Source organism: Lygodium microphyllum, chromosome 20, assembly GCF_053477565.2.
Source record: "Lygodium microphyllum isolate KBCC chromosome 20, Lygodium_microphyllum_v1.1.10, whole genome shotgun sequence".
NCBI classification, from domain to species: domain Eukaryota; kingdom Viridiplantae; phylum Streptophyta; class Polypodiopsida; order Schizaeales; family Lygodiaceae; genus Lygodium; species Lygodium microphyllum.
The window spans coordinates 123523079-123667257 of NC_141154.1; the positions used below are offsets into that span (position 1 = coordinate 123523079).

Consider the following 144179-nt stretch of genomic DNA (forward strand, 5'->3'; position numbering starts at 1 on the left):
CACAACACTACCTATGGGGAGGAAAGTCATTGAGGCAGAGGAAGAAACGTCGGTGCTCCACAGACAACTAAAAAGGGAAGTGCTAAGGTCAAGGAGTATCCCAACCCAAAGCGCCAACTCGAAGCCATCGAGAAGGTGAAAGAATGGGTAAATGAGGCCCATGAGCACCTAAAAGACACTGAGCCATACGAGAAGACAAGATCAATGATCTCTCAAGCATGAGTGTGCCAATCCCTCTACCACAACCAAAATCAAGGGAGGCGATGACACCACAACCAGAGCCACCTAGACAAAGGCTACATGCTTTGAGACAGCAAAACACTCAAGGCCATTGGCCAAGAACTGCAGATTTAGGAGAGAGACAAGTGACTAACAACCTCCTCAATACACTGATGATCACCTCTGTAACTCTAAGCTTGGATGACCTTCTTAGGCAGTATACAATGCTATGGCTAAAGCTAAAATAGTGGGCCGAAGAACCAAACGACCTAATTACCACAAACTTTCCTGAGCACAATGCGAAAACTCAAATACCGAGTCTAATGCTACACTCTGTGCCTAAATCCTTGCACATCAATGCTTTTTGGAAAGGCATGGAAATGCATGCAGTCCTGCCAGTTTGGATATGTCATAATTCAGGGGATTGTAGACATAGGGGCAAGAGTGAGTATGCTAAGCCATGCAATACTCCAGACCTGGGATAAACCCACCGATCAAGACTGCTAGGTTTAACATCATGTTGGCTAACAGAATGAAGGTAAAACCATTCGGATTGTTGAAAATTTGGCCAGTGAAGATTGCAGGAGTCCAATTCTCAATTGACTTCATAGTCATGAAGGGAGTGGACTACGGCATCCTGCTAGGCCGACCTTGGATGCACAACACAAGAGTCGTAGAAGACTGGGGTAATAGTCTTATCTTCTTAGGCAATCAAACGAAGGCTGTAAGAATAGAGATTGACACTTGGAAGACCACATCAGTCGACCTAGATGCCATCTCCACCATGTTGAAGGGTGACGAACAGCAGACTAGGGGATCCTATGGGGCCCTTACCAAGTATATCACGTGCCCAGAGGATGAGCGAGACTGGATGCACATTCTTGCTACCATCAACCTACCATTCTCAGACACTGAGAAGTATGAACAAGCCATCAAGGCAATTGGCAAGCTCAAGAACACACTTTTAATGCCAATCTGCATGATGACCAAAAGCCTACACAAAAGACCCAACCCTATTGCATTCCAAATCCCAAACAATAGACAAGAGCTCCTGGAGATCTTAGGGTACTTGACTGACAAGTTGGCTGGCAATCTAGCAACAAATCTTAAGCCACTTCAAGACCTCTAGGACAAGCCTGAATGGCAATGGTCCAAAGTGCACGATTTAAACTTAAGATACAATTGGACCTTAATCCTCGACCAGCAAGAAGGGATATGTTAGAACCTGGAGAAGGATGAGCAACCAGACAAAGACAGTTCTGACAATGAATATGAGCACTATTGTTCCTTCAATGATGAGAACAAAAGGGGAATCGATGTCCACGCACAAGTAGACACTATCACTGAGATAGATGGAGAGGATGAGAAAGTAATAGCACCAGCTTACCTAAGCATGATGGTCACTGCTAAGCACACATGCACCATCAACACATTGATTGATGAGGGCGCTGATTTTAATATCTTGACCCATGATCATTGGGCCCAAATTGGCAAGCCGCAGTCGCAGTCCGCCAATGCTAAGCTTAGCCCTTATGGCGGTCAACCCTACGCACTTTTGGGAAATTGTAGGGTTACAATTTCTATCGAGTCTGAAAGCATGCCGATAATCTTCTATGTGTTGCCCAACACTAAAGATGCACGCACAAAGTCGCTGTTAGGACGAACTTTTAAGAAGCAAGCTCATTGCAATATCGACTACGAATCACCCAACACTAAAGTTGCAGGCACAAAGTCGCTATTAGGATGAACTTTTAAGAAGTAAGCTCGTTGCAATGTCGACTATGAATTGCAGCGCATCCACCTAGTTGTGGGTAACGTCCGCATAATTATAGCTTTTAGCAAGGGTGATATGACTCCTTCTAAGTCCACAAAGCCAACAGTAGAGAGACGCACAGTCAAGACTAAGGAGGGGGTTCATAACTCATCACAACCTACCAAGCCTCAATGCCAGCAACCCAGTGAACCCAATGTTGAAGCCCATGAACCCCACTTCAAATGGGTACCTAAGCAGCAAGGACTGCCACCTAGGAACAGAAACCCACGACCTCGCAAGGCTAATGGCCCACACTCAAAACCTAGGAGGCCAAGAAAAAACTATAAAAAAGGATGCACAATCAAGTCACAATGGGTCCCCATGACCTTATTGCAAGCGCAAGGCTACTACAAGGGTAACCCCTGGATTTGGCTACCTAAAGCCAAATCAAACCTAAATCCTGCTCAAACACCACCCTTGAGCTTGGCCACGCGAAGTAGTGAGTTAGAGATACTCGGGCAACAAAATAATCGGACCGCCAAATCTAGGGAACCGCCAAAACCTAGCTCGATAATGCAAAACTAATCTATTGCCCACAATCGCAGTGTGCTACAATCCAAATGCCCAAATCTAGTGCTGATGATACTCCTCAAATCTTTGACACTCCTAGGATTGGAAGTTAGAGGGTTTGAGGGGCCTCAACCCTCTAACTTCCAATCCTAGGCAAAAGTAAGGCAATGGTCAGGGTGAGATAAATCAAACCAAACACTCAAAGAAAACAATAAAGACAAGGCACACATTAGTAGGGGAAACGACTTGTGAATGAAAGCCCTATAAAATTTGAAATCAACAAATTAATTGGAAGAAAAGTTGGTTCCTGCACTCGCACAATTCAATTCAGCAAATATGTAATCATTTCCTTCTATGTGCGATCGTTCTAAATAACACTAATGGCGAATATGGTTTCATGACAGGCACCCATCATGGCAGGCCAAGAAAAGGTTCGCAAATCGCCCTTTTTAGATGAGGAACATGCAAAGTATAGCCTTTTAGTGGAGACACGCACCTTCAACCAGACCAGTTCAAGTTCCCTAAAAGTCATGGACATTGAAGAACGGGCTGTGAGGCAGATCATCGAACAATGCAACTTGAAAAAATACATGGAAGCAATAGGCCAAGGGATAGATTACTTCCACTGTGCGGAATTTTTGAGAACCTTTCCACATGAACCATGGAACGGTAACTGTGCATGAGGGAGAGGAAATTTGTTGGTGGTGTAGATTGAGTTGACCTCGGAGCTAGTGGAAAAGGCCTTGGGCTTGGTGAACAAAGTAGAGAGGAAGCCAAAGAGAGATGTATATGTGTTGATGGGAATGGACACGGTAAGGGTCCACACCAATGACGGCATCAGCTTGGCGAATATTCCTGACCCCAAAATCCAACTCCAAGCCAAGATGGTGCACGTATTGTTCTCTAGTCAAAGATACAACACCATCATAAGCTGCATCACCGTCCCCCTACTAGAGAGCATCGCAGCAAGGGCGCTGGATGAGGTGAACCTCAACGGTTTTGTAAGGAAGACCATTGAGACCCCGAAAAAAGCTCTAGCAACGAGAGGACAACCAACTATGGGGGAATCCCCTACCACCAAAGTTAAAAGAAAACCATCATCAAAGACTACAACCATTGGATTCAGTGGGGTCCTCACCGTGATCATCAGGGAAGCTTTGGGGCAAGGGCAAGAGGAAACCGAAGAGGGAGTGGATGAAACACTAAATAGGTCACCACCTCACTAGGAACAAGAGGTGCAATCTAGCGAAAGGACACTGAGTGAAGAAGAAGAAAGCAAGAAACGAGAAGAGAAAACTAGCCGAAGAAAGGCCAAGAAGAGGAAGAAGAAAATTGCACAAGAACAGCAAGAAGAGGAGAGCATGAAAAAAGAGAAAGCGGACCTGCAAAAGGCTTGAAGGGAATCCAAAAAGGCCGAGGAGGAAAGAAAGAGAAATTAGGAAGAGGAGAAGGAGGCGTTCAGAAAAAAAGAGGAGGAGGACATAACCCTCACCATACGTAGGTCCATTGAGTAGTAGTTCAGGCCAGGACAAGCTTGAACTCGTAAGCCCCATCAGAGATGAAGGGCCAAACTCTCAAGTGCTCATGTGCCTGAATTTGTACCGCCTGTAGTACAAGAAAGCAAGGAAAAAACCCCAATCACCCCCACCCCCCCACTCAAGACGCCCATCACCACCACCGTCATCTCCACTCCGAGTCCTACGACCCAGGTGAATGCTAGCAACTTAATGGCTTGGGTCCAGTACTTTGTGAATAAAGAAGTGGGCCAAGGAGCAAGAGAAGGAACCCCCCTGGTAGGAACCAAAATACTGGCTGCAACGGACATCAAGTCAAGGCAATACCCAAAGAGGCAAAGGGTGGCAAGCTCCACAACCTCCACCCCCGCAACAGAGAGGCCACCACCCGTAGAGCATGACGAATATGTCAAGGAGCTTCTCTTCCAACTAGAGAAAGCCAAGGAGGAGAAAAGAATAGTGGTGGCTAAGCTGGAAGCTAAGAAAGAAGTTGTGGCGGCCTTCCAACTAGAAAAAACTCAACAAGTTGCCACATACCAAAAAGAGATTAGCGAAGCTAAGGGCCGCTCTCAGTCCTAGGGAGGATGAGGAGAAAACCTGGAGGCAGTAGCTCAAAGATGAAGCCCAAGAACTAGTGACACTACAACATGAATATAAGGCCTTAATATTGCAATACCAGGACTTGGAAGCTCAACTACAAAGAGTCCAATCAGGCATGGAAGAGCTGGCAGAGAAGAAAGTAGAAAGAAAACAAGAACAAAGGGAGAGCATCACTGAGAGGTCAAAGAACTCATAATCAAGGTATTCTTGGAAATCGATGAGCACAGGAAAGACTGGAGAGAGAAATTCAACACTTGGAAAAGGAAAAGGAGAAGCTCACCCACAAGGAGAAAGAGCAGAAATCCATCATAACATCCCTAACATGTAGGCAGGGGGAGAGCTCCGAGGAGATGATGAAGAAAATAGAGGAGTGAGCAATCCACAATGAAGAAAGAATCGAAGCCCTGGCACGCCGTCTTGCTCAAATAGAAAAGGAAAAAATACTTGTTGAAAGCAGAGCAGAGGCTACCCAAGTAAGTTTCCAAATGTAGCAGTGCGCCTTCTTGGATACTCTTGTGGATGTCACCCGTGGATGTCACCCAGGCAGAGGAGGGAGAATCCATAGAGGCCATCAAAAGGAAACTAGGAATGGCTCATAGAGCATTGAAACGAGGACTACAAATGCCACCACAACCTAATGGAGTAGGCAACGCCACTATCTCCGTTTGGCAGGCCTAACTTCACAGGAAGTGGACGTAGTTGGGTTCATTGAAAAAGAACCACAAGAGGAAGGAGCAAGGTCAGGCCATCAAGAAGCACAACGAGATGAGGAGTGGATCCCACCACCTTCTTCACCACGACCAGAGCCCCCTCAAGAACAGGATGCTATAGCAAATAGGAGAGCAGAAATGAAAAAGAAGAGAGCCAGCATGCTAGATCAAGCACGCAAAAGGGCGAAAGCACAACCACCCGCAGTTCCACAACCTCCCATCCCACTAAAAAAGGACTGCTCACCCATGAAATGGAATATGGAGCTATCTGTTTGGGAGCAGTGGGAAAATCGTCGCCAACCCTTTGATTTTACCTTCCGATACCTAGTGGCCTTGAGTAAAGTGCTATCCACAGAAGCGATAAAGAAAGTAATCACCATGGGAAAGAGGCTTGGTGACCAATGGCTTTCTAAAAGAGAGACAAATCCAATGGCTTGGGGGACAAAATCCTTGGATTACTAGGAGAACAAGGTTGAGGAGGTGCCCCACACAGTGAAAGGCTACGAATCCCAACCTAAGTGGAGGAGAAGAGTCTGGAACGGCAACGTGGATACTTTGGATGTCATTTTGTGGCTCCCTACCCTTGGAATGAAATGACCCAACCTATCTACCATATCCTCGAAGGGTGGGAATAGATTTTGACCATGACATCCACGGCCAATACAACTTCCCGAAGATCTACAACATTAATGCCACAAAAACAAAGGAAGCACTCGCTTTCTCAAAACAATATCTATGGGACTCCATGGCCCATTTCCTGATGGAATTCTCCTCTTGCCCAGACCCTGTCTTTGTAACAACATGTAATTATATTAGATTACTTAGGACTCTCCTCAGGCAACCCCCCGCACCAACAAAGTACCATCTCCCGCCTCTCTTTTTGACATTAACATGGGAATAGATGGATGTGCCATGACTCGACTAATGTTGCGTGATACTTTAATCCCATCATTTTGCATGGCCCTCCTTGAGGACATGAACAACAATCAATTCACTAATTGTAGCCATCCATTTTTATCCACCACCCCTCTCCATGTTAGACTAGGCCATAAAGGGTACATGCTTAATAGGCACTTCCTTAGTAAATCATTAAATCCCCCTACCTCCCCATCCCATGCTCAAGAACCTGCAAAATAAAGCCCCTATCTTGTACTACACCACCCAAGTCAAGAAACTATTTATTCCCAAAAAAAAAAAAGCAAGAAATGGGAAGACACACCACGCAAAAATCACTAATTGCACGTAGCTACTAGTCACTGCACCTAGGGTTCTCAAGTTAGGTGCATCCGGTGGCTTTGGTTGGCCGTATCCGTTCCTAACCCCCTAGCCTCATTTTGATTCCCCACTTCACGCTTAGGGCACATCAAGGGCAGGATACACCTATAGGGAGGTAACACGACCTGTCACCCTAAGCTACACGCACCGCACCTCCCTTATGCACAAACTAAGTCCTCAAATGAGGGATAATGCCCAGGCTTGCCCCCAATCCCACTAGCATGGCACCACGCACTCCACAGTAAGGTAGGCACACCCCCAAGTAGTCCACCTCCTTTTCTTTCTAGGTACAAATAGAGACCCCAACCATTAGTCCCACAGACCCATCATCCATGCAATGCACTCCCCATCTTATGCGACATGCCACCATGCAGGCACGAAAAATTAGAGGGCGGTGGAACAGCATAAGAGAAGGAAGCCGCAGAGAGCTAGGTGACGAATCCATATAACACAATATTCAATTTCAAAGACGGATCCACCCATCAGCCTCTCTCCACGCAGGGATTTTTTCAACTTTATTTTCAATTCCAAAGGCATAAATCCCTCCAGCACACTTTCCACCAGGCTTCATATCAGGGCCTTTCACATCCATAAATCCCTCCAAGACCAAGACTCATTCCAAACTCAAGGACCTTTTAGTTCCATAAATTCCTCCAAAAGGTCCATAAATCCCTCCAATACCAAGGATCACATCCAACGCAAGGGCCTTTTAGCTCCATAAATCCCTCGAACAGGTCCATAAATCCCTCCAGCACCAGCGATCATATCCAACGCAAGGGCCTTTCAGTTTCATACATCTCTCCAACATGTCCATAAATCCCTCCAGCACTAGGGATCATATCCAAGGAAAGGGCATTTCAATTCCATAAATCCCTCTAATATGTCCATAAATCCCTCCAACACCCGGGCTCATTTCCAACTCAAGGGCCTTCCAGTTCCATAAATCCCTCCAACACACCTCCCAACACAGCTTGTATACAAACTCAAAAAGCCACATGGCTATCCCAGCAACACCATCTAACTTACCACCTAGCAAATGCCATGGGATTGGCACTCAAGTAGGAGGGGGGTAATGTTAACCCTCAGACGAACAAGGTGGAAAAGTAGAAAATCCAGAAAATCTAAAACAAAAGACAAGGCCAAGGCAAAAGTGGAATGAAAGACAGACACGTCAAGAAAAAATAGAGAAACACAAGAAGTGTAAAAAAATCCTAAATCAAGGAGAGACATGCACAAGAAAAAGTGCAAGTCAATACTTTTGTAAAAGAGCGCAAGGTGCACCATGATTTATTTTAAGAGCGTCGGGCTCTCACCCGTGCAAATTGTAAAGGTAGATGGGCGATAGGAAGGAAGCTAGGAAGATAGGAGAACAATGGAAACACAGCCGGCCATGTAAAAAAGGGAATAAGGGGATGACCGCCCAAAAAGGGATTTAGGGTTTTGTATATAAAGTTCAAAAAGTGAATGAGAGCTCATTCTTTGGTGTGTGGCAAAGTGAACTCTTATTCTTCTCTTCTCTTGCTTGCTTGTGAGTGCTTGAGGGAGGGAGTGTGAGTGAGTGAGGGAGTGTGTGTGTGAGGGTGAGGGATCTTGGTGGTTAAGCCCTCTTCCATCTCCTCTCTTCTTCTTCTCTTCTCTTCTCTCGTCTCGCGCATGGCTATGGAGGATGGAGCTTGAAGGAAGAGACTTGAGGATTCTTGAGCTTGCATCATGAATTGTGGAGCTATCGGAGTGCTTAAGGGAGGAAGGAACTTAATCCGGCATTAAGGTAAGCTCACTACACTCATAGAGCGGGATAGCATGTTGGCTATGTGAGAAGTAGCCATTAGTGCTCGCTTGAAACGCTTGAACAATAAGCGGTCTGTGGGTCTTGGCGGTTGAGCTTGAGCTCTCACCTCTACAAGCTATCGAAGTGCTTGAGAGAGGAAGCAACTCAATTGGGCATCAAGGTAAGCTCATTACACTTGTAGAGAGGGATAGAGTATCAGCTATGTGTGAGAGATAGCCATTAGTGCTCACTTGAAACGCTTGAAGGAATAAGTGGTCCGTGGATCTTGGCGGTTGAGCAAGAGCTCCCTTTACATCTACCACATCAACTAACATAAGCCTTTCCTTAGCACTCAAGTTGATTATTTGGAGGAGCTATCATATATAGATGGAGAAGGCATTATATAGTGTATCCTTGAGAAGATCATAGGCCAATGAGAAAAGAAGCTTTGCTTTAGGCCTATCATTGACTACTTGATCAAATAGAATTCTTGGAAGCCTACATCTATATTGGACAAGTTTCCTTATCTCCCGGATGTACTTTTAGCTAAGAGTTAGCCACAATTGATCCTGTTATGCTACAAATAGCTTTTTTAAAAGTAGATTTTACTCTATTATCGTTACAATGAAGAGAAACCCATGTCATGTGGAGACTCTTACAAGTTTTGAATCTCCATCTCATGTTTAACGACACTTGGTGAACATCATTAATCTCATAAGAAAGTCGACTTGTAAACATATATTATGAGATGAGTGCTTGTAAGCACTGATGCTACATCTCATAGTCATGATCATGTTTCTAATTAGTATGTGGAAGATGTTGTATCCTAAATCTCAATCCTAAGGAGATTACTCTCTATCTTAAGCATATTCATTAAGTGCTTAATTGTCATTGTAAGGCTATGTGTAGGTTATAAACACATTGACCATTATCCTCCTCCCTTATCTCATCTTGTAACACATCACATTTGAGCTTGCTACACGTATTAATCATCTCTTTTGCTTCCGCACTTATTAGCCATTGTGTAAAGGACTATGTTGGGGATAAAGATGCCTCCGCCTAGCCACCCGTGTATTACTACACTGACACGCACGCCACTGCACACTGCAGGTGGCGAGCGCCCGTCACCGTCACTTTATTTTTTATTCTTTTAGTGACAGTTTGAATAAAGGAAGGCCCGGTCACACATTGTGACTGTTGGAGTTCCCATTTCTTGTCTCTCTCTTTCTTGCTCTTACTCTCCCGCCATAGCTCTCGCGTGCAAGCTTCGATCCTTCTCACCTTTCAACGGGTATCAGAGCTCGGCTTCCCGACTCTTGAGCTTGGTTCGTGGCATTTTGAACTTCCCATCAACTCCCCACTCACATTGGGTCTCCTTCCCGACAGCCATATCTGACTCCTTCGAGCTCCCGTCACTCCCCAGCTTCCCGAGCACCTTCTCGACCCCTTTGGGCATCCTCAAGGCATTCACACAAAGGTATTGCTTCACTCTTTACAGGGTTTACCTCAATTTTCAGCCCTCTTGAAACAGGGCAACCATTACACTCCCAGCTCTCATTTCATATGTGGGCTGCTCTCCCCTTGCTGGAGCTTGTTTGAGGTCTTCCTTGGCTTTAACCAGACCCCTCCGAAGCTTGGCCACCATTTTTTGCAGCCCCAAGACCAGCATTTATAGGTTGGTGCAATCACGCAGCCCTCCCATATGTGTCTTCAGCATTGACAGTCACAACAGCAACTCTCCCCCTCCATTGGCACTTGGAAAGGCTCCATTTCGGGCATATGAACATGCTTTAATGCTTGGTTTTGATGGTTGATGTGTTGGCATAGAATTTGGACTAATTTAACACTATTTTGGGACTATCATAACAGTCCACAGGCAATTTATGACAGTGTTACACTGACATTTGATGCAACAGCTTGTTTGGAATTGTCATTTGATGCCTGGCTGGTCCCGTTTGATGCCCGAATGTTAGGGGAATGTATGCCTATTGTTTGGAAAGCATTTGGAGTTGATTTTGGTGCTGAAATTCTCAGTTTTGAACAGTAAATCACTGCTGTAAATAGTCGGGCTGAAGTCATTTTACTCATATATGCTTATGCCTATGCTTTTCGGGCTATGTTTCGGGCATATATGGTGATGTATTGACACTTGGGGCTCGACATAGAGCTTGGTTTTGATTCGGGATCGTTGGTTGAGCCTGAGCTCGCTTTGCAAAGCATTTGGATGCTCCGTCTTGGATGTACTTATGGCATGTATGTTGCTTATGTCTGACCGGTCTTGACATGCTTAGCCTATGCCATTACTACATACTAGTTACATTGTTTGGAGCCTATTGCTACTGCAACTTGCTCTTGGCTTGACCTTGGATTCCCGGAGCTTACTTGAGCTATTCATTGGCTTGCCAGAGTTGTATCTTGGAATGTACTTGATATCTTACATGCTTATGGATGCTACATATGGATGATCTACCGCCTACATGTCCGGGATGTACCATTGATGCTTGATCTTGGACACTTGTCACTGGTGCTTGTACATGCTTTGTTCGAGCTTTTTTGCATGATATTTACGGCTTTTGTGCCAGTGGGAGTGTCTTTGGATTCTTGACAGCCATAGAGCAGGCGATCTATGCTCTTTGAGCTTTTGAGACTATTTGGGATCTTTTACCCTTCAGGATGATGCATGGTTCATATGTCTTGGTTCCTCTGATGCTTATGAGCTGACTCTTTGCTTTGGGTCCCTCTCTTTGTGAGATGACACCTACTTGTGTCAAGTCTTGGTAGTGGCAGGAACACTTTGCCCCGTTGACTGGGAGGTGTGCCTACTCACTGGCAAATGTTTGTATGACATGTTTGGGTGTTGGATTCATGGTTATCGTCTGTCATATGCCTATGTTATGCCCACATGATGACGGCGTTGGTCTTGGCAGTATCTGATTGACCTGGGATCCAATTTTGGCACTGTTAGCTCTCATTCACTGAAATCTGTAATTTATTACAAGCATATATGTATGGACTGACATGGATTTTTCATGCTGAAATATTCTGAAATGATGTACTTTCACTAGTACTTGGTGGGCAGTAGCTTTGGTTACACTTTTCTCGCCATTTTCTCTCAATTTTGGTGATTTTTTTTGCCATTTTCTGCAATAAACAGCAAGCAATTTTGAACTGTCTACAGTCTTCTAGCCTGCATTATGGCGAGTTCGTCCATTGAACATGCTATTTTCAACATCACTAAGCTTGATGGTACAAATTACTCTTATTGGAAGAGTCAGATTTAGCAGGTATTGGTGCAGAAATCGCAGATCAAACCTTTGAGGTTGAGCGGGCATCTGCCTGCAACTATGCCAGATGAGGAATGGCTTAAGCTTGATGAGTTATGCAAGTCCACTATTGTATTATCTCTCACTAAACAGGTTCATTAGAATGTCTTTGAGGAATAACAAAGTGCATGGCAGTTGTGGGATAAAATCAAGAATCTCTATGACAAGAAAAGTCTAGCGAGTCAGATGTATTGGCTAAAGCAGCTTATGGATCTGCACATGAAGGAGAATGTCTGCTCACTTGAGCCAGTTCCATGCTATACTCAAGAACTTGACTTCGTAGGACATCACTTTTGCAGAGGATGTCACTCCTCTTTTCTTGCTTTGTACTCTTAATGAGTCATGGGATGTATTCTGCACTGCATTATGTGCCTCTACTGCTACCTTGAAATTATCTGATGTTGAGAGTGCTCTTCTACAGGAAGAGGTTAACCGTAAGAATGTGGATGCCTCTCGTGTATCGCATGCTATGATAGTTAGAGGCAGGAATGATGGATATGGAAAGCATGGCAGTGGCAGTGGCAGTGGCCGTGGACGGGATTCTCAGAAATCTCGGTCCAAGTCTCGTGGGAAGTCACGTAGCAAATCCCGTGGCAGGAATGCAGATGTTACTTGTCACCATTGTGGATTAAAGGGCCATATTAGGCCACAATGCCATGAACTGCGCAATGAAAGGCACAAAGATAAGGGGAAAGACAAAGTCCAGGATAAGTCTTCTGATCGCAGCATAGTGCCTGCAAAGTCCAGTGTTAAAATTGAAGAGATCAATGTTATGCAGCCTGAGGATGTTGATGATGATTATATCCTTGCAGCTTCTTCTAGTGCTTCGCAGATAACAGAGATACACTCTATGTATGCACAGTGTTGGCTCTTGGACTCATGTGCATCCTTTCATGTGACACCTTGCCGAGAGTGGTTTCATTCATACCGTACTATTTCGAGTTCTATGTGCTTGGGTGATGACAGCTCTCTTGATATTGTGGGTATTGGTGATGTTAGGCTGCAGTTTCCTTCTGGTAGCAATTTTGTTATGCAGGATGTACGTCATATACCTGCTTTGACATGCAGTCTCATGTCAGCTGGACAGCTTGATGACGTAGGTTATCATGTATCTTTTGGAGACTCTGCATCGAAGATCACTCGTGGCAGACTTGTGATTGCGAGAGGTGCCAAGGCTAGCACCCTCTATCCCTTGATTGTATCCACTTCTTCCCTTGATCATGTTTTGTCTGTGGGTTCTATCCCACATGTATCTCTTTGGCAAGCCCGTTTGGGTCATATGTCTTTGAAGGGAATGAAAATGCTTTCTAGTTTGCAGTACTTACCGCCCCTTGATTATGCATGTTTTGATTCATGTGAGCATTGTCTTTATGGCAAGTAGACTATGTATACACATAAGAAGTCTGGTAGGCCACGCATGAGTGAGCCCTTGGCATTGGTACATTCGGATGTCTGTGGGCCCATCCCTTGTCAGTCTATAGGTGGTGCCAAGTATTTTGTTACTTTCATAGATGATTTTTCACGGAAAGTTTGGGCTTATCCCATTAAGCTGAAATCCGATGTCTTGGCTGTGTTTCAAAGATGGCTTGCATTGGTTGAGAACCAGTTTAGGTATAGGCTAAAATGCCTAAGGACAGATAATGGGGGTGAGTATGTCTCACGTGCTTTTGAGCAATTATGTGATAAGAGGGGTATTAAGCGTCAGTTGACCGCCCCCTACACCCCCCCCCCCCCCCAGAATGGTTTGGCTGAGCGGATGAATAGAACCATCCATGAGCGTATATGTAGTATGCTTAGCCACACAAGCCTACCATAGAGCTTTTGGGCTGAGGCAGTTAGTACAGCTGTGCATATCATAAACAGATCATCTTCTAGTGGTTTGGATTTCTAGGTTGCCGAGGAGGTATGGACTAGAAAACCTCCCTCTTATGCACATCTCCGTGTCTTTGGATGTGAGGCATTTTGCCATATGCCCAGGGACAAGAGAAGTAAGCTGGATCCTAAGAGTGTCAGATTCATTTTTCTTGGTTATGGGGATGCAGGCGAGATGGGTTACCGTCTTGGGATCTGCAGGCGCGGAAAGTCATCCGCAGTCATGATGTAGTCTTCCATGAAGACAAGATGCATAGGTAGCCTGAGAGAGTTGTTGAGATCCGCAGGGTCATATTTCAGGAGGAGCCAAGGGCTCCTACACAGCCAATTGGACAGCCTACAACTGTAGCAGATGCTCATGGTCAGGGTGTTGGACAGGCAGTAGAGCCTGCCATGAGACGGTCTACTAGAGACAGATGTCCACCTAATAGATTTCAGCCCTCGATGTATTATGTCTTGGTTACAGATGCAGGAGAGCCTTTCACTTATGATGAGACTATGCCCAAGGGTGACAGTCACTTCTGGGAAAGGGCTATGCAGTGTGAGATAGACTCCTTGCATAAGAATGACACTTGGGATTTGGTTTCCTTGCCTACGGGCAAGAAGGTTTTGCCATGCAAGTGGGTGTACAAGCTGAAAAGTGCCCCTGGTGGACACCCCAAGCCGGCATACAAGGCTAGATTGATAGCAAAGTGTTTTAAGCAGGAGCATGGTGTGGACTTTGATGAGGTTTTTTCTCTTGTGGTTAAGATGACCACCCTGCGCTTAGTCTTGGCTTTGGTTGCTCAGCTTGACTTGGATTTATACCAGATGGATGTCAAGACGGCTTTCTTACATGGGGACTTGCATGATGAGATTTATATGGAGCAGCTTAAGGGCTTTGCAGAACCTGGCAGGGAGCACCTAGTGTGCAAATTGAAGAAAAGTCTTTATGGCTTAAAACAGACACCTAGGGAGTGGTATCATAAGTTTGATGCCTTTATGCAGTCACAGGGCTACAGCAGGAGTGCTATGGATCCGTGTCTTTACACGAAGAAAGCCCGTGATGGTTCTTTATTGATTTTGGTCCTCTATGTGGATGATATGCTGATAGCAAGAAAAGCTCATGATGAGCTAGATGCTCTTAAGGCTCGGCTCAAGAAGAGCTTTGAGATGAAAGATCTGGGACAGACCGCTCACATACTTGGTATGCGCATTAGATGCGACAGGCATCAAGGACTCCTCTACTTGTCACAGAGGGAGTACATTCATAAAGTACTTAAGCGCTTCCGCATGCGGGATGTAAAGCCTATTGGCTATCCATTGCCTTCTTATGTGAAGGTATCACACGCTGATTGTCCGCAGACAGATGAGCTGAGGGCTGAGATGGCCAAGATTTCCTATGCATCCGCAGTGGGCAGTCTTATGTATGCCATATAGCCACTCGTCCAGATATTGCCTTTGCAGTTGGTGTTGTGGCATGCTATATGGCTACACCTGGCAAGAAGCATTGGGATGCCGTGAAGGGTATCATGAGATACCTGAAGGGCAATGCAGATATGTGCATATGCTATGCCAGCCAGGATACAAGAGTCGTGGGGTGCAGTGACTCTGATTATGCAGGACATGCAGATAGTAGGAAGTCCACTTCTGGCTATGTATTCACATATGCTGGAGATGTTGTATCTTGGATGTCCAGGGTGCAGAAATGCACAGCCCTTTCTACTACAGAGGCTGAGTATATTGCAGCCACTGAGACTTGCAAGGAGGCCATTTGGTTGGGTCGTTTGGTTGCTGACCTTGGTATTGATGCTATCCCTATACTGCATTCGGATTCTATGAGTACTATTCAGTTAGCCAAGAATCCAGTCTTCCATGCGAAGACGAAACAGATTGAGGTGAGGTATCACTTCATACGTGGGGTCGTTGAGGACAATTCTGTTGATCTTGTCAAGATCTCGACTGACCAGAATCCTGCAGATCTACTCACGAAAAGCCTCTCTACAAAGCGCTTTGCCTTCCTCAGGAGGTTGATGGGCGTGGGATGAGATGACGTCTTTCCTCATCCTATTGTACATGTGTACATGTTGTACTATCTTTTTCTTTTTCTTTTCACTCCTCACTAGAGCAGATTCGCCTTTAAGTGGGAGGTTGTTGGGGGTAAAGACGCCTCTGTCTAGCCGCCCACGTATTACTACACTGACAGTCTCCGCCACTGCACACTGCAAGTGGCGGGCGCCCGTCACCGTCACTTTATTCTTTATTCTTTTAGTGACAGTTTGAATAAAGGAAGGCCCGGACACACATTGTGACTGTTGGAGTTTCCATTTCTTGTCTCTCTCTTTCTTACTCTTGCTCTCCTGCCATAGCTCTCGCATGCAAGCTTCGATCATTCTCACCTTTCAGACTAGACATTGCCATTTCCTAGAGCAATGGGTAAGACCTTCCTATCACGGCCATGGTCTATGCCGACATTAGACCTCAAATCCATAAGTTTGATTAAAAAGACTTTCATCCATGGTAGATATTGGTGAAGTATAAAATGATGGAACGGGGCTACTGGCCCTTTATCAAAGGGACCAAGGTTATTAACCCATCAAACCCACTTGATATAGAAGATGATGAAAGAGCTCAAGCCATAATGATGCTTCATCTGGATGAATCCTTGATTCATCACTTTAACCAACTCTCCACTGCCAAAGAGAAATGGGATGAGCTTGAAAAGCTTTATAATAGTGCTAAAGGAAATAACTCTGAAATTTTCCTTAAGATTGAATTTTTTAGCTTGGAGTATAAGCAAGGAGAAGACCTAGGTAATTTCATCTCTCACATGAAGAGGCTCATGGCACAACTATCCTCAATGTGAGCTCTAATTTATGATGAAGATGACATTGCAATTCTCTTGAAATCTATAAAGAAGGTATTCCCAACCCTTGTAACTACTCTTACAAATATCCCTAATCCAACCTTGGAAAGCACCATCCAATCTTGTTTATATGAGGAGAAAAGAAATTAGAGAGAAGGCAATACTAGTTAGGCATCTACTTCAACAGCCCATGAACAACTCTTGGTTCATACTGTCACTACCAAATGCTCCTTTCGTAATAAGAAATGACATTTTATCAACAACTATTGAAAAAAATATCTTGACAAAATGAAGCGCAACAAATGTAAGAAGATAGGGCATATTACTAATAAATGTCCTACCATCCCTAAAGTACCAAAAGAATTGGAAGCAAACTTTGTCTCCAAAACACCCGATGATAGAAAATGAGTTTAAATGCAAATAGAATGTAATTCCATATAGTATTGGAATAGTTCTTACCCTAAATGTTACTACATCCAAGAAATGCCAATGAAGTTCTCGTAGCATGGTTGACTTGAAGGTCATAGCTCGTATTAAATTGTCATTCAATGTTTCATGTAATGGACAAAGGTTCATAGGCATTGTGGTTGTCCTTGAATAGGGGCAATCAAGACCAACACTAGACCTTGCCAAAGGAACATGTGGGGAGAGAGAGAGAGGGGAAGGGGGGGGGGGGGGGGGGGGGGAGGAGGGGGGAGGGGGGGTTGGGCCCTCTATGAGTGCCTTTTGTTAGGCAGCTCCTCAAGTCCCCCTCTAGGTTGCATTGTAGCACCATGCAAATGCCCCTCTCTAATATCGAGTACTACCATCTTTGTATTTAAGCCCAATAGGGATAAAGAGATGAGACACTTTGGGATGGATTTGTAGTAATGTTGTTGTGGAAAGGCTAACAACATTGTACTATTACTATGCAACAAAGTAGCATTCTATTTATCAAAGTATTTGTTGAGGCATTCATATTTGAAATTGCTATTGAGGATGTAATCCAAGTGGGTTTGTAAGTAGCATTCTATTCAATGAGAAAGAGATACTTGGAACTTCTTTACCAATGTAATAAGCTAGAACTTTCATGTCACAGGAATAGCTTTTGGTAGGCTTAAGGATTGCATGTGTTTAGACGTTTAGGTGCCTATCCTTAGGAGGAACAGAGTTTGTATATGTTTGGGATTGGACGTTATAGAATTTCTATCACGGATTTTGTTGATGTGCAAGCATACATGAGTTTTCAAGCTTCGCTATGATACTGCTTCTCATGGAAATGATAAGAGTTTTAGAGATGGGGTCCAATGTGTTATCATGGTTGAGTGAGAAAGAGTATGAGAAAGAGGAAATGGACAAAAGCTTGTTCAATATCTTCACAAATTAATCCTATTGAATTGCATCAATATGGTTGAATAAGGAAGAGTATGAGAAAGAGGAAATGCATGAAAGAGCACATGTGCAATTGCCCTCCACAACACTCATTCCGTGTTGGACCCAGCAATGTGGGATATCAGGATACTTCATAAGTGATCACAATCTACTTATAGGGATATCAATATTTAAGTTTGTTGTTTTTTTATTTTTGAGAAGCTTGCATGGTAGGCTAAGAGTTTGGGTGGGAAACCTGCATCGCTGCCATCTTCCTTGCATACATGCAGGGAAAGAGGCCCCCTGACATTACTGTTTAGGCTCCAGTCAATGGGAAGCAGCTCAAAGCTACTAGCGATGTTTTGATGAAACCGGCTTCCTAAGCTGAGCATGTGAAGAGGCCGGCATACAATGCTAGCGCTGTCTTCAAAGCTATGGCCGCAGACATCAAACAGTGTTAGCACAGCGAACATGCAAGCATTCGGTGAGGGTAAACGTGTGCACAAGGCTCAGAAATCTCGTCCAATGGAGGGTATGTGCAATTCTACATGTGGTGTCTTTATGTATTTCGTGGGGAAGATCCCTTCTGAGGACTTCCCAATGTGGTTTATGGGTGGTGCTTTCTTACTTTGTGGGATTTAGATGAGCCTTATGATACAGTCAAGTGGGATTTGATCCTTCTAACTTTGAGGAAGATGGGCTTTGGAGGGGATCTTATGCAGCATGGTAAAGGCATTGTTTGGGAATGCTTTTGCTCATCGATGCATTAATGATTATTTGAGAAGCTTCTTCTCTCTTCAAAGATCTACACTGTGTCAGGGTTGTCCCCTAACTCCTCTTCTTTTTGCAATGATTTCTGACCCTCTTCTTAGGAATTCGGGTATGCAGGTGGCAAGAAAAAATATTAAAAGTCTTCCTCTCCCGAAGGTTCCTTCTTCACTAGAGAGATGTCTGCAAATGATAATGCAAACATTATTGCAGAAGATAGGAATAGCTTGCAAACCCTCTTTTGAGGTATATGATTAGTTTTCTGAAGTTTTGGGTTCCAAGGTGAGCAAGGTAGAAATTGAAGTTCTTAGATTGCCTAACTCAACGACCTTGGGGTTTTGAATAGTCTTGGCCTTGTGGATATTGGGCCTGGCAAGATTGTGAGATTTCTAAAGTGCCCTATTGGTTTGGGGGTAAGATAGATTTCAGTGACTAGAACAAAGGATTTCTACAAAGATGGAATATTAGGCAAAGTTGCCTATCTTTTCCAAGCAAAGTGGTGATTCTCAAGCATGTACTCCAATCTTACTTAGTCTATGTCTCAATGGTCTACCTTTTCCACAATGGGCTTGGTAGCAAATTGAAAAGAAATTCAAAAGCTTTTTATGGCACAACGGTGTTAAAAACACTGCATTTCATTTCCTAGGCTCAATAAAGCATTGGGAGGACTAGGAATTACCTCACTTTATGATAGAGCAATGAAGTTTAACATTAAGTGGCTACAAAAGCTCCCCTCTTCATCTCACATGTGGGCAATTCTTCCTCATAATTGGATTGCTAAAGCCCCCATCAAGAAAAGAACCTAGGTAGGTCTAGATTGGTACCATGGACTGCTATTTCAAATGACAAGGTTAAAATAAAAGATTTTGGTACTGTCCAACTTATAATCATTAAATGAAGAGATCTCATTAAATGGAACCCGCCGACTAAAGGACACATTTCCCTGGATCTATCAATCTAGTTTACTTCTGATGCAACTTCAAATGACATCCCCTTTTCAAGCATGATCCAAGGAAGGCCTTTTCTTTATTTAACAAAGGCATCTACAAATAGATAGATTTTTGGGATCATCATCGATTGGATTGGCTACCTATTAATGAGGTCCAAGGCAAGTTCTCTTTCTCAGACAAGGAACCTAACCGGTTAATGGACTTGTTTTCAATGATTAAGAAAAATTGGCTCTCTTCTCCTACCATCATAGTTAAGTTTGCTTGGAATCAATTCTCTCTAAATGGGATTCAAGTTTCCAAAGTCAAATCCCTACTAATTGTTCAAATCACTAATTAGATCATGAAAGCACACTCTACATAGACCAAGTATCATCACACACTACCTTGTGAAGCTCAAGAAGCTAATGATTGCAACTTGGATAGTAACCCCTTTTCCATGTTTCAACATGATCCTCTAGAGAGCTATTATGGGAAAGGTCCCTACTAAAGAGGTAATTAGTAAATGGAAGTAAGTGAGCCCTCTATGCTCCCTTTGTAGGAGATTTGAAGAGAATGTTTTTCATCTTTTCTAGGCATGCCCCCTAGCAATGAGAATTTGGATGAAAGTTCAAAGTTGCCTTAACACACCTCAACTTCGTGATCACATTTCTTAGAAAGTTGCTTTGCTTGGTCAACAAGAAAGAATGACTCCAACTTTGATAGAAATATGGCAAGCCATTAGAGCTTTGGTGATCAAGATGATATGGGATGGGAGAAATAGTTAAATCCACATTGGGGAAACATGGCTTATATCTAATCCTATAGATGACTTTGTAAAGTTATATTTTGAAGTAGTAGGTTTCAAAATAGATGACTTTTTAAAGTTACATTTTGAAGTAGTAGGTTTCAAGGCAAAAGACCCAAGCTATAAGGTTTTTTGCTCTAAGTTTCAAGTCTCTATCAAAGCTTGAACTTCTTTTTTTGTAAGGTTGTAAATACCACCTAATACAACACATCCTTCCACACTTTAAAAATATAGGAGTTTGTTAGCTATAAAGGTCGTAACAAAAAAAATGATAATATAAAATTAGCTACACTAAATCGCTCTCACATTAATGTTTGGAGTTGAGATGCTACCCCTTGTGGGCATTTGGGAATGTCTTTTCTCAAGAAACTTGTTTTTTTTTAAAGCATTCATTAATATCTAATTAAATTGAGCATCCATGCTTGATTCCAAATCGTATTTGTAAGTGCATGGGTTTTTAAAATCTCCATGACTTTTTCACAAGTAATTTCTAATATATTATCAAGTATTCATATGCACCAAAATTCTAGGCCATTATAGGCTAATGAAATCTATAAGGGCTTCTCATTTGATGATATGTAGAACTTGAATGCATGTGGGTTCTAAAATCACGATGATTTTTTCATTAAGTACTTTTTTGATAGCCACCAAAATTTTAGGCCATTATAGTAACCTCCAATGATTTTCCTACAATAAACCAAATTACATTAAAATCCTAAACAACTTAAGATGCATTATCTTAGAAGAATTAAGAAAGAAAAGCATGGAGCAACTAAGTGCAATAAATTGTTAATTGGCATTTAGATGAAGAATTGAAAGGCACAATACCACATTGGAGATAAGGATGGGAGAGCCTCCCAAAAAAGAAGAGTACATTGATCAGATGTTCTCTATTTTTCTTTTGTTGTATCTATGTCAAAGAGACAATTGTTACAAAGAGCATTTGGTTCAATTTCAGCCTTCCATGCTAGGCCTTTGAGACGTTCACCTACAAAATTTTACACTTCTTGTATATCACCTTGAAATAAAAAATCATCATATCATCATATCATTCACCATTCTCTCTCTCTCTCTCTTTTTCGTAAAAGGTAATTGTATTAATTACGAAAAAAAGGTACAAGTTTGCATGATTACAAGATACACGATGGCTCTACCCCATCATGTGTACACACTGACTCTCTACAAGAACCAGACAACCAAAGAGTTACAAAGTCATGGCAAAGACACAGAGGAAATTGCCATATGCCAAGGACGTAAGTCCTCCCGAGGGAGCATGTCAGAGTGCCGAAGAAGATCTATCTGCCAATACAAGAGACTTTTAAGCCGCGCAATATGCCGCTGAACATTAAAGGCGGAATCAAAAAGAAAAGCATTCCGAATGGTCCAGTTATGCCAATAGCCCCAATATCGAAGAAAGTGAAACAAAATCTTCATATGAGGCTGTGTCGATGTGGGATATTTGGGCCGCGCAAAAACCCAATCAAATGGGCGTAGCGAGAAACCGACCACCGCTCGCCAGACGGCCGACAAGAATGACCAGATTTTTTGAGAGATGGGGCAAGAAATAAAACGATGACGGGCAGATTCCACAGTGGTGGTGCAAAAGAAACAGTTGCCGTTGGAGATTCGACGCTTGGAAAGGGCTGAAGCAAGCGGAAGACCACCAATCATCACCCTCCAAAGAAAGGCCTTATATTTGAAGGGTGTCTTGTTCAACCAGCCCTCCATCACCGTTACCCTCCACCATGACCTGGATTTATGCAATCCCCATAGAGTATTAGCTTTAGTAACCAGCCATTAATGATCTTTAATCAGAAGATGATACATCTGGTTAGCTGAAGCCTTTTCTAAATTCAGCCGGCCTGCAAAGTCCCAGTCCTGCCAGGGACGATCCATAGCAAGGGCAGGAAAGGGTTGTCTGCTCTGGAGCACCATCAAAAGCTGTTCCCATGAATACCTGTATCCACGAGGGATCCTGAAAAGCCTCCTGGCTGTACGAAACGATATCAACACATTGCGACTGGCAAGGGTGGCATCCGCTACCGAAGTTAAGCCCAAACGTGCCATGCGGTTGAATTTTGGTCGAAGCTCATGTTTACCTTCCCACGAAATTAACCGCGAGACTGCCAACAGTTCCGATTGAAAAGAATAAGTAGCTAAGCGATCCTCCGCTGGATGCCACTGCACCTTCCGGAGGACCTATCTCCAGGAACACACCAAATGGGCAAGCAGAGATGAAGAAGAACTGGAGAAGCGAGAATCGGCATTAAGAACATGCCACCAAGAACCCCGGATTTGAGTATTACCATGCAGAAGCCCGTAATCCTCAATAAAATAATGGGCTATAACGACCCATGGATGATGATCCAAGCACATGGCGCGAAAAAGAGACCAACGGAGTGCCAGCATATGAGTTTGGGCATCTAAAATAGCCCCTCCACCCACACGTTTGGGGGTGCACGCATGCAACCAAGAAATCCAGGAAATGCCTGCATGCAAAGAATCCTTCTTCCATAATATGAAACGAATAGACTGAGTAAGAGCATTCAGTGTAGTAGTAGTCCAGGGCAGCAACGGCAAGAAATATGTGAGCATTGGCAACATAATTGTCTGGGCTATTTTGAGGCGAACAGGGAAGGGCCAGGCCTGAGACTTCCAATACATAAACTTAGCCGCCAGTTTCTGTGAAATCCACTGTAGTAGCTGCTTTGGGGGAACATCAACACCCAAAGGGTACCCAAGATGCCTGACAATGGAGCCACGGGGAAAAACCATTCCCTGCCAGTCCAATGACTGCAAATCCGACTCCGTGCAGCTGAGAAGGGCTGATTTCAAAGCGTTGATGCGAAGACCGGAAGCCTGACCAAAGAGAGCCCAAACATCTAATGCTTTGCGAAGGTTATCCTTGTCCGCACGTAGAATCATAAAGCTGTCATCAGCCAAGGATTGACTAATGAAGTGTTGTCCAGAGGGAAGCAACAATCCAGCCAACTAAGAAGAAGCTGCCATGTGAGATAACATCGAAAGAACAGGATGAGTCGCAAGGGCAAAGAAGAGGGGACTCAAAGGGCACCCCTGTCTGACAGAGCGGGCAAGGACAATTGGCTTGGTAACGCCTCCATTCAGCATGACGCGCGAAGACGCTACATCACTGATAGTGTAGATCAGACGAGACATCCGAGCACCAAAGCCCATGGTAGACATAAGTTTTGCAATGAAAGACCAGTCCAGATAATCAAAAGCCTTTTCCAGGTCCAATTGAACCAGTACGACTTGCTGATTAGAATGCCTTGCATAATCAATCGCCAGTTGCGCATTTAATACATTGTGCAAAATGTTTCTGCCCTTAATGAAACCATATTGGAGAGGATGCACAATGGCAGGAAGATGCTTATGGAGCCGGTTCGCCATTACTTTGGAAAAGATTTTATACATAGAACCCATCAAAGAAATTGGACGCCACTGTTTCAACATGGAGGGCGAAGGAACTTTTGGAAGCAGTTTAATAAGACCTTCTTTCCATGAGGACAGCATGATCCCCATTTCCCACACCTGCTGAAACAAAGCCGTCAATGGTTTCGCGAGCTGGGTGGCAAAAAACTCAAAGAACTCATTGGTGAGACCATCCCAGCCAGGACTTTTATCCTTGGGCAAGTGTAACAGAACGTCCATAACCTTCTCCTCACAAATATCTGCCTCCAGAGTAGATTGCATTTCCTGCGGAACCTGATTGCGGACCAGATCATAAAAAACTGAACGAGCATGAGCAGTTTGGCCTGAAGGAGGAGAAGTGGAACCAAGAAGGTCGAGGAAATAATTCCTACACATATCCACAATAGTCTGCGGATCAAGGACCATTTGCCCGTCTGCATCCTAGAGTCTAGTCATATTCTCGCGAGCAGGAGAGGCATGGAAAGCTCGAAAGAACTTATGAGTCTGACAAGCACTATCTTGCAAAGTCTCCGTCAGATGTTGCAATTTGACCTGCTGATAAGATTTTAACTGAAACTCTTTACTAAGATCAGCCAGACGCATTGCCAGTGACTGCAGAAATACATCATCTGGAGTGTCCACCAGCAAAGAATGAACCAACGCCAGGAGATCCTCCGCTGCTTGTCGACGCCGCCCGAGAAAGAGAGGCATGATGAATCCCATACTGCCGAGCAACCCGTTGCACATTAGAGAGCAATCTTTCAAACGAAGCAGTGCCCTGAGATGAGAAATCCAATAGGAATCGATCAATCAATTGCTGCATATAGCCCTGAAAGATTGCATGCTTCAAATAAGACGAATTAAAACGCAAAGGGAGTCTATCCAAAAATTGCTTGAAAGGTGCAATGGGTTGTGCAAGGAGCTCAAGCTAAAGAGGGAAATGGTCCGACAAGGCATATTGTTGCAACACTTTCATTTCGAGCATCTCAGGAAGGAAATCATCATTCTGCATGATATAAATGCGGTCTAACCGCGACCATGTTGTAGCATACCGGGCAGAATGGAAAGTAGACCCCATAGAAGAAGGGTGCAGCCAGGACCAGAGATCTTGCTGAAGAACGGTAAGAGCCAAGTCCTGCCATATACGACGTTCTGGCGCATCCATTCCCGAATGCTCTGATGTGGACTGTGAAGAATCAACACACATTGAAATCCCCCATCAAAAAACCCCGTCTGCCAAGAGACAAGGAAGTCTGCAGAGTATGCCAAAGCTCCCGGCGAGCTAAAGGATCATTCAGAGCATAGAGGCCAAGTAACCATAAGATCTCTCCTTCAAATAAAACTTCAATGACCACAAAGCGGCCATGTACATCATTCTTAATAAGAACCGGCTGATATTTGTACAATCATAAGCACCCCAGAATACTGCCTGGCATGTGTCCCTGCATAGAACAAACGAAATCCATGGCAATCCACAACTTTTCCTGCTTCACCGTGACTCTTGTGCTCAACAGCACATAAGACATCCCACTAATTCTCATGCAATACAGTCCACAGGGCATGTTGCTTGTGGCAAGAGCAAATCCCTCGCACATTCCACGTGGCCATCTTCATGTGTATTCCAAAGAAAATCAGGTACGAGGCACAACTTGCCTCGATTTGACCTTTTCTGCGAGAATGTCCAGGACTCCGTCATCCAATAAGTCGGCTAACACAGCAAAAGAGTTTTGACGACCAGCTTTGGAGGTAGATGGCATATCCGCTGACTTGGAGTTGGGACGGGGATAACGACGATCCCATGGGGTAATGACGTTACCTTTAGTATCAAAAGCTAGCTTAGCAGGTGGACCCTTTGGACCATCCAAATACGCTCTCCTAGGTGGCTGTTGACGGGGAGCAGAAGAAACCATACCAGGAGCAGAGTGCTCTGAAGACAATATTTCTTTCCTGCGCATATACGTACGCATGGGATTTGGTGAGGTAGTAGGCATAGTATCCACCATGCCAGCAACAAGCTTGTTGCCTTTTTCGTGCGTACATCCACCCAGTCATTGCCACGGGAATCCCATCCCGAGACCTGTTGTTTCCCTTTGTCCAAGACTTGAGGTGGCTGGGTGGCATCCTACGACGGAGCATCACACACCATGTCTTCCATAGGCAACGCAACATGCTCAGCATCTGAAGTGTGGTGCTTCTCTGGGCATTCGGCCATGAAATGCCCCAATTTTCCACACAAAAAGCAATGTCTTGCAAAGTTGCCCCATTTCAAACGAAAATGTAAAGGATGCATGCCAGAGCAATTGATACGTAACCACGCAGGCCTTTTCCGAGCAGTGTCCCATAACATGCACAGACGGTTGCGATTCATGGCCCTAAGGCTTGGGGGGACTAGAACAGTGCCCACAGCGGCCATGGCGTCCTTTAACAGTGGCCAATAAACAGCCGGACAATTTTCCACTTCAACCCAGACAGGGCATTCATGTTGCAGCAGGCGCTGAAAATCTGCCATTGGGCGCCATGGCACAACATGGACCAGACGGTGATCAACGAACAATGGCAGTTTAGATAGGAGAGCAGCACGGTGCGTCTCAGATTTCAACAGCACTTCAAAAAACCCCCGGGGCCCAATAAAAATCTCTTCAACACATTCCCCTTGTAGCAGACTTTGCAGCCACTGGCGAATACATGAAAGAAGTGGGATCCAACCAGTGAAGAAGAGTATCACAGCACGTTCATAAAAAACTGAAAAGGAGCGCAAGACATGTTTCGGGTCCACAGTGGCTTCGAGAACATCTTCCGTTGCAGAGTCAGAAAAGACTTCCTGATTATGTTGAACGTAATCGCCAAGTAGAGTGTTGGCAAATTCCAGCAAATGCTCGCAGTCAACATCCTGAGAGTCCACAGAATCCGAAGCAACCTGAGCATAGGAACGATCCTGATGATCCATTGTGTCGGCCGAGGTATGCTTGGTACGTTTGCCCACAGGCTGGAGGTCAAAAGCAGGCGGCATCTCCTCTGTGCACGGAACCATATCCTCTGGTTCCTCCGTATCAAAATCCGGACCAAGAGCTGCCACCGTTCGGTCTATAAAATCCAGATCCAAGCCCGCCATCTTGTATCAGTACGTATGCCGGTCAGAGGCCGATTGAAGAGCACGGGAGGCAGATACACGCAGGCCTCTCTCTCTCTCTCTCTCTCTCTCTCTCTCTCTCTCTCTCTCTCTCTCTCTCTCTGTGTACAGGAGCAGATTAGTTCGCTGATCTGCGCAGGGTTTGCAATCACGTGCTGCCAGGTTAGGGTTCCCCTGACTCTGTCGCGGCCCAACAAGGTGCACCGGGCAGGCACCCGCAGGCAGACACCGTGCAGATGACGGACAGGGCAGCAAACGAGAGGTACCTGTTTCTGCAAAATGGAAGGCGTTCAGTCTTCGGGCATCGACGGGGCCACAGGGCGCTGCACGCTGACGCAGGGGAAACGATCACAGGCGGCTCAGGCGGGCAGTCATCAGGCGAGCAGGTGCAGGCTGGCACAGGCGAACAGGGGCGGGACAGGCGGGCAAGCCCGAGGCGTCAATGGCACGATCTGTCAGGACGCACAGGTCCAGGCGATGGCAGGGGCAGGGGTAGGATGTCTGGCGACGTGGCGACAGGGCAGCCTGGCGCGTGGATGACGGAACGCACAGCCAACAGGCGGCAAGGCGACGGGGCGCGCAGTCCTGCAGGCGACATGGCAGCGGGATGCACAAGCGGCGGGCGACATGGCGACGGGATGCACAGGCGGCAGGCGATGACGACGTGGGCGACTCTCTCTCTCTCTCTCTCTCAAAATTAATGATGAGACATTGCAAAATGTGCCACATGGTAAGCATGCTCTCACAAGCAACATAATACACTCAACCTAGATGTAATCCAATATTAGATCAACAAGAGTATCCCTTTTTTTTTAGCATGAGTTCATGAAATCAATGCCAATATCAAATTCAACTAAAGTGCTCTCTCATCCAACCTTGACTAGTATTATTAAAAATATGTTTGGGACTTATAAAGTAGATAATTAAGCTTTATCCTCTTTTTTTTTCCCTCCCCTCGAGTCTTGCATATGTTTTTCCTTGAGTTATGAATTGAACAAAATTTAATATGGTCATCTCGAGGTCAAATTAAGTATCATTTAAGTAATGTCACATTGGGCGGAATAGTCAACAATTAGAGGTGTCCACTTGCATGATAATACCTTCCTTTTTGTTGCATGCAAGTTTGTGAGTTGGGTTTGATTAAGAATGGACACCCTAAGGTCCATGTAATATTGTAAGCATTTACAAAATGCCTTCTTTGCTATCTTATAATAAGGAAGAGTCTTGTTGTCTTGAAGAATGGTGGTTCTTAATTGCTCCTACCATTCTATCCTTTACTCCACATTAGCACCCTAGTTGCAATGGCCAAAAATACATATACTAATAAAACTCCCTTCAATGGTTACAACTTGATCCAATCTCATGCAAAACGTGCTCGTCTCGTAGCCTTTAGAACTGGCCCTTGGTTTAGTGCATGTTTGATCTTAGACTTGCAATAAGACATGTGAAAAATAAAGCACTACTCTTAAGAATGTATAGCACATGTCTCGAAACTCAAAAAGGAATTAAAGCCATGCCAAAATATAAAAGCTTGGCAAATAACTAGTTGTATAAGCATCTACAATATATAATACATAGTCATAGTTTTATAATTTTATACTTTAGGCATATAAGGTCCTTAGTATGCATAAACCTAGCCTTATTCCCAACTCACTTTCCCTTATGTATTATGTTGTTAATCTCCGAATCATATCAATTTGTAAAGCTAGAATAAGCACTTTGTGCATGGTTCATCTTGTAAACTTTCTTATCCCACTTTTAGTACAGCACCCCCAAAAAAAAACCCAAAAAAAACAAAAGATAATACTTTTGGTTTTTAACTGCATTACAAGGTTAGTCTCAAAAAGTAAGAGTGTAATTGCAAATCCTATGAAATCCTGCATTGCTAAACCATAAAGCAGCAGGCAAAGAAGAAAACCGGGAGTTCCATTGACATGGAAACATTCATAGATTACAAAAAATCCTACAAACAACACATAAATAATGCTAGATCCTGAAAATAGCATACCAAATCTGAATGATGAGAGAATGTGTCCATTACCTCCAATTTGACTGGGCTATTTGTTAGGTTTTAGAATCACATCATGGTTGCTATCCCTGCCACCTCATCAGACAAGCTCATATTGTTTGAATCCATGGAAATCAGAGTGATATGAGAATTGAAAAAGCTCAACTAATATTTCCCTTTCACACAGAAGAGAAACCATGCAACAAATGCTGAAGCAGCTAGCTTAGAAAGTAGGGCGAGACTTTGTAAAAGAGAGCATTACAAGAGTTGGCTAGCTATCAACAAAAATGCAAGGACACTCTTTTCAAATTGTCACTAGGAGTGCATAAAGAGTTTGAGGATTTTTCACACACGTTGGCATATGTGGACTCAAACATCCCAACCGAGTTGCCTGCTGGTTATAGACATGGAAACATGCACCTTGGACCATGCCATTCAAAGCTGACCTTACTCAAGAAAGTCCTAGTGTGGCACTTCCCCTACCTCCTCCTTAACATCCCTCCTTTGAAGTGATCTAAATACATAGTCCTCTTCAAGATGCTTCATCGAGAAAAATGCATAATCCTCTACTTTTTTATTAAGCATGTGCACCAAATACAAGCCAAGTTCTTCCTTGTTGCCCCTACTCATGCACTGCTTACATGATTTTTGACTTCATGGTGCAAACCAGTGCATAGTCATGGTTATTGGAGGAATTTAGGGAATTTTTCATTCTCCTACCCCAATTGCAGCCGCACATTTTTCATACTTAGCTACCTATTACTAGGAACACATTGGGTGATCGTTGTAGACTGTCTGATTCCATAACATTCAGCCTTATCCTCTCAAGATGTCTTCAGAAAAGCTATCCTGCAGAATGGTCTATTTAACTCATTTTTGCAATGCATCATCACAGACTGTCAGCAGAATCAAAAGCAAGATGTTATCCACAGGAGGATTCAAGTCTCCTAAGTTTAATCTGATTGCACAATATGAGCAGATATCATGAACATTCTGTCATGGCTATATGGGGTAGCATCCAAGATAATCCAAGACAATTGAGCATAATGACTTGATAGTTAATCAACCATATTGCACAAGTTAAAGCATGATGAAATGGCTGGTAACATGATGTTTGTGAACAGAACTTTGATACCCTTGAGGTGCATTTGCTATATATGAGTAAATTGTCAGACTATCACAAGCTTAATAGTGGACTCCAGGGTTATGAAGCTTGATTACTTCTTACTTCTACCATATACATATGAAAACAAACTTGCTAACCAATCTTCTATAAAGAAAGATTCAATCAAAAGACATACCTTTGACAAGTTAGATCCAAGGTGGATAATAACACACTCCAAGCGGTGGGCCAATATGGCCCTGCTCACCTACAGTGGTAAAACTTCTTATAGTTAGGTCATCAAAAGGCTTTATCCCCTTATTGGACAGAAAAGGATAAAAGTAATCACAACCTACAACGTTGAGTGAACATGTACAGATATTAAGGGGACTTCAGGACAAAAATTTCAATGACTATTTTGAACAAGTATGTCAATTCAAAGATAGATGCATGAATTTTAACTTATTAGTTCATATGTCAGATGTGATTCATGGTGATCTCAGAAGGGTAGCACAAATTTTTGTATAACAATATCTTACTAACCCTTTGTGAGGGGTGCCAGGGGTGATAGTGGCGTTTTTCCCTGAAACCTGAACTCAACTAGTTGCGTTGTGGTTGTTGGCTCCATACAGTTAGGCAGTTTAAATTTGGCAAGATCCACCTTGTCCCAGATGTGATGAAGCAGAGAAGATTCTAACACATCGCCTCTAGGATTGTCCTTTAGACCCAAGAGACTAGAAGGAAAGTCCTTAGGATTACGTTTAGATACACTCAAGAGCAGATGTAAGCAGCTTGGATTGCAACTGCCTGGGTCACTGACAGATGTAAGCAGCCTGGGTCACTGACAGAGGGCCAACTTGTAATCTATGAAGGTGTTCCAGGGAGCATATTTCACTCATAATTTCCAACCATAGGCTGAGGGTGATCCAGACTCGTACTGCCAAAGGATTAGTGAAGTACAGAACAGTGCTGTAGATGGGAGCTCTTTCCAGCATTATGGCATGGTATATTTTGATGACTAGATGCAGACAATCATCAGATCACTGCTACCTCAAAGACCTTTTCCAGAATTGGACAAACATCGTCCAGGATTCTCAGAACTCCATCGCTCAGACTTGCTGCAGCAAAAGCTCATCTCCTTCAAGTCCTCTCCCAACCTTGAGATTCTCTTTTTGCTTGTATTCCTTCTTTTCTTCTTTTTGCATGCAGTTGATTTTTGTGTGGTCACCTCTCTCTCAATCAACTAGAGTTACCTGCCACCTGATGCATGGAGTTTAGACCACTTAATCTCCTAAACCTTTAGCATGCTAAGTTCTGAAGTCTCCTAGCACATACCCAAACTATCTCCTCTAGGCACCACCCACAGCTACATGGCTTAGACCTTTATCTCCACACAACATAACAAAGTGGAAATGAGGAAATCAAATGAATGAATGGAGTGAATGTCTTTCTTATCTAAGATGGCAATGCACAACCCTTTAGTTAAACATCATAAATAGCAGCCATTTTATTGAGGGATCTCACTGTTTTCAACCCTCATCACCGCCCTCTTTAATTTGGGCCTAAGGATTGAGGAATGAAAAGGCATGCCCTAGTGGCATGTGCAAGATGTGGCAAACTAGAGAATAACCAAAGACACTGCTTATGTGACTATCCTAGAGCCCAAAAGGTATGGAGGAGAACCCTCAGGATGGTCTTTCACGACATAGGAGAGACTATGGTTGCAACTTGGGGGGCCATAGCTTGAGTCAAAAACAAAGGCCAGGAGCCGCTCCTTTCTTAGCATTGGTCAGCATCTTAGCAGGAATCCCCAGTCCAAATTACTCACAAGCTTAGTGGACCCACGGACATGATCACAGATGGGAGCCGATTGCTAGTAACATTGCTTGGTACATCTGCACTCCTCAGTGCAACCACACTATAGATCTCCAAAATGCCTCCACTGCAAAGACTCTTTCAAGGATTTGGACAGAATCCACACTTTCCACAGGAGGTGGGAGAGGCTGTAGGGTGGCTCTAAGAGGATGAGGAGTGATGCCTTCTTGCAGACCTAGGACTCCTGCACCTTCTTTCACACAGCTCCTCAGATGGTCTGGCATTATTGCCCACCAGATTGGTTGTTCACACAACCATTGTACTTGCGTACTTAGCTATTCTTTGTAGGGTATTATACGTCAAAGGGATTTTCTCCAAGGTTTTATTTATTGAATTTTCTTTTCTTTGCAAAAAAATGAAAAACAAAAAGAAAAGGCATGCAGATGCTGAATGGATGGTATAATACCATGGTTGGAGCTTGTGTGCTCATGTGATCCTATTTTGATCAATACAAGCAACAAGTTGTACACAGTCTATTTCTGGGCCACTTTCTCTCTGTTTCAGTATAGTGTTCAGTGATATGTTCATATAGAAACACCCGATGGCTGCATACGGCTGAAAAATCAGTAATAAACATGCCCCTACTTATGACATCTGGACCTTCGCACTACCTTGGATCAGGTGGGAAAGAGAGATCTATGCTGTTTGCAATGAACAAAAATGTGAAGAGATTGAAAAGTCCACATCCAGGTTGGAAACAAGGACAAAGACTTCATAGCAGCAATATGGGGACCTATAGTTCAAGAAAGAGAAATGAGACATTCAAGGACCTCGACAAAAGCCACTATGCAGAAATGGCAACAAATATGGGCATTGGACACAGTATGGATGATTGTTACAGTGTCAGCCACTAAGGAAACCCTGTAGCCCAAGACCACAATGAATCACCTACCCTCACAGGTCATCTTTCAGAACATTCATTATCCATACAATATTAGCTAGTGAGCCAAGACTACATATGAGTCGTACAAGTACACTCTAGAGGCTAGATCCTTGTGTGTGGAAGGAATCAACAGTGAACACAGATATACCAATGCAAATAAAATACATATTCTGCATATGACCTGTTGAAAAGAGCAGATCCTAATGAACCAACTACCAGAGCAAGAGCCATTGACCTCAGATATGTTAGCAGTCATGTAATGATCATATCCTACAGACCCTAATGAACACACTAGTAGAGAAAGAGCCCAGGCCTCAGATGTGTTAAAAACTATGCAATCATCATCCCCTATGTCTTACTAAGATAAGTTTTGCAAATTCTGGGTCAATCTTTACGTACTAGTTGCACCTTTCAGCTCCTCACTACTTTGAAATCCTTTAATGGTATTTGTTATGATGTTTGTCTCCATCTCATTCATCAAATGTCCCTTTCCAAGCCTTACTTCTGTCAACAGAGTTACCGCTTACATAAAGCATAAACTATTAAGGGCTACAAACTTAGGATTACAATAGTGAATAGTTTTATGAATGACACTGCCAATAAACTTCTTGCCTTGACTTTCATTACTTGCATTTTCAATTCTTGTTGATGGTTCAATCTCCATGTCGTCATGTCTAAGCTGGAAAAGTAAATGGCTTATTATATTAATCATCACATGAAACAGCAATGTGCAAGTTAAGACTTCCCAATTTGAAATCATAAACACTTTATGGATCATAATCATTCATGTAGATCTTAAGTCAATCCTTCTTGCTGCTTTAGCAAGTTAAGAAGAACCTAAGAATGAAGACGTACCATGAAGCTTCAAGAGTGGTACCAGATCACTTGTTGAAACTCTCCCAAATCTTACACAGCCAAGTGAAGTGACTCACTAGGAACTTTATTGCCTTACACTGAGATGGAGCCCAACAAGGGCAAGGATGTCAGCATTCAGCTTCAATTGAAAGGTGGGTTGTGCACAAGCATGTGAATTTACCCAGGCTCCAGGCATGATGGACATTGCATTTAGCAGTGTATTGCATGGGCACAACCTTAGGTTAGAAGTGAAACTTTCAATTTGATGGCTAAAGAGTGGTTAGAACATTTAGTGTGAAAGTTTCACTCTCCAAAAGAAAGAAAATGAAGGCCAAAAGTGTGAGTAGGACAGTAAATTTTAAAGTTTGAGCAGGCCATTTGAAAGTTTGGGCGGCCAATCAAATTTTTATGTTGGCCAAGTGATTTAAAAGTTTGGACAGCCCAATAAATATCAGGAACAAATCAGTATGGGAATTTGGCATGCTATCAAGAAAAGTGAACATTTCCATTTTCAACAGTTTCTTCTGCTTGGGCTGCATTCAAACTGGGAGAGGCCATTTTGGCTGCATGCAAGCTAGTAGAGAGCATTCCGAAGCAGAGAAGGTTCAATCTTGCTAGCAGAGCGTCAGCATTGAGGCTGGATGGAACAGCAGTTTGACCATCAGGACAGCATCATAATCTGCAGAGGCAGGGTCTACTTGCTGGTTTTAATCAGCATTGGCTGCATGTTAACTTCCCTCTTTTCCTCTGACATCAATTTTCTGTTTGTATCAGAGCAGGACTGGGTGTCATCTTCTCTCTTCTTCTAGCAATGCTTTTGGCTAACGGAGTTGATTGGGATCGTATGCTGCTGTAAATGACACTGCATGTGAGTAGACATCAATTTTCAAAGAGAATCAAACACTGTTGCTGTGCATTTCCTTCAGAGTCTGAACTTTGACACACATGCATTGTTTTCAGGCCACATGGTCATTTGATATGGCTGTGCTGAATGGTGAAGCATGTTGATGCTTGGTAGAGACGCATCAGATCAGTTTTGTTGCATAAAAGACCGTTGTTTGGGAGTGGAAAAGTTTGCAAGGTCAAGGGGACAAAGCTAAACTGATTTACAAGAGTATTAGGGATCCAGAGACAGAACAGCACATACTTTACTGCTTTGTATTATGCTTTACAGGGTGATTTGTGAAATGCATTAATTGTGATTGCGAGAAATGGTAACTGAGCATATAGGCATCAACAAATACAAGACTAGAACACAATACAAGCTGAGAGGAAACCCTGCTATGGGTGTTGCAAATGTTGGCATGGCACCACTTTCACACCATTCAATAAGCTGAAAGAAAAGCTTGCTCCGGATCCAATTTTAAGTGAGCTGCTCACACTGAACCAAACTTAAGCTCAAGGCCTACTCTACAGCTTAAGTCAAATGTTTACTAGGTGAAATTTCCAATGTAGCTCAATTCTAAGATACAAACATTCAACTTAAAGAAAGTTTCACATTGCACCTTGTTCTTTTTGCCTTGCCCTCATACCACAGAGCTTGTACACTTATCACTATATGCTCAATGTCAAAGCCTTAGTTGTCAATGCAATGTCATCATGCCAAGAGCTAGGGGTACCAAATGAAAGTTTGTTTTAATTAAAAATATTGGTGAAGTTTAATTAAATCATTAAGTTTATTTCTTGTTTTGGTGACAGCCAAATCATCCCCTTCCTTAATGGGGAACTCCCATAGCCCATGATTGATATTGATGAGTTGGGTTCAACCTCTTGTTGTATAGCGGTCGATTAGATGACTCCAATAATTAGATGCAAGGAAAAAATGCTGAAATTTGAGTGAAACTCAGGTAGTAAACTGCTGTATTAACTTGATTGTGGTGGTATTATGAGTCATCTAGTAAGGGATATGATCACGGTAGGGAAGTTGAGGGTTTGATACTGCCTCTAGACTAACTATTAGATCCCATCGAATCTGAGATTCAAGAACTTGTTGGATGAGATTTGATCAAGTTATTAGGAAATTCAACGTGTTAACATGAGTCTTGTCACAACCGAGTTTGCCACCATTGGCTCACTGAAGTCAAATGATGATCAAGTTGCTTTGCTTCTAAACAAGCTATCTTCAAAGTACTTCCACTTTATGTAGTTGTGGATTTCTTGGCCCCTTACAATTTAGAGAGGGATTCTCACTATCATAAGAAGATTCTTCATCGATGGACTTCCTTAGCATTGACACTTATTCCACTACCTTTGCATCTATTCCATCTTCTTCAACCTTCAACCGCATCTAGGATCTGAGAGGGATTGTCAGTGGTCATGTGTGTCTTGTACAATCATCTCCTACCTATAAGCCTTAGTCCGAGTCAAATGCGAACATTAAGAGCTCTAACACTCACTCTATCATGTGTTTTGAGGGAGGAGAAGCTCTGTTTAGAGAATACATTTATTCTCCAATCGGTTTCAGATGTGTTCACACTAGCTAAGTTATTTTTCAGCTTGTGCATTTCTATTTCAGCAGATATGGACTGCATTTACACTAGCCACAATGAGACAACCAGCTGATCCAGTAGGTGACAATATTTTTTTGATTATTTTATTCCGCTCAGCCAGTCTTCTTGTCCCCTATTTGAGAAGGTCGGCCAGTTTGCTGCCCCTCTTGCTGATTTGATGGCAACAGTCATTCACAGGTTTTCTTTTGCAGATTTCTGCACACTACAACATTCAGGGATTCTCCACTGTCTTCCGATGCTGCCTTCCATTATCAGCCTGATCAAGTGCCCTCACTGATGCCTTTGGGCTGCATGCAAGAACAGATCATTCCTGTTTGTATTCAGCATTTTGTTGGAGTTCAATGTAGATTTTCTTGTTCCATTCTCTTCTCTTACCTTCTCTCTCCATGTTCATGTTTCCTCTTCCGTTGCACAGTCTCACAGATTCCTCATCTATAGATAGGTGCCACTAGCCATCCTATTTTTCCAATTATCACTCCATCAGTCAGCACCTGATTCCATTGCTGTCCACACCTCTCTTGGCACTCATCTTAGTTCATGGTATGCGGTCCAGCCCTTGTACAGCCTGAATTTGATCAGCCCTGAGTTTCACCCTATGTTTGCTGATCCCAGCCTGTCTGCATCACTCTCGGAGCATCCTGCAACTGTCACTTACATCAGAATCTATGTTTTCAGTCTATGCAAGCTGCCATTGACTGTGAAGAAATACCCTAATGCAAAAACATAAATGAAAGCATACAACAAAGCATAAACTCAAAAGAACATAGTTATGGTTAAGGTAACTCAGAGAGAATGAACACAACGGAATCTCAATGAATGACTGCTGAATATACAATGCTCATGCAACAAACAAACCATGCAGGAATGGAAACTATACCCCGAACTCTCATGTCTCGAGGACCGAGCTTGAGGTGCTGAGCGGAAGAGAGTTTTGTACTCCTAACGAATCCCGAAACGTAGCAAAGACAGCTTCCGAGAGTCAAACACCAGCAAACACAGCTGTGGAAGCTAGATCTAATGCAGACAAGCAATGAGGAGAGAGAGAGACTAAAAGCGCAAATACCTCAAGAGAGAGGAAAATTGGCGACAACTGGAGAAGGTGACAATGTGTGGATGATGGTGACTGCTCTAGCATGTGATGACAGAAGCAAACGCAAACTCAAGAGGTAAAGGCGACAGCTCCTTATGATGGCAACAACCAGAAGATAGAGACGAAGGCTCGAATCAAGTGCTAGATGACAGCAAACAACAAAAGGAAGCTCTGATCGACGAGATGTCCTCTACAAACGAGATGTGGGCAGCAGAAATACAGATCTTGGAACCTACAAGAACAAGATTGAGGCCGAATGGAGGGCAGCTTGCCTATTTATCAAAAGTCTAGGGATCTCGTACCACACACTACTTTAAAACTCTCGCAAACTACTCACCAATTTAGGGTTTTCATTAATTAAGCATTTTTTGGATTGTTTAAGTAGCTAATTTAGCATGTAATGCTCATGTTAGCTCAACACCCCCTCTCAAGCCCAAAAACTGAGCTAGAAAGAAAAGCCAACCGTTTTTACTTTTTACTTTTTTTTTAGTGTATTTGTTTTTATGTTTTTTTTATTCCAGGGCGTTCCACCCCAAAGCAGCTAGGGCATTGGACAAAGAACACACACTGGTTGCCCAGTGGCCTACCAAGACTACAAAGGTGATGGTAATCTTACCAAGGGAGTCCAAGTGGTCATCCCAAAGAGGCCAAGGCATCGAACAAAGGGTGCACGTCAGCTATCCAATGGCCTACCAAGTCCTACTAAAGGCAAATGAAACCACAATAAGCTTTTTTCTGTTATTGGGTTTGATAATAATTGTTTCAAAAAAGGGGAGGTGGAGGTCAATTAAGTAGTGGATGGGAGACTAGTAGCCAAACCCAAAGGCTTTCACAAAATAAACAGGCTATCCCTACCATTTCTAGATGTCAATGACGAAGTAATAGGCTAGTAGAGTGTATAGTAAATATGGGGGGTATGTGGAGAGACCAAAAAATGTGTGGAAAGCAAGCTAGCAAGGCTAAGCAAGCAAGGGAAGCTCCTCCAAAGACCAACAGTTATTTAGACGAACGAACTCCTTGCCATCGCGTCGCGTCTGCTATCCCGCCCCCCCGCCTGATCCCTCACGCCAGCCCGCCTGCCCCCTCGCCATCGCCATGGCCTGATCCCCCATCGCCATCACCTACCACTAGCCCGCCTATCGCCTACTCCTGGCCACCGCCAACCCCTGCCTGTCGCCTGCTCCTGCCCCACAGCACCCGCCCCACCTGCTCCTAGCCGCCGCCAACCCACGCCCGTCACCTGGTCCTGCCCTGCAGCCCCCCGGCCGCCGCCCCACCTACTTCTAGCCGCCACCAGCCCCCGTCGCCTGCTGCTCCCCTGCAGCCCCCGGCCACTCGTCTAATAGACCCACCACCCGCCCCCCCCCCCCCCCCTCCAGTTGCTCCCTCCCCCCTACAGCAACTCCCCCCTCCGATAGCACAACAATGTGATAGGTAGATTCTCAACAGGGACGTGCAATGAAAGCCTCTAGTCAAACACTGGCGCATTCTACGAGTGCCCCCCAGTCAAACACCTTACACATCATCCTCTCTGAGAAACAGCTCTTAGCCGTCCGTGCCATAGAGCTAGAGTTGAAAGAAACAGCAATCTTTGGTTAGGTTGTTGGACACTCCTCATCGAGGGCCTAGTTGCAGGATTGGCTCCACTCCACACTGCGCATTGGCACAACGCAGTTCGCAGAGGCAGTCCTCATGGGTCAAGGGATCTTCATGGTTCGACTCGCCTCTACGGACGCAACTCATGAGTTAGTGGAGAGCTCGCTCTACGCCTCCACGAAGGGGGTCATTTACATGGTTCCCTGGTATAGCTCACACGGGTCCAAAGACGACAAAGAGGGAGACCGCGAGGGGGGGCCACAACCAACTCCTTAAACACAACCTCAACAGCAAGGAGCAAGAAGGCGAGCGACCCCCCCCCCTCAACAGAGCACTCCGCAGCCCGCCCCACCTGGCAGGACCGCAGTCCCCTACATCCACCACCTATGCCACAGACTATCTCACCTAAGATCCCACAGTCCCCACCCCCCCCCCCACTGACCCTGGCCCATACCCCCTCCCTTCCAGGGCCACCCCCCCCCCCCCCCACACCCGCCACATTCCTCTTACCATCCCGTCATCCCTCGATCCTCTTCCCCCCCACCACCTCCCCTACCGAGCACCCCTCTGATCCGCACCCGGTTCAGGTGGTCCCCCCCAGACCCATCCCCCCTCCTCCCACAAGAGGTGATGAGCCACACACACCTACATCCTCCTCGCACCAGCAGTTTTCCCCCTCCCACACAGCCACCAGCTCATATGCCCCTGCGGCCCGTCACACTTTCCCGAGACACGCACAGTTGTTGCCACAAGAGTTCTTCCGCACTGGCCCGTGGTCCTACCTGAGAGTTGCAGAGCGTGGAGAGTTCCCACTACCTCTAGAGGTGGGGATCTTCGTAGTTCGTAAGTCAAGGAGGGGCAAGGTCCATCTACCACTAAATGGACCAAACTACGCTTTTTTCTTTCAATCCTCTCACTCGGGGGATTGGACAACAACATAGATATAGGAGGAGTTGAAGAGCCAGGTGACGGACCACATCTCCTAGTGGATGGGAGAAAAAGGACTAGCACTATTTGCACAGTAGTGGCCTGGTCGCATGATAGACATTAACTGGTAGGCCAGTGCTAAGGTCCCACACTTGAGCATTATCTTTCGAGCCCCTCCACAGTGGAGAGCTCCGAGGGATGTGATCGAGTGGCCCCTAACACAAGTGACCTATTCCTACCAGTGTACAGAGTCACGACTCTCAGCATGGCTAATAGATACATTGGTAGTACCACCTGGAGCATCTATCACCCCTATGGTCCGCCCGAGGGCCACCATGGGGGACTGGAGTTGGCCGTCCAGGCCTGCGACAAAGCGAGCTTGCATGCCCCATAGTTTTTCCTCCTCATCAGTAGCCTCCACACCGAACAGATGCCTGTTCGATCAGTCACAGGTTTCCCCATGAGCTTACACCTTGCATCCAGGAATGTAAATAGTCTCCACTACAGTGGGGCACGTGGTTTCAGGAAGTTGATTGTTCAGCAGGAGTTGCAGCCGGCCCTTGTGGGACGATTAGATATCCTACTTCTATAGGAGCACAAGCTCACCCCTGCCCAGGCCCATCGGGTAGGGAAGGTTCTCCCAGGCAGGTCACACACCTACTGGAAGTACGCCATCGGTGCCCATGGTAGGAGTGGAGGCATATGCACCTCTATTGGCCCAAGCCTTACCGCCTACGTACGGGATCACGGGGTGATCGCGGCAGGGAGAGTTCTATGGGTCACGTTGGATATTGGGGACTCGTGCCTCGGAGTCCTCAATGTCTATGCCCCCATTGAGGTCACGGCACGCAGTAGGTTCTGAGTGGAGATTGTAACAAGACTCCTAGAGGTGGACTCCTGGATTGTTGGAGGAGACTTCAACAACCTAAAGGCCTTAGAGGACTAGTAGGGTAGAGGTAGAAACTACCAAGGCATGGCTGGGGAGGAGCAGGAGGCATGGAAGATCTTTCTACTGGCAGTAGGAGCTCACGATGCTTGGAGAGACCCAGTTTTTCATAGGAGGGAGAGGTCATTGGACTTCTCGTGGGGATATTGAAACCGGCCTGTTCACTGAAAAGGGCGGTAGTGTACAACCAAAATATATAAATGCTTTCACCCAATTAGTAGTCGCCCACTTTACCTGAACTTAAAGACACAGAATCAAGAAGAAAAACAGGAAGCTAGAATGCTCCTGTTGCCACACAGAAACCCTGTTGGCCCCTAAATTAGGCGCCCCTTGCGGTATTTCTTTATTTTTAAAAAGAGAAAAAGTACAATGGGCTGTCTTTCACCTATTCTGGGTGAAATTTGGCAGCATAACAGTACAATTACTGACCCAAAACAAGTTGACCAGGAGGGGAAACTCTACCCAAGTCTGAAACTTCTGGTTGGAGTGCAGAATTGACCATTTCTGTCTGCTGTAATTACTGGTTCAGACCTGTTCTGAGACCTGTTTTCAACTCATACTGCTGCCTGTACTGTTCAGCCCACTGTAATTACTGATTCAGACCTGTTCTGAATCCTGTTTTCAGCTCATATTGTTCCCTGTACTGTTCTGCATCATCTGTGCCAAATGCCCCTTGACTCTGACATCAATTGGGCTCTGAAATAACCTCTGAACAGTCCAAAATCTGTACTGATTTAGTGCTGTTTCAGACACCTGCTTGGTGAGATTACCACCCTCACCTATTCCTGCTTGGGAACAGCAAACAACTGCTCCTGTTCCTGAAGAAAGAAGGCTCTTGCCTCATGCAAAGACAGCATATTCCCACACAACTGTACATACATCAGAAGAAAGGCCCTTGATTCTGAAGCATAACCATACTGTCAGGGAGAGAGAGAAGGAGTAGGGAGCAAGCTCAGCCCTCTGTGCATCATAGACAAGGTAGGCAAGCTCTCCAAAACCAATTCTGCATCAGCCACTGTTCCTCCTCTTCAAATGAGCCCTTCCAGACCCAAAAAACTGCACACCAGCCCTCTTTAAAGAGGTAAGTGCACCAATTTGTGCCAAATGGCAGCACTGGAAGATATTTCCCGTTCCAGCCTTCCGGTCTAAAATTCTCCATTCTCTGTTCAAAATTTGACCTCGGCACAGACCAGAGGATTAATCCTTGTACAAAAACGAAGATAATGATGCAGACAGATTCTGAGGTCCAAAAATAGTAACTCCCTAAATTTTAGGAGTTGCTTCCATTGCATCCCACTAGTCCTCTGACCATCTTTGCAGACTATGGCTACATCCAAATTTGTAATGTAGATCAACTGAAAGTGAATTTCCACTGATGACACCACATGGACTGATCTCTTGAAGATTTGTCCATCTTCACTTTGAACTAGTCTCTTCCAGGCTAGTTCTTCAACACACTTGTCCATATACACTTTCACAAGTCTCTTCCAGGCTTGTCAATCTACAGTGCCATCAGTCTCTTCCAGACTTATACTGGACCTTAACTGTCCAGTCTTGACTCACTAGACATTCCTGTCTGATTCACATACTGGCCATGCAACTCAGGCGTTTAGATTTCAAGAGGGATCCTTCCAAAAAGAAAAACCAAATAAAATATGTAATAAAGAAATCAACAAAAAGATAATAGTTGTCACAGTCTTATGACAGATATAGGCGGCTAGGCGAAGTCTTGCTGGAGCTTTCTACTAGTAGTAGGAGCTCGCGATGCTTGGAGAGACCCAGCTTTTCATAGGAGGGAGAGGTTGTTGGACTTCTCGTGGGGATACAGGCGGCTAGGCGAAGTCTTGCTGGAGCGGTTGGACAGGTTCTATGTGGGAGAGTGGGGATGCTCTCGTGGAGGCCAGATAAGACAGTTGGTTGGCACCTTTCTGTCCGCTAATCACTACCCGGTCCTCCAGACACTTGACCCCCCTGTATCTTCCCTAGGTACACGATCATGTCGGATCCCCAACTCGATCTACAAGAGAGAGAAGATGAAGAGACAGATAGAGTAGATTTGGACTAGGGAGTGGAGGAGGAGGGACCGGATCGCAGAGGAGGTTACAAAGGTCCTACCCGAGTCGAGCAATGTCTACCAGGAGGCAGCCCTAGAGGCCAGGCAGCAATACTGGGAGGAGGAGAGAGCACTTCGACGAGACCTAGCAGCCACGCAGAGATTGTTACAGGAGACACTAGGGGATCCCATCCTCCACGCACAGGAGGTGCGCGCACGAGCAGCCATCGCCGGCCTAGAGGATAGGCGCTCGGAGTTCTCATTCCACACCTCAGCATCCTTCTGGGTGCGGGAGGGGGGACACGATGTGTAGGGAGTTCTTTCAAGCACACTAGCCCCGCACCTCAGGAGAGCAGATACGCAGCCTTCAAGATCAGTATGGGAGGATTCGCTCTAGCCTAGACGAGGTGATGGAGATTGCCACTAACTACTATAGACGCCTTTTCCAGTAGGAGACAACCTCAGCTAGAGGACAACGTTGCAGACAACAAGTCTAGGATCACATCCCGTTCCTCGTCACAGAGGAAATGGAACGCTCCCTCCTAGCCCCCTTCATAGAGGAATTAGAGGAGGCTTTCCAAACAAAGGACAGGTAAAAATGCCCAGGAGAGGATGGCCTCTCTAAGGCCTTCTTCACCACCTTTTGGGAGGTAGTGAAGAACCCTTTATTGCTGGCTTTCCAGGAGATTTTCAGTTCAGGTCGGATGCCAGGGAGTTTATCAGCAGGTCTTATCAGTCTCCTCCCCAAAGGGAGAGACTGGTTGGAGCTATCCCAGTGGAGACCGATCACCCTATTGCCAGTTGCCTATAAGGCACTGGCAAAGATGATTGGTAGGCAACTCTGCCCCATGCTAGCAAAAATCATTCATGACATACAAACAAGCTTTGTCCAGGACAGGAGCATCCTAGACAATCTCTTTACCTTCTTTGAGGCGATAGAGTGGGCCCAACACAGTCATCAAGGATTGGCGGTACTACTCCTAGATTTTGAGAAAGCCTATGACAAGGTAGACTGGGACTTCTTGGAGGGCACCATAGAGAGGTTGGGCTTCCCCCACGCATGGATCCATGGAGTCTCCGCACTGCACAGATCGGCCACCAACAAGGTTCTCATAGGTGGCAGGAGAGGGGAGGAGTTTCGGCTGGAGAGATCAGAACGGCAAGGCTGCTTACTAGCCCTGTATTTGTTCCTACTCTTTGCAGAGGCGATGTCTCACTTCCTCAAATCACGTGTGAGTGGGTTAGCGGCCTCCGACTTCCAGTGAGAGAGGAGACGGAGCTGTTAGACTCAAAGTATGCAGATAATACAGCACTTTACATAGAGGACGATGAGTTGATGCTAGAGAGGGTGAGACTAGCTCTTGAGGTGTTCTGTATTGCAGCAGGAGTGAAAATCAACCAGCAGAAGTCGGTTGGTTTCCTTACAGACCCCGACTCTAGTACAGAGTGGGCATCCACTTGGGATTTAGATGGGTGTGCAGAGGGTAGACTGTCCGCTACCTAAGGTTCCAAGTGGGACTCGACATCACCCCCACCTAGCAGTTTCTCCCAATCCTCGACTCTTTCGGAGGAAGTTGACCTATTAGAGTATTGCTCGCCTCTCCCTTCCGAGCCGAGCCTTGGTGGTCAACCAAGTCCTCCTAGCGACGGCTTGGTACATCATCTCATGCTGGTGCTTCTCCTCGTCCTATGTTGCTCAGCTTCGCCGCCTAGTGCGGAATCTCCTTTGGGCTAGATCGGATGGTTCCATGGACTCTTGGGCCAAGATGGCGTGGGCGACCATCATCCGGCATCGGTCAGAGGGAGAGCTTGGGATCATTGACTCAGAGTATCAAAGTACGGCCCTTTTGGGCAAGCTTGTAGTCGGCGGTCTCACACCAAGAGGGCAAACCTAGAAGGTCCTACTGCAGGAGGGCCTCCAAGAGTGCAAACCAAGGCTTGGCGGGGATTGGAGACCGTCCTTGAGATGGATCTTCACGACGGGCTAGATCACCCCCCCCAAATCCCCCTTCCTACACAACTTACTTCGTGTGTGGCAAGGCCTCCGTAAGGTCTTAATTCAGAGCCCCCCCAAGTTGCCAAGAGGAGATAGACCGTCAGCCGGTGATCTAGAACCCCCAGGTCAGAGATCAGGAGGGGTTACAGATCGGTGAGCGCCCCCACATCTAATGGGCTAGTTGGGAGGCCGGTCCGGCTCGCATCTTCAGGACCTGGCGGGAGGTGTGCAAGTTGGTGGACGAGGAGGTGTTGCAGCAGGCATCAGGTTGCCAAATATGAGTCGAGTTGAGGAGAAGGGAGATTGACGCAGCAATACCTCAGGAGTGGCTTGCCCCCCCTACATGAGAGCCGGTAGAGCTCGGGGAGATATGGGCCACTAAGTTTTCACCTACAAGTATCCCCCTACAGGTGACAAGCAGAGTGGGCGGCGCCCCGCAGGGGACTTTCTTCACCGTTCAGGAGGGGGGGCGTCTGGCCCTTGACAGAGGCCAGCAAGATGAGGAAATAGCTGCCCTTTCGTGGAGGAGGATTCAGGTGGTGGGCCTTTAAGGGAAGACATGGCAACTAGGGCCCTATGTTTTCTGGAAGGAGCTCAGGGAGTGGCGCCTTTGGATCTAGGAGGACAAACCACTTGATGAGCTGGAGTGGGATCTAGGAGAGTGACTATGGCCGGCAACTGCAGTTGCCAAGAAGCCACCGAGGTTCTTGGAGTACACAGCCAGGATTGGCAGACACGTGTTGATGCAAGAGAACATGAACCGAGCGCCGTCACGTAGTAGGTACTGAGCGAAGCACAGCATCACGGGTGCTTTCCCACAGACTTTCTGACGCCGCCTATGAGTCAGCTGGAGGCCGAGGAGGGTATCGTATTTCATATAGCTAATGGCACATGGAAGCCTGGCGATAGGAAGTTGATTAGCCCAGATGCAAAAGGATGGAGGATGTAAACGCTACACACAACAGCTTCTGGAAACTCCAAAGCACTGTCTCTGGTCATGTGAGGCAGCACAGCTAGTGTGGAGAGGAGCATGCCACATCCTCCGCCACATAGCACCCAGCCTTGGATGTATCTCATGGGGAGCTTTCTGCTGGCAGGCAGTCAGTCAGGGTCATCACCTTCTGTATGAGGCCAGGATGCACGACACAATCTTCCTTATTGAGGCTGGGTCGTGTGCAGTAGACGGTTTGGAGGCTCTACCCATCCGCCATGTACTGGAGCCCACAGTAGACCACTCTGAAGTATGGGAGATCGTAAGGAGTCTCGGAACGGCACATCTGGAAGACGCGTTGTCAAGAGGTTTTTGGAGGAGAGAGACTTTCTATACACGTAACTTTGGCAGAGCTCTGGACCTCCATCATCCACTCCCTTTGCGGCCGATGGGACCAGGTGCAGGGCGAGTCTCGAGCTCGTCAAGAGCTCTGTCGTCACTTCATGTGCACTTGGGACTGTCTGGACTTGTTTTTCGTGATGCAAGCAGACAGTCCCAAATGGCAATACACCCCCCCTCCATGGGTTCTTGCCTCCATTCCCCCTAGACTGCCCTAAGAGGCCAGTATATTTGATATTTCTATGACTTTGTATCAGCTCCAACTAGTATGTTGAGCAGGAGCACTTCTTTGTATTCAAGGTTTTTCTGAAGTAATATAATTAGCCACACTTTATTTGCAAAAAAAAGCAAGGGAGATTACCTTGAAGACTGCCATGTGCAATGCTGCGAATATGGTGGATCCAGAGTCGACCACTCAAAAAGACCGAAAGAAATAAATGCACACATATGCATATTTACAAAACAGAAAGTCAATGCACTAGAGATATGCAAGAGGCAATGCAAGTGTGATCATGCTCATGTAAAATGCTATGCAACGGTGTCACTTGTGTTAAGCTAAAACACACTTTACAGCTGATTAGCATTTTTAAACAGCCCAAAAACACGCTTAATTAATGAAAAATCCTAAATAGAGGCGCGGTTTGAGAGAGTTTTGGTGGTCCCCCAAAACCCTAATTTTTGGGGCACCCTTCAACATCTATAAATAGGCAAGCTGCCCACCATTCAACCTTATTCCTTTTGTGCAAGTTCTCTTTCTATGCAAATTTCAACCATCAGCCTTCGTCCACATGGTGATCCTACCTTTGCAACTGCTACCACTCCTTCCACAGCTCCTCCAATGCCTAGTGCCTTCTTCCATAGCTGTCACCCATTGTCAAGCTCCCTCCCTCCAGCTGCATTTGGCATCCTTGTCATCGTCAACTCCTCCTAATGCTTGCATTTGGACTCCACAGTCCCTGGCGTCAGGTGACAACCCTTCCTCGTCATCAAGCAACCTTCTACTGTCTATGTTTGACCTTTCCCTCACCTAGCGGCAACTCGCATGCTTCTCCATCCTCCTAGCGGCTCATCCTCTATTGTGTTTGCAACTTTCTAGTATCACCCACATCGTCAAGTATCATCCTCTATAATCTCTCAGTCTTCTCGCACTCTGGTGATCCGCATTTGATGTTTCTCTCAATCCGTCACTCCGACTAGTGGTCACAGCACTTGGGATTTGTCTCCAATAGACATCACTCTCCGACACTCCATTGCTCTGCCCTTCGGCATTCTGTACACTCTTACATTCATTCACATCATTCGTTCACTTCAGAGTTTCTTCTCTGCGTTTTTCTATGTGTTTAAGTTTTGATTTTTGCATTTGCATTTTACATTTAGGTTTTGAGTTTTGCTTGTCATTGTCTAAGTCTTTATGTTCCAATTGTGGTTGTACATACTGTGTTCCTCAGTGCAAACCCTAGCATATCTTCACATGATATCAGAGCTAGTGCCCTTCTAAAGAGTATACTACAATGATTGTGGAGGCTAGTTTTTATGCGAAACTCACATGCAATTTGATTCTTACTCATAATGTCTCAGGCACCTTCTTTTAGGGATCCTATGACACCCTATCAAGCTTCTCTATCATTGGAGTCTCTAAGAAGGTATTATGGCCTCAAGGAGGAGGTAGACCCACCTTCACCTTTACCATCTTCTTCTCCATATTTTAATCCTCTTATAGAGGAGGAGTTTGAAGAGTACTTATGTATCACATACAATTCAGTTTATACCCCTCCAACGAGTGCTACTACTCTGTCTGGACCAATTAGTGAGACTAGCCAACTCTCTAATCTTGGAAGGACCGCAATATTCAACGCATCCGGCAATCCATCTCCTTCATCACAACCAATCCTTATGTCAAGCTTACATAACCCTTTTGAGTCTTATAAGCCAAAACCCTCTTCTGCTTCTCCTTTTAGTGTGCAAGATCTAGATGGTTGTCAATGTATTAACTTTAATAGAGGAGGCTCTCGAAGCAGATACCCTTTATTCGGTATATCTCTACCATCTGTTTCATTTGAGCAAGTAAACCACACTTCTCAACTCCCTTCCATCCCATCACTATCTTCTCCACATTCTAATCTACTCACATCTTCATTCCAAAAACTTGGATTACAATCCACTTCCGCTCAAAGCACACTAGGGATTGGATCTTCCATCTTTGCTCCTAGCACTTTCTCTTTCTCCATACCACAAACTACCTACCCTCAATTCACTACACCTCATGTTGCATCGTTAGGAAACGTGCCACCCTTCAACACTGTACCTTCCACATACACCCACTTTTCTACATCTTTACACTCTGGGATGGCTATGATGGGCATCCCCTTCTCTACCTCCTAGGCACTTACCACCCCCCACCCCCCAAAACAACCTTTCAAACGTAGGGATATCCATTCTCTACTTATGGACTGTCGTCAAGCATCCCTAGGGTCACTCCTACATAGGGACTTTCATCCCCTATTCCATGTGTCCCTATCTCTCCACCTTGGGCTCCTCGTACAGTTACCATGACCATACCTAGTATGCCCATGTCCACATTTGGAGCCACTGTGCACACTTCTTGTATGCATGGTGGGCACTCTGGGTTTACTTCCTCAATATACTCCACTACCCCACCCTATCCCCCCTATCGACCCTATCCCCATTATACACCTCTATCTCCTAGCACTACCACTCCTCTTGCAACGGCGAAGAATGCCTTCATAGATAAGACTCGTTTTAACAGGTCGAATTTCACCACTTGGCCGAACTTCATGCAATAAGTGCTTGATTCTCAGGGTCTTTGACGCCTTGTCGTTGGTACCGAGCCTATGGTGGCAAGCCCCCAATCAGTTTTTTATCACATCTGTCAATGGAGAGCATACAATGCCACAGCCAATGTTGAGTTAATGCAAGGTTGCTTCTTGAATTCCACTCTCAGTTACAGCATTTTCCCCTCATATCTGAGCGTTAGAATCATCTCATTGATTGCTATGCGGCTCAAGATCACTCGACATATCAATCTCAATTTTGAGCTTCAAGAGTTTTCCATTAAGGAAGGGGATGATTTGAAAGTTTAAAGTTTGGTGTAGCCATGGAACAAAGCGAAGCCATGGGAGATATTCCGGACGTAGTGCTTTCAACTCCATTGAATGTAGGGGATTTAATAGAAATAAACAAAATGGTGACGACATCATCTGTTTGACGCTTGCCAGCTTGGAGCCGTTTGCATGGGTATGGAAGATAGTTGCTTTAATTGTGCTTGCATCAAAGTGCTATATACATTTTTGGAGATAATCATTTATATATTTCGTTGCAGCCAACATATGGGCTCTAATAGAATGAACGTGCGAAAAATGAAAGAGGTGGCAAGGGAACAAGGAACACATGTTGCTCAACGGTTACTCGTTGAGATTGCCACTACTAGGTCCTCGAAGTAAAATGATAATCAGGTCAAGTTCTTCTTGAACAAGTTACCTATCAAATACTTCCATTTTATCCAGCACATTATCTCACTACTTGAATTGCCAACGTTCTACGAGTTTGAGTATCAGTTCTTGCATTATGTTGTTGGGTTTGACTCCACCTACGCTCGCATAGGAGTGTCGGTGATCCACGATAGGACACTGGGGCACTTTTTACTCTCCTTATGAGAGGTTTTTTTCCCCAATTATATTATCTTTTATTTTATGTGCTTATGGTACATAGTTTGGGCACTTACCGTGTTTTACACCTTTCGGGTGTTCACTCTCTCACTCTCTTCACAATCAACTATGTACTCTCAGCTGAACATCGATCCTATCTCTCTCACACTTGGTATTAGAGCTCAGATTCAGCTCAGCTTTAACTCCCCCTGACAGGACCCAGATCTATTCTCTGGTTGCAACACCAGCTTTAGTGCAGACATCAGTACATGTACTTCAGGTTCAATCTGAAATAGACTGAAATTGTGCATTTTGGACAACAAAATTTTGGGGCTTTTGCATTTGTTGTGTTGCTGAGCATTGTTTGTGCATTGGACAGCATGTACATTGGACAGCTTTGATAGAGTGTGACACAGATTTGTTGATTGCAGTGTGGTGTATGCTGTAATTTCTGAAAATTTTCAGATTTCCAGGTTGTTCCAGCTTTAGTTCTTGCTCTTGTGCTCTTTGAAACAATGACATTCACAGTGGGCAATCAAGGATAGAGTGATGTATTCACATATGTATCCAAGTAGGACACATTGGACGGCAATAACTATTCTCTATGGTCTTTCATGATGAAGAATGTGCTAATTGCAAAAAATCTTTGGGATTATGTTAGTGGTGAAGAAGTTCATCCTGGAGTTGTGGCTCCTGCAACACCTCCTACAAGAGGACGTGGTCAAAGGCCCGCTCTAGCTCAGCCACTTCCCCAGAGATTAGCAACACAAAAGGCTTGGGACACACGGGATACTCAAGCATTTTCATTGATTGCATTGGCAGTTCAACGGTCTATAATCCTGCACATACAGTCTACAACTTCTTCATGAGAAGGCATGGCTCACACTTGGGCATATGTTTGCTGGAAAAAATGAGACACGCATCTCTTTCTTGAAGAAAGAACCTGAGATTGTGAAGATAGATGAAGGTGATTCCATGTAGGATCATCTTAACAAAATTCAAGACTTGCGTGAGTTAATGAATGTAGATGAGTATTATTCGAATGCACACTTGATCTCTACTACTATAAATTCTTTGCTACCCTCTTATTTAGCCTTTCATTGTTAGCCTATCTTGGCCAGTCGGTCAGCTCCTGGGTGTAGGCAGTCCGCCCATTTTATGGGCAGGTTGGACATTATGGGGCAATCGGCCAGTTTTGGGCTAGGTTGGCCAGTTTGGAGGCTCGGGGGCTATATATAGCAGCCCCCCCATCAGTCCCTTACATTGTCTTGCAAATTTCAGCACACTCTCCCTACTCTCCCACTCCGGCATTGGTGCTGCCATTGCTTCCAGCCTGATCTGGTGCCCTCACTGACGCTCCGGGCTGCATGCAGGGACTGATCAGTCCACACCTTTGTATTCAGCATTCATTTCAGTCAGTGCAGATTTTCTTCCTTCATTTTTTGCTTTCTCTCTCTTCCTCTGTGTTCGTGTTTCTTCTTCCGTTGCGCACTCTCACATGGTATCATCACCTAACTGAGAGCACAGAGAAGAGCTTTCATAGAGAGACACCATCCCCTTCTTCTGCTGCTGCCATACCTTCACCATCAGCCAGGCGGCTCTTCCTGCAGGTCCCAACCCTTGCGTTTGCTGCAGGCGCCTTCTCCAGTGGCTGCCACGTCACCATCTACCTCCTCCTGGTTGCATTTTGCTGCAAGGCGGCCTTCTATCAGCTGGGCGACACTCCTCCTGGTGGCGTTTTGCTATTCAGGCGGTTTTCTCCTCCTCTGGTGGCCCTCTTCTTGCAGGCGACTCCACTCCAAGCTGCATTTTGGTGTCTGACAGCTTCTACATCAGCATTTGCATCATCTCCAGTTGCGTTTACAGCTTCTGGTTCTTGGCGGCCTCAGTTTCTTGCCGTTCACAGTCTGATCGGTGGTTGGTGACCCTTCTGGTGGTTATCCCTCGGCATCGGCAAACTTTGTTTGGTGTTTGCAGATTTGGAAGATGTCTTACCAGTTTTCAGGCTTCGATGACTCAGAGGATGAGCTTTTTTCTCATCATTCCTCTAAGCGAAGACAGGATTATCAGGAGTTTCGTGATCGACGACGGGAGGAGTCTCCTCGTACCCGTCCTTCTTCAGTCCATGCATCTCAGAGTGTTCCATCTACCGTGAAGGTTCCATCAGCAAAGACTGCTTCAGATGTCCGTATGCCTTCCTTGATTCCCTCGATACAGGTGCCCATACTTCCTTCCTTTCCGAAGGAAGACAAGTTGGATGGCTCCAACTACTCCCTCTTATCGTGGAAGGTGGAGTGCATCCTCGACACATTCGACCTATGGGAGCTTGTTTCTTCATCCATCGGCTGTCCCCCGGTGGATCCGTCAGATGGGGCTTCTATGGACCGTGCAGCCTTGTAAGATAGGCTCAACTCTCGAGCCCGTTCCTTTCTCTTTATGAGTCTTCACAACTCTGTTCTTGTTCATGTTCACAGGTTAAAGACCACGGCGGAAGTGTGGAAGAAGCTTGCGTCTTTGTATCAGCATAAGACGTTCTCCCACAAGATTTCGTTGGAGAAGAAATTGCAGATGCTCGGTCTTGATGATTCTTCTTCCATGAAGGAGCACATCACGAAGATGGAGGATATGCGAGGCGAGCTATCCTCTCTTGGTCGGGTGATTTCATTCGAGGATATGGCGATGATTCTCTTGACTCAGCTGCCCTCACCCCGGTATGATGTCTTCTATACCAGCCTCATCACCTCAAGGACCCGCGAGAAACTCCTATGGGAGGAACTTTACCCACTTGTCTTGGAGCATGGCGAGCGTCTAAGAGAGGTGGGTACCAGTGGCTCCACCAAGGCTTTTACTGCAAGTACTGGTGGCGGCAAGAAGAAGAAGCAGCAAAAGGAGAAGGCCAAGGACAAGAAGGAGGAGGACAAGAAGGATGCCAGGAGAAGAAGCCCAAGTGCCCACATTGTGGAAAGGGCACTCATCCCGAGAAGAAGTGTTGGCAGAAGTACCCCCATCTAAAGCCCAAGGAGAAGGACTCGAAGGTGGCCCTAGCACGACAAAGTCTCCTTTTGTGCATGTCTTTGTTGAGGAGGAAATAGCCCTAGCTTCTACCACTCAGGAGAAGCCTTGGCTAGTGGACAGCGGAGCATCTTCTCACATGACCTTTCGGCACGATTGGCTTCAGGATCTTCGTTCGAGAGGAGGCACTATCACCATTGGTGACAACTCTACAGTTCCTGTTCACGGCATGGAGACTTTACCTCTATTTTCTACCAGGCGGTCTTCTTCCGCCAAAGTTCTTTATGTACCTGATTTGGGCTTTAATCTATTGTCAGTGCATGGTCTTACTTAGCTAGGTACCCGAGTCATTTTTACCTAGAATGCAGTCACAGGGAGGATGCTTCTATAGGTGATGCTCTTTGGACAAGTACACAAGAGGGTGGGCTCTCCACGCTCACAGCCTTGGCTGCGAAGGCTTTCCACGAGCTTGGGCTACTTTGGCATGCTCATTACGAGCATCTGAACCTTGATGCCATTCGGCGGGCTTCCAGGAGGAAGATGGTGGAGGGACTTCTAAATTTCCCTCCTCTTCACACTTTATGCCCCAGCTGCTTGAGGGGCAAGCAGCATAGGCAGTCTCACCCACAAGTTGCTTCCAAGAGGGCTTCTTCCCCACTCGAGTTGGTTCACACCGACCTTTGCGGACCAATGGGCACGGCCTCCCTTAGGAAGGCCAAGTATCTGATGCTGGTTGTGGACGACTTTAGTCATTATGTGTTGCCTTATTTCTTGGAGTACAAGAGCGAGGCGTACTCCCGTTTCTGCGACGAGTGGAAGGTGTTTGTGGAGACACTGACTTCTTCCAAAGTTCGTGGCGTTCGAGTTGATCACGGTGGCGAGTTCACTTCTCACCTTTTCTCTCAGTTTTGCATGGATCATGGCATTCGGGTGGAGTATTCCCATCTAAACACACCATCAGAGAATGGTGTGGTGGAGCGTGCAAATCGGACCATGGTGGAGATGGCCCGATCCATGCTGGAGCATAGGAGTCTTCCTCATTCCCTTTGGGGTGAGGCGGTGGCTACGGCGGTGCATATACGCAACTGCTCTCCGACTTCGGCATTGTAGGACATGACTCCTTTTGAGGCTTTCTTTGGGAGAAAGCCTTCCGTGTCTCACTTTCGCATCTTTGGATGTGATGCTTTTGTCCATATGGACAAGAAGAAGAGGAAGACGAAGCTCGACTCTAAGTCGAGATAGCTTATCTTCATAGACTATAGCACGACCACGAAGGGATATCGGCTCTACGACTCGACGACACGGAAGATTGAGGTGAGCAAGGATGTGATCTTCAGTGAGGCTTCAGCCTCCGAGGATCCGATTAATGGTTCTCTTACAGGTGCTTCTTTGTCATCGACGGGCCCTCCCCCACCTTCTTTCCCCACTCTTCCTTCCAAGATGCCTCTTAGCTCCCCTTCTTCTTCTTCAGCTTGTCCCCCTCCTATTCCTCCTTCTGTTCCCTCTACTTTGGCTTCCCCTCCCCCTTTGGCGGATGTGACTCCTTCGAGTACTTCCACCCCTTCAGCCTCCCCTCAGGAGTCTTCTAGGGATATACCACCATCCGATGGGGAGCCTTCTTCAGATGAGGAGGATCTACTTTCCCTTGGTGGTGAGGGGGAGCCCCTTTCTCAAACAAGTGCTTTGCAGGTTCCGGAGGCTACTTGGTCTCCCTTGCAGCAGGAGGAGTCTCTCAGGCTTCCTTTGCGGTATCGCCGGCTTATGCACGATTCCGGTGTTACTCACTTTCCTGCTTCTTCTACATGTCCACGCCGATTGGCCCAATTAGGGGCCCCGCGGGATAGTTCACTCTGTGTAAACTATGCTCTTATGTCCCAAATTCTTCAGGATTCTAAGCCTTCCACTGTTGAGGAGGCTCTTGCACAGGATGTTTGGAGACAGGCTATGCAAGCAAAGATTGATTCCCTCAAGCGAAATCAGACTTGGGACCTTGTCCCGTGTCCCAAGAAACAGAAGGTAATAGGTGTAAAATGGGTTTTTAAGACCAAGTATCTTGCAGATGGCTCCTTGGACAAGCACAAAGCTAGGCTTGTTGCCAAGGGTTTTGCACAGCGGGCGGGTTTGGATTACTTTGAGACTTTTGCTCCTACAGCTCGGATGTCCACCATTCAAGTTCTTTTGGCTCTTGCAGCTCACCACCGTTGGCCTGTTTACCAAATAGATATCAAGTCAGCCTTTCTGAATGGCATCCTTGAGAAGGAGATCTATGTTTCACAGCCTCCAGGTTTTCTTGTACAGGGGAAGGAGGATCATGTCTACAGGTTGCCGAAGGCCCTTTATGGCTTGAAGCAAGCTCCTCGTGCTTGGTACTAGAGGATTGACCGCTTCTTTCTACAGTGTGGTTTTCAGAGCTCCGATCATGACCCCAACCTCTACTTTCGGGTTGTGGGTGACCTTTGTGTTTTGTTGATCTTGTATGTGGATGATCTTATTATTACAGGGAGCGACACTCAGCAGGTGGAGCACACTCGGTCTATTCTACGGCAGGAGTTTGACATGACGGATCTAGGGATCCTTCACTTCTTTTTTGGTCTGGAGATCTACAGATGGCACAGGGCATCTTTATGTCGCAGCACAAGTATACCTCCAAGCTTCTTTCGGAGTTTGGTCTGGCCGAGTGTCGGCCTATTTAATGCCCCATGGGCCCTGAGTCCAAGATTTTGGCAGATGGAGTTCCCCTTCCTGACCCCACCCGTTACAAGTGCCTTGTTGGCTCACTTATCTGGCTTCTTCACACTCGGCTGAATATCTCTTTTGTGGTAGCTTTTGTTGTCTTCTTTCATGAAGACTCCTACTCAGGATCACTGGCGCGCAGCCTTGCGTGTCCTTTGGTATTTGTAGGGGACTCGATCCTATGGGATCATGTATGGAGATGGGACCACTCTTTCTGGATGGAGTGATTCTGATTGGGCAGGTGATGTGGATTCGAGACCATCCACTATAGGTTATGCTTTCACCCTTGGATCCGGTGCTGTCTCTTGGAGCAGCAAGAAGCAGCCTACTATGGCACTTTCTTCGACAGAGGCTGAGTATCGGGCCCTGTGTTCAACCGCTATGGAGGCAATTTAGCATCACCAATGCCGGAGTGGGAGAATAGGGAGAGTGTGCTGCCATTGCTTCCAGCCTGATCTGGTGCCCTCACTGACGCTCCAGGCTACGTGCAGAGACTGATCAGTCCACACCTTTGTATTCAGCATTCATTTCAGTCAGTGCAGATTTTCTTCCTTCATTTTCTGCTTTCTCTCTCTTCCTCTATGTTCATGTTTCTTCTTCCGTTGCGCACTCTCACAAATTGGCTGACCTGGCCCAAAATTGGCCGACTGCCCCATAATGTCCAACTTGCCCATAAAATGGGCCGATTGCCTACACGCAGGAGCTGACCGACTAGCCGAGACAGGCTAACATAAACGGAAAAAGAAACACGAACACAGAGGAAGAGAGAGAAAGCAGACTTTGCTAATGGAACCTTCAAGGTAGATGGAACACTCTGAGATGCATGGACTGAAGAAGGACGGGTACGAGGAGACTCCTCCCGTCGTCGATCACGAAACTCCTGATAATCCTGTCTCTGCTCAAAGGAATGATGAGAAAAAAGCTCATCCTCTGAGTCATCGAAGCCTGAAAACTAAGACATCTTCCAAATCTACAAACACCAAACAAAGTTTGCCGATGCCGAGGGATAACCACCAGAAGGGTCACCAACCACCGATCAGACTGTGAACGGCAAGAAACTGAGGCCGCCAAGAACCAGAAGCTGTAAACGCAACTGGAGATGATGCAAACGCTGATGCAGAAGCCGTCAGACACCAAAATGCAGCTTGGAGTGGAGTCGCCTGCAAGAAGAGGGCCACCAGAGGAGGAGAAAACCGCCTGAAGAGCAAAATGCCACCAGGAGGAGTGTCGCCCAACTGATAGAAGGCCGCCTTGCAGGCAAAATGCAACCAGGAGGAGGTAGATGGTGACGTGGCAGCCACTGGAGAAGGCGCCTGCAGCAAACGCAAGGGTTGGGACCTGCGGGAAGAGCCGCCTGGCTGATGGTGAAGGTATGGCAGCAGCAGAAGAAGGGGATGGTGTCTCTCTATGAAAGCTCTCCTCCGTGCTCTCAGTTAGGTGATGATACCATGTGAGAGTGCACAATGGAAGAAGAAACACGAACACAGAGGAAGAGAGAGAAAGCTGAAAATGAAGGAAGAAAATCTGCACTGACTGAAATGAATGCTGAATACAAAGGTGTGGACTGATCAGTCCCTGCATGCAGCCCGGAGCGTCAGTGAGGGCACCAGATCAGGCTGGAAACAATGGCAGCGCCAATGCCGGAGTGGGAGAGCGTGCTGAAATCTGCAAGACAATGTAAGGGACTAATGAGGGGGCTGCTATATATAGCCCCCCAGCCTCCAAACTAGCCTAACTTGGCCAGTCGGTCAGCTCCTGGATGTAGGCAGTTGGCCCATTTTATGGGCAGGTTGGACATTATGGGGCAATCGGCCAGTTTTGGGCCAAGTCGGCCAGTTTGGAGGCTGGGGGGCTATATATAGCAGCCCCCCATCAGTCCCTTACATTGTCTTGCAGATTTCAGCACACTCTCCCTACTCTCCCACTCCGGCATTGGTGCTGCCATTCCTTCCAGCCTGGTCTGTCAGAGTGCAGCAATGCGGAAGCGTGGGACCAAGACTGAGAGAGAGAGTGAACACAGAGAGAAGAGAGAGAGAGAGAGAGAGACAGTGGAAGATGAAGATCTGCTGTATAAGGTGTGCTGTATACAAAGATATGTAGATATATACACGGGCGCAGTGCGCGGGACTGCGTGCCTCCACCTCGACGATGCAACCTGCTGTTCACCTCGAAGTACGCTGCAGTCTGCACGAATCTCCAGCCTGAAATCTGCAAAACACAAGTGTGGAACAATGTGCAGAATGTCGGCTATAAATAGCCAAAAATAATGCGATCAAATATGACAGGTCGGCTGCATTAAATGCAGCCGACTGGTACAGTCCGACTGTACCAGACTGCCACGTGGCAGCTGACATGGCCTGATGACGTGGCTGCCGGCTCTGCCAAGGGATGACCTGCTCCGCCAGGGGATGACAATCACTAACATGGTCTGGTGCCCTCACTGACGCTCTGGGCTGCATGCAAGGACTGATCAGTCCACACCTTTGTATTCAGCATTCATTTCACTCAGTGCAGATTTTTTTCCTTCATTTTCTGCTTTCTCTCTCTTCCTCTGTGTTCGTGTTTCTTCTTCCGTTGTACACTCTCACATGGTAACATCGCCTAACTGAGAGCACGGAGGAGAGCTTTCATAGAGAGACACCATCCCCTTCTTCTGCTGCTGCCATACCTTCACCATCATCCAGGCGGCTCTTCCTGCAAGTCCCAACCCTTGCGTTTGCTGCAGGCACCTTTCTTCAGTGGCTGCCACGTCACCATCTACCTCCTCCTTGTTGCGTTTTGCTGCAAGGCGGCCTTCTATCAGCTGGGCGACACTCCTCCTGGTGGCATTTTGCTCTTCAAGCAGTTTTCTCCTCCTCTGGTGGCCCTCTTCTTGCAGGCGACTCCACTCCAGGCTGCGTTTTGGTGTCTGGCAGCTTCTGCATCAGCATTTGCATCATCTCCAATTGTGTTTACAACTTCTGGTTCTTGGCGACCTCAGTTTCTTGCCGTTCACAGTCTAATCAGTGGTTGGTGGTTCTTCACTTTTTTCTTGGTCTGGAGATCTATCAGATGGCACAGGGCATCTTTATCTCGCAACACCGGTACACCTCCAAGCTTCTTTCGAAGTTTGGTCTGGGCTAGTGTCAGCCTAATTCATGCCCCATGGACCCTGCGTCCAAGATTTTGGCAGATGGAGTTCCCCTTCCTGACCCCACCCATTACAGATGCCTTATTGGCTCACTTATCTAGCTTCTTCACACTCAGCCGGATATCTCTTTTGTGGTGGCTTTGTTTTCTTCTTTCATGAAGACTCCTACTCAGGATCACTGGCGCGCAGCCTTGCGTGTCCTTTGGTATTTGCAGGGGACTCAATCCTATGGGATCATGTATGGAGATGGGACCACTCTTTCTGGATGGAGTGATTCTGATTGGGCAGGTGATGTGGATTCGAGATGATCTACTACAGGTTATGCTTTCACCCTTGGATTCGGTGCTGTCTCTTAGAGCAGCAAGAAGCAGCCTACTGTGTCACTTTCTTCGACAGAGACTGAGTATCGAGCCTTATGTTCGACCTCTATGGAGGCAGTTTGGCTCCGTCGTATGATGGCGGCGATTGGCTTTTCCCTGACAGGACCTACAAAGTTGCACGTGGACAACCAGAGTGCTCTTGCTCTGTCGGTCAGCTCCTGGGTGTTGGCAGTAGGCTCATTTTATGGGGAAGTTGGACATTATGGGGCAGTCGGTCAGTTTGGAGGGTGGGGGGCTATATATAGCAGTCCCTTACATTGTCTTTCAGATTTCAGCACACTCTCCCACTCAGCCATTGGTGCTACCATTGCTTCCAGCCTGATCTAGTGCCCTCAGTGATGCTCCGGGCTGCATGCAGGGACTGATCAGTCCACACCTTTGTATTCAGCATTCATTGAAGTCAGTGCAAATTTTCTTCCTTCATTTTCTGCTTTCTCTCTCTTCCTCTGTATTCGTGTTTCTTCTTCCGTTGCACACTCTCACATTCATATGGCCCTAAATCTCACCATGAGAATTTCTCCGCAGCTACTTACTTTTCTTCAATTGGTTAGTTTGCTCCTAGAAGAAGAGCAAGCAAGAAAGAACAGTGGAGTGGATGTAATAGCCTCTAAAAAGGCTTTTATGGCGAGACAGAAGGGCAAGGGCAGCCAGTCTAAAAATGCTCCGCAGAGTTTTGAAAGTTCAAGTACTTCACAAAGCAACAAGAAACAGGGGGGCACACAAGCCAAGAAGGGCAAGTGTCACTATTGTAAGAAGCCAGGTCATTACATCACGGAATGTAAGAAGTGCATTGCCAAGGAGAAGAAGGAGTCAAGGATGTTTGTTTATGATGCACCTTCTACTTCTACAGAGTCCGCATCCTTTATTGTAGACCATGACTACTATTTTTACTTGCAGTTATGACTCTTCTTGGGCTAATAGAGCATTTAGCTCTACTAAGAATGCTAGCACTTGGTTCTTTAACAGTGGTGCTTCTAAGCACATTACATCCCGCAGGGATTTGTTTTCCTCTGTTACTATAGCTCCTGTTGGCAAGTCTGTGCAGTGTGCCAACGATGTATCTTACCCTATTAGAGACTAGGAAGATTGTCTTGACAGCCATTGATGGCTCTACTCTCCATTTATAAGATACATTATATGTGACAAGTATAAAGAAGAATCCATTGTCCATTTCTTCTTTGGTAAAGTGTGAAATGCAAGTCACATTTGGTGATGACAAATGTATGGTCATGGATAAAGAATTTTTGACTTTGGTTTTGACTAGTACATTATGTCATGGACTATATGAATTAGATGCCTACTTCATTGATCAATTAGTCTATTTAGCATCTACTCTTACTCCTGCTATGTCATAGGCAAAGTTATGGCATGCTCGGATGGGGCATGTCAACTATAGCAGTTTGATGCTTATGTAGCATACTCAGATGTTAGATAGTTTACCTCTCTTGGAGAGACCTCCTGAGCATATTTGTGAGGGATGCATTTTGGGAAAAATGCATTAATTCTCGTTTCCCCGCGATGTAGCTTCTAAGGCAACTGCCAAATTACATATTGTGCATTCGGATGCATATGGACCTATGCAAACAAAGTCACTGCATGGATGTTATTATTTCGTCACTTTCATTGAAGACTTTACTTATTTTTGTTGGGTCTACTCATTGGTGAAAAAGTCAAAGGTGTATGATGCATTTTTTACTTTTGTTGCACTTGTTGAAAATCAATATGGCTGCAGGATTAAGACTCTCCATTTGGACCGAGGGGGGGAATACATATTTTCCATGCTGAATAATTTTTTGAAGCAGAAAGGCATTGTTCATCAGTGCACTACTACATTTACTCCACAGCAAAATGGGTTTGCAGAGAGGAAGAATCAGTCACTCATGGAGATGGCTAGATGTATGTTGAAAGCTAAGAGTTTGCCACATGGTTTTTGAATAGAAGCAGTTATGTATGCCTTCCATGTTTTTGAATAGGTGTCCTACCAAGGCGTTAAAAAATGTTACGCCTTTTGAGGCTTGGAACAGTCAAAAACCTTCACTTGGCCATTTTCGTACTTTTGGTTGTCTTGTGTATGCTCATATTCCCAAAGTACTAAGAAAGAAGTAAAATAACAAGGCTCTTAAATGCATTTTTGTAGGGTATAGTAGTGAGAGCAAAGGATATAGACTGTATGATTTTGTTTCGAAGAAAGTATTTGTCAGTAGGGATGTGGTTTTTGATGAAAAATCACAATTATCCCTTGCTGGCTTTGATACATATCAGGCTGCAAATGATGTGTTTTAAGGGTTGCTGCCCATTTCTTTTGGTGATACAGCTGGAGCTTCAGTAAATGAACATAATGTTTAGTCAGCTGCTCCATTGAGCAATGCACAAATTAAGCCTATAGCTGATCTGAATATTCGGCAAGATGCTGAATTTGAGGTTAAGTAGGAGCTTGTACACAATCAGGAAGCTAGGTAGATGTCTAGATGGTTCTTGCAGACTGTGAAAGATAGTCATTCGGATGCTCCTATTGCTAGTCGTACTAGAAGACAAGCCTGTTTGCATGATCATGCTAATACAATGGAGTTTGTTATGGCAACACACACACTTGATGATGAGGAGCCTGAATGTTTTGGGGATGCACAATAAGGTGTGCATTGGATGGCAGCAATGCAAGCTGATTTTGATTCTATCATAAAGAATCAAACATGGGATTTAGTGACATTGCCTGTTGGGAAGAAAGCCATTGGTGCAAAGTGGGTTTATATGCTAAAAAGAAATGTAGATGGATCCATTGATAAGTATAAAGCCAGGCTTGTGGCCAAAGGCTACACGCAAAAGAAGGGCTCTTGAATATGAGGAGACATTTGCTCCTACATCCCGTATGACTGCCATTCGGTCTATGGTTGATTTGGCTGCCCATCATGGTTGGCAGCTTGATATTAAGACTGCATTTTTGCATAGGGAAGTGTATGTACAACAGCCCATTGGTTTTGCAATTGAGGGTTCCGAACACTTGGTATGCAAGCTGAAAAAGGCTTTGTATGGTTTAAAGCGAGCTCGCCAAGCTTGATATGCAAAAATTGATACCTTTTTACTCAACCAAGGGTTCATGAACAGCTTATCCAAGTCTACTCTTTACGTATGCAAAGAGGAGGGATCCTTGCTGGTCATATCTCTTTATGTAGATGATCTTCTGCTCACAAGGACACATGCTAATCAAATTTCAGCATTCAAGAAAAATTTACAGCAAACTTTTGAGATGTCAGACTTAGGTTCTTTGCACTACTATTTGGGCATTCAGTTCATTCATGATGCTAGAGGGATTGGATTGTCACTGTCTAGATATATTGGTAGACTCCTTGAGAGGTTTGGCTTACAAGATTGGAAGCCAGTTTGCACACCAATGGAGACTAGACTCAAGCTGTCCCTGCATGATGACTATGATTTGTTTGACATCCATACATATGCTCCAACAGTTGGATGTCTCATTTATTTATCCAACACAAGGCCAAATATTCAATTTGCAATTTCAGCACTAAGCAGATATATACACAGCCCACACATGTCACATTGGCAAGCTGTGAAGCGTGGTTCTTGGACTACTTTATACCAAGGAGAGACCACTGCAACTACATGCTTACAGTGATTCAGATTGGGCTGGTGATTTTGATTCACGTCACTCTACGAGTGGAAATTGTTTCTTTCTTGGCTCATATTGCATCTCTTGGCTTAGCAAGAAACAATCCACTATTGCCACATCGTCTTGTGCAGCTGAATACAAGGCAACTTTCACCACCACACTTGAATGTGTATGGCTCAGATGTTTGTTGGCTGATCTTGATGTGTCTATCACTGAGCCTACTCCTTTGTTTACTGACAGTCAAAGTGCCATTGCCGTGGCACGGAACCTAGTGTTTCATGCACACACGAAACACATAGAGATCCACTATCACTTTGTCAAAGAGAGGCTACATGTAGGAGATATCAGCCATGTCTACTGTCCTACCGCCAGTAATGTGGTAGACATCTTCACCAAAGCTCTTCTTCGTGACAAATTTGAAACATTTCGCAATGCTTTAAATTTGATCTCCTTTGGCGGACGATCCTTATATGCTGATCACTTTTCACTCCAAGGAGGTTTATTGGGTTTAAATCACGCCTACGCTCATAGAGGAGTGTCATGATCCACAGCAGGACACTTGGGCACTTTACTCTCCTTATGAGAGGTTTTTCCCCCTAGTTATATTATCTTTTATTTTATGTCCTTATGTTACACATTTTGGGCACTTATCATGTTTTACACCTTTCAGGTGTGAACACACATTAACAACCCTAAGGTTTAAGGGTTGTACTTTGTACTTTCATTACACTCTCTTGGAATTTGTATTGAGAATCCTGTCTTCACTCTCTCACTCTCTTCACTATCAACTGTGTACTCTCAACTAAGCTTTGATCCTTTCTCTCTCACATATGCAAGATTGCACGATCAAGTCCACGAGAAGTCCTCCACACACATCCATGTAGAGGGGCAGGGGTAAGTTGTCTCTTATTTGGGAGAGAAAACCAACAATGGCAAGAACTCACAAGATGTAAAGGTAAGTCAAAACAAGAATGGCCCCTCTTCCTCCAACAAAACCAAAGAAACACGACCCCTTTGGCAACAAATTCAAGAAAAATATGATTTGCACACACTGTCATAGGTCGGGCCATATGGACGAGGAGTGTCATACCAAGACCCAGGATCTTCCACCAGGAAAACCACAACAAACTGCTACAATTACCTCCTAGCTAGCCAGTCCAATGGGGCTATGCCTCCCATTGTTGCACCATTTGCCGCAGTGGCTACTAGACATGTGGCACGCGGACAGCCTCAACAGCCTATATCTTTCACTACTCCTGAAGGATTAGCAGATTGGTCTGCTAGTGACTCGCCTATTGCACTTTACGCATCCATTCCTAGAGCATCCACTGCACCTTCTAGGACCACTTCCCCACCTCGCCGTGCACGATGGTGGCCATACACTTTGTCTTTCCCTTTTTAGACTTCCACTACATACATACATACTCATTGCATTGCACTTAGCTTTGTTTTCCTTTATTTTTAGTTTTTCTTTTTTGAAGCATCTCATTACTCACCTCTATGCTTGCAAATTTTGATCTCTTTTGTAGGGTTTTGTATTTCAATGTGAGACTAACATGCAAGTTTGCATCAGTTCTTCCTGAGCTGGAGATGAGAGAAGAGCACCATTTCTTTCATGATTCCATCTACTTTGAGTTGTGCTCTTCTACCAGCATGGAGGCTTCCCCTTCCGTGGTGGATCATCCAGCATCTCTCTTGAAGCTATCATGGCACTATCTTCTATCCTTGGTATTCTAGCAGGGATGCTTCATCATCTTCATCCACTTGATTCTCGACACCACACAAAGACCAATATCCTCAAGCTCCTCTTCCTTCCTTGGCATCGACATCCAAATTGAGGGGGGTTCCTACCCTTCTTGGTATTCTACACGTTTTGGCACTTGTCTTTGACATCAGCTTTTCCTCGTTGTTGTACCATCCCCTATGCATCACATGATTTCATGATCTTTGTACTAGGGCCCTTGGGCAAGTGAACAATTTCTCCACAAGGGACACTGTCCAAGTAGTACCTATTGTATGAGCATTTTTCAACATGTAGCATACCATGCATCCCATTGTGCAAAGCACCACTAGATGGATCCTAAGCTATTTCCACAGTGGACTACACCACCATCCTACTTCACATGATACTTCATCACCTTTCCCTTGTCATCGACATCCTCAATGCATTGGATATACCATCCCTACTCCTGTCTTTTCGGTCACTATTACTTAATCAGCTACAACCCATACAATTAACTTTCAACACCAAACCAAAAAAAAAAAGGTTCAATGTGGTTCCATCCACTTTTATAGAGCTTAGTAGGCCACTAGACAGCCGACGTGCACCCTTTGTCCAATGCCCTGTCTGCTCTAGGGTGACTACTTGGACTCCCTTGGTAAGATAATCACCACCTCTACAATCTTGGTAGGCCACTGGGCAACCGATATGCGCCCTATGATCCGATACCCTGGCTGCTTAGGGGGAGAACGCCTTGGGGTAAAGTAAACATTATAGGCCTCCCCTTTTCAACTCAATTTCGAGCCTAAGAGGGGGTATTGAGCTAAAACACACTTTATAACTGATTAGCATCTTTAAACAACCCCAAAATACGTTTAATTAATGAGAAACCCCAAATAGAGGTACTGTTCGAGAGAGTTTTAGTGGTTCCCCAAAACCCTAATTTTTTGGGCACCCTTCAACATCTATAAATGGGCAAGGTGCCCACCATTCAGCCTTATTCCTTTTGTGCAAGTTCTCACACTTATGTGTAAATTTCAGCCATCAACCTTCATCCACGCGGTAGTCCTGGAAGGCAAAGCGAGAGAAAAGCACCCTCTCCCTATCAATCTAAAGAAGTAGAGGAGGATGTACCCAAGCCGATCCTAGGTAAAATGTACTGCAACACAGGCCGATTGACCGCCTTGGTCAATATGCTACATAGTTGTCGAAGGAAGACACAAACCCTAGGTATATGGTACCTAGCTCAACCTACTCTCTACTATAGTAGGACCCCCACATGCCATGTCCATGGTGTAATGATCAGATTGCCCGCAAGGGCAATGGCATACTCATCATTATAGTGGACAATAGTGGAAGAGTCACAAGAAAGTGAAAAGCCGCCAGTAAGCTCCTTAAGTAGATAGCCTCCGTGGTATCATCAAAAAGAGCCTGATACTCAGCCTCGGCCATTGAAGTTGCCACTGTCTCCTACTTATGGCTGGCCCAAGAGATAGGTGTCGTACCCAAGGTAAAGAGGTAACCACCATGGGAATGTTGAGTCTCGAGATCTCCTGCCCAAACAGAGTCAGTGTACCCTTGTAAATAGAAACCAAATCCATATGTTAGACCATAAAAATAGATACACCACAAATATCTCAAAACACGCAGACAAGCAATCCAATGTGACATTCTAGGTGCATTGAAATACAGACTAAGCAAACTGACTGAGTAAGCTAAATCTGGCTTAGTGTGAATCAATCAAAGAAGCTTCCATACCATAGACTTATATGCGTGCTTATCGACCAACCTAGGGTATCCTTAGAAAGATGAACAGTGGGATTAAGAGGGATGGCCACAAGCCGTATTTGATTCGTGCAAGACTGATCCACTATCTAAAAAGTGTACTTGTCCTGTGACACAAAAATACTATCCCCCAATCGAACTACCTCCATCCCTAAAAATAAGACAACAGACCATGGTCTGTCATCTCGAAAGTAGAACAAAGCTGAGCCTTTATCTCTACTATGGTAGTAGAGTCAAAGCCAGTAATACTACCCCCCAATCGAACTACCTCCATTCCTAAAAATAATACAATAGACCATGGTCTATCATCTCAAACAAAGTTGAGGCTTTATCTCTACTATGGTAGCAAAGTCTGAGCCAGTAATAAGTAAATCATCGACGTACAACAGGATATAGCTGATCTCCTCTAAAGTAGTACGGACATATAAGTTTGGGTCATAAGGGATAGAATGGTATATGTGGGTCCTAAGAAACTCATCCATCCTCTGGAACCAAGACTACAGTGCTTGATTCATCATTCAACTCATAAAGAGCTTTTCATAAGCAAAAAACCTTATCCGTTTGGTCAAAAGAAGAAAATCTGGGAGGCTGCTCCTCATAGACTTCCTTCTTCAAATAACCATTCACAAAGGCACTTTTGACGTCCATCTGATAGATCAGCCAACCATGGTAAGCGGCTAGAGCAACCAACAAATGAAAGGATATCAACCGCATAGTAGGAGCAAAGGTCTCTTCATAACAACCTTGATCCAAAGGCACTCAGAGAACTCTACTATGAACAGCATAGAGCATACCATGTTCATGATGGTCCGGTTCCTACGCTCTACACCTCCATTCCGTAAAGGGGAGTTGGTAGAGATAAGCTGGCATGAAATACCATGCTCTTGTAGAAACTCGGAAAACTTGCGGGAGGTGAGCTCGCCTCCACTATCACTCCTCATGCATCATACACGATGAACAATCTGGTTAGCGGCACCCAAGCAAAAAAATATGTGAAGGCATCGGACTTATGCTTGAGAAAGTACACCCACATGTAACAAGAATGATCGTCCACAATCAAAAATAAGTATAGTGCGCCATTCAAGATGGCGGTGGATGTCAGCCCACAAAGATCAACATGAATCAATCTAAGAGGTGTCTCAGCTCTATGTGTAGATTGCTGAGAGAATGGAATACAGTGATGTTTCTTGAGTTGACAAGCTCTACAAACATCCTACGATAGCTTTAGGTAGGGAAGGCCATCAACCATCTATCAATGCAATAATTCATAAAGAGAGTCGTATCCAAGATGCCCTAAGCAAAAATGCCAAAACACGAAATGCTCCTAGGCTCCCACGTAGCGGCTAAAGTCTTGAAGCAATGGAACTTGTTGGGTATCTCACACGCCTTACTTACGCCTACGCTCATATGGGAGTGTGCGGGTGATCACTAGGACACTGGGGCACTTTTTACTCTCGGTAGGAGAGGTTTTTTCCCCCAGATTATGTGTACTATTTTGTATGTGCTTGTGGTGCACACTTACGGGCACTTACTGTGTTCGGGTGTGAACAGCCCCTTATAACTCTAAGGTATAAGGGTTATCATTTGTACTTTCAGTCTTACACTCTATTCAGTACAATTGTATTGGGTGTCGTGCTCAACTCTGTCTCTCACTCTCACACTGTCTACTGCACTTCAGCTGCACCTCGATCCTCTCCCATCTGACATTTGGTATCAGAGCTGTCCTCAGTCAGCAGCCTGGAGTCCCCGTCAGTCTTGCCCCCGAGTCGCCAGCTCTAGACCTGCCCAGTACTGCCCTGCGCGCAGCTCACAATCTCCACATCAGCAGCTGCCCGTCTTCTCACTACAGTCGTCCACGTCAGCAGCTGCCCGTCAGCAGTCGCTCGTCAGCTCGCGAGCAGCTCCACTTCGCCAGGGCCCTGTTTCGTGCAGGCGGAGTCAACGCCTGCTCGCTACCTGCCTGCCCGCTTCAGATTCGCGCAGCCCGCCAATCAGCCTCCCGCCGTTTTTGACCACGTGCAGCCCGCCTGCCCATCGCGTCTGGTCAGCCCGTCTGACGACCTGCTCACGCCTGCCCGCCTGCCTTTGTCACGTCAGCAGCTCGCGACGTGCTGCACGACCAAGTAAAATTTTCAAAAATTTTATTATTTCAGCCCAGAATAAAATTCTGGAAGCGGCGGTTCACACGCGGTTGGCACAAATTTACTGGAAAAGTAAATTTCATGCAAATTTCTGACTGAATGGTCAGAAAATTTTGGGGCTTTTGTGTATTTGGAGGACAGATGCATTTAAACTGCTGATACAGTCACAGACCGACTGTTTTTGACAGAGATTTTGGCAAAATTTTGGGGATTTATTCATAACAGTGTTGCACTGCACTGTTTGCACATTGGGAAACGTGCTGTGTCTGTCTGTGACACATTGAATGCACATTTTGGGGCTTTTGTAACAGACATTTGTGACAGAAATTTTGGGCAGAAAATTTTGGGGCTTTTGATGTTTTAGTGCTGCTGAGCACTAATTGCACCTTGGGAAGCGTGCATCAGTGACAGTTTTTTTTTGTGACAGAGTACCCTTTGCACATTAATTGCAGACTTGTGTTTGCTGCAATTTCTGGAAATTTGCAGATTTCCAGTCCGTACTGCATTGACATTGCTCTATTGCCTTTTGGGAAATAATGGCAAATCAGGGAGGAGATGTATTCACCTATGTGTCCAAGGAAGACCGATTGGATGGGAACAATTATTCCCTTTGGTCTTTTATGATGAAGAATGTATTAGTGGCAAAAAATTTGTGGGATTATGTCAGTGGAGAGGAAGCACGACCGGGAGTTGTGGCTCCCGCTACTCCTCCTCCAGGAGGACGTGCAAGAGGGCAACCTCAGCCCCCTCCACCTCAGCTCGCTCAGCCACTTCCCCCAAGAACTGCAGCTCAGAAAACTTGGGATACACGGGATGCACAGGCTATGTCGCTGATTGCATTGGCAGTTCAGCGTTCTATCATTCCTCATATTCGTTCAGCAGCTTCTTCACAAGAAGCTTGGTTGATATTGGAGCAGATGTTTGCAGGAAAGAATGAGACTCGCATCTCTTTCTTGAAGAAAGAGCTAGAGACTCTAAAGATGAATGAGGGTGATTCTATGCAGGATCATCTCAACAAAATTCAAGACTTGCGGGAGCAACTCATGAATGTGGATGAGTACTACTCAGATGCGCAGCTGATTTCTACGACATTGAATTCACTTGCTCCCTCTTACTTGGCTTTTCATACTGCCTTGAACCTCACTATGAGGATTTCGAAAGAGCCCATCACTTTCATTCAGCTTGTCAGTTTGCTTCTCGAGGAAGAGCAAACTAGACGGAACAGTGGTGTGGATGGTATAGCCTCTGAGCAGGCTTTTATGTCAAGGCAGAAGGGTAAAAACAGCCAAGGGAAAAATGCTTCGCAGAGTTCTGGTAGTAGTAACACTTCACAGACAAGTCAAAAACAGGGGGGCACGCAAGCCAAGAAAGGAAAATGCCATTACTGCAAGAAGCCTGGCCACTACATCACTGAGTGCAGGAAGCGCATCGCCAAAGAGAAGAAGAAGGAGTCAGGAATGTCTGTTTCTGCAGCTCCTTCCACTGCCAGTGAGTCCGCGTCCTTTGTTGCAGACAGGGACTATTGTTTTTACACTTGCAGTTATGATGTCTCTTGGGCTGATAGAGCATTTAGCTCTACAGAAGATGCTGACACTTGGTTCTTTGACAGTGGTGCTTCACGGCATATCACATCTCGTAGAGATTTGTTTGCTTCTCTTGGTGCACCTCCCGTTGGGAAGTCTGTTCAGTGTGCTAATAATGCATCATACCCTGTTCGTGGTATTGGGGAGATTCAGCTTACAGCCATTGATGGCTCTATTCTCCGCCTACAGGATGCTTTGTATGTGCCTGGCATTAAGAAGAATCTGCTTTCCATTTCTTCTATGGCACGTTGTGGTTTGCAGGTCACCTTTGATGATGACCGTTGCATGGTCCGTGACAAGGAACACATGACATTGGTCTTGACAGGTTCTTTGTGTCATGGGTTATATGAGTTGGATGCTCTTTCGGTAGATCAGTCTGCATATTTGACATCCACTCTTACTCCTGCTATGTTAGAGGCAGAGTTATGGCATGCTCGTTTGGGGCATGTAAACTATGGCAGCTTGATGCTATTACAGCGTACTCAGATGTTGGATGGATTACCTCTCTTGGAGAGACCTCCTGAGCATTTATGCGAGGGTTGCATTTTGGGGAAAATGCATCGTTTCTCTTTTCCCCGTGATGTTGCTTTTAGAGCAACAGCCAGATTGCAGCTTGTGCATTCGGATGTTTGTGGGCCCATGCAGACACAGTCATTGGGTGGTTGTTACTATTTTGTAACATTTATTGATGACTTTACACGTTTGTGCTGGGTCTACTGCTTGAAAAAGAAGTCAGAAGTGTATGATGCATTTTTGGCTTTCAGTGTACTTGTGGAAACTCAGTCTGGTTGCAAGATTAAGACTCTCCGTTCGGACCGAGGGGGGGAATACATGTCCTCTATGCTGAATTCTTATTTGCAGCAGAAGGGCATTATCCATCAGTACACTACTGCATATACTCCACAGCAGAATGGGGTAGCAGAGAGGAAGAATCGGTCACTCATGGAGATGGCCAGATGTATGCTGAAGGCAAAGAGTTTGCCTCATAGTTTTTGGATGGAAGCCGTCATGTGCGCTTGCCACATTTTGAACAGATGCCCTACCAAGGCCTTGAAAACCATCACACCTTTTGAGGCTTGGCACAGCCGCAAACCTTCTGTTGGCCACTTCCGTACTTTTGGGTGTCTTGCATATGCCCATATTCCACAGGTACTTCGAAAGAAGTTGGACAGCAAGGCTGTAAAATGCATCTTTATGGGATATAGCAGCGAAAGCAAAGGCTACAGACTCTATGATCCCGTGACCAAGAAGGTTTTTGTCAGCAGGGATGTTGTATTTGATGAAAAATCAGAATTATCCTTGGCTGGTTTTGATACATATCAGGCTGCCCGTGATGTCTTTGAAGGGCTGCTGCCCATCACATTTGGTGATTCAGCTGGTACTTCAGCAAATGAACCTAATGTTCAGCCAGCTGCTCCTATGGAACATGCAGTAAATCAGCACATTGCTGAAACTGAAATTCAGCAGGAACTTGTACACAGTCAGGAAGCAAGACAGGTGCCTAGATGGTACACGCAGACTATGAGAGATAGTCATTTGGAAACACCCTTGGCTGGTCGTACTCGAAGGCAAACTCGACTGCATGATTCAGCACATTCCATGGAGTTTGTTATGGCAGCATGTACTCATGATATTGAGGAGCCTGAATGTTTTGAGGATGCACGACATAGTGTGCATTGGATGGCAGCCATGCAAGCTGAATTGGATTCTATTCATAAGAATCATACTTGGGATTTGGTGTCTTTGCCAGTTGGCAAGCGTGCCATTGGTACGAAATGGGTCTACAAATTGAAAAGGAATGCAGATGGATCCATAGATAAGTACAAGGCACGGCTGGTAGCTAAAGGCTACGCACAGAAAAAGGGCATTGACTATGAGGAGACCTTTGCTCCTACCTCCCGTATGACGACCATTCGGTCTATGATTGCCTTGGCTGCACATTTTAATTGGAAAGTGCATCAGCTGGATATAAAGACTGCATTCTTACATGGGGAACTTCAGGAAGAAGTGTATGTACAGCAGCCCATTGGTTTTGCAGTTGAAGGCTCAGAAAATTTAGTATGCAAGCTGAAAAAAGCTCTATATGGTTTGAAACAAGCTCCACGAGCTTGGTACGCAAAGATAGATGCTTTCTTGCTTAGTCAGGGGTTTGTAAACAGCCCATCTGAGTCTACCCTTTATGTACATAAAGAGGGGGGATCCATGCTGATTTTGTGTCTATATGTAGACGACCTTTTGCTCACTGGAACACGTGCTGATCAGATTTCAGCATTCAAAAATAATTTACAGCAAACTTTTGACATGTCGGACTTGGGTATTTTGCACTATTACTTGGGCATCCAGTTTGTACATGATGCTAGAGGCATTGGATTATGTCAGTCAAGGTACATTGGGCAACTTCTTGAGAAGTTTGGCTTACAGGATTGCAAGCCAGTTTGTACACCCATGGAACCTGGGCTCAAACTGTCATTACATGATGACAGTGATTTGTTTGATATCCATACTTATGCTCCAGCAGTGGGATGTCTCATCTATCTATGCCACACTCGGCCAGACATACAGTTTGCCGTTTCAGTTTTGAGCAGGTACATGCATCAGCCTCGTATGTCGCATTGGCAAGCTATGAAGCGTGTGTTTCGTTACTTGCAGGGTACTAGAACTCTTGGATTGCTTTATGCCAAGGGGGGACCACTGCAGTTACATGCTTACAGTGACTCTGATTGGGCTGGTGATTTTGATACTCGTCACTCCACTAGTGGCAATTGTTTCTTTCTTGGCTCGTCATGCATTTCTTGGCTTAGCAAGAAACAATCCACTGTTGCCACGTCATCATGTGAAACTGAGTACAAGGCAGCCTTCACTACTGCAGTTGAGTGCGTATGGCTTAGACGCTTACTTGCTGATTTGGATGTATCTGTTACGGAGCCTACTCCTTTATATACTGACAGTCAGAGTGCCATTGCAGTGGCACGGAACCCTGTGTTTCATGCTCGCACGAAACACATAGAGATTCACTACCACTTTGTCAGAGAGAGGCTACATGCAGGTGATATCAGCCTTGTCTACTGTCCTACCACCAGCAATGTGGCAGACATCTTCACCAAAGCTCTTCCACGAGACAAATTTGAAGCATTTCGCGATGCTTTGAATTTGACGCCCTTTGGTGGCGGATGATCCTTGTACACTTGATCACTCTTCACTCCAGGGGGGTTTGTTGGGTATCTCACACGCCTTACTTACGCCTACGCTCATATGGGAGTGTGCGGGTGATCACTAGGACACTGGGGCACTTTTTACTCTCGGTAGGAGAGGTTTTTTCCCCCAGATTATGTGTACTATTTTGTATGTGCTTGTGGTGCACACTTACGGGCACTTACTGTGTTCGGGTGTGAACAGCCCCTTATAACTCTAAGGTATAAGGGTTATCATTTGTACTTTCAGTCTTACACTCTATTCAGTACAATTGTATTGGGTGTCGTGCTCAACTCTGTCTCTCACTCTCACACTGTCTACTGCACTTCAGCTGCACCTCGATCCTCTCCCATCTGACAGAACTTAGGGCTCTTGGCTGTCAGCTCGAAAAAAAACTGTCATGCGGTATAGGCCACTAGGCTGTGCCTCACCACAAGCAATCACTAAACAAATTTGAGAGTCAAGGACCTTGACTATGGTCATTGTGAAGAAGAATGCTCAACCCAACCTGCAAAGCTATTGAATGGATAACAAGTTCACCCCAAGCTGAGAAACATAGTATACATCATCTACCATAGTACAAGCCAGGCCCTAGTTAGTGGCAAACTGACACGACCATGAGCCTGAATCTTGACCGAGGAGTTGTTCCCAACTCAAACGTGCCCAGCTACAAGGACTCGGAAAAGAAAAATGTCCGCCATGGGGATCATATGATAGGTAGCCCCACTGCCCACAATCCAAGGAGTAGCTGAAGTACTCGACTGTGATGAGTGGGCCTTTGCAATCACATTATCAAGAGGCACTCGTAGATGTGGACGGGACTCACATCCTCAAGTGTCTCTACAAAGACGATGTGGGCCTCTGCAAACTTATTAAACAAGCCCTCTTGCATTGAGAATGTTGTCGACTGTGATGGCTAACCGATGGCAACGTGGGTTTGACCTTGCCACTACCCCTCCTAAGGGTTGCCACCACCTTGCCTCCCCTGTGGGGGATTGTCTGACTAAGGAGCGAGAGGTTTGAGTCTTAACTTTTGGTGTTGTGCCTTGTGCCTTTGATCAGCACTCGTCATCAAAATGGCCAACCTTCTAACAATGTTGACAATATTGATTTTTCTTCAATATGTTTTGTCACCTAGGTCTTAGAGATGACTAGGAGTTTCCTTGGACCTCACTAGTTTGGTTTTGATTTTGATTTTGATTCTTTTTTTTATTTTGATCGGAATGTTGATTTTGCTTACTATTCCCTTACTACTCCTTCTAAGAAGCAACAATGAGAGCCCCCTCTATAGAGGTCAAGCTATGAAATTGATCAAACAACTGAGCGTAACGCAATTGCTAATACTCAAATTCATAGAATGTAGGCATGGTGGGCTATGAGATCACATATTGCACAAAATGGAAGTATTTTCTTGGCAACTTATTTAGAAACAATGTGATCTGATTGTCCAAGGACTTAGGAGCCCCCATGGTAGAGAACTCAGCAAGAAGGCACCGATACTCAGCCAACCTGACTTTCAAGTCATTCTGATTAGTGATTCTAAAGTTTTGATCCAAATTGATGTGATATGACCTATCCCCGCATAGTGGTCAATTAATTGTGCCCAACGCTCGAATTCTAAGTCAAAATGCTGAAGGTATGAATGAAATTCACGTAAGAAACCTTGCATCAGCTCAACAATAGAAAAGGCATTTCTAGCCTTCTATGAGCAAACGACCTCATAGGGAACAAATGCGGAATCAGGTTGGGGTTCCAACCCTTGTACAAGATGAATGTTTCCATAAAGTGCTGGTGGAGATGGAGACACCGAGACATGTAAGCCCTATCTAGCGGTCTGCTAGGGCATAGCAAAATGACTAGAAGACCCACTAGGTAATGCCATGGAGGCAAACTGTAGTACCAACTAACCCACACTCGATAAGCACTGGGTGGCATTCCCAAGCTATGAAAAACCCGAAAGTGTGGGGATGGGAGGATGAATCTCCATCATGGAGACACCACCCGGCTAAGGAAAAGACGAGGTCCTAAAAAGCATGTCTAAGGGTGAAGGACCTCCTAGTGTGATGTGTGAAGACATGTAAGATGCACTTAATGAAGGCTGAAAAGAAGGTGCACTGGAGCTAGTGGGTGGGATGGGTGGAAGATTAAATGAATTTTTCATTTGTATAGATGTCGAAAATGTATTAGATTTCTTTTGTCCATTAAATGCAAATGATTAAAAAGATTGAGTTACCAAAATCAAATTAACCATGAGATGTAAGTTGAAGGAAAAGATGAAGAAGAAACACTCACCATAGATTCTTACAATGTTTGTTTACCTTTTCTTAAGTACAATTAGAAAAGCCTATCCTCTTTGGGGCTAATGAACCAATACTTGTTTAAAGGGTTCATCATGAACATCTCCGATATCTTGTGGAAAGGAGGAAGAAAAATCAAAAGATTGAGAAGTAGTAGCTTGCTACCTAATATAGGAGTAAATGAAGGTGGAGAAGTGCATGGAAAAGATGAAAGAGATAAAGATGAAGATGATTGTGATACAGAGGAAAATGGTTTGTACTCCATATCAATTTCCACGTCAAGATGGCTAGTCCTTTGTGGAGCTTCCATCCTTCCTACAAAATCATTAGACCAGTGCACCAAATCTGAAGAGGAAAACTCAAATTACCTTCAATCTACCATTGAGCTCGATACATGAGAATGAGATCGTACTCAGATCGTAAGATCTCGTATGGTCTGTGGACTCCATGGTAGTCCAATGTCTCTTTGGCCATGTCAAATAGAGGAGCAATCTGTGAAGCCCAATCTGTTGCATGTCTTAATGTACTAGGCTCGAAAGCATCATGATGATGTAGTAAAGGCGTGTTCAAAGTCATCTCACCCCCTGTTGTTCCTATTTCTTGCAAAGGGCTTTCAAATCAAAGGCCGAGGTTTCGTGGAAGAGAATCTTGCTCTGATACCATGTGAAGAAATATCCTAACGCAAAAACATAAATAAAAGCGTACGACAAAGCATTGACTCAAAAGAACACAATTAGGGTTAGGGTAACTCAGAGACAATGAACATAGTGGAATCTTAATGAATGACTGAATACTAAATATACAATGCTCATGCAACAAACAAACCATGCACGAATGAAAACTGTACCCCGAACTCTCATGTCTCGAGAACCAAGGCTGAGGTGCTGAGCAAGAGAGTGTATCATACTCTTGACAGATCTAGAAATGCAGCAAAGGCAGCCTCCGAGAGTCGGACACTAGCAAACGCAGTTGTAGAAGCTAGATCTAATGCAAAGGGGTAGTGAGGAGAGAGAAAAACTAAAAAAGTAGGTGCCTAAGGAGAGAGAAAAACTGGGCAACAATTGGAGACTAAAGGTGACTATGCACGAGGTGATGGCAACAGCTAGAGGAGAGAGAAACTCAACAAACACAAATGCCAAGCTGATGGCAACAATGTGTGGATGATGGTGACAGCTTCAACAAGTGACAATAGCAGCAAACGCAAACTCTAGAGGTATAGGAAACAACTCCAAATGATGGTGACGGCCAAAAGATGGAGATGGAGACTAGAATCAGAAGCGAGATGATAGCAAACAGCAAGGGGAAGCTCTGACTGAGATGTCCTCCACGAATGGGGTGTGGGCAATAGAGATACAACTCCTGAAACCTACAAAAACGAGATTGAGGCTGAATGGCAGGCAACCTGTCTATTTATAGAAAGTTTCAAGACCTCGTATTGTGCACTGTTTTAAAGCTCTCTTGAATCATGCACCAATTAAGGGTTTTCATTAATTAAGCATTTTTGGGGCTGTTTAAGTGGCTAATTCAACATGCAATGCTTATGTTAGCTCAACACTAGCATCATCACCTGGCCTATTGCCCAACCTTCTAGAGCTTTTGCCCACCCTGTTACTACTGCATTTTGCTGACAATCATCAGATCTGATATAGCCACCCTGTGTTTTCATCATTGTGCAGGCCACCCTATTGTCTACTGACTGTTTTCAGCCTGTCCGAACTTCAAAGTCTGCATTTACAGCAAGGGATCACCTACGGAGGCTGCCTGCTGTGTTTCGGGATCCATTTGAGGTATGACACACTATCAGAGCTGTTAGAGAGACTGAGAGTCCTCTTTTAACTCATTCTGGCCCGGTCCAGCCGAGACATGGAGGTTCGAGATCCATTGCATTCACTGCTCAAAAGACTTTTTCTCCCTCCACTACTACCCACAACATCATCTTGACTAGTTCCCACTAAGAGTGACTGCCTGCTGCTGCTGCGTTTGGAGACTCCTCACAAGTACAACACACTCTCCAAGTTGTTCATAGCATCTCCAACACCACTCTCAGCTTACCTCATTCCAGGTCCTTGAGATGCAGAGATTTGAGGCCCCACATTGTATCATACATCTTCAAATTCATTCATTCTCATTGAGCATTCTAAAGAGTGTATTCCTCATGTTGTTGTACATTCCATGTTTCTTTCTGATTGCCATAGCATTTCTTTACATATTAATTTCAAATTATCATGCATTAATGCCTACCTTTTACTCTTTAAAACAACCCCAAAAAGCATTGCCAAAAATAAATGGCTTCATTTTTGAACGGTAGCTCAAATGCCCAAAAATTCTCTATAAACATCATGTGGGCATCCCATTTATCCCTAATTATTTTCAGTTATCAGCCTCATTCCATCTGCTGTCCATGCCCCTAAAGGTGCCATCATCATCATTCGAAGGAGCCAACCTGCATTTTGGAGTAGCCACATGCTGTTGTACTCGTTGCTCACCGGCTGCTGCCCAGTCAGCCACCTAGGCCACGCAACTTCTAGAGGTCTGCCCAGCTGCTGCCTTGCCTGCTGCAGTCACCACCCAGCCTGCTGTCCAGGAGATCCACTAGATGCTGTCACATTATCGCCACCACTATCTGCTACTACCCGTGGAGGTGCCACACAGCCAGTAAACCTTGTGTTTTCCTGCCCAAGTGACCTCTCAACATCATGCTGTTGGCAGGACTGCCTCTTTTGCTGCCCACAACATCATCATCAACAGTAGACTGTTAGTGCTGCTTTTTTGGAAATTGGATCCATCTTGTGAACAACACACTCAGAGTTGTTCTCAGAGTCTCTAACACCACTGTCAACTCAACTCCTCAGTCCTTAATACAAGGAGGGGTCAGGGACCCAAATTGTATCACTTACATTCCCATATTTATTCATCTTCATTGAGCATTCCTCGTGTTGTCCTACATTTTGCATTTCTCTATGTTTGCCCTAGCATTTCTTCACATGCCCATGCAGTCACAACCCACTAACATCGACAGACTACTGCAATTGAAAGTTTAGGCCTTAGAGTTGTCATCTTGATGCTTCAGCACCAAGCAATAGTGGGCTGGCGCATTTGGGATCTGTCTTGGTACAACAAACTCTCAAAGTTGTTCTTGGTGTCTCTGAAACCTCACTTAGGTCACCTCTACCCTGGTCCTCCAGAAACGTAGGCTTGAGGCCCATTGTATCATTTCTATAAACCCTCTTCTTGATTGAACATTCATCAAATATTGTGTGTAATACATTCTATTTCTCTGTGCGTTTGACCCAGCATTTACTTACAACCCATCCCAGATTTTGATGAGCTTCTAAATGTAGATTTTCCAAATGACACGGTACTTTACTTGGATGTGACTGAGAGCAATTTTAAGGCTTTGTAGCAGTGATGAACATACTTTTTAGAGCTTCAAGTGCTCTTATTAGCTAGCACAAGTACTTGGGATTCTAGGTATGTGATGGTGCTCAGCAGAGCCTAATCGGAAACCACATAAGGACTTCACTCGGATCCCCCATGGGTCCTTTGTAAGATACATTGGGCATCACATGTAGAGCAGCATCTTATACCCTTCGTTTTGAGCATCAAACAAAAGCTTCTCAATTGGAGCGCAACTAAAATCTCTCTAGCAAGAAGCATAGTGATGGCTAGTCAACAAGCCTTCTCCACGCCATGAAAAGGCCAAATGAAGAGTCTCATCAGAAACATTCTTCGATCAGGAAGGAGAGCAAGGGAGTGGTTTGCTTTTGTAGACCCACCAAAGGACATGCAAAGACAATGGCTTCAAGACCCTGAAGGGGCCATGACTAAGCTAGAGACAATTTTAAAGGGAGTATCTCAGGAATGGACTCCAGAGATAGATACAAATACTTCTCAAGTCTGAAACATGGACTGGTCTCTTCTCTTGAGGAGACATTTTTCTCAATGTGATTGCGATAGCAAGGAGAATATGTTCATCTTCACACTGAGAACCAGGAATAGAAAGAGTACACATAATGCCCTTAGCAAAAGCTTAAAGCGGTAGCCCACTACCACAAGAGATAGTGCATGGACCCTAAGTTGACTACTTGTATGGAGGGATGTAGACATCAGTGCATCAGAGAAAACCCTTCAGAACTAAAGAAGATCCAAGAGGGTGGGTTTGGAGAGACACTTTATTAGGAGACCTTGTGATGTCATTCTTTGGCCACATAGCAAACTAGGAATGAGGATTCAAATGAGTAAAATAAAGGCAACACATGGCCACTGCCAGCATTGATATTAGCAGCGAATCTCTTTGCCTTCTTTATTTGACGTTTGGAGGAGACTTGATGACCATATTAATCCTAGGAAGTTTTCATTGTTTCTATGGCTTGTGGCATTCAAGAGCCTAGCAGTTGGTAAATGGTCAGGATATGGCAGGTTTCAAGTAGCATATACTAAATGAGGACCCACCAAGGAGGCAAAGATAGTACTCATGGGACTTTCCAAGAGCTCAGGAGGTATGCACAATAGAAGCAAGATCTCAAATTAGTATTTCATGGCTGAAGTCAGATTATGATAGAGACCTGGGTAATTGTATGGGTCATGGACAAAAGTTTAGCATGCAGCTACAAGGACGTACAGGGCAGCCATTATTCTCTTCACTAGGCAGCAGCAGAGCACATCCCTACACAAGACTACTCATAAACAGAGTGAACTTCGAGGGACTCTCACAAATGGGAGCTCATTGCTAGTTTTATAGCTTTGTATAGTTGGACAGCAAGATGCAGTCATGCCATTGAGGCACAGTTTATATCCACAATAGAGAGTTAAGACCCTCTTCAAGATTTGCGAAAAATTATTCACCCCTAGACCAAGCACATGAGGAGGAGGAGAGGTGCTTTTCTGGGATTTAGGCACCTTGTTCCACCTTGTCACATATGCTTTGGCATTACAAACCACTGGATCAAAGCCCTTGTATTTGACCTTCTAGGAATCTCTGGAATATACTTTATCAATAATGTCCTATACCAGGTGTATATTATACTTTAACTTGATATAGTTTGGCTGAAGTGTTTGTTAATAGAATTCTTTTGTCTTGGGCAAAACAGTGTGATTGAAAACCTGCAGATATATCAAACTAAAATACTTATTCAGCCTTACCAACTGCTCCTCACTTTGACAAGTTTGTGAACATCTGTCATCAGTCGACCCGCTAGCATTAGCTTGGAATGTGCCTTGAGCAGAAGCTGGTTCTTCCTTCCTCCTCTTTACATTTTTCAGATTGCCTGAAAGGGGTCTGGAGTAAACTTTTTCTCGCTTTCGTCTCATTTCTGGAACTGCATCTTAAATTTTTCAGTGTGATTGGTGTTCCTGTCCACATTGAGTGTGACAGTATTACTTAGGACTGGAAGGCTCAAGAAGCAAGTCCTTTGAATATCATTCAGAATGTTATAAGTTTGTTATCCTTCGACAATGTCTGACCAGCCTTAATATCCAGATTATTAATTCCCATCTTTGAATTAATTAACTCGTCTTAGAATTAAGTTCGAATCACAAGAGCATAAACCAACCAGCTAAAAGAGATATTTTCATTCAAGAGAGTGCTTATTCATAGTACTGGGGCACACCAATACAGAGCTTTAAATAGCTATTTGGAAGAAAATTAAATGCTGCCTATAATAACCAAATTGTGTGCTACTTCTGGATGTTGGACATGAGCATGTTCAAATATGATCAACATGGAAGCAGAGTAAAGTAACAGGCCAGTACCCTAGTGTTGCACAAGCTATGATCAACAAAGACATGTTGAAACATGTAGCAGCATTTCAGACAACCCATAATTCAATGACCTAATCCAAGTCCCTGGGAAATCCTGTAACTTCACTTATTAATAATTATTTCCAGTTCAAAATGGTGGGGTGCCATTCAATGATATAGTATTGAAGAAGATTAAGGCAATACTGATTAGCCTGCAAATGGATAAAGAAGTGAGAAATGGTTTCAAGCCTTTTCTTATACCTAATGTTCAGTTGATAGGCTCTTTCGTTAGTCCAAAGGCAAAGGAATCCACAATATGAATATCAAACTACATCTAGCAAGTATGGGTTATTTTGACACTAGTAACATCACTACTCCCAAACTCTTTTGTCACAACTCTATAGAAACAGAATTTGTATCCTTTTTCATTAATTTGTCTATATAATGATTTATTAAATTTGTTTCCTTTACACTAATTAGATATAAAGAAAAGTGCATTGGAGCTGGCCACTGATGAGTGGTCAAGGTCCCTAAATTTTAGGAGCCCCGAATTAGCCTAAAAATGCTAGTCCTAAAAAATAGGGATGTCATTCTAAAGATAGTAAATTCTGTACTCTGACTGTGCTTACTAAATTTGGTTGTTTCTATTCTTGACAGTATTCGGCCCAAAAAGGAAGGCCATAGAGAAGAGACAAGTGTCCAAGAGTCCCACCACTTGTCACATCTCATGACATGTGGCTGGACACTTGTCTTGTGCTACTCCACTTTCCCCTTTTGTACTAGCTCTTCCCTCTCCTATAAATAAGAGCTCGTTTTTCTTCATTCAGCATCATTTTTCTTTGTTGTAAACTCATGTACAGCACCCACAAATAGCTTGAAACTGGCCCCATCCATCCCCATCATCATCCCCCACTTTTCCATTATCAAATTCCTCCATATTCCCTCTTCTATCACTGCTGTTTTACAGGATAGCAAGCCTATAAATTCATTAAGCACCTTATTCTCGAGCTCTTTCTTCCATTTTAGCAACAAGAAGCAAGCCCTATCCTGTACTGCTGATCAACGATGGAGAAAGGCTGATTTCCTCTCTTTCTTCTCTCATATTGTAAAGAAATCAGTTCTTATCATTGCATAATAGATAATGCATGTGTGTTTGTACATCTTTGCATGATCTTGTGAGAGTGAGAATTACTTCTCCTCACTCTCAGGTTGATTGTAACTGAGCTCTTCCCTAAGGGACTTGGGTTGAGCAGAAATACATTCCTTCGGGGGAGGTTGCCCATCTTTAACCCTCAATCTTGTCTCCATTATTTTTACATTTTCATGGCTGTAATTTTGTGAGTAATTTTCATTTTCAGCTTTAAGTGTTCATTCTCCTTTATATTAAATCTCGAAAATAAGCGAATATCATAATTGTTAAAGTATACTAGGTTGTTCGGGGCGTTTACAGTGGTATCAGAGCTTTGGCTCGGTTCTCACCCCAATACTGGTAGTGCTTACAATTATAAGTTTGTTTGTTTTCAGCCCTTGCATTGAGTGCTTGAGCATATTTTTCTTAGAGTCTCAATGGATCAGTAGAGTGCTATCCTTCAAGCCAATCAATGTCTTAGAGAGGAGAATCAACAAATTCGTGAGCAACTTCTCAAACTAGAAAAAGTTGAGAATCCCAAAGAATTCAAGAAAAGAAGCCCATTTGCTTCAAGGAGACAAAGCCATACCAATGAAAGGAGCCGATCAAGAAGTCCAACTACTTCTAAGAGGCAGTCCCATTCTACTTCAAGACAAAGAAAGAGATCGCGTCGAAGCTCATCCTCTTCTTCAAAGTCATCTGGCGCCTACTCTGATGGACCCTCTTCTAGTAACGAAGAGTCACACCCTTATCGTGGAAGACCTCATCATCGTCAAAGGCATCGACATTCTTCACCCTCGTCTCCATCAAGCACTTCATCATCTTCAACCTCAAGCTCCGGGCATGGACGAAGGCATAAGAAGAAGAAAAAGAAGACTAAGTCACTATCTCAACTTGAAAAGAAGATCAAGTTCAGTATGTATGATGATTCCCGAAATCCTGATCTTCTTCTGAAGTTTATTCGTCAATTTCAAATTTTGTATGGTCGTGACAAGTATAAAGAAAAAGAAAAGATTAAGTTTGCAGCTTTACATTTGACCGACTTAGCCCATACTTGGTGAACGGGGTTGAAATATGATCATGCTGCCCCAAAATCATGGCGGTCCTTTGTTCGCATGATACAAAGCCAATTTCTTCCTGTTCATTTCAAAAGAGATATAAAAATGGAATGGGATCGGCTTTGGCAAAGGAAAAATGAGTCACTTGGTGACTATACCAAGAGATTTTGGGAGCTACTTTTGAAGGTCCAACATTTCAAGAAGATCAGCAGTTCGGAAAGCTTGGGAAGTTTCAAGGAGGTTTGCATTTTAAACTTCGTACTGCTCTTAATCATTATCATTGTTCTAGTCCAGGGAACTCATTGACCATGCTGAGACATGGGAAATGGAGCACAATGGCAACAAATCATTCCAAAAGAATGATAAGAAGAGAATAGCTGATGATGAGGAGTATTCAGTCCCAAATGAATGACAAAAACAACGACAAAAGCAGCCATTAAATCAAAAGAAGATGAAGCCCTATGCACCTCCTAATGCTCCTCAATTTCGCTCCAATCTATACCCACAAGCAAAGCAACTTTCCGAAGAAGAAAAGCAACGCTTCATGAAAGAAGGGAAGTGCTTTAAATGTGGACAAACAGGCCACATAGCGAAGCAATGTCCAAACAAAGGACAAAGCAAGGTTTCTGACAACAAGCCTAAGTCGCCAGTGAAAATCAATGCTATTAGTGATGTAGTTGCAAACACAACTCACATTCCACAGATGCGTAAATTATTAAAAGCTTGGGGACAGTTGCAAGGTAAGCAAGCACTATTTTTTATAGATCTTGGGGCGAATGAAAATGTCATTTCCTTGCAATTAGCTAAAGAGCTTGGATTAAAGAATGAAGAGATGGACACTCCGGCAGAAGTTCGCCAAGCTTTAAATGCCAATGAAGGTGACACAGTGAAGACTGTGACACCCTACATTGGCAAGCTCAAGTTTCAAATTCAAGGCTACAGTGACGAAGATACCTTCTGTATCGGAGACCTTGATGGTTGCGATGTGATTCTTGGCATGCCCTGGAATCACAGAGTAGATTCAACCATCTTCTCTCAAAAAAAAAAGATAGAACTCACCAACAAAGGCAAGAAGTACGAGATCCAAGCTGGAGTTTCTGGAGACACCATACCTATGATAAGCCATATGCAAGTCTCTAGAGCAATTAAGGATTGTGTTCAATGTTGTTTGCTTTATGTAACTGATGTAAAAGATAATATGAATGCTGAAAACCAAGAGCGACTTCAGCTCTTGGAAAAGTATATAGATTGTTTTTCGGAAGATCTTTCTTATCAGCTTCCCCCGAAAAGGCCAGAAGACCATCATATTGATATTATTCCAGACAGTTCTCCTCCTAATATAGCACCATACCGTGTGAGCCGTCCTTAACAAGAAGAAATCAGAAAGCAAGTTGAAGACCTACTCAACCGTGGGCTAATTAGGCCAAGTAGCTCACCATTTTGTTCACCGGTTCTTCTTGTTCAAAAGAAAGATGGCACATTCAGGATGTGCATTGATTATCGAGCCCTCAACAAAATCACTGTGAAGAATCGGTTTCCTATTCCCAGAATTGACGACATTTTGGATCGTCTAGGAGACTCAAAGGTTTTCAGCCGCATTGATCTAAAGAGTGATTATCATCAAATTAGGGTAATACCACAAGATGTACACAAAACTGCTTTCCGCACTTCATACGGTCTTTATGAATTCTTGGTGGTTCCTTTCGAATTAACCAATGCACCAGCCACCTTTAATCGAATGATGGAGTGCATCTTTAGAGAGTATCGACAATATTTCGGTACTTTCTTTTATGATATTCTTGTCTTTAGCAAGAATGAAGAGGAGCATCATCAGCACTTGGAGATTGTTCTACAATCACTTCAACAAAATCAACTCTTGGTAAATGGTAAAAAGAGTGAATTTTTCATGCATAAAATAAATTACCTTGGGCATGTCATCTCTTCTGAAGGGATTCAGATGGATCCTGAAAAGATCAAGATAATCCAAGAATGGCCTCATCTTCATGACGTACATGAGATGGGATCGTTTCTTGGCTTATGCTCTTATTACCGCCGCTTCATCAAGCATTTTGCACATATGGCTTCTCCACTTCATGACCTTACAAAGAAGAATACCTCTTTCCAATGGAAGGAAAAAGAGAAGGCAGCCTTCACAAGGCTGAAAACAGCTCTTACTTCTGGACCTGTTCTTATCATTCCAGATTTGGTAAAACCATTTGTGGTGGAAGCAGATGCTTGCAGTGATTGTATTGGTGCAGTGCTAAATCAAGAAGGCCATGCCGTAGCCTTTGAAAGCCGCCATCTAAATGATGTGGAGAAAATGTATGACATTTATGAAAAGGAGCTCTTAGCAGTGGTTCATGCTTTGAAGATATGGAAACATTATCTTTTAGGCAATGAATTCCTTATTAAAACTGATCATCAGAGCTTGAAGTATTTCAAGACTCAAAAGCATTTGCAGGAGAAACATGCAAGACGGGAAAATTTCTTGTCTATGTTTCATTTTCAAATTATGTACACTCCAGGGAAACAAAATGTAGTTGCTGATGCACTTTCTAGAGTGCCTCGCATTGCAACTATTACAGTGGCTCATCATGAAGATTTTCAAACGATGAAGAATACTTATGATGAAGATACTGATTTTGCAGCAATTTGGTCAAATTTACAGCAAGGAGGTTCTCATCCAAATTATTCCATCAAAGACAGTTACCTTCTCATGAACAATCGCCTTTGTGTCACTCTTCCTGTTCGACAAAAGGTGCTTAAAGAAAGTCATGAACCCCCTTATGCAAGGCATAAAGGAGGGCAACCACTCTAAGTGCAATTGAGCGCTACTTTTATTGGCCAACATTACGAAGAGATACATATAACTTCATTGAACACATAACTTCATTGAGGCTTGTCTAGTATGCCAAAAATCCAAGTATGATAGGCAGAAGACTCCAGGATTGTTACAACCTCTTCCAGTGCCCAAAGATCCATGGGAATCTATCACAATGGATTTCATCTCAGGTATTCCAAGAGCACCTCAAGGTCATGATATGATTTGGGTCATAATTGATCGATTCAGCAACCAATCACATTTTATTCCATGTCATAAAACATTGAAATCCGCACAAGCTGCAAAACTTTTCATTCAACATATCTTCAGATTACATGGTATGCCTTCTGAGATCATTTCAGATAGAGACTCCAAATTCACAAGTAACTTTTGGCGTGCTTTATTTGAGAATTTGGGAACCACTTTAAAGTTCTTCTCAGCTTTTCATCCTCAAACTGACGGCCAAACAAAGGTGATGAATCTCACTCTTTTGGATATGTTGAAAGCTTATGTTAGTGAACATAAGTCACAATGGGAGAAATATCTTTCATTATTGAAGTTTGCTTACAACAATACAGTGCACTCATCCACAGGGAAAGCTCCGAATGAAATAATACAAGGTAAAGTGATTCCTCCTCCAATTATTTGCACTAAAGATAAGATTTTTGCTACTGATGAATTTGCTTCAGATTTAAAAACAACAATGGATCAAGTTCGAGCCACTATCGAAGTTGCCCAAGAGCGACAAAAGAAGCAAGCAGATAAACGAAGAAGACCTTTGGCTTTTGAAAAAGGTCAATATGTCTTGCTAAAGTTTGATAAAAGCAGGCTCAAACAAGGTTCCAGTCAAAATTCATCTTTTCCAAAGCTCTCCAGTAGATACTTTGGACCCTTCAAAGTGATTGAGAAAATAAATGAAGTTTCTTATCGACTTGAGCTTCCTGCTCATTGGAAAATACACAATGCTTTTCATGTAAGTTTGCTAAAACCTTACATAGGACCAGAACCAAAGGAACCCATTACTGAAGATCCCCCAGAAGTTGAAGAAATAGAGCAACTCTTAAAATCTGAACAGATTTTGTTTCACAAGGATCGAACCACAAGAAGTAGCCTTGTGACACGAAAATTCTTACTAAAATTCAAGAATCTACCCACAACAGATGCACAGTGGGTAGATGAAAAATTCATGAAGGATTACCCAAACATTCTTCAGCCATATCAAGAAGCTTTTCAGCTGAGGACAACTGAATAAAAGCCAGAGGACTGTCACAACTCTATAGAAACAGAATTTGTATCATTTTTCATTAATTTGTCTATATAATGATTTATTAAATTTGTTTCCTTTGCACTAATTAGATATAAAGAAAAGTGCATTGGAGCTGGCCACTGATGAGTGGTCACAGGTTATGGTGGACCCATGCGGTGGGTTAGAGAAAAGATAGTTCACACTTCCACCTATATGGCCCGATTGGGCGCCTGTGACCAGAACTCACGCGTATCAGGGTTAAACTCGCACACAGAAAGGATTGATGCCTTGAAGTGTAGGCTAGATCCGCCAGAACAGACAGTTACAATCAACAAGATGGCATGATCATGAAATGCTTGTACAATGTGCATGTGTGGGGTAAAAGCTTGAAATGCACATTTCTTTGCATAGGAAAGTCACATGAAGATTCTGATACCGTGTTTGCGATATACATGGAAAAAGCTTTCATATGACACCCATATTGGAGGGTCCCTAAATTTTAAAAGCCCCGAATTAGCCTAAAAATGCTAGTCCTAAAAAATAGGGATGTCATTCTAAAACTAGTAAATTCTGTACTCTGACTGTCCTTACTAAATTTGGTTGTTTCTATTCTTGACAGTATTCAGCCTAAGAAGGAAGGCCATAGAGAAGAGACAAGTGTCAAGACACTTGTCACACAAGTTTCCAAGAGTCCCACCACTTGTCACATCTCATGACATGTGACTGGACACTTGTCTTGTGCTACTCCACTTTTCCCTTTTGTACTAGCTCTTCCCTCTCCTATAAATAAGAGCTCGTTTTTCTTCATTCAGCATCATTTTTCTTTGTTGTAAACTCATGTACAGCACCCACAGATAGCCAGAAACTGGCCCCATCCATCCCCATCATCATCCCCCACTTCTCCATTATCAAATTCCTCCATATTCCCTCTTCTATCACTGCTGTTTTACAGGATAGCAAGCCTATAAATTCATTAAGCACCTTATTCTCGAGCTCTTTCTTCCATTTTAGCAACAAGAAGCAAGCCCTATCCTGTACTGCTGATCAACGATGGAGAAAGGCTGATTTCCTCTCTTTCTTCTCTCATATTGTAAAGAAATCAGTTCTTATCATTGCATAATAGATAATGCATGTGTGTTTGTACATCTTTGCATGATCTTGTGAGAGTGAGAATTACTTCTCCTCACTCTCAGGTTGATTGTAACTGAGCTCTTCCCTAAGGGACTTGGGTTGAGCAGAAATACATTCCTTCGGGGGAGGTTGCCCATCTTTAACCCTCAATCTTGTCTCCATTATTTTTACATTTTCATGGCTGTAATTTTATGAGTAATTTTCATTTTCAGCTTTAAGTGTTCATTCTCTTTTATATTAAATCTCGAAAACAAGCGAATATCATAATTGTTAAGCATACTAGGTTGTTCGGGGCATTTACATCTTTACAAAGAAGAAAATTAATTTTAGAGAGAAACTATTCTGGCAGAAAACCCTAATTGCATATTTAGAAAGTTATTAAGTTTGCTGCCAGAATAGTTTCTTTCCTAAATTAACTTTCTTCTCTCTAACTTTATCTAGAACCCACTACCACTAATAGTTGAGAGTGATTCCAAAAACCACAAGTATTCCAAGTGGTCTAATCACATTCTCTTCCTCAAGAACTTTGCATCTCTAATCGATTAACCATCAAGAAGATATTTAATGGGAACCTTAACGCCAGTTTTACTACTGGATCCTCATGCAAAGCATGTAATGAGGAGGTAAAAGGTTCATATCTATTTGCTCTGATGGCACCATGGTTTCTGAATTGTCTTAAAGCTTTCTAGGGCAATGCCTATCAGATTACCTTTCTTTATCTCTTCTTGAGTAAGCCGTCCAAAAGCATCTACAATAGTGGCAAAAAGCAAGGAAGCCATGGGACATCCTTGCCTTATAGACCTTTATCAAAGGCAAGATTCAATAAGCACTCATTAATGGACACTCTCTCTAACATTCCAAAGATGACATTAATATACTGGATGAAACCTCTCAACAAACTCATGTCATAGAGGAACTCATTAGGAATCCATTCTCACCCAGCATAGGCCTTATTAAAACCAAACGAAAAATTTTAAATCGTGCTTGGTCTCTTGGGCATGTTAACCCCTTCTCATAAAGCAATGATGTCCTTCAAGAAATATCTTCCCTTTATAAGCCCTTTATGCTCCTCCTCGATCAAAAGGTGAGCCTCCTACCAAGAATATTGGCAAAGTTTATGGGCAAAGGTTAAGCAAGTAATGAATCTCCAATTGGAAAGAGTCTATTTCTCATCCTTTTTGTGGACCACCTTTATGACCCTATCAACTTGATTGATGAGGGAGGGCATCAAACACTAAACTTTCAAGATGCTCTCTAAAAAGCACCTAACAGTAGGAGGACAACTATATTTGTCCTAGAATTCATTTGAAAAGCTGATTAGGGAGGCCATTCAACCAATGGTTGTACCTTTCTTTGAAGAGTTGAATGGTATCAAAGATCTCCACAAATTTATATTTCTTGTTTAGGAGAGTAGCAATGACTAGGGGCCTAGGGGACCACTTTTGTCTACATCTAGCTATATTGGCTTTGGCAATGGTAAACTCCCTATTTCTAGTAAGGGAGACCATGAAACCTCGGCAAAGCAGTCCTTGAAAATGAAGGCATTTTCTTCTGGCTAGTTTGAGACCATTCTCTTCCAAAAGCAAGGATGTATGTGAGAGAATATGTCTGTACTAAGCTTGTCTAGTTTCCAGCCCACCAATGCCTAGTAAATTTAAGGAGTTGATGGGTCTCAGATTCATTTTCATGGATAATGTCTAGGTTGGCTCTAGTAAGCCAGTCCTTGAGCTGGGTCCCTCATGAGAAAATAGATCAGATGCCATTCATTTCAAAAGTGAAGAAGAATGGGAAGTTGATTCTATTTATACCACTCGCTATGGACAGAGATATGCGGTTATCTTCAAGTCAAGAAGTGCCCTATTAAATAAGGTACGTGACATCAATATGGTGGAGGACTTGCAGGACAGTTCTTAGAACAAAGTACAAGTTCCTTAGTGCTGGCAGGCAAGGAAAGGGCATCCTGGCTCAACTGTAAATCCTATCACAGCCATTAAACCTAGACCTTTTTGAACAAAGTCAAGCAATCCCCTCTAACATAACTAGAAGAGAAAGGAACAACACTAAGTATGCTTAATATCCTGCTTGAGGAAATGGTACACACCACTTATATTCCCTCCTGGTTTCTTCTTCGTTATTACATTTTATAGGAAATTTGTTGTGCTTTGAGTCTACCTCTAGGCAAGCCGAAAATCTCACGATTATGGCCCAATCTGTGTACAAATTGTAGTGCAAATAATGAGTGAGTATCCGTTTGCTCTTCCATTAGATTAACCACTGTTCACAAAAAACATTTTAAAAAACCTTCAGCCTAATATTTTGATTTGAAGGTTTCTTCCAAGAATGGCAGTTCACCAAAACATAACTGACAATAATGAATGAAGTCGGCTAAATCGGTTTAAATACCTCCTCTGTCGAGATTTAGAAGGTTTTTCCAGTTTTTGCAATTCACTCGACAATAACCCGTGGTCTAATGTGTTGCTTGGCTTGACATTACACGCAGATAAGGGGGAATAACACTTGATATCTCCTGACTAGTAATAATAATAAACCTGATCGATGAGGCTACTGAGAAGCAATTGGACTTGGCTCCTAATAATCGCCTCTCATTCCAAGATTGTTATTATGCCTCTCGAACTACAGACCAAATACGTACAGTAACAAAATCGGACATGGTTGGCGAAGGTTGCCAAGAGATGATACTTCCATGTCGAATACACAGAGAGAGAGAGAGAGAGAGAGAGAGAGAGCCCCGTTACGAGCTAACGTCCTGCTAAAAATCGTTACTGCAAATACCCCTCCATTTAGCTCCCCGCCTCTCGGCCCCGCACAGCCACGTCACAAAAAACCGAGTAGAAATAAGGCACTCTCTAATGATGCTTATATAAATATAATAACAAGGGTGCACTATTGCACGCATAAGCATTGCCCTTTTCCCTCCCACATTAGAGAGAGAGAGAGAGAGAACTTTTTTTTAATTTTCTAAAATAAACTTTTCTTTCTCTAAAAGTAACACATTCACATATTTCAAGGTTATGTGGACTGCTTAACTAAGGTTAAGAGTAGGTAAAAAAATTTGGGACCTGCACCACCTTGTCACTGCACCATTGTATAAACAGATTCCCTGAAGGACAATGCTAACAAAGATTTAAAATCATAGCTAGAGTCATACCCAAAGCTCAGGAGGCCATCCAAAAATAATTAGATGAGATCAAGAAGTAAAAAATATGGGATGGAGAATATTAGGAAGATTATGTCGATTCTAGAGTGGCTAGCATGTCTAATGACTCATTCATGTATATCTTTCAAGATCAAATCCTAAACAACAATTCCACTATGTAAGCTAGTGCTAAGTTGGCAATAAGTATGCTTAGCCCCCTAAGAGTAGGTACCACTTCTTATGAGCAAGCCAAAATCCCATTTCTGGCTAAGCAACTGCATCATAAAATATCAAGTGATGATCTATGTGGCATCATAAAGCAATTCAAGTAGGTTGGCGAGACTAATGGTCTTACAATGATGAACAAGTGGGCACACACACTTGGCTTGTCCCTAGGAGCAAAAGGTAAAAGTGTGGCTGGCTAGCTTAGACCTAGCTAAAAAAATAAGCTTTTGTATGGTTGAGAACCTCTTTATCATTCTTGGAGGCTAGTTTAGATCAAGGTGGCTTAAATAAAATTTTTGACAAGGTGATCAAAGTTGATGTCCACAAACATATGCCAAGTCAATAGAAGGAGTGAGAAGGAGCCTAGCCTCTCTCAAGGGATGGCTATACTTAAGTAGTGAGATCAAGAATTGGTGAAGCTATTTGAGAGCTTGCAACCTAAATCTACTTATAGGCAAAGCATCCAACATTTTCGTGCTAATGTCTTGCCTTTGAAGTGTCCTAAGCCTAACAATTTTGAGGTTGTCATGAATTGAAACATACGAACATGATGCTACTATTTATAGAACCCCAAAGGGTTTAACATAGACATGAAATCCCTACCCTATCAATAAAATAACACTCTATGGGAGGGGATCCTTCTTAGCACTTCCAACTATACCAAAATCAAGACTGAGTGTACCTAAAGTAGAGATGAACCCTTTGGGTATAGATAGTATACTTAAACCTTTTGCCATATACCCATTGAGCAACATCCTAGCCCATTCATTACATTGAGGCCTATAAAAGGAGATATGTACGTAAATCCCTACATATCTTGCAACAAGAAAGACAATGTAGTCCTTTGAAAGATAGAGTGGAAGTGGAAGCATAAGCAGAAGCAAGCACTATGGAGGTTCGAGCAAAAAAGAGAGAGACCTATGTGTGAAAACTCCAACTGTCACCATGTGTGACTTGTCTTTCTTTATTATATTACCACTAAAAGAATAAGGAATTAAATGACAACGATGGACACCCACCACCTATAATGATAGGTGTGTGGGTGCAATGTACAAGTAAATGTAGGTGACTACCTTTAATCCCCAACAATCTCCCACTTAAAGGCGAATGTGCTTGAGTGTGGAGAAAATAAGAAAAAAGTGATAAAATACAAAGTATACATAGAAGTACAATAGGATGAGGGATAGATGTCATCTCATCTATGCCCATCATCTTCCTAAGGCATAATGCTCAGCTAAGAGACTTTTAATGAGTAGATCTGCAGGATTTGTATCAGTAGGGATCTTGATAAGCTCAATGGACTTGTCCTCTACCATCTCTCTGATGAAGTGATAGTGCACATCAATGTTTCAACCTATACCTAGACTGGTTCTCAACAAGAACAAGCCAATGCTAAAAGGTAGGCAAGACATTCAATTTCTACTTAATAGGATAAGCCCAAACCTTATGCAAGTAATCATCAAAATGAATGTGACAAAGTACTTCCCATCACCTCTGACAGGGCATAAGATCACATACACCCAAATGAGCAAGAGCTAAAGGTTCACCCATGCACTTTATGCTAGACTTCTCATGCATGGTACGTGTCTACCTACCATATAAACAATGATTACAAAACTCAAAACACTTGTAGTCCAGGGACGAAAGATATTGCAAATTGGTAAGCATTTTCATTCCTTTCAAAGACATGCGCCCAAGGTGACAATGCCAAAGAGATACATGTGGAACTATAGCCACAGTCAAAACATGGTCAACTAACCCAAATACAAGAAGGGATGTATTAGACTTAGCACCACATGCAATAACAAGATTCCCATGAGTAATCTTCCATGAGAAATCACCAAAAGAGACACCATAACTTGCATCATCCAAGGTGCTAGTAGACATATGACTCTTCATGATAATTGGTACATGACATACATCATGAAGAGTGAACATGCTACATGAGCAACTAGACATCACCAATACCAAGTATCTCTACCAATGCTAGGTCATTACCCAAATGGATAGATCATGTCATACTACGATAGGAGTATGACTGGATCTAATCATACTATGATAGGAGTGAAACCACTCTCTATGAGGGGTCACATGAAAGTAAATCCCTTAATCTATCAACCAACATTCCCCGACAAAGCATCAGTTAGTTGTGAAGCATCAAAAGAAGAAGCTGTCAAGATAAGATCATCAGATACATCAAGCTACGCCACATTAGTTTCCTCAATCTTGATGGACTTGCTAAGCACAATGCTGCAATCATCACTCTTTTACTGCACTTTAACCTTGCCCTTTTCCTTGTGCTTGTCTTTGTGCATTTTATGGTGCTATGGTTGGATATGACCTGCTTTCCCACAATAATGACAAGTAAGATCAGACTTACGGCCACGGGACTTACTACGAGACTATCCATGTGTCCTAGACTAAAACTTATTAGAGTCTCTACTATGGCCATTTCCATCCTACCGGCCTATCATACTCAAAGCATGTGATGTATGGGAAGCATCCACATTCTTTTTGTTCACCTTTTCTGTTAAGAGGGCACTCTTAAGGGGAAAATGGGCTACTGTAATATCTTGCAAACCAGCCCCAAAATCATTGCTAAATCAAGTGGAAGACAAGAGATACTGCCAAAGTAATGAGCTGTCCACAAACTATAGGCAAGTAATTGTTAAGTCTAAGTGATTGTCCTTAAATAGAATGCATAAATTTTAAAAGATAGATTGCTATAATAAACTATAGTAATATGCCAACAAGCAACTGTGAGCAACTAAGAATGAAGAAGCCAGTAACAACCGACAACTGAAGACTATTACAACTACAGTGTGTCAATAACCATACATGCAATAGACATAGACGTCATGCACAGGGTAGGTCTCAAAGATAAATGAAGAGAACTGCCAAATGCATAACCCACTGAGCAAAGCTCAATACATAACCCAATAGCATATAAATATCACTGATAATATCTTGATAGACTTAAGTACCAAATCAAAGCCAAGAGATCAAATTAGCTCATGATAGGGTAATTGCATCCAAGACAGATCAAGGGAGCATGTACATGTCAAAATGAGTCCCATTATCTCATTGTAATAAGCTCAAGCTTAACTGCATTAACCAAATGCTTTGTAGTAATCCAAATGCCAAATGTGGCTCAATAGATAAAGTTGAATACCTCCCACTAAAGCAAAAATCGAATGCCAAATGAGCAAGCAAAGCTCAAAACATCATGGTGATAACATCCATACATCTAAGATCCATACAACATACATCCAGAAGCATAACCCAATATGTGCTTCAAGCCGGTAATTATACAACCCACTTGATGCAACCAAAGTATGCAACCACAATCGAGATGAATGATGCCTAGCTCAAAATTGAAGCTCAAGAGCATCCAAGAGCATATTTGAGTGCATAGACCAATGCTAAGTATTAACACATTTGTATGAAGTACTTGAATGACATCCAAGAGCAATAGGCATTTAGTGTTCCCTAAGAAAAGCTTGATGTCCACTATATTACAACAATGAAATCTCTACTAAAATTGAGCCAATGTAAGTTAAAATCCAATCATTAGCACCTCAAGACATTTTCCAAACATGTCAGCATCAATTGATATGCATATGTGCATCAATAGAGATAGGAGTGAGCTCCAATGATGGTCAAAACCCTATTAAGACCTATATTATAGCAAGTTTGCTATATATGATAGCCAGGAATAGATGTTGGGAGCTCCAAAACTCAAGCAACCAATGCCAAAAGGTATGCTATAGGTTTCCCTAAGTGTCTAAGAGTGCCAAATGCCGCACGAAAGCTAGAGAAGGTAAGCACTAGGTAAGAGAAGATGGGTAGCATAGTAGACGCAAGTCACGCTTGTTGTATTGGCCCTATTGTTGATTATGTGGACCACCCTGGAGGCTCAAACACTAAGGGACAAAGCCCAATGTAATCCCAGAACAAGCCTTAGGGGGAATAAGTAAGATGGGGGAGAGGGAAGATCAAATGCATACCATTGAAGGTGAAGCCATGGCTGCCATTATTGAAGAATTGAAGCTTTTCAAATCTAGGTTGAAGTAAATTGAAGGGGAAGAGCTCCTCAATCCTAATGGAATGGCTTTGATACTAGTTGAAGGGAGTGAGCCCAGAGTGGAAGCGCATGAATGAAAGCAAGAGCTATGGTGAAAGGAGAGAGAGAGAGAGAGAGAGAGAGAGAGAGAGAGAGAGAGAGAGAGAGAGAGAGAGAGAGAGAGAGAGAGAGGGAGGGGGGAGAGGGAGAGAACATGTGGAAACTCCAACAGTCACAATGTGTGACCGGCCTTCCCTTTATTCAAATGTCATTGAAAGAATAAAGAATGAAGTGATAGTGATGGGTGCTCACCACTTGTAGTGTACAAGTGTGCGAAACAGTTAGTGTAGTAATACACGAGCATCTAAGCACATATGCTTTTACCCCCAATAGAGTGGCTATCATGGCATGTATAAAACTGCCCACTACTAATTTGACTGGGGATAGTTTGCATAACCAACCTTCACATGAGAAGGTAAATAGGGTTTGATTGCCACCTTGGGACCTATGCCAACAAGAATAGGCATTGTATTGTACACTAAAATCAACACTAGAAATGTGTGCAATTGATAGGGATTTCAGATGCTAGGTTATCCAATGTAAATTGGGGTTGCATTTGGCCAAGCCGGTTCCCTTTGTGCAATTCTTTAGTGAAAATCAAGGGGCAATTGGTCCAACTTTCTCGTTGATTGTATGTGAGCAACAAGGGGCTTTTGCATCAGCAAAGGTGATTGTGGAATCTCAACTTTACATTGTCCATTAGCAATTAAAGATAAATAAATACCAAAAGGGACACCGGTCTTGGGGCCAATCAGGTGTTGATTGTCCTAGATTGTTAAGGTAATGTGTGTATTTCAGTTTATGCTCGGTTATTAATTGTTGTAATTAAGTGCTTGATCAGGTTTTATCACCCTATATCCGAAGAGGAAGGCTAGTTTCATGGTTCCATTCCTAGGATTCCAGGATAGTCCCTCGATTTGGTGGGCTTGAGACACCTGATTGCAAGCCAAAGATCTGTGCTAGTGCTAATTTTTGCTCTCAGCTAAGAAATTATAGCAATATTTCTTCATACATTGAGTTGCGATCAAGTAGTGATGATGTCTCTGAATATGGACACTCACATGGGGAAGAAGGAAATGTAATGCCTAATCTTAGATAAGGCTCAAACCATGGATAACAAGCTAAAAATGTTGATCTTGGGCAAGATATAGGGCATTCAAGGCATAATGAGGCTAATAACCATCAAAGTGAAGAGGAACTTGATCACCATTTGAAGAATCGGATGAGGATAGCTTCAAAGAAGGATAATAGCTTAGAAGAAGGATAACAATGATGAGGATAGCAACAAATTGAAGGACATGCCAAAGCCTTCATTTGAAGCTCTTAAAGATGCTATGGAAGAAAAATAGTTAGTACCTATGGGGCAAGGAATGCAAATGGAAGGCCATCATGGAAGTGCCAATCCAATTTATTTTGGATAGCCAAGCATGCATGCTATGATGGGGTAGCTAGGATACTTTGGTGGTAGCACTATTTCTCATGCTACGGTTGGATAGGGACCCTGTACGGGAATGTATGACACGAATATCTATGGTATGCATCAACGAATGCATGGTATGAAAGGCCTAATGTATTCATGTATAGCTAAAAATATGCAAAACCTATGTATGGGAGCATGGTTTGATGCCTAGCGCACAAAGAAGCATGTTTGGTAATGCACTACACCCCCGAATGCTTGTGGGGCTCAAGGAATGAGTGAAGGTCATGCAAATGCTCTGTTAGGTGTTGCTTTTGATGTAAATTTAGCAAATGCACCCTTTTTCCAATAGCCAGTGTATGACAGCTTGACACCCAAAGGGGCAACAAAAGACTATGATGAGGGTTGAAAAGCGGTGAAGTTTGAGAAACTTCATCAAGTCCTCAAAGATTCAAAAGACAACCACTTTCTTAAAGGGGAATGCATTGCAGTGGTGATCCACTCTTTTGATGCAAGATAGAGCACCATTAACATGGGTACAATTTAAGCAAGTGTTTGCATCAAATTGGTTGACAAGTATATTTGAGGTGGACATCATGACAGCTTGGAATAAGGTGGATTCTAAGGAATGTAAGAATTTGGAGCAATATAATAAAAAGCTTTGGAATCATTATTGCATGTAGCTTCTTCTTACCCCATGCCCCTTTATGAGCAAGTGAAGAAATATGTTTGTGGGCTACCCAAAGGAATCAGGGATTTTTGCATTAAATTCATCGTGTCTAGTATGTCTTAGCTCATAGAGATTGCTACTACATCATATACTTTGCTACATGGGAAGGATTTGGGCCTCCTAGAGAGTGGGGAAAAGCCAAATAAAAAGTTCTCTAAGGCTGAAAAAAGGGATAAATCTAAAAACTAGCCTGAAAAGAGGCCAAAACAACAAAGAAAGGGCTTGAAAACATTGGCACAACATAGAAAATTGATTGTAAATAAATGCTTCATTTGTGAATAGGAGGGTCACATTGCAAGAGACTATCCCAATAGGTAGCAAGTTGGAAAAGCAAAAAAATTGGGAGATCTTAAGGGAAAGAAGCCCAAAATATCAACAGGATTGGTGCTTGATGTTGTTAGTGATCAGCTCAATGATGATGCTACTAAGTTGTATAGAGCATGGGGAAAAATTTGGAATCAGCATACATTGATTTTCTTTGATAATGGTGTATGAGCCAACTTCATCTCTGTTGACATGGCAGCCCATCTAGGCATCAAGGAGAATGAGATGGAACCCATGGGGAAAGTTGGAATGGCATGTAAAGGCCATGTAGAGCCTACCACACCACTCATTGGAAAGCTTCCGTTGTATATATACAAATATGTGGACAATGAAGGGTTCTTTATTGCTCCATGTATCACTTGGAATGCCATGGTGTCACCGTATTCATGCATTGATTCTTGTGCAAAAGAGATCATTATTCAGTATAAGGAAAAGACACTCATACTTGATGTAAAATTGAAAGGTGAATCTATCCCTGTTGTATCTACAGCAAAGCTACCATTTTGAAAGTAATGAAAAACCATCTTTCAGCGTACTTGTTTTTTACTAAGGATAAAGATGATAGTGAGAATATTGGGAATATATCTAAATTAGAGGAGGATGGCATATCATTTCTGAAAATGCATGTTGATTGCTTCTCTCTGTCACTTCTAGAGCAACTACTGCTGCTGAAAGGCTAGAAGATCATGGCTTAGATCTTATCCCTACAAGTAGCCCACCTAATAAGCCATCCTACATAGTCAATGAAGCTTGGCAAGAGGAGATTGTGCATCACGTGAATGGATTGTTAGAAAAATAGTTAATTCAGTCCAGCTCATCTCCTTTTTGTTCTCCAGTGCTTTTGTTTTCTAAAGAAAATGAATGTTTCATGGCATATATGCATCGATTATCATGCTCTGAGTAAGATCATGATAGGGAATCAATTTTTGATCCCTTGGATTGATGATAATATGGATAGATTGCAAGAGGCAACCATATTTACACGGGTAGATTTGAAAAGTGGGTGTCATTAGATATGCATTAGACTAGAGGATGTGCCTAAGACAGCTTTCAAAACATCTTTTGGGCTATATGAGTTTCTCGTCATGCCTTTTGGGCTTAGGAATGCTCTTGTCACTTTTAATGGGATGACGGATCACATCTTTAGGCCACATAAAGAATTTGTGGGCACTTTCTTTGATGACATGATTGTCTATTCAAATAGAAGACACTTGGACATTGTGTTCAATGAACTATGTGAGCATAGGCTAGTTATCAATGACAAGAAAAGTGAAATCTTTTTTCATGAAATCCACTTTTTGGGGTATATTTGTATCAACTGATGGTATATCACATGGACCCTTTGAAAGGTTGAGGCAATCTGATCATGGCCACCTTTGAGAAATGTGCATGAGATTTGTAGCTTCTTGGGTTTATGTTCTTACTACAAGAAGTATGTATGTGGGTTTGCTATAATTACATCTCCATTGCATGCCTTGCAAAAGAAGGATGTGCCATTTAGATAGATAGCAATGGAAATTTCAACACTTGAAAAGTTGAAGGATAAGATGACTTCAAATCATATGCTTGTGTTGCCCGATCTAAGGAACTCATTCGTGGTTCAATGTGATGCTTGTGGTAATAGCATTGGAGCTATTCTTATGGAGGATGGCCGTGTTGTGGCTTATGTGAGCCAAACTCTCCACCGTGTAGAGAAGACTTTGCATGTCTATGAGAAAGAGCTCTTAGCTTTAATTCATGCACTATCTATGTGGGAACATTATTTATTGGGGGTTGATTTTACAATACAGATAAATCATCAGACTTTGAAGTACTTTTTGATGTATATAAAGTTGTTAGAGAAACACATGAGATGGAAAAATGTTCTCTCTATGTTTCATTTTCAAATTGTACATGGTCATGGTAAAAAGAATGTTGTGATTGATGCACTATTAGATAAGCCACAAATTTCATTTGTCAGCATGGTTTATCACATTGAGTTAGATGCTATGAAAGAGCAATATGTTGCTGATTTGGACTTTACTAATGTTTATGATCAATTGTGCAATGGACAAAAGCACGAGCACTTTGTGCTAAGAGATGGATTTCTAATGACGCATGGATGACTGTGTGTCACGAAGCAATTGAGGCCTAGAGTTATCACTAAAAGTCATTCTCTTCTATAAGCAAGATATAGAGATATTGATGCCGCAATCAAGGCAAGTAGTGGAGCATTTATTTTATTGGCTAGATTTGAGACATAATGATGTAGAAACACTACATTAGGGAGCTTGGGAATTTCCATGCACTTTGGGAATCTCCAATACCTTTATTATTTGTCCACATGGCCAAATCTTGTTGTCGTGAAGTCTACCCTAAATGATATATATGCTACGTTCCCAAATTTCACTTTCAAATATGGATCAAAATTTAGTCATGTGGTCAAATATTTATCACTTATTTGAAATTGGGACTTGGGAAATTTCCAAATTTTCCAATATGGTCTTTAGAGTAGTTTGCCAGGACATGCATCATATGTCAAAAGGTAAAGCATGATAGACAAAAGATATCGTGCTTGTTGTAGCCCTTGCCTATTTCAGATTGGCCTTGGCAGAGCATTGCAATGGACTTTATTTTTGAGCTTCCTAGGGCATGTATAGGGAATGAAGGGATATTGAATATCATTTGTAGGTTTAGCAAACATGTTTATTTCATTTCGGTGAGGAAGAAAATAAAGACTAATCATATGCCAGGCTTGTTTGTGAAGGATATCTTTAAGTACCATGGTATACCAGAGTCGATTACTAATGATCGAGACCCTCTGATGACCAATTTATTTTGGAATGGGTTGTTTAAGAATATGGGTTTTACATTGAAATTCTCATCATCTTTCCATTCGTAGATAGATGGTTAGTCTGAAAAAGTAAATTTCATAGTATTAGATCTTTTGAAGTGCTATGTCTCAAACCAAAGACACAATGAGAGCATTACTTTACCCTTAGTTGAGTTTGCTTACAACAATACAATGTATAGTTTCATTGGTAAAGCTCCATTTGAGGTGGTTGAGGTTGGCAAGAAGATACTGTCACTAAATTGATTGCTTATTACGCATTCTCTATTTAATAAATTCATGTCAATAAATTAATGACTCACTTTTATTTAAGTGTTGATGATGATCTAGCATGGCCATGAGACCATTTAGAGACCAGTATTCCTAGTGCATCACTTAATGGGGTGATCAGAGCACTGTGACGGGGATATCTGGTATAGGCAATACAAGTTATGAAGGGGAAAAGAAGTGTCTGCCAAGTGTAAGAGTGTACACAAGAACTAAGGAGTTATACATAAATGAAGATGGATTGAGTTCTAAGAAGAGGAAGTGCATTAGCATTGTGTATATGTATTTATGTCTACATCCAGGGACATCTCGGAATGTTTACTTGTGTGTAATGAGCATTGCATTCATTTGGGGTTATCCTCTCCCCTACAAGTCAAGGTTTAAGGTCTTTTCTTTCATTAAGAAAGAAGAGAGAGAGAATTCTCTCACTAAGAAAGACGAGAGACATGATCCTCTGGAAGTGATTTTCTCTTTCTAAGGTCTAAAATGACACAAGCTTTTGTGTGGAATTCAATCTTAAGGTTGAGGTCAAAGGTAATCTAATGAACTCTCCTTATCTATGACTCAAGGTCATTGCATGGACCACAAGTTAAGAGTACAGTTTAAAAAGTTGTTTTTTGGAAAATCTATTTTTAAAATATCTCGCAATAGAAAAACGGTCTCTAAAAAAGGGTCGCATGGGTTATCGGTAACAGTAAGATCTACAACTTTCGTGTTGGACATTTTTTCATCCAAACAACGCACAAAGAGATATCTCGAAATTAGCACTGCATAGTGAAACAACCACATCTTGCATGAAGATCAACTCAACTCTCTCTCCAAGAAGAGAAGCTCTTGAAAGCCTATAAAAGAGGAGGCTCTCCTTGGGTGTAAGGGAAAGGTGAAGGAAGTATCACTTTGCAAGTTCCAAGAGGAGAAGAGAAGGTGCAAGTGCTGCAGAAGCCTTGCTGAAATCAAGTGCTACGAAAGCTCTGCTGAAATCAAGTTCCAAGAGGAGAAGAGAAGGTGCAAGTGCTGCGGAAGCCCTATTGAAATCAAGTGCTGCAGAAGCTTTGCTGAATCAAGTTTCAAGAGGAGAAGAGAAGGTGCAAGTATTGCGGAAGCTCTGCTGAAATCAAGCGCCAAGAGGAGAGCCCTACACATATTGTGTAGGAGAGACGAAGACTCAAGAAGGATCAAAATGTGCCAACTTTCAAGTTGTGCAAGTGTTAGTCGGTTGTATACCGTGCAAGGAACTGTGATCTTGTTTCCAAGATCTACAAGTAAGAACTGGCTTATGTGTAATGAAGGAGCTTGCTCCTTGTCAATAATATAACTCCACAAGGGGGGGGACAGGCCCATCTTCCAGTCCCTAGTGTGTTGCCAATTTCTCTACCTCACTCTCTACATCTTTCTTTTCTCTCATCTATTCTCCCTCTATGCCAACATTATATTCGCCATATATATTTTATGTATACAAGAAAATCAAGCGTGTATCTCGGATTCTATAACAGATATCACCTATCTTGCAAACTAAGAATAAGATCTTTGAGGCTCACCATTGTGCATCCTATGCAAATATAAAGTATCCACTTCAGAGATCACAAGTAAAGAAAAATAAGGCAGTTAATCACCATAGATGTGCTTTGTATTTTACAAAGGGTGATTAAGCGGGACGCCCAGGATTTTTCAGAGCTCGATTCCGAGTCCGGACGGGGAAATGGCCAAGAAACCGGTCAAGATACGAAGAGGTGGACTTATTTTTGGCCAAAATGGGCATGACCTTTGGGGGCCCAAACTTAAAATGCCACATGAAATGTTTGAACCAAATCGTGGAGAGAGAAAGGAGGAGAACATCACGCCATACTGCGCCCGATTTTTTCGCTTGAATGATGGAGGAGCCATCTCCTGCCTGTGAGCAACCCCCCCAATCGACATTGGGCATTGATTTCCCTCTGAATCCTGACTCTATCGCCGCCCTTCGCTCGCGCAATGATGCCCTCTTTGAAGATCTCTGATTTCATTCTTTCTCTCTCCTCCCTCTCTCTCTTCTAAAGGCAAGTTCATGTGGGGAGAAGAAGGAAGAAGAAAGAAAGATGGAGGCTTGTTCGGCATGGATCGGATTGCTCCACGGGCTGGAAATGGTGATTGGTGATTGTGTTGGACATGAAGTGCTGTTGATCTCCAAATTTGCAGCCATGGACGTGAAACCCAAAACACGCAAATAAGCGGTAATTTAAAATTTTCAAAGGAAATTTGAGCTTTTATGGCTTTTGATGGATGAAATGTTGTTCATGTGGGATAAAAATTGTTCAAGTTGCTGTTTTCCATGAGTTCTTGCTGGTCATAATCAAAAAATCAGAAAAAATATGCATCTTGTGGTTCAAAATAATACATTAAAACACGAAAAACATGAAAAATCAAGGGAAAATGATGGTTTTTTGGCATAAAAATGGGAAAGTAAATAGGAACACCAACTAAACTTTCATTTTTCTGCAAGAAGGAACTAAGGGCCATAGCCCATAACCTGTTTTGAATTTTCAGTAATTAAATAATGCAGGAAAATAAGGAAAAATACAAGAAAATGGTGGAAAAACCCTTAAAAATAGGGGAAAAATACATTTTGGGTTCTGAAAAATAAGGATAAATAAGAGAAATGTTAGTGAATGTTTGTGGGGACTGAAGCATGAGGATTTGCCTCAGTTCAACCCCACTTTCTTGTTCTAGTGTGTCTTTTGCCATTTTTTTTCACATAAAATGATGGTAAAACACCCTATAAATCTATCCAATGATGCACTATTTAAACGGGGAAGGGTAGAGAAGTTGAAATATGTCTAAATGCCGTGTGAAATGATGGGAAAGTTTCTGATTTCTATGCATAGCATTTAGGACGGATGGTAATTAAAATTAAGAGCTTAGTAGCACGAGGATCACCTCGGTGCTAGGCCCATGCAACGAAGCACGAACAGTAGTTGGAAACCATTAAAAGAATGTTTTGCACTTGCGCACAATGTTGTTTGCTAAATGTTTGAGCACCAGGCATCCACCAAATGCATAGAGCATGAAAAGAATTTAAAAAATATCAGTGACCAGCTCTTGGATATGCATTGCAATTGGTTTATTAGGACATGACCTACGATGAGAGGCAGTGAGGTACCCATGCTGTAGGCTAGTCGTGGGGGTCAAGGGGAAAGAGAACTAAGGACAATGGTACATGCCTGGACACGCTTATTTGGTACCTTGAGCGACTTTTGTGCAAAATGTCTAGATGTTAAGCGACGCACTGAGGGGCCAATCCCCAAGGTGTAGGAGAGTCGCAGAGGGTTGACGGCATTCAGCCGTAGGAGGAACCCCATGTGTATGTGATTCGAGCCTTTTGGCTATGTGAAAGGGACTCCCTTTGAGGAGTAATATTGGGTTAGGATTAGTTGGACTACAACGTATTACAAACGCAATGTTTAGGAAGGCAGAGATTTTGATAGACGCTCCTGGCCGCGAGGCCGAGGGGTTATCTTGTGCGTAGTGACGAGGCCCGGCTAGTGCATGAGCCAGTGCCGGCCCATTTTTAGGTCCATCAGTGGTGCGTCTGCCGGGAGCCGCTTAAAAGTGGCGGTTCTCGAATCCTGGTTGTCTAGGGACTAACTAGCAGTTTATGCCAAAGGATAGTGAGATTGATCCGTTATTTATTGATAAGCATCGTCTAGCAGAAATCCAAAAGCAAGAGAGAGACGAAAGAGCTAGGCGACGTGCTAAAATTTTTAGGAGATATTCCCCTAAGCGTAGCGATGCTGAACCCTTACGAGGGAGTGGATCTAGTGGTCTTGGGGCCACAAGCAGCAAGTTAGGAGAAGGTGGAAGCCCTAGTGCTCCCCTTCCTGCCATAAGCCAGTCCACGTCAATTGTGGGAGGTGTAACCCCACCGTCCCCCATTCCTAGTGCAAATCCGATCCGCGTCATGGCGCAGCCTATTGCAATTCCAGCAGGAACGACGGATTTGCCCGCTCTAGGTTACCCGCTACCCATTTTTAATGGGCTAGTTGAGGAAGATGCGGAACTCCACATTAGGGAGTTTCAAAAGCTGATGTTTAACTGTCGCATTCAAGAGGAAGGACATTTAATGATGTTCTTCAATATGACTCTCAAAGGAAGAGCCGCTATATGGTATCATGGTTTAGAAGCCGGAACCATATTGAACATTGATGCATTTTATGGAGCTTTTCGAAGGGAGTTTGCCCCTGAAAGGGGTGGACAATATTGGTTGCGTGTACTTAACGTGACCCTCCAAGAACCACATGAGGATATTCGTGCTTATGTGAAGAAGATAAAAGAGGTTTTCCGCAAGTTGGACACCTCTATCCCTATCCCCGCAGCTGCCCAATTGCAATATTTCCTACATGGTTTGGACTTTAATATCCAATTGCAGTTGAGTAGTGTTCCCTTGGGGGATATAGATACTGCCATTACACGAGCACAAGAGGTGGAATCCCGACTACAAGCAGCCTATGCTTCTCGAGGCAATTCGAATATGGGTTTAGTGTTGGGAAACAATGTGGCCATGGCCAATGGTAGTAGTGGCCAAGGGATAGCGATGGCTAACCCTAATGGGAGAGGAAACATGATGCAGAATGTCTCTTTATTACCAGCTCCCCCTAGCATGTCGATGCCTACGGGCAGTCAAATGGCTCCAAATGGTGGAGGCCATGCGGTCAATTCTAACACCATGCTTGTAGCTCAACAACTAGTGCCTAATCGAATTGTTAGGCCGATGGAACGACATGGTAATGACCAAGGCTATGAGTCGAGTTCTTCCAATGTTCTTGGCGAGGTTAAGGACATGATGAAACATTATACCGATATGATTACGGAGCAGTATCGGCAAATAGTCGTTGATGTCAACTTCCTTAAAAAACAACAAAATTTGATAGGAAGTAGATACCCAGAGGAGGGTGCACCTTCGAGGTTTAGTTGCAAATGGTGTGGCGAGCAGCACTATCCAAGACATTGCCCAAATGTTAAGTGCGACATTTGTGGAAAATCCGGCCATTTAGCAGCTACTTGCTGGAGTAAGATCAGTTCCCTCCAGCAAGGTAGTCGGCAACCAGGGCTCGTTAATCATCGCGTGCAAGGAAATGATTCCCAGCGAGAAGATGGGCCTAAACAAATACTTCAACGACCAAAGACTACATTGGAGGAGCTACCAAGTGGTAGTGGGGTTAGTTTGATTGAGGCTGTACGTGTTAATGATGCTGAAACCTCTAATCTGCGAGCTGTTCTTACAAGAGGTCAAAAGGGTAGAGAGGCCGACAAGGATAAGCCTGTCGACGGAAACCCTAAACAAGGCGACAAAGGAACGCAAGTTTTGGATCCTGCCATGGAAGGGGGACCTTTGAAGCCCGTAGAAAGTAAAGCCGATAAGAAAGCACCAAAGAAGAAGGTGAAAGTTAAAAAGGAGGCATTAAAGCCGGTTCAGCGACCTAAAGAGCGGATGGTTTGGCGTGAAAAGCGAGCTCTATCGAGCTATCATGAATTCGATTTGGCGAGCTCTCTTTGCGAAGTCAAGCCGGATGTGAATCTCTTACAGCTTATTAAGCTTTCCCCAAGAGTACGCAAGGAATTTAGAAAGATTCTACGTACCGGGTATATTGTAGAACCTTTGGGTATTGCGCGAGTTGGTGATGACTGGTTCGAGCATGCTGAGAAGCATTGCCCAAGGGTTGCAGCCTATGTCGATGGGATATTAGTAGATTATGCCATTGTCGACACGGGATCATCTGTTAACATTATGAGTTCCGAACTGATGGAAAGGTTGGGTCTTGCGATTCAGAAAGATACCTCCACAATTCTCAAAATGGCAGATGATAGTTTGAGACAGCCGGAAGGCTACATTACTAAGGTCCATGTCACTGTTGCAAATGTAGAATGCTTGTTGGACTTTAGGGTGATTCGTTTTGCAAGGCGTCCAAGTTACCAAGTAATACTTGGACGACCTTGGATCTTGCAAGCAGATTGCCAAGTAGATATACCTGCCGGTCGACTGATATTCGGCAGAGGTGCCCAGCGTGTGGTAGTAGATGCTTATCCTGAGTCCCCACAGAGTGAGAGAGCTCCTCTATCTTCTACAGAATTGGAGACACTAGAAGATTTATCTGCCAGTGAGACATCATCGAGTGATCAGTCCAAAGAGGGATCCACCACGGAGGACATCTATCAGATCACTTTGAATGAGCCGATAGAGGACCAAGATCGTATAAGAGATGCAGATGTTATCGAGCTAGACCTTGGTACGCTTGATGATTCGCAGCCAATCAAATTAGGTTCTATGCTCAGCACAGCAGAAAGGGAGGACTATGTGGCCTTGATCCAGGAATTCCGTGATATCTTTGCCTAGAGTTATGATGAGTTGAGAGGCATCCCTCCTAGTCTTGCTGTTCATACAATTCCGTTGAAAGAGGGCAGTCGTCTTGTACGGCAGAAAGTAAGGCGTATGCCTTTTGAACTGAGGGACGGGTTGTTTGAAGAGTTACAGAAGCTTCGGAAAGTGGGTTTGATTTTTCCTGTGCAACACACGGAATGGTGTTCGCCGGTTGTGATTAGAAAGAAGAAGAATAATCAAATCCGTTTATGTGTAGACTTTAGAGAACTGAATAAGCAGACAGTTAAGGACTACTACCCATTGCCATTTATTGACCAGATTTTGGATCAATTAGCGGGTAGGGAGATATATTCGTTCATGGATTGCTTTGCAGGATACAACCAAATGGCAATTGCAGAAGAGGATAAGTTGAAAACAACTTTTATCACTGTATTTGTTACTTTTGCGTACCATGTGATGGCCTTTGGTTTATGCAATGCGCCTGGTTCGTGGCAACGAACAGCAGATAAGACATTTGGTGACATATCCCCTGAAGAGTTAAAGGTGTTTATTGATGACTTAGGGGCTGCCACCGTGAGAGAGAGGCAGTTGATCATTCTAAGAGAATGCTTTGAGCACTGTAGACAATTTTGCATCGCCCTAAACCCACGGAAGTGTGTTTTTGGAGTACCTTATGGGCTATTGCTGGGTCATGTGGTCAGTTCGGTAGGAATTGCGACAGACCCCGAGAAGGTTAAAGTTATAGTTGCCATGGGTCCACCATGCACTCCGAAAGAGGTTCATAGCTTTCTGTCTTCGGTTGGTTACTACCGTAGATTCATCAACGCCTTAGCAGAAAGAACGTTGCCGCTTACAAATTTATTGTCCTTTAGCTGTTCGTTTGAATGGGGTGACCCTTGTAAGGTAGCATTCGAGGATGTGAAACAAGAGCTAGCAAGAGCACCCGTTTTAAAAGCACCTAAAAGAGGTGAGGTGTTCTATATATTCTCAGCAGCCACCATGTATAGTATCAGCTACTGTTTAGCCCAAATTTGGGAAGAAAAGTGGTACCACCCGATTGCTTTTGCTAGTCGGAAGCTGGGGGTATCCGAAATCAATTATACTTACATGGAGAAATTGTGTCTAGCGATGGTCTTTGGGACCAAGAAATTCAGGCATTATATTCTCTATGAGAAAGTCGTGCTTTATACGAAGGCGGAGGGGCTTCGACTATTGATGAATAAGCTACAACCGCCCGATCGTCTAGCAAAGTGGTTGATCACTTTGCAAGAATTTGATTATGAAATCAAGAGTAAGCCACCAAGGTTGCAAGGCATCGTGGAATGTCTAGTGGACTTTGGGGAGCTGAAGGAATCCGTGGCTGAAGGTAGTGACATGGAGTTGTTACTTAAAATAGATACGGCATCTATTCCCTCTTGGTATGCTGCAATAACGCATTATTTATCGACAGGAGAGGCGGGATCCGAATTATCTAAGGCTGAGAAAAGGAAAATTAAGCAGCAAGTGTTAAAGTTTGCTTTGATCGCAGGTACATTATATCGGCAAGGGGTTGATGATATCTATCGCCGGTGTGTGATGCTTGACGAGGTGCCATTCATTTTGGAAGAGTGCCATGATTCTACTTGCGGTGGCCATTTTGTTGGACGGCTTACAGCACAAAAGGCTTTAAGAGCAGGGTATTGGTGGCTTACCATCTTCCAGGATGCGTTTGCGTATGTTAAGAGATGCGATATTTGTCAACGACATGATAGTCGAGAAAATAGGAAACGACCACTCACCCCTATTATGGCAATACTTCCATTCGAGAAGTGGGGAATAGACTTTGTGGGTCCTATTACTCCGTCGTCGACTACGCAAAAGAGGTACATCATTGTCGCAACTGACTACTTCACAAAGTGGTCAGAAGCACGTGCAACAAGGAAAGATGATGCTAAAGAAACTGCTAGTTTCCTTTTAGAGCAGATAATATGCCGGTTTGGTCCGCCAAAAGAATTAGTGTCGGACCGCGGAACCCATTTCCTAAATAAGGTGATTAAAGGTTTGACAGAGATGTGGCAAATCAAGCATAACAAGACAACCCCCTATAACCCGCAAGCCAATGGGCAAGTTGAAAGCACCAACAAGCAGCTTGTGGGCATCCTGTCCAAAATTGTGTCGGAAAAGAAACGGGATTGGGATAAAAAGTTATACGTGGCAGTGTGGGCTTATAATACGACCTTCAAACGAGCCACTGGCCATACCCCGTTCAAGTTAGTATATGGGGAGGAGTGTGTCTTGCCTTTAGAGATTGAGCTGCCGACCATTCGGTTTGCCATCAATCATTCTTTGAGCGGTGAAGATGCACTTTTTGAGCACTTGACGACATTGGCACATTTAGATGAGCTTAAGTTGCAGAGCTCATTGCACCAAGAAGTGGCGAAGCGCCGAATGAAGCAGTTACACGACATCAAAGACAAGAAATACACCTTCAAGAAAGGACAGCTTGTTCTGTATTATGACGTACGACGTGAATTATTTCCAGGCAAGCTAGAGCCCAAATGGGATGGGCCCTATAGGATCGTTAGAATAGGAAAGAATAAATCCACAGTCTTGTTAGCTGATCTTGAGGGGATAGAATTTAAAAATAAGGTTAATCTTAATAAGATTAAACCTTATTATTTCTGATTGTACTAATGCTATGACTGCCTTGCAGGTCTAGGCGAGATCGATCAAACATCTGCAAGGAAATCGTGATAGAGGTTGATGGGTCGTCTGATCCCTTATTTAGAACACCCATATTTAGAACGGCGATATCATCAGGGAAAGCTCATTTGGTGGAGCAAAGGATATAAGGTGATTGAGCAAGAAGGCGGGACATTTATTTGGGAGATTAAGGTCTTCTGCCATCACTGCCTACAAATTTTGACGAGCATCCCTGTTGAATTCAATGACGATGGAGGGATGGAGCCTACAGTCCACCCATTGAATATGCTGAATTTCGATTACCATAATTACGAGTAGAGTTCAGGATGGCGGGATATGTAAACCCTTTATGGACGTACACCTTGTACTTTGATGGGGCGTCCAGGGTTGCATGCAAAAAAGGAAGTGTAGGAGTTGTCATCCGAGACCCCCGACGACGCATTGTCATGAAGTTAGCTGCTTATCTCGGGGTGAATTTTACCAATAATATGGCAGAATACAAAGCCCTGATTATGGGTTTGAATATTGCAAAGAAGGGTGGTATCCGCCAGTTATTGGTGAAAGGGGACTCTCAGTTGGTTTTAAATCAACTCAATGGGACATACATGGTACGAAACCCCATCCTTTGTATGTACCATCATACTGCCATAGCCCTGCTAGACGAATTCGATAGAGTGTCTTTTCAGCTGATTCCACGGCATTGGAATCAGTTTGCCGATTCTTTGGCTAATTTTGCGTATGAAGAAGACCTCTTCTTTAATTGTGGCCCTTGTCCCGATATATCTATTGATGGTGAGACAGGTTCCGGTCGTTTGTGGGGTATGCTTTCTGAACATGCCCTCTTCGGCAGACGATGGTTGATTTGGGTGATGCAGAGGGTAAGCGAGACTCATCTGCCTTTATTATCATGGACCCATAGACTAATTAGACGACATGTGATGCGAACACCTCTTGCGATATACGCAGGAGGGATAGGTCATAATTTAATGCACCTTGTTTAGGGCTATAAGCCTTTGTTCCCCTGGGCATGGTATGCTTTGATGTCTACCATGGTTGTTTCCAGGAGGATGTTATGAGTAGTATTGTTTGATTTCATTAGGCCAAGAGGGCCAATTCAGTTTTGTAGCAAAGTCATGTCTGATTTCATTAGGCCAAGAGGGCCATTTCCCTGTCTAGTGCGGGTGCGTTTAATTGGGTTTTGTTTTAAGTGTTGTGCTGGACAGGTTTCGTGTTTCGTGGAATTTGATGGAGCCTGGAGGAGCCTTTGCTGCGATGGAAGCTTCTTGTGGCCATCTAGGTGATACCTCTCCTTTACGAGTACCTTTCTTTCCTGTTATATTTGTATTTGTACTTGTCGAGGGGATACATTTTTGTTGGGGACCGGCAACCAAGGCATGAAGTCCCAGGTTTAGGTTGAGTATGTTTGAGGGAGGTCGGAGTAGTCATTGCCTCCTGCAATGACATTGTTAGACATTGAAAGACCTGTTTTAGAAGGAAGTCCTAGTGGCCCTGTTTTGCTAGCCTGCTAGGCAGCCGTTCTAGGAGTTCTTATTAGTAGTGAGGCAATTAGAGAAGCCTACCAGAAGCTAATAATGATGATGCCAAGCAACCCTGTACATCCGTTAAGATGAATATAAATACGAAGGTGTGTAAAAAGGGGTTCTAACCCCCATCAAAGAAAAGAAAAGGAATGAAAATATATAAGCAGTTGATCATTGCCTTGCGAAGGCCTGGTAGGTTTTTGGGGACGAGTCAGACCCGGGGCCGATACCTTGTCTTCCTAGGGGTGGCTTCTTGCTGGGAAAAAAATACCAAAACAAGGAAGGTTGGAGCGAAAATAAAAGTGAGCGTTAGAAAAGGATTAAGTGTCGCCTTGCGAGGGCTTGATAGGTTCTTGGGTGCCGAGACAGGTCCTGAGACCGATGCCCTGTTCTCCTTGGGTCACTACGCTCAGCTCCCTCCTTTTTACATGCCCAAGTATGTTCATCCAATACAAACCCTAAAAGAAGACATGTACTGAAAGAAAATATTCCTTGATCAGGCTATAGGAGTCCTCGCCTTGTAGGAGCTCCTAGTTGTGTTGTCTGTAGTTGGTAAGTAGTGCAGACTTCCACTTAGGGCAACCTCTTTGATAGGTTTTTTTAGTTTGGCTGTGTTGGTGCAGCTGGTTACTGACTCACTTCGGATCTTCTATTAGATGATGCTAGGCCTACTCCTTGTGGATGTCATGCCTTGGTTCTGTCCTGGGGGCGGGGGAGCATTGTGCTGAGTTTTATTATATAATTGTTTTGTATCAGTTTGATGCTTCTTTGGTTGTTTATGTGCAGATATGTTCGTGGATTCGACGGGCTGAGTCGCCCTATCCCATGGTCGCCAATGAGAGCGGAATTTAGGTGACGGGAAGTGCTTAAAAATAGCTAAAAATTATGAGTATCAAGGGAAAAATATTCACTGTCAAAGGCGGCGGCTCGATCTAGGACGATTTTAAGCGCCAAAGTGCTTTAAAGGCGCCCGAGCGACACTTGTTGATTTCTCATAATTTTTCAGACAGTCGTGCAGGTTGACACGAGCTACTGGCCAATGCGGGATGCTAAGCGGGACGCCCAGGATTTTTCAGAGCTCGATTCCGAGTCCGGACGGGGAAATGGCCAAGAAACCGGTCAAGATACGAAGAGGTGGACTTATTTTTTGCCAAAATGGGCATGACCTTTGGGGGCCCAAACTTAAAATGCCACATGAAATGTTTGAACCAAATCGTGGAGAGAGAAAGGAGGAGAACATCACGCCATACTGCGCCCGATTTTTTCGCTTGAATGATGGAGGAGCCATCTCCTGCCTGTGAGCAACCCCCCCAATCGACATTGGGCATTGATTTCCCTCTGAATCCTGACTCTATCGCCGCCCTTCGCTCGCGCAATGATGCCCTCTTTGAAGATCTCTGATTTCAGTCTTTCTCTCTCCTCCCTCTCTCTCTTCTAAAGGCAAGTTCATGTGGGGAGAAGAAGGAAGAAGAAAGAAAGATGGAGGCTTGTTCGGCATGGATCGGATTGCTCCACGGGCTGGAAATGGTGATTGGTGATTGTGCTGGACATGAAGTGCTGTTGATCTCCAAATTTGCAGCCATGGACGTGAAACCCGAAACACGCAAATAAGCGGTAATTTAAAATTTTCAAAGGAAATTTGAGCTTTTATGGCTTTTGATGGATGAAATGTTGTTCATGTGGGATAAAAATTGTTCAAGTTGCTGTTTTCCACGAGTTCTTGCTGGTCATAATCAAAAAATCAGAAAAAGTATGCATCTTGTGGTTCAAAATAATACATTAAAACACGAAAAACATGAAAAATCAAGGAAAAATGATGGTTTTTTGGCATAAAAATGGGAAAGTAAATAGGAACACCAACTAAACTTTCATTTTTCTGCAAGAAGGAACTAAGGGCCACAGCCCATAACCTGTTTTGAATTTTTAGTAATTAAATAATGCAGGAAAATAAGGGAAAATACAAGAAAATGGTGGAAAAACCCTAAAAAATAGGGGAAAAATACATTTTGGGTTCTGAAAAATAAGGATAAATAAGAGCAATGTTTGTGAATGTTTGTGGGGACTGAAGCACGAGGATTTGCCTCAGTTCAACCCCACTTTCTTATTCTAGTGTGTCTTTTTTCATTTTTTTTCACATAAAATGATGGTAAAACACCCTATAAATCTATCCAACGATGCACTATTTAAACGGGGAAGGGTAGAGAAGTTGAAATATGTCTAAATGCCGTGTGAAATGATGGGAAAGTTTCTGATTTCTATGCATAGCATTTAGGACGGATGGTAATTAAAATTAAGAGCTTAGTAGCACGAGGATCACCTCGGTGCTAGGCCCATGCAACGAAGCACGAACGATAGTTGGAAACCATTAAAAGAATGTTTTGCACTTGCGCACAATGCTGTTTGCTAAATGTTTGAGCACCAGGCATCCACCAAATGCATAGAGCATGAAAAGAATTTAGAAAATATCAGTGACCAGCTCCTGGACATGCATTACAATTGGTTTATTAGGACATGACCTACGATGAGAGGCAGTGAGGTACCCATGCTGTAGGCTAGTCGTGGGGGTCAAGGGGAAAGAGAAGTAAGGACAATGGTACATTCCTGGACCCGCTTATTTGGTACTTTGAGCGACTTTTATGCGAAATGTCTGGATGTTGAGCGACGCACTGAGGGGCCAATCGCCAAGGTGTAGGAGAGTCGCAGAGGGTTGACGACATTCAGCCGTAGGAGGAACCCCATGTGTATGTGATTCGAGCCTTTTGGCTATGTGAAAGGGACTCCCTCTGAGGAGTAATATTGGGTTAGGATCAGTTGGACTACAACATATTACAAACGCAATGTTTAGGAAGGCAGAGATTTTGATAGACGCTCCTGGCCGCGAGGCCGAGGGGTTGTCTTGTGCGTAGTGACGAGGCCCGGCTAGTGCATGAGCCAGTGCCGGCCCGTTTTTAGGTCCATCAATGTGGAAGCGCTCAAGGACTTTATGAATGTACTCCCTCTGTGACAAGTAGAGGAGTCCCTGATGCCTGTCACGTCCAATGCACATACCAAGTATGTGAGAGGCCTGTCCCAGATCTTTTATCTCAAAGCTCTTCTTGAGCTGAACCTTAAGAGCATCTAGCTCATCATGAGCTTTCCCTGCTAACATATCATCCACATAGAGTACCAAAATCAATAAAGAACCATCACGGGCTTTCTTCGTGCAAAGACACGGATCCATAGCACTCTTGCTGTAGCCCTGTGACTGCATAAAGGCATCAAACTTATGATACCACTCCCTAGGTGTCTGCTTCAAGCTATAAAGACTTTTCTTCAATTTGCACACTAGGTGCTCCCTGCCAGGTTCTGCAAAGCCCTTAGGCTACTCCATATAAATCTCATCATGCAAGTCCCCATGTAAGAAAGCCGTCTTGACATCCATCTGGGATAAATCCAAGTCAAGCTGAGCAACCAAAGCCAATACTAAGAACAAGGTGGTCGTCTTAACCATAGGAGAAAAGACCTCATCAAAGTCCACTCCATGCTCCTGCTTAAAACCCTTTGCTACCAATCTAGCCTTGTATGCCGGCTTGGGGTGTCCAGGGGTACATTGCAACTTAGTGTACTTGCATGGCAAAGCCTTCTTGCCTTTAGGCAAGGAAACCAAATTCCAAGTGTCATTCTTAAGCAAGGAGTCTATCTTAGATTGCATCGCCCTCTCCCAGGAGTGATTGTCACCCCTGTGTATAGCCTCATCATAAGTGAAAAGCTCTCCTGCATTAGTAACCAAGACATAATGCATCGAGGACTGAAATCTATCAGGTGGATGTCTATCTCTAGTAGACCGTCTCACGACAGGCTTTGCTGCTTGCCCAGCTGCCTATCCACTCTTGGCTCCTCCTGAAATATGACCCTGTGGATCTCAACAACTCTCTCAGGCTGCCTATGCATCTTGTCTTCATGGAAGACTACATCATGACTGTGGATGACTTTCTGCACCTACGGATCTCAAAAACGGTAACCCATCTCGCCTACATCCCCATAAGCGATTTTCGCACCAACACCTGTCAAATCTGGCTCTTCCAATAAGAGTAATTCGTACCATCAAGCTTAGTGATGTTGAAAATAGCATGATCAGTGGATGAACTCGCCACAATGCAGGCTGGAAGACTGCAGATAGTTCAAAACTCCTTGCTGTTTACTTTAAAAAATGACAAAAAAATCACCAAAATCTAGAGAAAATGTCGAGAAAAATGTAACCAAGGCTGCTGCCCACCAAGTACTAGTGAAAGTACATCATTTCCGAATATTTCAGCATGAAAAATCCATGTCAGTCCGGAGTTATATGCTTGCTGTAATAAATGATAGTAGGGTACTGTGAGAGTCAATTGCTGACCAAATCACTGCACCAAGTCAATAAATGACAACCAAGACATGACTAATCATAAACGGGCATAAATTAGCACCAAATAGTCATCAAGACCCTGAGCAAACACCCAAACATGTCACCAAAGCATCCGTCAGTGTAGGTATATCCCCTGGACAGTAGGGCAAAGCATACATAACATTGGCAAGACCTGACACTAGTAGGTGTATGCTCACAAGAGTGCAAAGTTCAAGCTCAGGTCAAAAGCAACTCCAAGATATCAGTGCATGAACCATGCAACATTTAAGTGTATGAGATCCCAAAGTCTCAAGTATCTGCAAAATGCTCGAATAGCATAAACCTCCTGCTCAATGTCAATTAAGCATACAAGATGCTCCCATTAGCACAAAAGTCGGGTAGACAAGCTCAATAGCTCAATCAAACCAAGTCAAGGTACCAAAGACAGGTAACCAAGACAATGCTTCAATAGCATCCCAAGAGCATGACGGCTACAAAGCAACTGTAGGTAGCATCCATAAGCAAGACATACATCCCAATAAAGATCCCAATAAGCAAGACATACATCCCAATAAAGATCTCTAACAACCAAAATGACGGCTACAAAGCAACTGTAGGTAGCATCCATAAGCAAGACATACATCGTAATAAAGATCTCTGACAACTAAAATGACATCCAATACAAAATTCTGGAATAGCAAATGAGAATCCAAGCCAAGTCTTCATAGAGTACTAAAGCTAAACAAGTACATGGTACACTGTGCCAAGACAAATGCATCAAGCCGTAGGCATCGGGTAAGCATGTACCCAAAGAGCATATAACTGTCAAAGCACTGACCACTGTCAAGCATAGACCAATGTCAATAAGTGCGGGCTGAAATAAGCTCAAGCTTCCAAAAGCATCCGGATCCAATGACAAGCTTGAAGTCGTCCCTCGATGATCAATACATCATAGCATAACCCAAGTCATACACCCGGAACCAATAGGCATATGTGAAAGCATGAAAGATAGCTTCAGCCCAAGAGTATTTAGCATGCATTTACTGTTATAAACTCAGTATTTCCAACCCCACAATCAGGCCAAAATCATAGCATTACACGTAGCTTCAATCCCCAAATCAATCGGGATGCAATAGCCATCAAACCGGTTATGTAGTCATGCCCAAACAAGCATAGACATAAACTGTGAATGTAGCACTAGCATCAAATGTCTGTGGATTGTTTATAACAGTCCTAAAACACTGTTTTCAGCCACCAACCAATGCCTAATCTCAAAGGATCAATGCCAAGTATCAATACATGTGCAAGCAGCCCGGAATGTAGCCCGAACAAGTGCTGAATTCCAGGCTAGAGCTGGAGCTGAAGTGGCTGAATGGTGGCTGTCCAAAAAACAGGCGCAGATTGGCATGTTGTTGCTACTACTCCTACTAGTCCACATGGCAGATCTAGAGAGGTTGGAGGGCTCAAATATGAGCTAAAGAGGCCTGGGAACAAGCCTCTAGCAGCCCACAACCAGTGGCAAGGAGATATGAAGGTTGGAAGCTTTAATGGTGGCTGCCCTGTTTGCCTAGACTTGTAGACTGAAATAAATCTCTAAAATAATGAAGCAATACCTCAATGTCAATGCCCTGATGGTGCCTCAATAGGTTGGGAAGAAGCTCGGGAAGCTAGGGAGTGACGGGAGCTCAAGAGAATGAGCTATGGCTGCCGAGAAGGAGACCCAATGCAAGTGGGGAGTCGATGGGAAGCTGAGAATGCCACGAGCCAAGCTCAAGAGTCAGGAAGCCGAGCTCTGATACCAATTGAAAGGTGAGAAGGATCGAAACTTGCACTCGAGAGCTATGGCGGGAGAGCAAGAGCAAGAAAGAGAGAGACAAGAAATGGGAACTCCAACCATCACAATGTGTGACCGGGCCTTCCTTTATTCAAACTATCACTAAAAGAATAAGGAATAAAGTGACGGTGATGGGCGCTCGCCACCTGCAGTGTGCAGTGGCGGTGACTGTCAGTGTAGTTATACATGGGCGGCTAGGCGGAGGCCCCTTTACCCCAATAAGCATAAATTTTCGGAAGTTGAATCGAAGGTCGGACGCAGAAATGGCGGTGCTCGAGGCAAAGGCCAAAGAGGTGATTGATTGTAAATGACCTTAAAGGAAAGGGGAGTGACCCTTGGGGCCTCCAACCCCCCAAAATGAAATGCAACGGGGAGAAAAAAAAATTTAAGGAGAAAAAAAACAGAGATGAAGGCGGCATCACGATAGGAAAAAATGGAGGGGGGGGGGGCTATAAGCCATACCCCAGGGTCAATATACCCCTATGAAGTGATCCCAACAGTGAAATCCTTGATATTCTTGCTCTCCATCGCCACTCTCGCCTTTGAAAATGGCTGCCTGGATGGCCTGGTTCAAATCTAGTATTTCTCTCTCCTCCCTCTCTCTCTTCCAAGTGGTAGTTCATGCGGATGGAATCAAGAAGAAGAAGGGCTGAAGGAGGCTTGTCTGGCAGTGATCGGATCGCTCCAAGATCAAGAGGAAGCTGAGGAAAGGTGTTCAACACTGAAGGATGATCACTAGTTGGTCTATGGGCTACCCATATTAAATATCAAATACCCCGCAACACGCGCATAAGCGGTATGCCTCATTTTTACAAATGAAATGTGCTTCTTTTTTATGTTTGATGGTCTAAATGAAATTCATATGGAACAAAAATTTGTTTGGATGTTGTTTGCATCATGATTGAGGGCTGTGCATCAAAGAAATGCAGAACTGTAATGATACATAGTCATAATAATTAAATTACAACACAAAAAGTGCATTTTTAGAGTAAAAATAAAGATTTTATTGGTTTCGGGTGGGAAAAAGAGATTCTTGTGGGATAAAGTTTTGATAAAAACCATCTTTCAGTTGTCATAATCAGTTAATAATCATATATTAAAATAATCTATTTTTTGAATAAATAAATAGGGAAAAATAGGAAAAATGAGATAAAAATGAATTTTCGTGCTTTAAAAATTAAGAAAAAATATGATTAATGTTTGTGAATGTTTAGCAAGGTTGAGGCATGAGGTATAGCCTCAACTCATCCTTTTTTGTATGTTTTAGTGCATTTTTATTGCTTTATACATTGAAGATGACACAAAAAAAACCCTATAGCTATGCAACGATGCAAGACACATAAACTATAGGGAGAAAAAAGGGGTTGTGGAAGCGTTTAAGTGTTGAAAATGAAGTAAAGTCTAATATTTTGGTTGTGCACATCATATAGGATGATAAAAATTTAAGTTTAAAGAGATTAATAGCACGATTAAGTTCGGTGCTAGTCTCTAGCAATGCAGCAACAGCACATAGATTGGAAATCATTGAAGGGCTGATTTTTACACTCCACTTTGTTGATTGTTTTAGAATAAAATGTTTGTGCACAAGAGGCATCCATATTTTTATTTTGCATGCCACATAGCATAAAATCCTGGATGCATAGCACCTGTATGCCAAACATTGACCAACACTGAGAGTGTGAGGAATTCCTTACTATAGGATTAGACGAGTAGATCCTTGGGGTAAGTTCAGTGAGGAAATATCAACTCCCGGATCGTTCAATAAATCAAAGAATGGAGCTTGTATGCTTGTTCTTCATGTTGAAGCGGCTCATCTTGGGGCCAATCCCCAAGATGTAGAAGAGTTGCAATGAGGCCACGGTGTTTTAGTAAAGAGGTTGCTTCCTGTGTATGTGATACGAGGTATTATACCTATATGTTATGGGATCTCCCTTTGAGGAGTAGAGGAAGGCAAACATGGAATGTGTCCTATTACAAATGCAAAATCGATATTAGAGTTTAGTGTAGTGTGAGCCTCAGACACTCTTGGTCACTGCGAGGCCGAGTGGGGTGTCTTGTGTGTCGTCTTAGAGGTCCGGGCTAGTGCTAGAGAGCTAGTGTCAGGCCCAATTTAGGTCTCGATGTCTCTTCTCCTCTCTGTTCCCTAACATTCAATGTTGAGCTGAAGAATGCGCATTGTTGCTCTAGCATTCCTGTCTCAACAACCATGGCTTTGCTTTCTACTAGGAGGTGTTCACTCTTGGAATGGGCTAGCTTGTAGGATAAATCTTTGATTCTATTTCCTCCTCTTCTTTCCTTTTCTTGTACTCTTCTTCTAGTCTCTTCAATTCCTCCTCCACCCTTTGTAGCTCTCTATTTTCCTTGGAGGTGGGTCGAGTTCTTCTTATGGGGATTTTGAGAGTGATCTTTTTCCTCTCCCCTTGGCTCGACAATTTTGAGCCTTGCTACTCATCACTGACTATTCTCTCGCTCGAGTCTTATTGTTGTTGAGATGGTTGGTCATTCTCCTTTTCATTAGTAATTCTCTCCGTGTTATCTTGATGTTCCTTGTGGACTTCATCTTCCCCCTGTTCTCCTGTTGAAGGTGAGATGGTTGGGCTTGTTGGGATGGAAGAACAATGTTCCTCGCAGATTGTTGATGGCTCCGATGTCTCCTTTGCTACTTCTCTTTCTGGCTCCCCCAAAGCTTCCTGAATGATGGTACTCCTCCAAAGCCTACAACTGAAGCCTTGAAGGCAAGTTGTTTCCTCTCGGACTCCGTTGTGGTATTTGGAGACTCCCCTTCTACCACCCTTGGTACTATGGCTAGTACCTTTGTTGATGCTTGTATTTTCTTTCAGACGTAGGCGTTCCAACTTACCTCATCCAAGGCATTGGCTACAAGACTCTCCAACAATGGTACATCTATTTTGTTCATGACAACATTATATCTTTGTCTTGAGAGAAGGGTGTTGACTATTTTAGCCTACAAGCAAATGGTGGAGTCTAGAATATCAACTAGGCAAATTCCGTCATTAGTGTAAACCTTCTTTTTGTCCATCCCTAGTATCTCGTACACATTCATTTTTTGCCTCTTTTTCAACTTCTTCACTAATCCCAAAGCCTTCTTCATAATTTCTGGATTAAGGGCAACTTCCACCTTTCTAGAGGTTTCACCTTGCCTGATAGTGGTCACCATACCAATGTTTCTTCTTACGTTGAAAGTTCTCAGGAATTATGTGCATCTATCATGATCGATTTTTTGGCCAACCTTCTTCATGTCTTTGTGGAGATTGCACTGGTCTACTATTTGCCCCACCGTGCCTTCCTCGTTCACTAGCTCTCTCAAATTGCTAATGCTACAGTACTTTAGCTGGTTGTAGACTTGCATATTAGTGGCCAATCGATATTTGTTGTGCCCTTCCTCTAAGAACGGGATTTAGCTTGCCATTGCGTGTTTCTGTTATGGCACAAAAGTTTACAATTAGCTCCTTTGAGAGTACTTTTTGTAAAAAAGAAAAAAGTTTAAGATCGAACATTATGGAATGGTGCAATGTTCAAGTAAGGAATGAAAAATTTTTATACTTCAAGAAATCCACACATTCCAAGCACAAATTGCATAAAAGATTTTCTTCAAGTACAAGTTTCCTTTATTTGTCCTTTTTTGCTTTTGAACATTTTTTTCTTTTGATTGAAGTTCTAAAGTTCAAATCATGTTTTCTTTTCCACCTTAGCCCTCCCCCTCGGAAATGATGAAAATCCTTCCTAGGATTGGAGGATGAAGGGTTAAGGGAGCATTAAGCACTTGCTTGTGGTGCTTTATTTCTTCATAAGCTAAGCATAGAACTTTCGGTTATACTCTAAGTGGGCGTGATTCTCCATGTTTCGAGGCCTAATGCCTATTTGTGTAATGTAGATCATGACATCGGTTTAGGAATTCTCTAGATTTTATTTTGCTAGCAACATGTAATTCTTCCTTAGTCATTAAGGAGTTGATCCAAATAGGGATGGGCCATGACATATGCCTCTAAAGGTCATTTTTGTGTGATGGCTAAGACTCTAAATGAGGTAGGAGCCACATAGGTAGGGTCATACTTAGCAGTTTTGATTGCGTGTCTTTCTTGGCATTGGTCATAATTTGGCAGCCCTCTTGTTCCCATTGGAGATACAGAGCATAGCATTTTCACAGAAAGGAAGAGTCAGAGTCGGCTACTTTCATAAGCTCTTCTAGGTCTTGGCTTGTTGCAAAGACTTTGCTCCTGCAATTTGATGTGATTAGTTGTTGTTTGCAAGCTTGCTCTCGAGAGATCTCGTTGGCGATAAATTCCTCGACTACCTCGGGAATCTTGACGAACACGAACTCATATTCCTCCCAAGTGCATGGCAAGGAGCATACTTCCATTGCTAATGTCTCATCGAGGAGACCTAAGTCTAGCCATTCATAGCTCAAGGCTAGCGTGGTGAATGTGGCATGCAATCATTTGATGTAGGTGACGAGGTCGTCCCCCATGTTTATGGCAAGGTTTGAGACCAAGGCAAGGATAGATCTACTCTCATAGGAGGGTATGAGGCATGTGGGAGGTTGGGGTTTGGTTGGACTGGATAACTTAGAAACTAATGCCTACACCATGAATTAGTCAATATGGTGTTTAGCAGCCACTTGTGCAATGCGTTGGTCTTGGGGTTCAATGATGCGTTGCTTTCTACTTGTGGAGCTATTGGGATGCTGAGAGTGTCAAGTTGAGTTCTGGTTGATAGATTCATTGAAGTTCTATAGGTTTGGTGCTTTTTGGATTCCTTGTTGGTTTAGCATTTTGTTGAGATGGGCTAGAGGGCCTAGATTGAGGGCATGCATGTTGCTCATAGTCTTGGGCAACCAAATCCAATTGTTGCCTTCATAGTAACCTTGAGTGCACAATAGGTCTTTGAGCACCCATCATGGCTTGATTGTTTGTTTGCTCCTTTGATAGCGCCAACTTTGTCTTCTAGGCCTAGGGAGTGATGTTCTATGGTTACAAGTTTGTGCGGTTTGGCTTCTAGGTGACTGCAGTTGGAATTTGGGCACCATTTGAGTTGTTGCTCAATGATCTTGGGTGTGGCTCCTTTAGGTTGTGGGTCGTTTTTCTTGGAAAGGTGGGATAAGTTGCAACCCCCCTCCTTAGACCTTGCACTTGGTTCCTCTACCGATCGCACTGCACAGGCTACGATGGAGCCATGCTACCCTTGCTGAAAGCCATCACTATCCAAACATTGCCAATGGCGAGGTGAATGCTTTGAGAGTCATAGCAAACATTACAATGTTCTTGTTTCTTGACTGCGCATCCTAGCAACAATTCCTTACGAGTGGCCTTGGTGTGAGGCATCACGTAAAAGATCATAGGAAGGCTTTCAGTGTCAATAGAGACTGCTATTTTGCACTTTCCTAGTAGTGAGTAGGATTGTCCCCCAAATGGGTTGAGTTTAGTGTTAGTAGACTATAGTTGGGGCTAACCAATGAGAGTCTAACGATCGTGTGTAAATATATTAAAGTCTGCTCCCTCGTCAATAAGTGTGTCAAAGGCGTGTGTCTTCTAGGCAGTCATTGATATATGTAGGTAGGCAGGTTCTACCATTTTCTTATGCTCATCCTCTATCTTAGTGATGGTGCTTACTCTTACCTTTACAAGGGCTTTCAGCATTGCAGACTCGTGTGATGGATGCACTAGTGTTGGTTGATTGCTAGAGCTCCTGGCCATCATGTATAGTGGCACTGATGGTGGGATCCTACTCTTTGGCGACAGCTGAGATGATGTGACTTTTTGGGACTAACCGGCTACCTTGGCAACCTGCTTATAATCCTCCTCTTCATTTAGGAATGGTAGATCAATGGTGGTTAGCACATGCATCCGATCTCGCTCATCCTCGGGGCAAGGGATATACTTTGTTAGTGGCCCATAGGAATTGCTGACTTGTGCGTCTCCTTTTGACATGGCGGAGATGGCATCTTGGCCGATCACAGTGCTCTTCCAACTATCCATCTTGACTCTCATGGTTTCTAATCTATTGCCTAAGAACATTAGACCATTTCCCTAGTCTTCTATTACTCATGTGTTTCACATCCAGGGTTGTCCTAGCAGGATGTTGTAGTCCACTCCCTTCATAAATATGAAGTTCACTGAGAATTGGACTCCCGCTATCTTCAAGGGCCAATTTGTTAGCCCTCCAAATGGTCTAACCTTCATTCCATTAGGCAGTGTGACATTAAACATTGCGGTCTCCATAGGTGGGTTACCCCAAGCTTGAAGGACTGCATGGCTAAGCACATTGACTCCAACTCCCATATCTACAACTCCCTTTCTTGTAGCATCTTCTAATGCATTGATAGGCAAGATTGTGTGCATTTGTATGCTTTTCCAAAAGGCATTTATGTGCAAAAACTTAGGCACTGAGTTCAAGGTTAAGCTTGGTATGTGCATTACTACGTCCTTGACGCAAGTCAATTACTCCAAGCTCGTCATGCCATTCTATCCACTTCTTCAACCCTTGCCATAGCATCAGGTTCTGCTTGAGCAACTCTCCCAAAGGTAGGGTCATAGGAACCAATATGAATGTCGTGTGAGTAAGTTGTCAACTGCTTGCTTTTCATTAGGCTCTACACTCTTTTGCCAATGATCTTCGGCAGTCTGCCCACCTGTGGTGTGTAAGCTCTATCTATGCAGCGTTACGTGGGGTGGGCTACATCTCTTGATTTGAACTAAGTAGGTGAGATCGGTGTGCTCATACTAGAGATCTCATTAGTCTCATCTTCGATAATGTGTTTCTCATCCTTTAGGTGCATTTGGGATTCTCTCACCCACTCCTTGACCTTATCCACTACTTCCAATTGGTGCCTTGGATCAGGATATTCTCCAACCTTGGCACTTTCGTTTTCTATTGTCTTAGGAGAAGATGTCTCTGCTTCTGCATCCATGACTTGCTTTCCCTATGGTAATCTGGTGGCACTATCTATCTTAAACATAATCTTTGTCTCAGCCCTCTTTTTCCTTCTTCTATGGATTTTCTTCCCTATTGAAGCTGCGTCGAGGTTGCTAGGTTTGGGTAATAAAATACCGACCTGCTAGCTTTGCTTGTGCTCAGGTCATGACATTCAATGAAATTGGTGTGGCTTTGCCATCAAGTGCTTCAACTCCGAACAATCCCAATGGTACAGATGACGTGTCACTCTATGATCGGGATTCTCTTAAAGAGACTTCACGCGTGGGTGACATAGTCTTGGATATCCTCCTTGTCCTTTTGATTGACGTCCATCAACCTAACGATGAGGTTACTAGAGTATCCCACCTTAGAGAATCTCTTAATGAAGAGACTCTTTGAGGCTATTGAAGTCATTGCATTCGGCGGTCTAGACTAGTGTACCATGTCCGTCTTTTGTGTCTTAGGTAGATTCCGAAAGCTTGTATGCATTGACCAAGGTCCATGAGGCCGTTAGCCTTGCATACTTGCTTAAACTAATCCACAAAGCTATACGGGTGGTTATCAGGATCGAGTTGCTTAGTAACCATAGGTATCTTGGCCTGGCCCCTAGAATTCGGGTGATTCATAGTCCTGCTAGTAACAAAATTACTAGGGCTACTCCGCTTTGTTCTACAACCATGTTGTCTAAGAGTCGTTTGTTGGTGAGAAGCTCACTTAGCGTAAGGTTGGCTTCTAATACTCTCGCCCTTCTCTCAACATTTGGTCCTATCCTATTTTGGTTGGTGAGTGCTAAACATGTTGGACTTCATGCATTTCTATTTTTTGCCTTAGCTTTTGAGCTCTTGATTGTAGGTAGCTATGCCTTGTAGTGCTCTCCTTCCCAACTTCTACTCTTCCTCAAGATTGGTTATGATGTCTTCGGTTGGTCTACCATGATGCTCCATTTTAGTTTGCAGGTCATCATAATAGGTCATCAATTTTGCTGGATGTTGACTGGGAATTCTCCCAAGTCAAGCTTGTCATTTTTCAGGTTGGTGCTGGTTCTTGGCATATTGCTGGTTTCTTGGGCAATTAGGGTGTTGATCAGATTTAATCAAGTTGGGTAGAGCTGGATCTCTAATTGTGCCTATCACTTTTTCTCCCTAAGTGACTTGTTAATTCAAGTCTCTCAATATTTAGTGATTGGTGTCCTTGGCCATTATTCGATACCTGGGGGTCTCCTCCTACTAGTGGATTCATTCAGCTTATCTTATCTTGCATGAATTCCTTGTTATTCAAAACAATCCTCAATGTTACATGCACTCAAATGTTAGTGGGGTGCTCCTCAATGTTCACTATGAGAAATCAAGCTTTCAGCTTTTTTGGTGCAGTCCAAGTGTTTATGTGATGAAATGTGTGAATTCAATCACAATCAATGTAGATCACACTCCTTTTAATCAATTTTAGCTAGTGCTAGCTCTTCCATGCAGGTGGTGATTGCTCATAGTGGTCCACTCTAGGTCCCTACCATAAGTTTGAAGCAAGGTCTGAAGGGTAGTGGGTTTAGGTTGTCTATCTAGATCTCTATTGGGGTATGGTTAGTGACCACAGTTGCTCATGGATTGTCGGGTCTCAACTCTTGAATCAATCGGCTCTATTGCCCCTTTCACTCACCTTGGGATCTAGTGAGGTGTCTTATAGCTAGGGCTTGGCCTCTACAGGGTCTAATGAGGTCAGAGTTTGTCAGAATTTGATGTTCAATTTTCCCATTTGATTTGTAAGTCTTTCATCTGATTCCCAAAATCAAGCATTTGATTCTGAACTGTCTGAGTTCGATTTGTCTGAATCAAATAGTCAAACTATGGGGCCGTTTGATTCTAAAATGGCTAGAGTTTGTCTGATCAGACTATGCAATTGCATCCAATTTTGAAAATCGGACAACATCAGGGTACTTGAGTGGTCCGAATTTTGGGAATCGGACGGTCCGAACGCAGCGCAAAAACTAACGCAGACCTACCGAAAATCCATCACGATGCTCTTGATGCTTTGTCATAGTCCCTAGCAAGATCCAAGATCAAACAACAAGAAGTTAGCTATCAAAACAACTCACTGATAGCATGCAAATGTGTCCGATTGCATGAATCAAAGTACTCATTGCTTAACTGCTACCTTGCAGACAACCTGTCATCTAGCTCCCTCTCTCTCTCAACTCTGAATGCAAAAATGAGCTCCCTTTGCTCTCTCTACCTCTTAAACCCCTTGTTATTCAGCCTTCCACTCCCCTTCTTCTCTCTTTCCTCTCATAATGCATTAAAGCCCATTTTTCTTTCTGTTCTATTTTGTTTATAACAGTAACCCTACTATTTGTTTCTCTATTTTTTTCTTATTTTTTTCTTACCTAAATGAGTCCAAATCATAAGCAACCACTTACACTAATCCCACCTACTTATCTAAATCTAGAAAACCAAAAAAAAACTTACTTGCAAAGGAGATCGCAACTCCCTCGCTTCCTACTTATCTCAAGCACCAGTTCAAGGCGAATCCTACTTCAATGCTTGATTTGGAGCACACAAGAACTCAAAGCTTGAATTCGTCTATCTCAGCAATGGAATCAAAATGTAGAAGCTTCTCGCTCGACTGCCAAGACCCATAGATCACTTATTGTTTCAAGCATTTCAAGCCGAGTATAATGGCTACCTCTCACATAGCTATACGCACTCTCACATCTACGAGTGTAGTGAGCTTACTTTCATGCTCGATCGAGTTGCCTCCTCCCTCAAGCACTATGCTAGCTCCAAGATCCAAGGTATGAGCTCAAGCAAGCTCAATCCTCAAGCTCCATGCTCCATTGGCACACGGAAGACAAGAGAAGAGAAGAGATGAAGAAGAAGAAGAGAGGAGAAGATGGAGAGCTTCTCCACCACGGTCCCTCACCTCACACAATCACCCCCTCACTCCCTCACACTCCCTCTCTTAAGCACAAGCTCAAGCAAGAAAGAACAAGAAGAAGAAGAGAAAAAGAGAGCTAGTTTTGGCTACATACAAAAATGAGCTTCTTCATTCACTTTTTGCCTTTTATACAAAACCCCAATCCCCTTTGGACATCCATCCTTTTTTTACATGACTGGCCATTTTAGACTAGGTCTTCATTTCCTATTCCCTTCCTATTTACATTGTTCCTTCGCCCATGCCCATCTACATTTACAAATTGCATAGGAGGGAGCCCGGTGCTCTTACAAGGATTTAGAGTGTGCTTTTATATTTAAAATGTGACTTTCCTCTTTTGCGCTTGTCCTGAACTTTTAAGGATTCCCTTGCTCTTTTGGCCTTTTTTCCTCCTATTTCTTCATCGGCGAACCACCTATTTCCATTTTTCCCTATGTCTTTTTAATTTTCTTTTTGCTTTTTTGCACTGGGGTTAACAATTATATATTAAACACCTAAGATTGGATGGAGGGGGAGAATATCTCTCGAGTGAGTTTTTGGTTTTTTTGCAAAAAATTGATATATAGATGTAGTATACATTTAGATATACTCTATAAAAAAAATGGAGTTTTTTAGTGAAAAAATATGTATATTGCAAAGGTGGCTTATGCATTGATGTCAAAAAGGAACTTGCCTAATTACTATTGGGATGAAGCAGTTGCTACTATTGTATACATTATGAATTTGACACCCATTACTACTGTAATGATATGACATCCGAAGAGAAGTTTACAAGTAGACAACTAAGATTGTTCCATTTGAAAATATTTGGATGTATTTCTTATGTGCATATTCCTAATGAGTTGCACAGTAAATTGGGTCCCAAAGCAAAATAATGTGTATTGTGTGATATTTTCTTAAGTAGAATGAATATAGATATTATAACCATATTACATATGAGCTAAGAGTTAGCACAAATATCATTTTTATGAAATAAGTATTTGGTATAGTAATGTATAGAATGAAATTGGGGCTGATGAGCATGATAGTGTGGTTGTATAGAAAACAGGTCAGTAGTCACAATCATTGAGTGGACCACAAGAGTCTCCTAGTCATGGTTCTATAGATAGACCTTGGAGTGGTAGATTGAGGTCACAGATTACTCCATCAAGTATGTCACATATGTTAAGAAAAGGTAACGAGAAAGTTGGGGACTCACCTATTATGATAGATGCATCATTAGGTTTCTCTCATGTTGATGTTGATTTAGATGGCTCTGACTGAAGCTTGGATGAGGAGTTTGGAATTCCTTCTATTAAAGCACCTGGTATGCAGAAGGCACAAGAGTATACTAAAGCAATTGGTAGTGATCCATGTCCACATAAGTCAAGTAGAGTAAGAAAACCAATATAATGATTGACATATGATAGCTATGTAGCTTATCACTATGCATACATGGCTAAGGTTGTGTAGGATGTGGATCCCACTTATTTTGAGAATGCAGTGGGTAATTAGTATTAGGATTATGCTATGAAGGATGAAGAAATGGTTGCACTTGAAGATAATGATACATGGAATTTGGTGCCTTTACATGAAGGCAAGAAATCTATCAGTTGCAAATGGGTTTACAAGGTCAAGCATAAGTTAGATGGATCTATTGAGTGCTATAAGGCACGACTAGTTGCCAAAGGGTATATGCAGACTTATGGTATTGATTATGAGCAGACTTTTGCTCTAATGGCTAAAATAACCACTATAAGAGCTATCATGCTAGTGGCCACATCAAAAAGTTGGATCATACATCAAATGGATATCAATAATGCCTTCTTGTAGGGGGAGTTATAGGAGGAAGTTTATGTGGAGTAGCCATCTGGTTATGTGGATGAGAGTCATCTAGATTATATGTGCTACTTCATAAGGCCTTGTACGAGCTGAAGCAAGCACCCATAGCATGGCATGATAGGATTGCAAAATACCTTCTTCGCATTGGATTTTGTATAGAACAAGCTAATCACTCACTCTATGTATGCAGGTATTGTGGTCATTACTATATATGTGGATGCTACATAGTTTTCTTAGCATAGAGATAATAAGGACTATAGAGGTATATGGTTACCACAAATATACATTGGATATGTTGAAGAAGTATGGTATGGCTGATTGCATGTCTATTTCTATACCTTTGGATGTTAATGATAAGCTTATGAACATGAGGTGACTTGATTGAGAATGTCACTATGTATCAAAAGATTATGGGTAGTCTTATCTATTTGATGATCACTATGCCGGACCTAAACTACATAGTTGGTTTGGAGAGTCAGTTTATGTAGCTTCCACAAAAGCCACATTTGGATGCAGTGTGCGGTTCACATTGCACTATGTGAAGCTCACATTATTCTATGGTACATGTATACTATTGGACTTTGATGGTTACTTTATAGCATTTTGGACTGGAGGTCTACCAACAGTTTTATTCTTTCATTTGGTAGTATTGTTGTTACTTAGAGTAGTAAGAAATAGCCAAAAATTGCCTTGTGACTACTCACAAGGGTATTCCACCTCTCTTTTTAGAAAGCTTCCATAGCAATCCATCTCTCGAGAAATATCCATAGGTCTAGTACAAAGGTAGAGTCTAGATGTGCTACAATTGCAACATGTGAGGTATCTTGGTTGGACAAGCTACTTGGTGATTTGGGGATGTAGGTGGAAAAGAAGATTATCATATACTATGATAACCTTAGTAGCATTTAATTAGCTAGAAACCCAATGTAACATATGTGGACCAAACACATAGAGGTCCATTGCCATTTTATTTAGAAGTGAGTTCTAGTAGGTGATAGTAACTTTTTTTTATGTGAGTATAGAGGATCAAGCTGCTGACATTTTCACCAAGGCCTTGGAAGCTGAGAAGATTCAATGCTTTAGGACTATACTTAGAGTCCACAAGCTCATGCTAAGCTCGAGAGGGAGTGTTGAGATGTCGAGCTTTACATGAGCTGGCATCGACTATGTACATTGCTAATGTGGAAAGATTATATTCACTCGCATGTTAGGTGACTAGCATGAGGATACACTAGTAATTCTATAGCTAGATTACACCCACATAGTCCATCCTTAGCTATGGCACATTTATTGTGCCACCTCTTTTTCCCTTATTAGTGGGTTCACACTTAGTGATCACATGCACATATATTGTGACATATTCATATTAGTCTTTTATCATGTTGTAGACTTTTGTGTAGAAGAAGAAGAAGAAAATTCCAATCCTATTTCTTTGTGTGCTTAAGTCTCCATTGCTTTTGTATGTGTGCTCTTGGTTTCTTCACCTCTCCCCCCTCTTGTTTGCTTTCACATAGAGGGCTCATAATAATTGGGAGAACGTGAATCTCTAGTAGAGGGTCTCAAGATTGGCTATGGGATATGTATGGGATGTCCTCACTATCCAACATCATGATCCTACACAATAGGTGGATATTGGGCCACTACATCTCAATAGTTGTAGCAGGCTATCTCATTGGGGCTAGTTGTATTGTAATAGGAGGCTCCTAAAAGATCACATTGCATACCTCAATCACTTGCTTTAGTCTCATATGCATCTTTTCCTCATGGAGAAGATAATATTATGGATGGTGGAGTAAAGGAAAGAGGTTGCATCACTCTTAGCAACAAATGGAGTCAGCACTATAGAAAAAATGAGAAGAACTTAGCATTGTTCTCAAAACAACAATGTTCAAGGAATCAACATCCTTGTTTCTTGAGGCCAAAATTGCATGACCATTGAAAAATGATGCATAGTCAACCACCGATTGCATGTCCAAATAGATATTTGAGATAAAATCCTCCATGGTAGCACTAGGCAAAACCATGTGTGAAGGAATTGCAACATAGCTGTGGATAACCTTTCGAGCTTGTGGATCCCAAAGGTGATAGTCCATCTCACCTGCATCACCATATCCAAGAAAGATGTAGTTGACGGACTTCAGATCCAATTTATTGTGCTTGTTTTTTGAAATATGGCAAAAAGCCTCACATCCAAAGACTTGCAAGTGTAAATATGATGGAGATTTACTAGACCATACTTCCTGTTGAGATGTTTGCAATCACACCTACTTCAGTCTCTTTGTAAGGAGCAGTGAGGGCTCAAGACTAGAATCCCATATGCACATTAGCAGAAGTGCTACCATTCAGTTTCCTATAAAGCATTGTACTTGCACTCTTTTCTAATGCAATGATAGTACTCTTTTCTTTCCAGTAAAGTGTCTATGTCATTGTCCACACACAAGATTGTGTTTATGAGTCCAAGTCTCAATCTTGGAACCTAATTCACTTGTGTGATCGTTGATCTTGTCAGTGTCTATGTCTTTATGAGTTTGGTTTTCATCTTTCAACCTCCATAACTTCCATATTGCCATGTCCTAGATCCATGTTTTGACATGGTATCAGAGCCCAGTTAGGCATGGCCTAGTTTTCTCTTTTCTCTTCTAGCTTCTCTTTGTCTTTTTCCAGTTCAGCTTGAGTTCATGACCTCATCTCTCCAATTCCACTTCCATCTCACTTTGACCTTCATGGCAGACATAGCCTATTAGGACCTTGCCTCCTTGGAGCTTCCATATCTCTCTTTACAGGCCATATCATTAGGAGCTCTCTTCTAGGATTTTTTTCATGTGCTAAAGACACTTCTTTATATCACCTCAAAGCTTGACATTGGTCATCATAGGACTCAGCATTACAAATTTTCACAGACGCTGTCCAGATCTGCACCTTAGACTGTCGTACTGCTATTGCCACATCTACAGTCCACGATCTGCATGTTGGTTATGGGGCTTTGGAAGCTCTATATGTAAGCCTTCTTTAACTCAGAGATCTCTTGAAGTGATGGCTTCTGTGAGCTGCTACATTAGAAAAATCAGACTTTGTCTGAAACCCTATTTTGGACTCCATAGCCACTCAAGCTTCAAGCTCATTCTTCTCTCATTTTCTCACTCATGCCTACTAAACGTGAAGTTCCCAGCATCAAATCAAGGAGGGGAAGACTTAGATTTGAAAGATCTTGAAGGATTTTGAAGGTTTGAAGACTCAAGGAAGAAGCTACATACATAGTGTCTATTGACACTCACCTAGTGCTTCTTGGCACAAAGATCTTGAAGGATTCTGAAGGTTTGAAGACTCAAGGAAGAAGCTATAGACATAATGTCCATTGACACTCACCTAGTGCTTCTTGGCACTTGTGCTCAACTCTTCTGTTGTTGCTGAGATCTGAGAATTTTGGTGTTGATTTGTTATTACTCTAGTCATCCAACATGGGAAAAGACTCTCCAATTGCTTGCTTCAAAGGAGTCGGGTCTCACACCTGGTAGACCCACATCAAGCTCATCCTAATGAAGAAGGGTCTATGGGCCATCACCAATGGACAATAGAGAAGAAGCCCTAGGATGCTACCCTAGCCGCTACCTGGCAGAAAGTTGATGACAAAGCACATGCCATTATCAAACTAGATCTAGACGACACCTATATCCACCATGTGGATAAATGTGATACTTCACATGATACATGGAAGAGACTTGACACCTTGTTTGGTGCACAGTCTAAGTCATCAAAGTATGGTCTCTTGATTGAATTTTTTAGGCTTGAAATGAAGTCTAGCACATCACTTGCTACACATCTAAATTACATGGAAGGACTTCTAACCCAACTTGCAGGAATCAACATTAAAATGGAAGAAGATGTTTGCATTGGTGTTCTAATTAAAAGTTTACCTCCTTAATATAATAATGTATCAACAACTCTAATCAATATGCCAAACCCTGAGCTTGTTGATATCCAGGCATCACTGTTAGAGGAGAAAAAGAAGCTAAAAACTAAGGAAGAACCAAGCATCTCTAGAGATGAACAAGCATTATATATTGGCAACAGGTACAAAGGCAAGAAGGAGCAGCCCTTCTACGACTTCTACAAAAGGACCGGACACACCGAGAAGTTTTGCCATGCCAAAAAGAGGTCCCAAAAGGCCTATCTAGTTGCTGTTAAAGAAGAAGAAGAAAATGGAGCAAAAGAAGAAGAAGAAGAAGAAGACCACTAAGAGAAGGACAAACCTTATCATTCCTTCTATTCAAATAGACTCTTTTAGCCTTGTATTTCCTAGCCCTAATACTTTAGATATAAACTTGTAAATTCCTCATGTAGCCTTATACTACAGTCTTTGCACACTTTGTGAGGCCCCTGCTATAGCCTCTGGATGTCCATCATGTTTGTGGTACCTGCACTTAACCTTTTTTGCAACAGCCTTTGGTGTTTTGCCATGTCTATGGTGTGCCCACACTTTGTAGGTGTTGCTTTCATTAAAGCCTCTACATACTTTGTACTTCTGGTTGTGACTGAGGAGGGGAGTTGAGATGTTTGCAATCACACCTACTTCAGTCTCTTTGTAAGGAGCAGTGAGGGCTCAGGACTAGAATCCCATATGCTTAGTAGGAGAAGTGCTAGCATTCAGCTTCCTATAAAGCATTGTACTTGCACTCTTTTCTAATGCAATGATAGTACTATTTTCTTTCCAATAAAGTGTTTGTGTCATTGTCCACGCACAAGATTGTGTTTATGAGTCCAAGTCTCAATCTTGGAACCTAATTCACTTGTGTGGCAGTTGATCTTGTCAGTGCCTATGTCTTCATGAGTTTGGTTTTCATCTTTCAACCTCCATAGCTTCCATACTGCCATGTCCTAGATCCATGTTTTGGCACCTTCTCTACAACTCCACCACCAAGAGTAGTGCATGGGGATCTATTAATGAGATGCATGACACTAGTGGCTACATCAGTCCAAAAGTGTTGCAGTAAGCATGCCTGACTAAGCATACTATTGAATTTTTCCTAAATAGTCCTATTCTTATCAAAGCCACTCAAATATCCTAAAGATATGTTTATCCCTACTATTAGATTGTAGGTATTTTAACCTATGCCTAGATTGGTTCTCAACCATGGCAAGACAATGTTGAAACGTAGGTAAAACATATAATTTTTGCTTAATAGGATAGGTCTCTTATATGAATAATATCTATGAATGTGATAAAATACTTTGTGCCACCCAATGACTGACAAGGCATGGAGCCATAAATAACTGAATGCATAAGAGCCAAAGGCCCACCACATGCATAGAATTAGACTTCATATACAAGTGAGTCTCTTTGCCATATTAAAAATGTTCACATGAATCAAAACATGAATAATTAGGATACAGGAGATACTACAAATGAGTGAGAACTTTCATTCCTTTCAAAGACATGTGCCCAAGACGGTGATGCTAAAGAGATACATATGGAAGATTGGTCATATCTAAAACATTGTCAACAAACCATAGACAAGTATGGGATAGAGGTGGCCCAACCTTGGCACCTCTGGCAACAACAAGGCTACCATGAGGGATCTTCCATGTAGAATCACCAAAGGATACATGGTACCTATCATCATCCAACTATCTAGCTGAAATAAGGCTTTTAGTCAAAGCTAGGACATGACGTACATCACAAAGTATAAAAGGAGCATCGGTTTCAAACTGAAATCTAACATCACATATGCCAATGATATCCAATGCAATGTCATCTCCTAGTCTAATAAAATCCCTAATAGTATAATAGCCATGAAACCAATGATGATACAGGATAACATAGAATGAAGCCCATGAATTAAGAAGCCAACACTGAGAATAAGAAGACATAGCATCCGTCAATTGAGTAGCATCAAGTGATGAAATAGCAAGGATGTAATCATTGGAATTGTACTCCAAGGCATTTATCTCCTCTATCTTTATATTGGACTTAGGCATAATCCCAATGGACTTTACATTTTCATGCACTTTCTCCTTGCCAATCTCATTGCACATATCATTGCATATTTTATGGGAATGCAACCTAATGTTACCTTGCTACCCACAATAATGACATGTCAAGGACGACTTACAAGCCTGTTTCAATTATCTTGCAAAAGCTCTTTTGAAAATCTAGTGGAGTCTTTTATTTCTACACCGATCCAAGAAGGTTCAAGGCTATACATGGCTAACCACAGACACTTAAGTACTATCAAGGCAAGGTGGCAATCACTGAGGGCACAACAAATGTAATACTTCTATTAACATTTCTCTTATTATTAAACCTATTTAAGCTTTCATAAATATCACATGTAAGTATTTAAAACTCTTGCTATTATTGACTTGCAAAATAATAATAATGGAGATGCATTCGTATTCCACAAATTAAATAATTGTTGAAAAACAAAGAGACATGGATATGGAAGAGACAATATAAGGAATGAAAAAGGGAAAAAAAAGATGGAAAAAGACTATGCCTACTCCCATGGGAGAAAGAGATACTAAACTACATCTCCACTCCACGATGGAGAGAGTGAGATATTAAACCACCTCTCCACTCCATGAGAGTGAGTGAGTGAGTGAGTGAGTGAGTGAGTGAGTGAGTGAGTGAGTGAGTGAGTGAGAGTGTGTGTGTGTGTGTGTGTGTGTGTGCGCGCGCGCGCACGTGCATGCACGTTCAAAATTATCTAAAGGATAAAGTGAACTAGCCCTTATGCTCCACACAAATCAACAAGAATAAACTCAGATCACTCGAGGAAAGCTAGTGCCATGTTTGCACAAATCATGTGGATGATGGAGAACATGAAATATTATATAAAGGAGAGGGAAGAGAAGCATTAGAGACTACTATTCTTTTGCAATTTTTAGCTTGAGAAAAAGAGAAGAGAAAGAAGAGTAGGAGAGAAAGAAGGAAGACAGAAAAGAGCAAGCAAAGCTCGTCGTATACAAAGCAAAGGAGAGAAGGAGTCTTCCTGGAGTCATCACAATCTCCATGGGTCAAGACTTGGATCAAACATCCATATGACAAAGATCAAACATCTATATGGGAAAGATATGCACTACCCAAGTATCACAAGAAGATCCCATTATGTCATCCAAAAGGAATGTGATTCAAGTAGAATGAGAGGCTATAAGGACAAGCAAGGCCCCTTCTATCTAGTTTCCATACTTATTCTTCTACAATTTGAATAATTAAACTAAGGACGGAAGGTATCTAGGTCCTTGACCAAGTCATGTTCCTTTATTGGATCCATTGGCTTTTCCAACTGACTAGAGAATGGTGCTATATCCACTTTCATTTTTCCTCTTTCTTCAAGAAAGGGTTACATCACCACTTCTTCTATCATGGGAGGTACATCCACCTCTTCTATCTCTTCGACCTTTGGTCCTGCTTCTGTAATGTCTCTATATCCTTCTGTGGCACTGGATTGCTCTGTATTGTATTGCTTTATGGCTTTGTTGGGAGCCTAAACTTCACAGCTTTAACAAGGGGAACATTCTCTTTTGGAACTATTGGTTCTCTTTTCTTGGCACACATTAATGCAGCAAATTGTCTACAACCTGGGGAAGGTTAGATTGAAGCTACTCTATCAAGGATTGGCTTACATTGGAACATTCCATCAAGATTGATGGCATTTTCATCCTCTTGAACATGGAAATGTATGAAAATTCCTTAAATTATTAATTCTATCAATAATTTGGATTCTTCAAGGCTCAAGGGATCTTTTCCAACAAATCATCGTGGAGTTTTACTCAAGTATGGGATTCCCTTGATTCATCGGAGCAATCTTTATGATTGGGAGCTGAAGTTACATGGAAGTAATGATCATGGGAGAAATTCTTTCTTGAAGTTGGCCTTATGTTCTTCAATCTTGATCCATTTGACAATGGATTGTGTTGAGAATTGATTGGTTCTAGTTCATCTACTACTCTTCATCAGCATTAAGAGGTAATCCTATTGCTTTCAACCGAATCTCTCTTTTCATCCTATTGTTGAAATAGTCTTACTGTTAATAAAGAGAGATTGAGTGTAATAGATCCTCTAAAATTACCATTGAAAAGCATGTAGAATTCAACCTAGGATTGATTGTGATTGCTTTTTTATTTTCATTTTCTACCCATCGATAAATTAATGCCAAATTAATTGCATAGTATTATTCACTGCCTACCTAATTTGGAATTTGATTGGATGATTGAACATTGATGCTATAGGATTGAAATAATGATGAAAATGGTAAGTGAGATATTGTAAAAGTAGCGAGTCACTGCAAAAGGGTAATGCCCTATCCTTAGTCCTTTCAATTTAGTCATTTCCTAATATCCACTTGCATTTCATTAAAGAATCCAATGACTTTTTCACTCAATGCATAGCATCCATGTTTGATTAGCCATTAGAATGTACTTGCCATGTTGATTCCCGTGAGGAAAAAGCAGATGCTAGGCAAGTCAAGAAGACAATATTGAGATGTCTCTCCCTTCCTAATTATGATCTTGAAGGGGTGCACAACTCGGCTTGAGGAGGAATTTTGCACACCCCTCAAGTGTCAGAGCCCATGCAAATTTCAAATTTAGGTGCATATATATGTCCATTGATAGAGCTTGACAGTAGTACAACAATGATCAGCCTTGTTTAGAGAGCTACAGGTGGTCGAAGTTCCATAAGAACAATATTGGAAGAGGTGTAGGGCATCTCACGTTCTCTGGATACCTACAAGTGGTCATAGTTTCACAGGTTTATACAGTAGGTACCCATCATTTCACAAGTCATTCTTGAGCCCTACAAGTGTCCCATACCCCTCTCCAAGTTTCTACAAGGATCTATAGAGGTTATTCTCACACATGAAACTTCCATAGGGTCAAATTGGGCACTTACAGGTTGTGGACAAGGTGCAGGAAACTTCTATTTAGCAGTAAAGATCCTATTACAGAATATTTTGTATAATCCACATTCAGAACTTTATAACTCCTTAGAAAGAGGGGATCCTAAGCTTTGATTTGAATTAAAAAGTTTGTCAATCCAATATCAGAAGCTCAAGTTATTACTAATTTATTGACAGTAGTAGGTACAATAAGACAAAAACCAGACGACATACAGGGTGACATTGTTTATCATTGTTTCACTTAAAGTCTTCAACCCAAGTTTAAATCTTTTCAAAACTATTATATTTTAATGTAATAAGCTTTCTATTGAGCTATTAAGTATTGGCATTGGAGCTATATTCTGAGAGAAACAAGGGATTTATTGACAAACAGTCTACTACTATAGCATTATATCTAATGGCTAGGAATAAGAAGAAAGATCCTATTATAGGAGCAATGAATGAGGGTGTTAGAAACTTCCAAGAGGATCAAAATTACACAAATGAAGCCAATAATTTGGAGCAAATAGATGAAGAATTAAGCATTGGAGTTACTTATAGCACACACCAAGAAATGGAGGATACACATGAAGTACTTGTAGTGAATCATATACTTATTACTGTCTAAAGAGCTAGGACATATGAATGATGGTATTTTCAAGGATTTGAAGACATTTAATGAAGGCTTAATACATATGGATCAAGGTTTGTTGCAAGGGATGGCATAAATAAATAAGAGTATCACAAATCTTCAGCAAAGCAATAAATCTTTATTTGAAGAACTCATTTCAGCCATAAAAGAAATTGGTAGCAAGCCACGAAGGGAACCTCAAGCTATTTAAGATCTGCATGCAATCCCTCTTGTTGACAATTTATACCATCCAAACAAAGAAAATTCTTAGCCATTTACACATGCTTTTGAAAGAGGTAAACCATCAAAGGTGAGAAGTGACTACTACCCTTTACAAATCCATAGCAATCATACCACAAGGCCTTAGTTCAACACCCCAAAATATAGACTTGGACATGAAGGGGAACAAGATAACAATCAATCGGGTGATGATTATCATGGATGCAACCCCTTCTACAAGTCTCTTTACCATCAGCCCTCTAATTATGTGCAAAAAGAAAATGTAGTTGATAATCAAGTTCATGAAGGTGGAAGGCCCTGGGGGAGATGGAAAGAGAAGAAGTAGTAGAGGAAACCCTAGAGCCATCACTAATCCTAGAGGACCATCACTCCCCCACTCCAGAAAGCTCACCTATTTCACTCTCAGTAGAAGAGCAGGGGAAGGAAAAAAACAACGAGGATCAATAAGACAAAATAGAATGAGTTCTTATGAGAAGGAGGCTGACCAACCCACTCAAACACAAGAAACCTCAAGTGAAAGGATGGTCAACGCGAGCAATAAGGCTCAAAGCTATCAAGCCAGAGTTGGAAAACGAAGATCACACACACACACACACACACACACACACTCTCTCTCTCTCTCTCTCTCTCTCTCTCTCTCTCTCTCTCTCTCTCTCTCTCTCTCTCTCTCTCTCTCTCTCTCTCTCTCTCTCTCTCTCTCTCTCTCTCTCTCTCTCTCTCTCTCTCTCTCTCTCTCTCTCTCTCTCTCTCATATCAAATTCTTTTATCATAGTCTAGGAAGAGGTATTGTAAGCTTTCAAGGTTGCCCAATTGGGGAGGGATGAGGCCAAAGAGGGAATTATCATTGATGAGGGAGATGAGGTGTAGGAGGTTTCCATATTATGGGACCATGGACTAGGTGTTTTCATCAATGGAGGCATGTGAGATAGGTGCATTGGAGCAAGAGGGCCCCATTAAAGTGTTGTTAAAGGTGTCCATGGCCTCTTGGGAGACTCGTGCAAAGGATACATTCCAAATTGGGACAGACACGTGATCTTAGTATTGAGCAAGGCTTCCAAAATGACTTTCTCTCTCAAGTTTGACTTTGTACATGTGTGTGTATGTTTATGTGTGTCTCACAACAAGGCACTGACTATGGTAGGGAGAAAGTAAACTTTTTAACTTTAAATATGATAATCAAATATGTATAAAGAGTTTTACTTATTTTAAATAATTTTTATAACTTTTAGTTTTTTAAAATTTAATAATCTACCATTAATTACTTACAAATTATGACAGAGAGAGAGAGAGAGAGACAATGCATCTGCGAAAATCCTTAGGCCCACAAAAGAATACAACATTCCCCAACTTTATGCCTCATACACATGCGCATGTGTGTATAGGCATGCACCTTGAATTCTATGTATCAACTATGCATATACACACACATGCACATACACATGCACCTTGAATTCTCCATCCAAAATTCAACTCATTTTATTCAATTTCCACCTAATGGAGATTTGGTGAAGGTCTTGTATAAATTGTTGTGTGCCTCCAAAATAAATGTCTTTAGGGGGTTGTTGAGAGTTTACTTGAAAGTCGTTTTCTATGCCAACTTGTGTGAGGAGCTTCCATTGGCCTCGTATGTCTTGCCCCTAGAGTGGTGTGTCGTGGTATGGTCCATTAGCCATGTTTGCTATGTCATTGGTTGTGCCCACACCTTTTATTTATCATTACAAGTTATCAATGTCTTTTGTTGGACTCATTATTGGAGAGAATTTGGTGTTAATCAAACATGTTCACAAACATTAATGCCGAAGAAATAAGTTCCAATAAGCATGTTTGTTGTGGCACTAGATGTGTTGACACCTTCTTCATTTCATATTGCTATATTATGGTCTCTTAATGTTTCACCTTAGTCTCAATTATAACACAAGTTCTGTTTCTCTCTCCAAGCATTGCAAGTTTTTAAAGGGTTGTAAATAGCAAACAAAATTCAATTTGAGGAGGATGATAGGAAATAACTATAGCATGCATCTATAAGGCAATACAAACCTAATATAGCCTTCAATGGAGATGTACAACTAATTATCCAAGTCCCCCAATCGTCACATAACATGAAAACAAATATTTTGCATAGGACACTACTTTTTTTTAAATCCTTGTTGGTTTCTTTCTCCATTTATTTAGAGCATATGGTGATATGTGATACATGTTCAAATTATTTTTTCATGACAAGGCAATGATGCTTATAGTATTTGAGATTATTTCCCTTCCCCTCTCTTGTTAGTGAGATCTTTCACTCAATTCATTTAAAAAATCCAAACACTAAATGTTAAAAAATTCTTTGGGCATGCCCTTGTATTTACATCACCTTGTTTTATTATGGCTCAGAATATTCAACCATGCAATGATGCACACATATATAAATTAAATTAGAATTTTGAATAAAGTAGAGTGACTTACTTTTCACATTAATTTTTATGAAATCTCCGTGTTTGCTCTCCTTTTAGTCCCTCACTATCAACAATCTTGTATTTCTGTGCTGCAAACCTTGTTGTAGTTTGAGTGTGCGATTGCATGAGCAGGCAAATCTCACTATTTGCCTTATCTTTAACATCATGATTTTTATTTTGAGGCTAGGATACCTCAACTAATTAACATGGAGTGATAGGATCTTCAACTCATGTGCTAAGATCAAGGTCATGCATTATCTTTTCCTTTAAGAACATAAAATCATTTAGTCAATTGTGTAACACAAATTGAACTTTTTGAAATTGACCTAAACATTGAAGCGAGGATATTGCAAGTTGGTCCTCCACATTCCTCTTGTGACATGAAGAGGCATGTGCAACCATGTGCTTCCCTTATAGCACCTTGAGGCAGCTATTAAAGCATGGCCCTTGTGTAGGCACCCTAGGGCCAACAGTATCCTTGAAACATGTATACAAAATTTATAATGTCTATGCCTAGAGCATTTAAATCAAATCTCAAAAAAGTGCTAGTGCATGTAATGTCATCTATTGGCACGTACATTATTCTAGCCTTTCCTTTTGACTTTTTTTGTCCTTGTTAAAAGTTTGTGCTAAGCCAATCATAGAGTAGTTTCACACATGTGTGAGTATGTACATACACGTACAACATGTATGCATCTTTATATGTATGAGATGGACAATGTTATGTAATGTTAATAAAAAAGATGTCTTGAGAGTTGTCATTTATGAAGCTTTCAATTGGGCTTGACATGTATCCACATGCTTAACAATGTTCAACCCACCTTTAATTTCAAGAACGAAAAATCTTGAAGATTTGTGACAAGGGACCAGGTGCAACACTCTCAAATTCTTTTGAAACTTTGTTTTTGATATGGCCTTGTGAGGAGTTTACTTATTTGTACATGAGATGCAATGAAATCTAACTTCAAAAAATTTAACTCACTAGCTCTATGCTAAGAAGAATAATGCATGGTTGAAAGGCATGTTTTACAAGACATTAATGAGAATCACTTCTACAAACATGATTTGATACTTCAACCATTCTCGAAGCACTACAATTTTTTCATCATCTTGCTTTAGGATGAAACAAAACTAGTGTGTAGACCACCCTTGGACATAACAATCTATTTGATTGACAATAGCCAAATAGTGCAATGATGCTATAAATCGCTTGTCTAGTTAAGCATTCCAAAAGACACAAATCATAGTTAATTATGATATATTAATTTAACAAATATAAATACAATAGGAAATGGGCAAAGAGATGAGATTATAATGAAGTGCATTATGGAGGCAATATATTTACACCAATAAGACTACATAATTTGAACATCAATGTTTTCATGAGCCAAGTACAATAAACCTCTTATTATAATAATGTCCTAATGGAAGGACATATAAAAAATGAAGAGCTGTTTCTCTCAAAAGCCATATGATAGTTGAAAGTTTACACATGTATGTGCATACATGCTCTTTGCTCAAAGTGGGCACCCAACTTTAGTTTTTAGGTTTTCCATTCAAATGATATATTTTATTGAATACTTAATGAGTGATTTTGCATGTAGTCATGAGTAAAAGGGTACATATATATTAGTATAAAACTTATCATTGCCCAAAACAATGATGCCTCAAATATTTAACAAAATATTGGACATCGAAATGTCAATAAGAAATAATTTATGTTATCTCACGTTTTTCCACAATAAATAATGACATATTAGAAGTGCATTCTTGAAGTAAATATTTATCTCATCCTAAATAATGTTTCTTTTTGGGGTAATGTAGTTGCACTATATTAAAGAAAGAAAAAGTTGCATCTTACATCAATGATTCAAGCATAAGCCAAAGCTAAGCTACAAGTAGTGTCTTATACAAAAGTTTACATAATGGATTTGGGATCCCATTTTCTTTAAGCAGAGCTAAGGCATCACTTTTCAACTTATGTGTCAACTCAACAAGATCAAGCCATCTTCTACTACAAAAAACTGCTTCATTCCTATGACTCCAAAT

At 43.0% G+C, this 144179-nt stretch overlaps 1 protein-coding gene and 1 long non-coding RNA gene across 27 annotated transcripts; one reads left to right on the forward strand and one right to left on the reverse strand.

The window, feature by feature from the left end:
* Positions 1-18162: 18162 nt before the first annotated feature.
* Positions 18163-34268, forward strand: LOC148019342 (uncharacterized). Its single transcript, XR_015687588.1, has 2 exons — positions 18163-18331; positions 34105-34268. It is a non-coding gene; the product is annotated as an uncharacterized LOC148019342 (long non-coding RNA).
* LOC148019343 (uncharacterized) lies at positions 20701-91243 on the reverse strand. 26 transcript variants are annotated; one of them, XR_015687581.1, is made up of 7 exons: positions 90825-91171; positions 90594-90695; positions 80440-80564; positions 33131-33410; positions 30173-30241; positions 21176-21289; positions 20701-20988 (listed from the first exon to the last, which is right to left on the reverse strand). XR_015687581.1 is itself a non-coding variant. In XM_087660968.1 (6 exons), exons 3-6 carry the CDS (start codon positions 80605-80607, stop codon positions 20957-20959), a joined length of 351 nt encoding a protein of 116 aa, XP_087517094.1. In that variant the 5' UTR covers positions 80608-80649; positions 90594-90631; positions 90825-91171; the 3' UTR covers positions 20701-20956. The 26 variants fall into 26 exon arrangements, 19 of the variants coding, with proteins under 19 accessions (XP_087517094.1, XP_087517098.1, XP_087517100.1 ...); XR_015687586.1 differs by lacking the exon at positions 33131-33410; XR_015687585.1 differs by lacking the exon at positions 21176-21289 and having other exon boundaries at positions 33140-33410.
* Between the last annotated feature and the right edge of the window lie 52936 nt (positions 91244-144179).

Bases quoted from the DNA above. Each gene is read 5' to 3' on its own strand.
- LOC148019343 (XM_087660964.1), bottom strand. From the start codon at position 26,845: ATGGCGGGCTTGGATCTGGATTTTATAGACCGAACGGTGGCAGCTCTT.